Source organism: Fringilla coelebs, assembly GCF_963513975.1.
Source record: "Fringilla coelebs genome assembly, chromosome: 2".
NCBI classification, from domain to species: Eukaryota; Metazoa; Chordata; class Aves; order Passeriformes; family Fringillidae; genus Fringilla; species Fringilla coelebs.
In genome coordinates this window covers 40,639,850-40,776,347 of record NC_140029.1, presented here as the reverse complement: position 1 = coordinate 40,776,347, position 136,498 = coordinate 40,639,850, and the positions used below count along the sequence as shown (strand labels likewise).

General features: G+C 41.0%; 1 protein-coding gene across 7 annotated transcripts; it reads left to right on the top strand.

The window, feature by feature from the left end:
• The first annotated feature begins 24,021 nt into the window (after positions 1–24,021).
• On the top strand, positions 24,022–129,920 carry MBNL2 (muscleblind like splicing regulator 2). 7 transcript variants are annotated; one of them, XM_084226531.1, is made up of 9 exons: positions 40,411–40,620; positions 61,068–61,914; positions 96,002–96,166; positions 99,136–99,336; positions 100,499–100,762; positions 106,369–106,422; positions 107,110–107,263; positions 111,904–111,998; positions 126,955–129,920. In XM_084226531.1, exons 2-9 carry the CDS (start codon positions 61,741–61,743, stop codon positions 126,967–126,969), a joined length of 1,122 nt encoding a protein of 373 aa, XP_084082657.1. In that variant the 5' UTR covers positions 40,411–40,620; positions 61,068–61,740; the 3' UTR covers positions 126,970–129,920. The 7 variants fall into 7 exon arrangements, with proteins under 7 accessions (XP_084082654.1, XP_084082657.1, XP_084082659.1 ...); XM_084226528.1 differs by lacking the exons at positions 40,411–40,620; positions 111,904–111,998 and adding an exon at positions 24,022–24,151; XM_084226533.1 differs by lacking the exon at positions 106,369–106,422.
• Positions 129,921–136,498: the final 6,578 nt, after the last annotated feature.

Here is a 136,498-nt window from a genome sequence, read left to right as displayed (position 1 = left end):
AAAAATTTGACCATAACTAGACTGAGTAAACTCTATGCCTTCCTAAGCCAAATTATCAGAGAAATGCAACAGAACAAAACCCCAAACATTATTTAAGATGAAAAACTGGTCTAAAGAAGAGAGGAGATGCCGTGTATGAAAGGCAATGCTGTGTATAGAGACAGCAGCAGGTGATTCCAAAATGAAGCAATGGAGCTGCTGTCATAAGTCGGGTTGCACAAATCTTATGGGGAGTGGCTGGGGTTGTTTAGCCTGCAGAAGAGGAGGATCAAGGGTGATCTTATTGTTCCCTATTACTGTCTGAAAGGGAGGGTAGCCAGGTAGGGGTTGGTCTCTTGTCCCAGACAATTAGTGACAGGACAAGAGGAAATGTCCTCAAGCTGTGCCAGGCAAGGTTCCTGTTGGATGTTAAGAGGAATTTCTTCACAGAATGGGTGATTAGACATTGGAATGGGCTGCCTGTGGAGGTTGTAGGGTCATTGTCCCCAGAGGTATTTAAGGAAAGACTGGGCATGGCACTCAGTTCATGGTCTGGTTGGCAAGTTAGTTTGTTTTGGTTAGTGGGTTTGTGTTCTTACCCCCATTTGTAGCCATTTGATAAAACCACAGCACTATTTCCCTCCTCCTGTGTCCCTGACACACTACAAATAGAGAACTCAAGTCATAGGTTGGACTTGATGACATCTCAGAAACTTTTTCCAACCTAATTACTTCTGTGATCATTCATTTTTGTTTGAGGCAGGGGGAAGAATATCCTCTGTGGCTGCAGGACGTATGAGTGGAGGGGACTGAGGAGCAGAATGTCTGGCCTGCTAGAGCCAGCTCATCAAAGAGGAAAAGGGTTTAGAGAACAAGGGGGCCATGCTGATGGGACAAAACTTTAAAGTGGGAGAAACCAATATAGATTTACTGCTCCTTCTACTGCTTCTCTGTGTCTCACTTCCACCCCCCAGAACAGAGCAGTAAATTCATGACTAAAATTATAGAGATTGCTGTTTTCCTTTCCCTCAAAGAGGAAAGGTGCCACAGGGTGGACAGGTGCCAGCGGTGGACAAGCAGTGCACAAACCACCCTGTCCTGCCATCCCACTGACCATGCCCAGGGGAGTGTCCCCTGGGATCTGAAAAGCCCAGCTCATGGATGGACACACGGTGTGATGAGTCTGTGTGGTCTCTATCCCAAACTCATGGGTGAAGTGCAGCTGCATCCAGCATTGCTGTGTGTGGTGAGTCATTTGTCTACAGGATAATGTCACTTGTCAGCAGTCTGCTCTGAAATGTGTGTGTGTGTGTCCATGCCCCAAAGTGTTTTATGCACTGATTTTTCAAATTTAATTATGACAAATATAGACTTAGATCTTGTTTTCCAAGGTGATTTGTTTTGATGACTTCATGCATTGGTCTTCACTGCTTGCCCAACAGTGGGAAACCAGGAGCTGTCACTTCAGCTCCATAGCCAGAGCTGGGTACAATAACTTGGCCTAAATCTTTAGACATAACACTTTATCTGTCCTGAAGCAGAACAGACACATTCTGTGAGGATGCATCTCCTCTGTGGGTAGCAGAAGTCCCTTTGTAGACAACTCTTAGGAAATCCCCTTCTACGCTATTCCATGCCTGCATGTATTGAATCCCATAATGTGAATGCACTTGGCTGTGAGCAGACATCTCTCACAGAATTCAGAAGAGGCAAGCCTTGTTCTTGGTCAAAATGCAAGCCCCTCAAGCAGACAAGAGGTAGATGGTAACAAGTCGGGACAGACAGCAAGCTCCTGTCTGACAGCAGCTGGTGGCAGTCATCGCTCTGTAGTGACCGTGTAACTTCATGGCTTTTTACCTTACTCTGCACCCCAAGTAGGGTATTCTTTCACTGAAGGGTAAGAAACCTCCAATTACCTCATGAACCCCACAGCCTGCATCAGCACCACATCTTCTAATTACATATTGTGCTAAAAGATGTTAGTTTTTATCAGCTTTTAATTTGCTACCTCGCAATTTCACTGAACGTCTCTACAGACTCGTGTTGAGCCAGGGAAGAGAGCTGTCTCAACAAAGGTGTTTTATCTATCTATCTATCTATCTATCTATCTATCTATCTATCTATCAATCTATCTGTCTCTCTATCTATATCTATCTATCTATCTATCTATCTATCTATCTATCTATCCATCTATCTATCTCTGTCTGTCTATCTATCTATCTATCTATCTATCTATCTATCTATCTCTCTATCTATTTATCTATCTATCTATATCTATCTATCTATCTATCTATCTATCTATCTAGCTCTGTCTGTTTATCTATCTATCTATCTATCTATCTATCTATCTATCAATCTATCTGTCTCTCTATCTATATCTATCTATCTATCTATCTATCTATCTATCCATCTATCTATCTCTGTCTGTCTATCTATCTATCTATCTATCTATCTATCTATCTATCTATCTCTCTATCTATTTATCTATCTATCTATATCTATCTATCTATCTATCTATCTATCTATCTATCTAGCTCTGTCTGTTTATCTATCTATCTATCTATCTATCTATCTATCTATCTATCTATCTATCTATCTATCTATCTATCTTTGCCTGTACTGTTCCTTACTTTAACTACTATCATGTTCTCTTTTCAATGTCTGCCTTATGAAACCAACTCTCCCAATCATTTCAATCTATCCATACACAGGTTTTCTACACTCCTAATCAGCCTTCTGGCCTTCCTCTCACTGCCCACAACCTCTGTTTTGTACTGTGTTTTGTTGGCAGATGGTGAAAATACTGGTGCAACCTGTTTTCTTTTAATATAATGGGTACATATTAATTTTTTGTGTGTGTGTTTTTCTCAATGCACAGGCAATATCAGGATAGGTTTTGATTCTGAATATAGTTGCATACTGAAGAAAGGCTTTCACTTGAGCTGTCCCTAGTGGTAAACAGGTGTCATTCCTGAATAAGGATTCCAAATAACTCCAAGTTTCCCTTCACACGTGTGCTATCCAGCGGCATTGAGCTTAATCTGACATTATGCTATTTGTTTGCCTCACTAGGGTAAGTCCCTCTGATGTTCCAGGGGTCTTTTCAGGATTTGGCCAGCCTTTATAGCCATCACAGAGTGTGGCTCACAGCCAGGTCTGTAATTTGAGGAACTCTTTAAGCCCAAATAAGCTTTCACTGGCCCCCAGCTGCCCGCTCGCTGCTTTATGGAGCCGTGCATGTTTGCGCGGTTACGCCATGAGCCAGGCTGGGTAACAGGTCTGGCTGAAGGCTGACACGAGGCCAGAACCCTTGTCCTGTCTCCATGTCCTGTCCCCATGTCTCATCCTCATGTCCCATCCACCAAGCACGGAGCTGTGGGAGCAGCTGTGTCCACAGTGGGAATGAGCCTCGGAGAGTGCAGGAGATGGAGCACCCTTCTTTCAGCGGCAGTGCTTTCTTAAACTGCCAAGCAATCTGTGACTTACAGCCTTCTTCAAGAATGGCAAATTGTGTTAGAACAAGCTTTGTGCAGAAGTATCTGTAATCAACACACAGCCTGAGGTTACCCAGGCTGAACACCTCACCTGCCACAGGTGGCTTTGCTGTGTGTGTGCCTCCCTGTGCCGCAGAACTCTCCTTCCTGGAATCTCATCAGAAGGGAGATTTCAAGAGCTTCCATCCAATGTTTGGTATGAGACACTTTTGAAAAGCAGAGCTGAGATGCTTCATTAAAAATCGAATTGGATTGGTTGGGTATATATCAAACATCAGATACATAGCTGAGGCTATTAGGAACTTGCAACAAGAGGCAGATGAAGAGTCATCAGCCTTGAAAACCCAGAGGATGAGATTACAAACACACAAGCCGATAAATCACACAGGTCAGTTTTGCAGAGGCTGATGTGGTATAGCAGCAATGTGTTTACGCTGTGACAGGTCAGTTGGATCAGTGTCAAATCTTCTTTGGGATAAAAGATTTTGGTTTTAACGCATACTGTTTCCCAAATGGCTGCTATGCAGCCTTTACATCCAACACCTCTGGTCAATTTCAGGATTACAAATAGAAAATCTAAAATGAGATGAAACTGATGAAACAGAATTATTGCTGGATTACCTCAAGATGCAGATTTGGCACTGAAAGATCTCCAGAGTAAAGCAGCATTACATGATTGAAGTTCAATTATATCCCAACAATTTAAAAATGTTTCTAGTATATTCTTATAGCCTCAGCTTAAATCACATCTCCTTTTGAGACAAGATTCACTAAACTATGTCTTTCTAAGGGGGACTTCAGGGCTAACATGATCTTCTTATTACCTTTTCTAAAACCTTGACAAAAATTGTCTAAGAGTAATAAGGTTGGGAGGCACAACACAGATAGAGAACCTTATGCTTATGATGAATGTTACACTTCTTCAATTGCAATGAATTGATCTGATACCCCAAATTACTACACTTTTGAAAGTCTTCCCTGCAAAAATGCCCCAAATACTTGTAGCATAAAATACAGATTTATTAATGTAATAATGAAATTAAGAAACTGCAATTGAGGCAACAAAGAGTTTATATTAGTCTGCTGTCACACCAAGCAAAAGATAACGTGGCTACATCAAAAATTAGGTTTTGACACAGGTGTAAGAAGAATTTTAGGTTTTGTGACATCTGTCCTTTTGTCTTAGTTTACTCTGTCTTGTCACTTCCAACATAGAGGCAGACACTTCATCTAAGTCTCTTCCTTCTTCCTGTGCTTGCTTTCTACTGGCACATCTCAGACTCACACATCTCACATTCCTTTTGTTCTCCACATATAACAAATCACAATTTCAAATGTAATCTGCCAATTGGAGGATCAAAAAATATTTTTCCAGACTGCCTCTATACTGCACTAAAAATAAACCAAAAAAATCAAATTTGGCATAATCTCAAATTTATTTTTTTTTTCAAGTCCCCTCTTGATAGGAAAAGAAGCTTTGATAGTGAAGGGTTATGCTTTACTTGGGATTTTTTCTTTTAATGGTGGTCTCTGCTGCTGCAAACCAAAGAGGTGATAATTAGTGTCTCCTACTGTTTACGCCTGCTGCCATCCACAACGATGAGCTATTATTATTCTGTCTGCTAATACTTGGAAAGGATATCAGTTGGAGAACTAATCCAAAATACAGCAAGCAAAGATCATTGTCACAAATGCCAAATGGAGACATTGTTGCAGATGTTGGAAATGAAAGGATTTCATTATATTGAATCATTCAGTCCATCTGCCCAGACTGTGCTTGGCTGTGCAGTCTCTAAAGTCTCACATAAGTGCTGGAATACTGTAAGTATTAAATAGATCATACTCTTTGAAATACATAGTGTTCACCCAAAAAACCTTGCTAGGTAATTATGGTGCTAGGTAGACCTGATCTTGAACAGGGGTCCAGTTCAGTGGGGCTTTATGGCAGTGTGCTGGTCTTCCTGATAATTTTCAGTAACTGGCCTGGACTCACTGTGAGGAAATTGCTAGATTAGACAGGCTTTCTGTGGAGAACTGGACTGCAAACCAGCCTAGTGTTGGGGTCTTAATTTAAATTTATTTTCTTTACTTTTTTGGTTTGTTTTGTTTCGTTTTAAGGAGTTAGGCTTTTGTTGAAAAGAAGTCCCCATCTTTGTAAAAACTGTCAAACTGCAATTCTGCATCTCCATATGGTTTCTTCACAGGGACATGTTTTTCAGAGGATTGTGGTATGTTCACCATTATGCTTGTGTTCACTGGTAGAAATCCAGAAGACAAGGACCATAGAGAGTTCCAGCATCTGGCTTTCAGTTGGTTTGGCTTGCACTGCCTTTGGCAATAGGAAGGCAGAGAAGCTGCCATCCTCAGCAATTTGGAGGAAGGTGTCTCCGAGCCACCCGGAGCGCTGCCTACATCACCCTGCTGAGTGATGTGACTAAACAATCCTCCTTGTACTTGACCATCACTGACATGGGATCCCCTGCACTCTTTTTTTTTTTTTTTCCCAGTTCTCTGCTGTGTGTATATGTCTCAGAAGCTATGCTCCACGGAAATTATGTAGAAGCCACCTGGCAATCCTCCTCTTGCAGGTTGTACAGGACCCCCTCCACCTCTCACTAAGTCTTCTTTTACTATTTCTTATTGCCTTCATGCCCCTGAGAAAATCTTCCTGTATGATACAGACATCTGTTGCAATCGATACCTAGTGCTAAGTAAAAGTTAGCACCAATGCATCTTGCTGATTTAATATCCATAAGCACAACACAATAATGTTTCAGTATTTCAAATACATTTTAATTCTTGACTATAAGTCCTTCAAGTCTGGAACTCTAGAGAATGTTAAACTTTTTTCTTGCTTCCTGTAAATAAATATGACTACACAAATAGTTTAATTCCCTCATGATGTGTAAAGGAGAAAACCTCAACATTGTCTTATGTAAACTCATGAATGACAGCAGCTATTTAAATCTATTTGATCATTCAGCCTTTCAAGTCATCTCCTTAACTAGATATAAAAGTTTCAGTGGGATGTTAAAATGTTGAATGTATGTGGGAGGGATCTACACTTTACAGTGCTAGGGACCAGGATATTGTAAAATGTGTAAAAAATAAGGAAGTGCTTACTTTTACAGTTTCTTACTAAATGCTTTCTTACAGCTCATAAGGTATTGATTAAAAAAATAGTGGACTTGAGCAGATACTTCACTGTAAGTATCATGTTCAATTCATGTATCTTGGATAACTGACTTTTAGCTCAATTTTGGATGCTTGTTGAATAACCATTCCCAAAATAAGGTTCTTTAAGAAGTTAAGGGGTAGAGGTCTTCAGAGACACCCATCTCTTTTGCTTTTTAGGCACCTTGGTGAACAAGCCTTCATAAAATAAGTCTTTAAATGCTAAAATGTAGCATTATTATTGTAGGCAAACTATGTTGCAGATTCACTGACCACGCTGCTGATTTTTTCCAGCGGTGCAATTCCTTAAACTGTGATTGCTGTAATCTGAAATAATAATTCAGTATGCTGTTTATTGTATCTTTTATGTAGAGGTTCCTACTTGCAGTCTACATCTGTTTAATGGAGAAGCTCAAAAGGCAACACACTGCTCCTGCTGATCAAAGACATAAATGAGCTGTTTTCTCTCCTGGCTTATTCAATGTATGCAAATATCCCTTGTTTTCCCTCACCTTTCTGTCTCCCCATTGTTTCCTTGTTTTAGACATGTTTACTGTCACTATACATTTTTAATGAGGTGTCCAGAGCTGCTTTCCTAAGAAACTATTGATTCTGTCAGTGCCTGTCAGTCAGTCTGTTTCAGTCCTCTTTAAACTCAGTATCTTTTGAAGCCATGGCTCCAGTTCAGCTGAATTTGTCAAAGGGATTGAAAGGTGATGTTTTTGCGAGTTTTAAGGAACTAAAAGCTTTGCTAGGTAGGCGAGCACATCAGCAGGCCACTGTTGGAGACACTCCAACGTGACTTTGATCTGTTCAGCCTTCCCGTTAACCAAGGAGCACGTGTGTTCTGGCCTGCTGCTCAGAATCCACACAGCTTGGAACCAGTCCAAGCACATGATATGAATCACATTCCCCGACAGTCACCCTTTTGCTAGACTAAGCAATTCAAGGCCTTTTAGTTTACTCTTGTAAAACAAGCTCTCCTTTCCTTGGATTATCTGAATATCATTTGCAACTGCTGGAATTTCAGCCCTTCTCTCTAAAGCATGGATGGGCAGAGCTGCCCACTGGACTCCAGCTGAGGTCACATTAGGACTAGGTGGTGTTAATTTTTTCTTGACTTCAGCGGGACTGTTTTGGCTGATTTAAGGGATTTTGAAAACCAGCAAGACCTCTAGCACACTGAAGATTACTTGTCTTGAGCTGGGAAAGTCAGGAGTTACTAACTTAAGATTTTTTTCCTTTTATTTTCTTGAAGTTTTAAGCAGTTTAAGATCAATTTTATGAAAATGGAACTCTGTGAAATCCTAGGAAGTATTTCAAGGTTTTGTTCAGAATTTATCTTTTTAAAGAAGATTAACAATTTCTTCCCATCTCCCTCATTTAGTTTGTAGGAATAGATCTCACTGTAGCAAATTTTACTGCTTGGCCATCCAGTCCTCTGTACCCTGCAGGAAAAAAGCTATTTTTTGAACAAGCTGTTATAGATATTAGTCTTACAATGTCTCTATGTCTGATAAGAGAGGAAAAGATGAGTGGAGGCAAGCAGCTGGAGTTACTGCAAGACAGAAAAAGAGAAAGCAAAGCTCTTTTGCATTGTGGCTGTAGAGATGGCTGAGCATTTAATGTTGGGCATTAGTACTTAGCACTTCAATGTATGCTTGAACTGTAATTTCTAGTTACTAAAGATTTTCTGGCTGAGGAAGTGGGTGTGTAAGTGTCTGGCAAGTGTCCTTCAGACTTGTGTCACAAGTAAGAAACTATCTTCTGGCCTGTTTGAAGATTGATTTTTTTCAAATACACTTGTAGATTTTTAGCTGAAATACTGAACATATGCTTGAATTCTGTTCATCTTTTCTCTGGCTGATAAAGAGAAAAGAGCAAAATGAAAACAGTTTTTCTTTTTAATAAGAGAGGATTAATTTTTCTACCTAGCAGAAAAGTATTGAGTTATGCTCTTTCATATGAAAGTCAGTTCTCAGTAATGAAAGTGTTTTTCCTTTTATGTGATAAGATGGGCGGACTATAAAGTAGCTATAAAAAAAGAGGAATAGGAAATATACTGCTATAAAGAGCTACACCGCGTGCTTTTTGTTAGGATTGTTTCGTAAAACCGACTTGCTGGAAGTAATCCACAAATAGGCTTAAAAATAAGCCTCAGAATTTTATTCTGAATATCTCATCAACAACAATAAGGAGAACATTATGCATATTGACGGAGACAAATCTTTGTGTCAAGTGTTCACCGTGGTTTCAGAGCTGTTGCAGTTTTGAGTGTGTTCACAAAACATCTTCAGACCTCTATTTTGACCTCTTATGCGAAGGTTTCCCATGGTTTCTGTTCCTTAACATGAAAAAGCCAATCGACCACATACATTTAGATAACCAAAGCTACAAGGAGCATCTGTTTTCCAGACATCTCTGCGTTGTACGTGACCTATGGTCCGATTTGGCTGAAATCTGATAGCGTTGTATAATTTCACATGCCATCATTAGAACATTCCTCCGAGGGGAAAAGGAACAGGCCCCGAGCCTGGGAGCGGCATCCTTGGGTGATCTTCCTGCTCTTAAGGAAGCTCCGTGCAGAATCACATCCAGCACGTGTGGAGCAGTGCCCCGAGGATGGGCACGCAGGCTTTGCTGGGCAGGCAGGAGCTGGCCTGCACGCTGAGCGCACACAGCCCCGTAGCGGTGCTAGAGAAACGATCAGCACGTCCCAGGGCAAGGTGTAATAGCTGAGGTTCAGTCAAGCACAGCACAGTCCCAGCACAGGGCTTGCACAACGCTTTGCAGAGGCACGCAGAGACACCCCCTCCTCTGCTGCAGCAAGCCTGCACACGCAGGGAGAACAAGGACCATGCGCACGTCAGCCAGCAGCACGATGCATTAGGAGCAGGTCAAGGGACCTGCTGTCAGTGCTGAGCCTCCTGCATTCTCAATAACCCTGCTCTGAAGCTCTGACTCCGAGCAGGTCTAATGGGGTGCTCTGGGCCAGAAGTCTCTGGCACACATGTGGTTAGAAACTGTCTGATGTTAGGTTTGGGCACTGCGGTTTGGGCTTGGAGCACATTTGGGGAGCACCTGGTGTGGGGCTGGAGGTTTAGCTCCTCTGAAGGAAACACACTTTGTATATACAAGCCCCATTCCTTTTATGCAACAATGTGCAGCAAGTGTGACCAGCTAGGGAATTTGATTCAAAACTGCTTTAAGGGTTCAAGCCAAAATCTCAGCATAGACATAGCTTAATTAATTTTCTAATTGTATTTGCTCACTTGTTCAACATTTCCTTCAGATCAGCAAGATGTGTACAATTTATGTCCAACTCAAAATCCGGTGTCATTCCATATGCTTTCTCTTGAAAGAGCATGTTAGAGCAATTTGAAATTGAAGAATGGGCCATAATGAGGTGGAAAAATCCAAATTTTTATTTCAATGCCTTTCTCTGGGAAGTAACGTGAGTTGTGTCAATATGAATTTTACTTACATTGTGGTACTGCATACGTAATGGATTAAAATTCCAGGGAAGCAACTCAAGCTATCAGAAGTCCTGAAATTGTGGCTACCACTGCAACGTGATTGTTCATACAAACTTGAAAGTTATGTTATATTTCTGTGAATTTTTCCAAGTGATATATAGAGGAATTTGGACAAAGCAAGTGATTTGAATGCAAATCCTGCTCAAGCCTCTTGAATGCTTAGCAGCCTCTACCTTTACAAACTTGGGAAAAATGCAACAGCAGAAGATTTAAAAGTATATGTTTTAATTGAAACCAAAATTTCTAATCAACCCTGAGAGTCAATGCCTAGTATGAAAGGAATGCAAATTATATCCACTGACATTGAAACAAGAAAGAATAAACTAGAAAACAAGTTTCCAGGTAATCCTTTTATCTGTGATTAAAATCAAATCCAAATCAGTAAGTTCTGAAAGCTGCTCTCACTGGGATGACCATTCCCTGATACAGGTGATGTCAGCCTGATTTCCATGAAGACTGATATGTGTATCACAAAACTCCAACCCACTTTCCAACAAGGAACTCAGGTATCTGGACAGCAGGCAGGTAGAGGAGCATAGAGACAGGAAATGCCTTCTTGTCCTGCTGGCTCTTTCATTTGAGGTGTGGGCAGAATGGTGAGGACACACACAAACCTGCAGTACCCAAATACTCGGCATCTCACATTCTCTCTGAGTCAAGGTCTCACGGCTCTCCTAATCTCTCACCTTTCACAGCTATGCCATTCCTTTCTTAAAACAAATAGTTTATTTGCACATAGGTTGCATGAAAATTAAAAAAATAGAGTAATATTTTAAAGCAGTTTACCAATTTTTAGTACTCTCCAGTGAAGGTCAAGGGTAGTAGTTGTAAACATTTTTCATAAATTCCAACAGAGAAAGCATATCTGTAAGAGTAACTTAGATCTTATCTTCCATGCAAATCCTGCAATGAAGACTTAAAAAAACAGGAAAAGGGGGAGGAAAAAGTCTATGTAACATCACAGTAAAATAAATTCCAAATTTTTGCCTCATATTTTATAAATCAGGAGTACTTTTATGATCTCACATAAAGAAATTCTAGGTTTACATCCTAATACAAGAAGATAAAAGCCTTTAACCCGTGTTGTCTACAGGTCTGGTGGCAGAATTATTATGTTAAAGTCACCACTCCAGATGACAGAAATCTAATGTGTTACCAACCAAACAAATACAAAAGGGAAAGATTAAAAAAAAAAAAAGCACCATAAATAATCTTCTGTAGCAATATTGAAAGTGTTTTGAAGCAACAGTTCATTCCTTACTCAGAAAGCTGGAGGCTGCAAAGGTCTCCTAGATTACCATAGTAACTAAAAGAATAATTTAAATCTGCCTTTTAAAGAGTTGTAAATAATGCAAGTGTAATATCAGTCGCTGCTCATTGCCATGTCACATGCTTCAGAAGACAATTTGAAGAAGACCGTGGTATCACCATTCCTCTTGTCAGGAATTCCAGCATAATAAAATGGTGTGTCCAGATCTCTCCCTTTCTCTGTTGCTTTTTTTCTGGATCTATCTGATGAGAAATGAGAACTTGTACAGCAGGCTTCATTTACATGTCTCTTTGGGAGCCTGAAATGATTGTAAATATTCGCTTCTCTGCTTGTCCAAAAAACCATCATCCTAAAGGACTGAGAATATGAATCAGGCTCTTTCTCTGTGTGTGTATGTACTGAAGGTTGAAGGATCTTCTGGAAGCATTACAGTGCTAGTACACAGCTGCAAACTGTGTGTAAAGGTCTTCTGCATTATCTGCAAGAGTGGGAGTGCACAACTAAATGCCTTCTGCTTTCAATATTATTAAAAATATTGCCAGAATAAATATTTTAGGTGGGGATTTAAATACACAGATGAAATAGCGCTGATGATCTTGTATAGACTCCTATGGGAAAAAAGAGATATAAAATTCTGATCTTGAGTGCAGGAATGAAAATATAGCAGGCCAAGAAATTCCTGAAGAACCACAAAGATAACCTTTTTTTGTGATGCAGAAAGTAGATACTTTTGACTCCCTTTGACTGCAATCAGATGGTTCTATATCTCCTGGGTCAACTTCTCATTGTCATGGCAATCATGATAGGAATGAGAAAAATGCCTTCTGAAAGCAAACTGAAAATTATTAGCAAATTAAGTGAAATGATGCTTAGAAATTATTTTTTTTTAGCAAACAACCTATTCACATTTTTGTCTCATCTAACTACAGGGGTGGCCCTCATACAGGAAAGGGACAAAACCAGTATTTATCCTTAAGACAGCGCAGCATATATAAAGATCTGGACAAAACTGTTTTCTTTCCAGAGCCTCTGTCACTAACATTCATCTTTTCCCTGGAGAATACATGTTTTCTCAAATCCCTCATTGTATCTGTGCTTTCTGGCTCTGCCTTAGTATATTGCTTGTTAGCTTCTTTGCAGGCCTAGAAATAAAGTCTTCCTTTTGCTTAGACCTCTCTTGAGCCCAGGCAGCCTGATGCACCAAGAGAAAAAAAAAAAAAAAAAAAAAAAATAAAAAATATATATATATATATATATATATATATACCTGTGGTGTGTGTGCCAAGGCTGTTTGGACGGGATCCAGACAGCTTCTATGTCTTGTCCTCAGGGGAAATGTGCCATTGCTGCCTTTTCTTTCTGACATGTGAGGCACCATCTCAGGAAACCTATACCTAAGATAGAAAGCCAGTAATATTTACCACTAGTATTTGCTGTATTTATTGCAGGCTCAATGGGACCAAGTAGGAAAATCCTTTAGTACAGACATATGCATCCACATCAAAAGACAGGGAAGAAAAAGGATGGTGTGACAGACAATCTTTTCATATATATTCAATACAAAGAAGAAACTTATGTGCAGATTATTAAGGCACAAGTCTTGTTTGTATTGCTGGCAGGGAGAGTAGAAGAAATCAGATGGTATAGATTGGTGTTAGTCCCTATTAAACCAGACAAGACCCATGTAGGTGGGCATAGAAGCCTTAGAGGAGAACACATATAGTTCTAATCAATAACACAAACAAGAGGATTCACTTTAATTTCTGACTTGATAGCATTGTCTTAAATGAATATAATCCTTAGCCTACTAAACTTTACTCTAATATTATATTTAATTCATAGCACTTGCTTTGCACTTTGAGGAGGTAAAGTGCTGTGAAGTATTGATCATGCAGCAAAAAGATGGCATTGAGTATTTTTAAAGACAGTGATAGTTTTCCTTGGGAGTAAAAAAGTATCAGAATTGTTTTTGGTAATGAGAAAATGAAGCTCAAAACTCAGATTTCCCCCAAGTCAGTAATTCCATAAAATCCTCATTTTTCCAAATTTATTAGAAAGATCAGTAACAGAAATAGTTCTGTTACAACCCCCTCAATTTACACACAATGCTTTCTTTTATTATCCAGTGATTTTGTATCCATTTTGCCTGACTCATTTTTCCTGTGATGCCATTCTTACTTTGTATTATCATTCCAGTGGATTTAATTTGCTTTGCAGAGATTTCAAGTGCCACAGCAATGGGACATTTTCTAATGGAAGGTAAAACAACACAATAAGAATGGCTAAATTCTGATGACCTTCGTTTTTACCTAGGAATTCACATGGTTGCAATTTTTAGCTGCAACTGGATTTGCAATCCAGTTTTAAATCCAATGAAAACTTACAGAAATATTCTTATATAATTTCACCCCTACCTAGCTCCCTTAAGATAAGTTGCTCTACAAAATGAACATTTCTTTAAAGATGGGTGATTTATCCACAAGATTAAGTCAAATGAATTTATATTGTATGTTTTTATAGTATCTAAGATAATATAGCCTAGCATCACAAACCACAACTGAACTTGCCATGGTGAAGTACCATGTTTCCATAATGCTTCCAGGACAAACAAGCTTCACAGCTGGATTTTTTTGTTGGTTTGTTTGTTTGGGGGGGTTTGTTTTTTTCTTTTCTTTGTTATTTGGTTTTTTATTTTTTCCAATAAGACTATTTTTAATTTTTTAACATAAACAGGATTATAACATAGGTAAGTAGAGGACTTCCATTGCTAAGTTCCTGTGCATTATGTTGGTTAAAAAAAAAAGGACACTCAACAAAATGTATGAGAGAAGAGCCAAAGATTAAATGTTCTTCAGATTTGTAAAACAAAGTAGAGAAGGACAATTAAGTGTCAAGGCATACATTCTACATATTTACAGCACTGTTTGTACCCTACATGCTGTAAATTTGGTCCAGATTAGCCAGATCACAATAAGAAATAGGATGCTGCCAAATCAGATTTTTATTCCACATGTAGCATCTGTACAAGATGTGAAATCATGTACAAGATTTCCCTGTTTGCTGACAGATACTCTATAAGTTAACCCACGGTGTGCTGCTTCTTCACAGTGCAGCGCTGAATTCATCCACATGAAAGCATTTATATGAATTGTACTGCAGTGGTGAATTATGTAGATGCGAAAGCATGTATCACTTTCCCATCTGCTGCTTCACTTTGTATTGCTCTATTGATTTGGAAATAAAAACTCTTCTGGTGCTGCTCAAATAGTTGCTTAATTCCAGTTCCATGTTCTGCCAGGGTCACCCAATGTGGTTGTCTCATCTGCAGCTCCTAAGTGGTTGCCACAAGCCTTTTCTCTCTGATTGCAGATAGATTTTTAATACCCAATTCAGATGGTAATTGGAACTGGGGCACTCAGAATCACCTGGCTGTGAGTCTTCTTCATTGCAGTTGGGAAACTTTTGCTTTATTTTATTTTATTGTATTTTAATGGATTAAAACATTTAAATGGGTTTGCTGCCTCTTGTTTTCAACAGTCATTTTTCATGTCAGAATTTACATTACTTACTTCATTAAGTCAGGTCATGAGGTTATGCAGGGCAGAAAATTAGAAGACCTAGAGCCCAGCTAGAACTTAATCTGGTTACTTCCACAAAACATAATAAAAAATGTTTCTATAAATGCATTAGCAACAAAAAGAGGGCTAAGGAGAATCTCCATTCTTTATTGGATGTGAAGGGAAACATAGTGATGAGGAAAAGCCTGAGGTTTGTGATGCTTTTTTTGCCTCAGTCTTTAGCAGTAAGACCAGTTGTTCTCTGGGCACCCCCCAGCCCTCTGAGCTGGAAGATGACAAGCAGAATGAAGCCCCCATAAGCCAAGGGGAAATAGTCAGGGACATGCTGGTCCATAGAGACTCACAAGTCTATGGCCACAATGGCATGCATCCCAGGGCACTGAGGAATTGGCAGAAGTGTTCACTGAAGCCCTTCCCATCCTGTATCATCAGTCCTGGCTAGCTGGAGAGGTTCCAGTTGGCTGCAGGCTAAACAGTGTGACACCAGCTGTAAGAAAGGCTGGAAGGAGGAGCCAGGGAACCTGTCAGCATGACCTGGATATTTGGGAAGGTCATGGAGCAGACCATCCTGAGTACCATGGGCTGCATGCAGCACCTGTGGGGCAGCCAAGGGATGAGGCCCAGCCCGCTTTGGTTCATGAAGGGCTGGTCATCCTTGACCAGCCTGATCTCATGCTATGACAAGGTGATCAGTCTGGTGGATAAGAGAAAGGCTGTGGATGTTGTTTTCCTGTACTCTAGTAAAGCCTGTGACCACAGCATTCTCCTGGAAAAAAATTGCTTCTCATGGCTTAGGCAGGTGCAGTGATAATCTCTCTGTACTCAGCACTGGTGTGACCACACCTCCAATTCTGTGTCCCCTCACTACAAACAGACCCTGAGGAGCTGCAGTGTGTCCAGAGAAGGGCAATGAAGCTGGTGAAGGGTCTAGAGCCCAAGTCCTGTGAGAAGCATCTGGAAAAAAAGGAGGTTCAGGGGTGACCTTATCATTCTCTGCAGCCACCTGAAAGGAGGGAGTAGCCAGGTTGTGATCGCTCTCCCAGGGAATCAGCAACAGAACAAGATGAAATGTGTGGTCTCATACCAGGGGAGGTTTAGATTGGATATTAAAATCTCTTCATGGAAAGGGCTGTTAAGCACTGGGACAGGCTGCCCATGGGAATGGTTGAGTCACCATTCCTGCTGGTATTTAAAAGACTGTAGATATGACACTTAGGTACATGGTTTATTGGTGGACTTGGAAGTGCTGGGTTAACAGGTGGACTTAAGGATCTTAAAGGTCTCTTTGAAACCTAAATGATTCTATGATTATGTTGGTTTTGTACCATCTTGCTTCCAGAAACTCTCACCTGTTTTTTCATACCATAACTCAGGCTCAGGGAGATAGGGGGGCACCACACTTGTCAATGCATTGCATGTAGAAGGAAATTAATTATTTAAACTTCATTCATTTGCAGAAGTACTGTATAGGTAAAAAATTCTGACATAACTCCTGTGAAGTTGTGCCAGTAGCTCTAGGGATCTGTTACGTATTCATTGAGCATATCCCTATAAGGGTAATTTGCAAATTTAAAAAAATTGCTATAGTTTATAAGACACTGGATATCTGGAATCATTCTCTAGTTCAAATGATAAACTATAAAAATATTTGCCTATTTTTCCTGGATAATTTTAAAACCAAAGTTCTTAAACAGCTATCATTCTTAGACCTTTAATAGGAGAAGTGCTGAAAAATGCAAACTGAATTGAAGACTAAATCTCTATTCCAGAAAAAAACCTCCAAAACTACAAAAAAAAACCCCATAAAACAAATGTGTGTTCTTAAATTAATCTCTATTCAGCAACCCATTTAAACATACCAAGGCTCCACTGGAACTTCAAGACATACTTAAGTGGTCTGAGAAACAGTGATAAACTTAAACAAATCCTTAAGTTAAGTGCTTTGTTGAAACAGAATTCAGCGTTGCAATTCCCAGCCTGTAAATTATTAAATAGATGTAGGTGAAACTGTAAAGTATGAACTTCAGCAACCTTTCTAATGGGTCTAAGAAAACTTCTCTGGCAAGGACTAACAGTATTTAAAAATATGTGAGCTGTCATTTTTAAAGAGTTAAATGGTTTGGTTACATTTAGGTACAAAAATGGTATTTTAAAAAGGCATGTGGTGAAACAGATACACACTGAAATGTATAAAAATAAAATAATATTATTTTAAAAATACAACTTCTTCAGCAGAGAACTTGCAGCACTAACTTCTGCTGTTTTTATAGAATGTTGTGGCCATAGGACTATGTCTGATTTCTTGATGCCCTGAATTTAGGTGAATGTGGCCTGGGTGGAAGTCCTATTTTAATGCAGACCTGTTTGTATTATTGCTGTTTTCTCTACTGGCCTTAAAAAACCATAGGGTAAATGAGTTATCTATATATGAGTTGTCAAAATATTTGGACCTTAGCAAATGACAATATGTTTTATGCTAAAGCTTATGATCTACATATAAAGCATCTAGATGGAAAATAAATAAAATTGGTTAATTCTAACCAGGGAAAGTTTGCTGGATATTTTGCATGGGAAAAACAAACAAAAAAAAGCCAACCCAAAGCAAAACAAAACCAAAAGAAAAAAAACAAACCCAAAAACCCCAAAAGTGATGACATTCAGGGAGAAGGATTATTTTCTTTTTAAATCTTCTTAATGTAGTATCCTTACTCCCAAAGGGAATGAGTCATTATAAGACCTTCTCTTGACAAAGTATAGTTAATTGTCACTCTAAAAATTACCCTGTTGTTTATGTATTTCTCATTAGAATCTGATTACACTCCATTTGCCTAAACAGGCAATGGTAGCAACCAATATTCATCTGTGAAACTCTAAAAGAGCTAATTACCCAAAGCTTAGACTAATTGTCAGCATAAAGGACAGAGAGCAGGGCTTTGAAGTAGAAAGCTTTAAGAGAAACTGCCAGTCGTTCAAAGATAGCCACTTGGATATGTAGATCGACAAGATTTCATTAGCATGTAAAGCTTTAACTGGGCAGAAAGCCACCCTGGTTAAAAAATTAAATGAGGAAATGAGAAAATAGAAAATCAATTTGTAAAGACTCAGGTGGGGAAACAAAGTAATTAATGACAGGGATTAAAAGTAGCAAGAAAAGAGAAAGTTACTTGCTGGAGTAGTAGCAGGCAACCGGATTAGATGCAGTAAAAGAACACTTTACATCAATATTAGGAGGAAAACTAAGGAAGGATCTTACCTCAAGTACACATAAAATACGATAGGTAAACAGTACAACAGATTTCTGGCATTTGGAACAAAGGGATTATGTATCCATGTCAGTGAGAGGGAGAAAAAAATCACCTGCAAGAAAGCTAGCAGGCCAAGTTCTGCTGAAATCACACTTCAAGAACCTGTCTTCAGCTGCTAATAAAGCATTTTCCTAGGTCATGGGTGATTCCAGAAGAATATTGTCAAAGTTGCATCAGTTTTGAAAAGTTTGAAAGGGCTTGTTGAATAATTAACAGTGCAATTCTTAACCACAGCAAAGAGATTGCTAATATTGGATCTTATTAGCAAAAATTAGAGGTCAAAATACAATTTATATCTGTCAACACAGCACCCAAGAAAGTAGTTACTATAGTTCTTCTGCTGGGGATTTTTTGTCTGTGTTTCCTCCTTTGTTTTGAAAACTGTGTGATTCCAAGTGCTACAGACAACTGTGCTCACATGACAGCCATTGATCCCTTCAAAGCTTCCCAGTCAATACAGCAATAGCACTTTGATTTAAAAGAAGTTCCATTATACAAAATTAACATTACACAAATTAAAAACTGACTCGCTGTTTGATCTCCAGATGTTATTGGTAATGAAAAGACATAAACAAAAGAAGCTATTGTAATGACTTTTCCCCCAGAAACTTATTTTTGTGCTTAATACTTTTATCAATGATCTAGACAACATAAAATATTATGGCAAAGTTTGCAGATGGTAGTAAATACTGCAGAGCACGTACTGCTTTTGCCAGTGAGTCTGAATCATCTCATTGAGAGCCCCAATCCGACAAAAAAAGTCAAATTAAAAAGGCCAAATACAATGAGTTACACATGGGATCTGGCAACATGAGCTGAATGTATAGAGTAGAGAACTCAGGATCAGGAAACTCTGCGGTGTTATGTACAGAGAAGTGAACTGCACAGGGCAAGAGCACAGGCTCAGCACTGGCAGACTGCTCTGGTCTGCAGTGTTTAATGACTGCCCACCACACGGTATGGTTGTGTGACACACCTTCAGACAACACTGAGCATGCCAGCTCACACCACACTGTGCTCTAAGGCCAGGGAACTGGTGCACACTAGGCACAACAAACGTGGCCAGCTTTAAGGGGCGTGGAAGGAAGTTTAGCCACATGCATGCAACACAGAGTGTGACTTGATCCCAGGGTCAAGTTAGAAGAGTCAAGGTCAGAGAAGAGTCACGTGTAGGTATTATGGAGATGTCCCTCTGCAGTCCTGCTGGAGGTCATGAGCCCTGTACTGAGCATGTTCATTTCATTTACAGCTCTTCATTAAGACAGTGAATGCATTAAAATCTTTTGTGTCTGGGCTTCGGCTGGTTGGCTGTCACAGCATGGAAAGACTTCTTTCTGCTGCATAATAGCCCAATTGTACTTTGTGGGTAGAGGGTTACTCTAACACACGAGAAATGAGCTGGAATATTGGTGGGAAGCACTCATTTTCTGCAATTATATGGAGAATCTTTCTTCTCAGATACTTGTCTTCTACAGCTCTTTCACACAGTGAATAAAGTTGCAAAGAATTCAATGAATCTCTAAATGGGAAATAATTTGCTTCCAAGTCAGGGGCATTCTGTCTCCCTTTGAAGAACAGGGCACTGGTTTTCTCTTAGGATCATCTGGCAATATGGCACCACTACAGATTAAAGAAGAAGCCAGCCCCTACAGGGCCTTTGGTCAACTTCAGCTTCTCCATTTCTTTGAGCATAGCATGCAAAGCTCAGTCTGCTGGGGGGTAAGCCAGCTTCTGCTGTGATTGCTGAAGATGAGAACAATGTCACTGGGCTGGCTCTCTGTGGCTGTGCCTTGAGACAGTTTACCAGCACATGGCACATGGTATATCTGTAATCCACTGATTCAATATGGCCTTGAGTCCTGAAATAATGAAAGACTGCAAAACTTCCTAATAAATGTATCGTGAATGTATCTGAAGTGTTATTTCCCAAGAGCATCCTGAACAGATGGGGCAGATGCTGCAATTGTCGCAGGAACAAATTTAATGTTGCATACATGAAAAAAAGACATTGCAAAACTTGTGCAGAAGCAGCAGCTTGCAGACTTTGTTTCCTGGGATGATGGCATTGCACAAATTTTGGGTGAATTGTTTATGGTAATCTTCTGCTCTAGCATTTAATAATAAAATATTTGTACAATCAACTTGCATGAGTTCATGTTTTCTCCTTACTATTAAAGAAAAAAAATAGGGAAAAGAATGAGTTATGGCCCTAGCTATGAATTCTAATGGCCTCTGTATGTATATATATTGGTGCCCACACACAGGAAAACTTGATACTCAGCTGAATTTTTCTATACTTCAAAAAAATGACATAGGCTTGAACTGGCTTGATGGCCTTTGAAACAGCAAATTAATCTTAACTTGTGGAGACAGGCATAATGTCAGTGAAACCATGCCAACTTTCCCTTCCTGCAGTAGATGAATATATAGATTAAAAAAGAGGGTAATTTGTAAAGTTTCTTTTTACTGGTAGCCTTGAAAATAAAGGGGCAAGGAGAATTCATATCTGAATTTAGGAGTTTGTTATGGCCTGAAACTGGATTTTCTTGGTAGCCATTTTTATATAAAAGCAAATAAAACCCCAGATTATGCTGGTATGGACTCAAGTTATTTCACTGCATACATCCTTCCCTTGTAGGAAATTCCCAAACCGATTTTAGGCTAGAGAGAAAGGCGCTGCACGGCACAGAGAGTGCGTATGCCGGGTTTCTAGTGACACATAAATCGGACGAATTCCTGGAATCCCAGGGTTTGAAATTCACGTGTGGAGACACATGAGGGCACCACTGGGCGGGGGATGGCTGCTGGCGGAAAATGGACGTGTGCTGGCCCCTTCTGCGGGCTAGCTCGTGGGACTCGGCTGGGTTCCATGGCTGGTGGGCAGCCTCAGGGCAAGCCCCTGGTGCAGCAGGGAAGGCGAGAATGGAGCCTGGAAACACGGATCTTTCAAAGATTTGACAGATAAGCTGACAAGTTTCAGCAACATTCAGCATAATTTCTGATTATCATTTTATAATTTTAAAAAATAAGAATAGTTCTACTCAAACATCTTATTTAAACGGTAAAACCCCTTTAGTCTTTGTGGTACATTTGTAGTAAAAATTAATAATACAAATAAGACCAAAAAATCCCTGCAAATATTAAAGAGTTAATGGTATTTAACTTTGTCTTGTCTTCTCATCAGTTTCCTAGGCTGCACTTTTCCAAGTAGGATAATTTTGACTAAGCCTCATTAAGCTGATTGAGAAATAATCTTTTAAAGAAAAATGCAAAATTAATGATCCATACTGCAAGATCAATAAGCCACTTCAGAATGTACATTGATAAACTATTGCTACTAAAAAATACTCTCAATTTTGTATGCAAAATGAACTAGATGGGGGCAAATGCTGGCTAGGCACTTAGGAAGGCATGAAATTCATACAGGGAAGAGCTGGTGGAGAAAGGGTGCCCTTGGCAGTGATCCACTGTTCAATGAGTCAGCATGAAATTGCCATTGCAACAAAAACAAATCACACTGAGGGATTTATTGGCAAAAATTCTATATGTAAGTCACCATTAATTATTCTACTTTCTTCATTACTTCTGACGCTTGGCTGGTCTACAGTGTCCTATTGTGGATGTTTCATTCAAATGACTGGAGGAGAGCAACAAGAATGATACAAGTTTGAGAAAATGTGGCGATTTGAATCAAAAAGTAAAGTCTGAATGGAACACAGAACTCATTATAGCTTTAGATGTATATGTAAAAGATTGTCATAAATGGGATAACATCAGTCATTCTTCACAGCCAAGAGAGGAAGACAAAATTTAATCAGGTTAATTTGCAGAAAGAGGGACTTGCTTAAAGAGTCAATGGGCATATCAAGTTGCCTGAAGAGAATAGGCACCTCACAGGTGGTTTTTAAAAGCAGAGTAAAAACCTGTGTTGGATTTGGCCTGAAATATATTTAATTCTGCTTCTGGGCATAGATGCTTAATAGAAGGCCTCAGGAGATCCTGTGTTTTATGGTATCAGCTGTGCACTAAAGTCTCATTGATGGAACTTCCTGTTGAGGCTTTTTGCATATTTAACAATTTAGTTCTGCTTTCTCTCATTTAATGAAGATTAAAAACAATGTGCCAGGGGAAAAAAAAGTTACAATCTCATTTATTTTCTTTCACAAAATTGCCATTCACCAAGATCAAAATCATACAAAAGGAGGGAAGGAATAGAGGTGTTGCTGTTGCTGCTTCTGGTCACCTAGGGGCTACCATAATCAGCGCTGAGCCACACTGGAGCAGCAGCAGAGTTTTAAATTTTATTTTCCACCCATTTCAAAGCCATTGTCTCCACCTACAAACTGGGGGAGGGTGCTTACTGTACCTGGTGGCATCCTCAGTTAGGGTTTGGCTTGGCTTTTTGTTTACTCCATTTATTCTATTTCCCTTTCAAAGTAGAACAATATTACCATAATTTTTTTCATTGGGTACATTCAAACATATTTTACCATGGGGTCGCCTTGAACAGACTGGTTAGAACTGGTTTCCAATCAGCCTTAAAATAATAATTTGTCTCTCTGCTCATTACTTAAATTTTAAAAAATTTAAAACCCCAGGGTTTTTTGTGCCTCTTTTTTCAGCCTCCATAACACCAAAAGGATGTGGCTAAGTTGAAAGGGTCACTTTTCTTCTCAAAATGTAACACATTTTTCAGTAGCAGTTCAGTTACTGATCCTTGAGAAAGACCTCAGGGACAGTCTAAAGGAATTTAGTTGAAATTGAAGTGCAGCTGCTTTCTGATTTATTTCCTGCTCCACCACCCTTACATTGGGATGCTGCAGCGGGTAAGATCCAGCGAGGATGGGGCAGCTGTGGCCTCCCCCCTGGATGTTGCCTGGCTTTCTGGAGACCCAGTTCAGGGACCTGAGCTGCCTGGAAATGAATTGTAGGGTTTGCCAGACGAGGCTGGGCACGCAGAGCCGGGGTTCGCCAGCACCGTGGGGGCCCGGGGTCGCTGGGCACGCCCGGCCGGAGCGCGCAGCGCTCCGCTGAACCACCGCACCTTCAACTTCACCTGGCACACGAGCACAGGCACAGTTTGATGGGCTGGAGGCACACCGGGAATCACTGCAGCTGCCCCTCTTTCTGGATGGGGAATATTCCATGTTTTTTAGGGAAAGGTGCCAACCCTTGTTGCAGGGACAGAGGGGTACCGGGGGCCTGCGCTGGCTGCTGCGGGCGAGGGGAAGAGAGCCCATTTTGCCTGTGAACGACACTTCACAGGAACAGAAACTGCGCACGAATTCGGGTCAAAATGCGGGAAGAGTAAGCCCTGGGAGCCAAGCCACGCGTTTGTTTCCTCCAGAAAATCGTCCACGGTAACCGGTGACACGCCATAGCTCCAGCAGTCAAAAGGAAGCCGAACAACAAGACGCAAACCCAGGATTTCGGCCGCTCTGCAGCACCGCCCGCCCGCCGCTGCCCCCGTTGTTTTGCGGAGGAAACGCTCCGGCCCGTCCCGGAGGCGGGCCGGGCTTCAGGCAAAGCCCCGCGGGCCGGCCCGCACCCCCGCCGCAGCCCCGGCCCCCGAGCTGCCGCTGCCCCTTCCCCGGCCCCGGCGGCGGCCGGACGGCGCGGGCTGCGGCGGGCGGGCCCGGCCCCGGGGCGGTGCGAGCGGCGCTCGGCCCCGGCAGGGAGGGGCCGGACCGCCCCTACGCGAGGAGCCGCCGCCGTCGCGGTCGCGGCGGGAGAGGTGACAAGCCGCCGCTGCGCGGAGCCGCCTCCGCCCGGCTGGGAGAAGCGGCTGTACCCCCGCTCCGCGCTCCGCTCCGAGGTAAGGCAGCCGCCCGCGCCGCCGCCGGTCCTCCCCGCGCCGCCGCAGCCCACCCCCGCTCCGGGGCGGCTGCGGGGCCAGGGCTCGGGGACAGCCCGTGTCCTCTCGCCGCGGGGCCGGGCCGCGCGGGGACGCGGCGGGTGCGCGGCGGCGGCGGCGGCGGGACTTCGGCTTGCCCGCGCCCCGCGAAGGAGTCGTGGCAGCGGTGCCGCCGGCCCCGAGGGAGCCTGGCGGCCGCGGCGGCCCGTGGCGCTTCCCTGCGCGGGGAGCTGCCGCCGCTGCCCGTCCCGCCGCGCCTGGAGCCGCGGTCCCTCCCGCTGCCGCCGCCAAGGGCGCGGGAAGGCGGCCGGAGCCCCGCGCCCGTTCGGGTGCCCGCTGCCCCCGCCGCTCGCCTCCCCTTCGCTTCCCTGGGGAAGCCGCCGCGGCGTGGGACGGGGCGAGAGGCGGCGGGCGCTGCTGCCGGGCCGTCGCGTCTGGTTCAGCGGTGATTTATGGTTTTGTTAACTCAGCATTTGGCACGGCTTGCGAGCGGGGAGAGCGGCGAGCGGGAGTCATAACTTTGTGTTACTTCTGGAAGGGAAAGGGAAAGGGCCCCGTGGGGCCGTGGCCGCCCCAGCGGCTTCCTCCGAATCCTCCCTCCCCGCTCCGTGCCCGCCCGCTTCATCCCTGCGCCGGGGGCTCGCTGCAGGCAGCGGGGAATAGCGCTGGGCAGGTTCGTGGGGGGGACACGGGACTGCCTCCCGTGAAGGTGAGTGTGACAGGGGGACAAACTGTCAGAAATTAAATGTTTTTCTCACTCCTGGTTTTGTGTGGATACCCTATATATTTATTCCTTGTACGTGCATATGTATTTGCGTGCGTATGCACAGAATATGCACATGTATTTTTTGAACTGTGAGAACATTGCCTATAGGCTTCTGTTTCCAGATGTTTTGTTTTCTGTTTCTTTTGGGCATATTTACATTTCTGCCGGGAGGGAAACAGACAACAGTAATGTGGCTGAATATGTATTTGAGCAGTAGCAAGGAATAACTTGTGTGCCTTTAATTCAGCTGCAGAGGATATCCATGTGGGATTAATATACTTAAGTGATCGTGTCACACTGACGTATCTTGTTCAGACTTGTAGATTTTTAAAGCAGTGTGGACTTGTAGGTAGTAGCGGAAGCGTAATTAATTTTAAACATGTGACTTGGCCTAGTGCTTATGATTTTAACGTGGTATTCGTACCTTGGTAAATATGCATAGATTTAGCCATCTGTCCTCTATTTTCCCTTCGTGTGTGCACGTACCACACCGTGCAAATGAAAAAGGTACCTGCGGTAAGCTTTAGGGCCAAATGCATATTTCAACTCTTCTGGGAAATGCTCTAAAGTTACTCTCAAGGACTAGTGGAAAGCGTCTTTCATACAGTTTCTGAGTATATTTAAAGTTAAAAAAATAGTTGCTCCGGCATCAATTATGTCAATTTGTAGCTTGTATTTGGCACTGATACTGTTTGCATTCGTGGAGTACAGTTGATACTGCTGCTGGAAGGGATGTAGTTTTTCCCACTGTGGACAAGGCCCTTTTGTGCAGTGTAAACCTCATGCTTTTAGAGGATGCATGAACCTCTGGGTAGAGCCAACCCTGCAGTTTCTCTCTGCTGTGATAAGGTGGTGGTGGTGGATGCCAGCTCCAGTGTGGCTCGTTGGAGATCATAGCAGCAGAACTGCCACAGGCTGGAGCTCCCAGTTGGGGCACGCCAGTCTTCGGCACTTGCCATAGTTGCAGGCGTATGCTATGGCATGTCGGTGAAATTTGGAATAGCAGTGGGCCACCCTGGTGATTTGTACAGTGCGGGGGTCTGTCTGTCTGTCTGTCTGTGCAAGGTAACCTGTGGGAGGGTGCCTGTTGTCCTGCAGCTGAAGAGATGGGCTGTTCTGTTGTGGTATCTCTGCTGTCACCACAGGAGTGGTACCTACCTGCGTTGTGCACGTAGGTGGGTGGATGATATAGCATGGGTCACTTCAGCATACCTTCTCCTCTGAAGCTTATCTCCTCTATTATTTATGGCCCTCTCTCTGAAGAAATGGCCTGGGTTTAGTCAACAACAACTCTGCCAAGATCTTTGGAATTGGTATGTTTGGGATTGTGATGCTGAAATCTTCATCTGAGCATCATTTTCTTAAATTTGGCTTTTATAGAATAACAGTTGTCATAAGAAGATTAAAAATAAAGTCTACTTGCTGCTAACACTTGGTGGGTGAAATTTTCATCTCTTATACTCCAGATGCTCTGCAGTTTCTCTGCTGGTTGCAGTCTCTAGAACTGTACTGTGCAGTACTAAATGCTTTTTCTCCTAACCTAGGGATTCTTAAACCTACCATAGCAAAAGTAGTACATGAATGCTACCACCAATGGCATGTGACTGCCGTTTGGGGAACCTTCTTAGTCTTGCTTTTCCTTGGGTTAAAAGCTTGGTTACGAGGCACTGGAAAAAGTTCTGTTAACTTTTTGTCCTGTTTTATGGCAGGAAGAAAGAAAAAGTGTATTAAATTGGTATTCCCATTGCTGCCTAATGGTGTTAGATTTTTCACATCCTCTGGGTAGCTCTTGGAATCTCAGCAACACTACATGATTATTTTACTCCTTATGCTGCCAAGTAGAATTATATAGCCTAATTTATTTAGATTGGGCATGTTCTCACTGAAAGTCATTCCATGCTAGGTGAATGAACAGTTTTCTTGTTTATATTGCCTTCACTCCCCACTCCCCTTTTAATAGGCCCTCACAGGTCTTACTATAGCTCTACTTGAGCGTTTCTGAATTCTGTTGAATCTGGCAATAAAAATAGAAATAAAGAACTATGAATCACATTAAACTTGTTATCAAAGAAAGTATTTTCATGCTGTCAGTTACCAGGGTGGAAATCTCACTTCTCATGGCTCCAGCCAGTCCTACAATCACATTTACTGCTCTTCTATAAATTTTTTCCTGACAGTTTATTGTTAGCTCTCTGTGGCTGAAGTACTCAGGACAGATGTGAACACACTGCCTTCATCTTTGAAGAATTACAAAGTCACCTAATTGGCTTCCAGATCACACTGTATCTTTCTTCATAGCCCTCTATCATAATTCAGACTCTTCCATTCCTTTCCAGATGTCTTTTAACAGTCGAATCTTTGCTGGATCACTTTTCCCCTGATGAATTATTATTTATTTTCTCAGAGGCACCTAAGAAATAAAATGACTGATGGATTATTCTTTTCCCCTCCCATTACCTTTCTTCAATATTCTCCCACGTTCATTTGCAAGTAGAGCTACTTAGAAAGTGTTCATTAAAATGTCATTGAAATGAAAGTCAAGGCAGAGTGTTAATCAAAAATGCTTTTCAGTTTCAAGTCACTCATTTCTCGTGAATAAACCTTCAAAAACAAAAACAATCTCTTTCTTTTCTACTGGTGATACTTTCTTTCCCTGTGCATTTTGATGTCTTGATCATTGTGGTTGGATTTTTGCCACAATCAGTTGGTTTAGGGCTTTTGAGAAACACAGTATCAAAACCCTCAACCAGCTTTGGAATAAAAATACATACCTCAATCAACTACAGGTATGAAGAAAGAGTGGACCTCCTCAAAAATCTTGAAGTGCTGAAGAACTCAGCAGTTTATCTTGCCTTGCAGCTGCATGCCACCATGTTGAGCTCACTTTGGGTGACTGATGGCAGTGATGACTGTTCCTCTGCAGAGCCCAAGGGAGCCCTGCTGCTGCCCAGGGCTGGGGCCTCAGGGAGCTGGAAAATACTGGGTTGATGTTTGAGCTCTGTGAGGATGCAGCCAGGAACATGGGAGGATGGTGGTATCATGCTGTGTTCCTAGGGAAGGACACAACACATTCTGGAGTAATCAGATCTCCTAGATTGGAAGGCTTCACGGGCTGCCCGTGGGGACACAGATAACTCTTTGCCTGGATAGAGCTGAGACAGCAATGCTGTTATTGAGTAGTGTTTCAGTATGAAAGTATAATGTCAGTGTAAAGTCCAGAAATACTTCTGACCTATGACCAGCTGGGATCATGTATCTTAAAGCAACAAACCTAGGGTCTGTCTGTGGCTGCAAACTCTTGACAGGGCTTTCCTCTGTTCTCCACTGAATTCCAGGTTTAGGTTTAACTGCAGCTATTCCTCCTTGCTTGGATGGTGCTGCAGTTGTTTGTGCTGAATGTTAAATAGATCTGTTGTGTTTTCACATTGGCAGAATTTGAGACTGTTGCTGGTTAATTCACCTGGTGGTTTGACACTGATGTTAAAAACTAGTGTTTAGGGAATTGAGCTTTGTCGGTCTCTACAGGGGAAGGAGGAGGTCATGTGGAAGCACCTTTCTGCTGCTGCCTTTTCTCTATTGCCCCTAGTTTATCTAGGAAGGACCCAAACTATATTTTTGTGGGCCCTTTTGAGGTATCCCCCCCGTGAGAGACAAATATTTCACGCCTGATGGTATCAAAAAGGACATCTGTGAGGCTGAGTTTATATCGTCCCATACATCCTCTGGAAGGAGATAATTTGAAGTATGGAAAGATCCATGTCCTTTCTGTAGTTTGATATCCCTGGTCTGTACCATTGGGCTTACTGAAGTGAGCCAATAGTTGTCTTTGCTGCTTATCTTTTTCAGGAATGGGAGATTTGGCACTAACCAGTGGTTGCTCAGGACAGTATATCCACAATGAGTTTCCTCAGCAGTGGTAGGACTGTCACATTTTCAAGGAGGAAGAACACTTCCAAGTATTTTGTTAATGATTTCAGACTGGAAGGAGCATGGTTAAATTTGCAGGTCTCAGAGAAAAAAAGGCACCTTTTTTTAAGATTAGGTGATGTCTAAATGTGGTTGGCTTGAGCTGTGTAAGCAGCTGTTGGTGGATATAGGCAGGGCACAGGTTTGCTTCCTGAGAGGGCTTTCCAAGTGTGCACAAGGCTTTCACAAAGGGGACTATTTCCTTGCTGTGCAGTATGTCTGTATGGATGTCAAAGGCCTTGAGCATGGAAAGCCTTAGCATAGGCTTTGATTATTCAGCATTTATTGGCCATTTCTTCATTTGAGAGTTTCTGTCCTATGCCTGTGGTGAGATACTGATAGATAACATCAAGGTGATTGTTGGCTATGTTACTGGAGCAGTGTTTGTCAGGAGCTGACTGTGGTTTTGATCATTGCTGATGTGTGGGTCTCTGAGCCCTGAGGCCCTTGCCCTGCTGCTGCTGATGAGATCTGTAAGATTTTGGAGTTTCTCAGTCCTTACTCTGCTTAGGCTTTCTCTGGTTCCTGGGAAGCTGGCCATGCTTTCACTTCCCTGAATGAGGCAATGCTCTTTGCATTACTGCAATAGTGTTGTGATATCCATAATGTTCAACTTCTCTGTCAAGTGTCAACAATATGATCAGCTTTGCTGGTTGTTCCAGGTGTGATCTGTGAAGGTGCCAAGAGGACTATGAAGAATTGGCTTTTCTTAAAAAACACCAGGTGATAAGGTTTGGGGATTTTATCAAGTTCAGCCTTGTGTCAAAGTATCTGCTGAAATTCTCAAGCTTCATAATTCTGGGACATTCTGCTACCAATACCACTCTGCTATTGCAAGACATTAATGCTAGCCTTCCTAAAGCTGTTTCTTTATTGTAATCTTTGAGTGAATAAATTTTAGCTTTGGCTTTTCAGGTTAATGAAATCTAATAAAGATGCTTTAATATAAGTACCTTAGTCTTCACATTTGCAGAACAAGTGAACAAAGTGCTTCTTGGTGTCTGCTTGTCTTTGAATCTGTATTGTGAGGAGTGAGGAAAAAAGGCATGGGATTTATATCTCATCTAGAGAGAGCTTTGGGTGATGCAATGTATATCATGTATTTCACTCTCAGGATTGTGTGTTGCCTGTTGGCAGTTAAAGGTAGGTCTTACATTACTCAATTCATTCACTTAATTTCATAATGCTTTGTGCTCTTTGCTTCCTGTTCATAGTGGAGTATATTTCTTCTGCTACTTGCAGCTACCAGAAAGTATCAGATTTCTCTGGTTCTTTCCCTGTAATTCCTTGGAAAACCCAGTCCAGTTTATACCATGGCAGATGAAGTGTGCCATGTCATTTGGATTGCTGGGTCCTGCAATAGAGGCATGTGATTTGTCTTGGAGGCACAAGCTGTTGAATCCTGGGAATGGTTAGACCTGGATATGCCTCCTATGGGAGCAGTGGTGAGTGTGGACAGGAAGGATGAGGGCAGGGTAATGTTAAGATTAAGGCACATTCCATCAGAAGACGGTGTTAGTGGTTTCAGGCAGTCATTTTTTATTTTAAACTAACCTGTCCTTGCCGTTGTGAGTTAGAGGAAGGGAGAAGAAAAATCTGTCCACTTCCTGAGCTGTAAAAGGGGCACTTGACTAATGGTGTGGCAATAACTGGAGGCCAGAGCTGGGTGGATCTCAATACTCCTCCCTCACAAAGCAGCAGAAGAGTTTGGTCATCTGAATTGTGGTGATGGCCCTGGGGCTGACAGGAGGATTACTACAGCACTGTACTTGCTTTTTGAAAAGCTTACACCGTTCTTCTTTACAAATTTCAAAGATGACTGAAGTGTTTTTCCTTCTGTGGCACGAGCAGTTCCTAATCTGCTAGAGCTGGTCCCCACCGCTGCTGAGTCCCTGGTGGAGTCTGCTGCTGGAAACATACTGGGGTGTGGGAAAATGTCATTAGTGCAGAAATGTGCAGAAGGCTTTTAGAATTGAGATAATGAATTTTCTAAACAGGAAGAATAATTGAAACTGCTGTAGTTCCACTTTGCTTACTCCAGCAAGATTTTGTCAGCGGGTTCTTAGTTATTTGTTGATTTCTGCATAATAGACTGAAAAAGGAGCAAAATGAATGGATATCCATAAAGGTTAGATTTTTTGATTTGACTTCCCACCCCCCCCATTTTTTTTTTTTTAGCTGCCAGTACTCTTGAAGTTACATTGTATCAAAAAGAAATCTTTAGAGATGTCCATAAATGGAAACAGCTGGATAAAATAAAAATTTGGGGGTTTTTAAAGAACCCATAAAGAACTCCTATAGAAAATAAGCACTGGTAACTTCATTTTTTATTGTTAGGTGGCTTGATTTTAGATACCTTTGTAAAATAGAAGTGCATTCAATAAGCAAAATATCTGAGAGCACTGAAATGGACATTTCTGTACAGGATGCAAGGCTTTTAACATATCCCTTCTGTCAGCAGTACAAAGAGGAATCAAAAGAAGCAAATGCAAAACATCTGAGTAGTACTCCATTGTACATGCAGCCAGTAGTAAAAGGAAAAGCAGAAGTCTTTCTAGTTCATCCAGTGTTAATTGAGCACATGGTCACAGCTTTTGTCAAGGCAGTACTTCCAGCTCAGATGAAGTTCCACTGCCATGTCTAGCTCCAGTGAAAAGTCACTTTTATGAGAAGGGGTCTAGGTTGAGGGAGCCGGGCTTATTTGCTTGGATGAAAATAGACAGTCCAGTAGCTATTACAGCTATTGGAGGATGATTATAAAAATAGTAAGACCAAACTGTACTTAGTTGTGCCAGGTGACACCAAGGGAGAGTGACAGCCAATTATTTTTTTGGAGATTCAGGTTGGATGTTGGCAAAATCTTGTTAGGAGGAGAGTAATACAGCACACCAGCAGGGCGTCCAGAGGAACGTGTATCTGTCCTCTGAGCTTCTCAGGACTCATCAAGGCAAAGCCATGCTGACCCAGTCAGCTCTTGATGATAGTTTTCTTTTGAGGCAGAAGCTGGACTAGGTAAGAAAGCCCCTTAGGTTTCTTACAATCAAAGTTTCTGGGAGAATTCCCCCCACACCTTATTTCTCAAATGAAGACAACTTTTTTAGACAAGTTTGGACTGAGTTGACCAGCTACTGTGGGATGCTTGGTGGTAAACCTACTTTCATGTAGTTCATACAGTAATGTTTCAGTGTACTATACTTAGATTGGTATTGCTCATCTAAGTATTTATGACCTGAGGACCAGCAGAATATTTTTGTCAACAGGTTTCTTTTGTTCTTACCTGTCCCTGAAGGAAGGGACAGAACTCTTTGATGGTTAATACCGTCCTGCCCTAACAGGCAAACCTCTCCTTGTGGGTCTGCTGAAGATAGCTTTGGGGGATGAGGTGGCATTGCAGTTGCCAAAAGGGCAGGTGGTCTGCAGGGAAATTTGGTTTAAAATCTTAAGTTTATAAGACTATGCATCCCACAGCAAGAGACCTGTGCAATCTTCATCTGGTACTTTTTCTCTGCATTCCCCTTTCCTTAGTAGTACTACGTTTAAGTAAGCCAAAGGTGGTGGAGAGGATAAATTCTAATCTTATTGTGGCTCTACTAATATGTGTTAGTGGTTTTATTTTATCCTTATTAGAACTGATATGAGAGGGACCAGCCAAATGAATTTTGGCAATTTATAACACATTTTTTTTTGAGAGAGAGAGAGGAAGAGGAGAGTTGGAGAAAAATACAGAATGGGTGAAGTAGCTGTGTTAGAAAGCTGGATGCTATCCCTTTATAGACATTTCCCTACAAATAAACTCTCCGTTCCATCTTTGTGTCTCTGGTGAATGAAGTCCTGTGTGCATTTTGATTTTTGAGGCTTTTTTTTCTGTAATTTGCTTCATTTTTCTGGTGGTGGGATTAAATAGTGATGTGTGCTACTTGAAACATGCTGTTTTCAGAGGTCATGTTGTTGGATGCCATTTTATCCCACATAGTGCTTCTGCTAGAGGACCTTGTTTCTTGCCCTGCATTACTCATACTTGTTTGCTTATTTTTTTCTGTGTGAAAACAATTCTTGTTTCTCTTTGTGTTTACAGCTACTTATTTCTTGGTTTCTGTTACATGACATTTGGGAAAACTGAAGGTTCATGTTCATGTATATAGTATTTTGTGGCAGAGTAATTAGGCAAAGATCCACATGTAATGTTTAAAAGCATTATACAACAAAGTGCTCCTGACATTTCACAGTAATCAGAAAACAAGCTGAAACAAAGCAACCTCTTTTGAGGTGCAAATGGAAATTTGGTGCAAAACTCATGACTGAATGCATCTAAGTCTAATGTTTAAAGAAAAGCTTGCCTAAGTGAACACAAACTCATAGACTTCACAAAACAGAGCTGCCTGTTAACCAAAAGACTAGTTGCTTGCCAACAGTTCACTTGGCATAGCTTTCTCCTACCTGTCATCCATACTTCACAGAAAGAAATAAAACCCTGCACTTACATACTCCAGGCCCTCTCTTCTTGCCAAAGTAATGCTTTTTTAATTATATAGAGTCCTCTGCTCTTACATGTGTGGGTTATTAATTGTTGTAAAAGGGTGAGGGATTGAAAGCTGCTCTTACTGATTTTAAAAAACAAAAATTATCCAATTGGCTTTCATTTTCTGTGAAGTTTCCTGGAGCCTATTTTCTCTGCTTACAGTGGAGATTGCTTGCTGATTTTGCTGCATGCCCCTGAGCATCTACCCTACAGATTCAGGCTGTTAAGAGGCAGCTTGTAGGGAAATGGGAGGCAGCATCACCTCCTAAATTAGGTTGTTTTACACCTGTATTGCAGTAGTGTGCAAAAACAATAGCGTAATTTTAATGAATTAGAAAGAGCGAGTTGAATTATTTTTGTGCTAATTGAAGATGGGAGAATTCAAAATGTAGCTTAGTTTCAGTAGCATTTTTTCCCTTTGGGTTCATAATGGATTAATAAAATAGAGCTTTTGATTTAAAGGATAATTAGAGAGTTCTCATTGCATCACTCTTTTAAAGATGTATTGTTTGGAGCCATTGCTTGAATTATATGCATGATTTCAAATATATTTGAGGCTGATAACTGAATCTTCATAGATTTAAAAAAATACTGTGTTTGCATGTAGAAAACTTACTTGGAATACCTCTCTCATGTAGTCACATGAAGTACTAATTTTAGTCATTTACAAGCTTCTTGGAGGACAGATCTTGCTCCTTTGTCTTCCCAAGATGTTGGAAATCCCCAAGATAAGGGGCAGAAGTTTAGTATATGCATCCTCCACTACATTCCACAAGAGCGTTTTCCTATGCCCACATGACTTTGTGGCTGAGGTTAGTAGGTTTTATGAAAAGGTAATTTATCAAATGGTTTCCTCCTGTTGTGGGTTTGAATAGGAACTACTCCAAATCTGAGGCCAGAACAATGGGTATGGAGGAAATTAGTCATGGAGGGGTCTGAGGAGGAAGGAGTGTGTTTTTATCAGCAATGGAAGAACTTCCCAGTACATGGGGGTCTCACTAAAGATGATTTATGCATCAGTGGGTAGGGCTGGATTGCACCTTTGCATTGTTTCCAGCTGAGTATTAAAAACCTAAAGGTACAACACTCCCTTTCTTCTTAATTTGCCACACTTGGGAGGTATTCTTTCTAACCACGTGGATTTGCAATACATTTTTATGAAGGCTTAAGCATTTGGTGTTTATTTCAGCTGAAGTCAAAGACTCAGGAGGCTTCCATCAGGTAAGTCCCTGGCCGTGGCATGTATTGTACAAATTAGGGGGACATGAAGCCAGTTAGCAGAGAGAGATTTATTTTGAATTTATGATATATATTTCTGGTTTAAATAGTGCTTGTACTTTTACAGTGTGATTCCTTGTGATTCATAAAACATATTCTGGACAGGGTTCAGCAGCTGATGATAAAGGGTTTCTGTTTAGTATATAACCCTTTTACATTCTGCTGGAAGATTTGGGAAGATCTGTTCTGATAGGAATATTTCTGAGGAAACAGTTTTGGATGGGTACAGGTATCTAAATATATGGCATCTAAAATGGCACTAGACAATTTTATATCTGGGACATCTGTGTGGGGATGGCAAATATAAGACATACCAGTAACCCAGTCCTTCCATGGATGGCCACTGAAGGCCAACAGAGATTCCCTAGGCCATCTAGAAGAAACTAGATATCTGGGTTTGGACGATTAAAATTTCAGTTTTAATACTTCTATGATTTGGTGTTTCAGATGAGCAAACTGAAAACGGCTTTTTATTCAGCTGTCATGAAGAAAAACAGAATCACTTTCCTGAAAAAACTTTTGCATAAGTCAGTGTTCTAAGAGTAAGGCAGTGTAGGTGGTTTGCCAATTTATTTTTCTGAGCTTATTATTTTGCCGGTTTATAGTATCTGCCTTATAGAGTCAGCAAGAAAATGGTTATTTTACCAACCTTCCCTCTCCCCAGTAATGTCCCCCTCCAAAACGAAAAAGAAAATCAAGAGGAGAATCCCGGTTCAACTCTTCTTAGGTTAATTTGGTGTCCATCAGTTGTTCAGGGGAGGAAAGCGTGAGTGAGTGCAAAGATGGCTGTTCAGTCAGGGGAAAAAAAAACCTGGAACATGTTCAGCATAGCTTAGAGAACAAGCTTATGTAGCTTATATAGCAACATAGCTGGGACATGCTTATGGCAGGCTGAGGATTTACACCAAAGCTGTAACTGTACATTGTCAAAATACAGGTGTCCTTTAGCTCTATGCTAATGTCTTTAGTTATTTTAACTGATTTTGAAAATCTAAAGTGCTATCCAGTGTATGTAATATCTAAATATTTATGTTCCTGATAAGGCTTCTTCTGTAGTAAGATTTCATCTCCTACATGTTTCATGAAGGACATGTTAGAAGAAGCCTAAGAGTGACCATCTCAGGTAACCAATACAGTAACACAGATGCTTTTAGGATATGATGGAATCTCTTAGAATAGCTACTTTGGGATAGGATGAATCACAGCCCACAAATGCCTATTTCTCTTCAGTGACTATAAAGAGAGAGGGGGAGTAGGGTGACTCAGTGAAATGTGGTTGTTTATATTTGGTCAAATGTATTTCGAGCTAAGTGCACAAGGCTACAATCCTGAGGCAGCTCAGCTCTCCATGGCACCTGGTGTATGTGTCTCAAACATTCAGCTACAAAAGCCTGGTTGGAGTGAGCTGCAGTTCTTCTCTGGCTGATGCCTTCATCACCCTTCCCAACTGGAACCACCCTCTAAAGGAATTGTGCACATGTACTTAGTTTTCATCCCGATGGGGAATTGGTGTCATCCTAAAATAAAGTCAGGATGCAGACTGGATGTGTGCCTGAACCCATGTGTTTGGATCTCACAATTTAGACATGGCTTAAACTCCTTGTGCAAGCAGCGGAAGGAGAGAGAGCATTTGGAAAGCCTCCAGGAGCCACCTTAATTTTGGTAAGATTGATTCCTAACATGTAACTTGAATATGTGCTTGCTTCTGTGGAGTGTTTCCATTTTATATTTCTCTCAGCATATATATGATGAAAATAGAATAGTCTGTTTTCCTTTCTGTGCACAATCTCCAGTTTTCCTAAGTTAGGAAGATGTTGGGATATCTAGGAAGTAGGAAGTTAAAACAGTTGAAAAGCCAGACTTAAAGTTCTTATGATAAGCCTATTTTTAAAACAAAAATTAGACCCATCCTTTCAGAACCTGTTCCTAGTTAGTAACTTGGAATTTTGATATTACTCTCTAAATTTTTAACTTAATAATGATTTCCACCGTCCCTTCAGCCCCAATACAGAGATTGAGGTATTTTGCAAAAGCTGGCATCAATGGTATTATGCATGAGTGCCTAGTTTTAAAATCTTGGCAGCTGCCTTGACTTTTCTTTATGCTGTCATTCAGACCATAGCTACCAAAGCTGAATTTTGCTTGTAGTAACAGTTGTGGGAAGTTACTAAGGGAAGAGTCTATTACTGACACAGGAAATAGTTTTGCAGTTCTTTTTGTCATTGCCAAACTTACCAAAACGTCACTGTTGCCGTAGGTCATCTAGGCACGGCTCAAATTCATCAATCTGCTGCAACTGAATATCACATAAATTGCTTGGTGACTTCGGTGCTTGTGTTGCATATGTTCCACCCTCCTTGCAAAACTCCCTTTAAATTGGCAAGTTTTGTTGTTTCTGGAATTAGACCTAATTGCTGTGATTCAAGAGTAAGGAAGGAAAAATAACTGTGTGGGTTCTGCATTTTTCAGTTCTCCTCCTCTTTATTACTTCCAAAATAGTTCTCTTTTCTCCAAAAGTTGTATCAAGACCATTCAGAAAATTGTATGTAATAGTCACTGACTGAAGCATTTTTCCCTTGATTCATTAATTACAGGAGCATATCAGGCAGAGCAGATGGCATTTTTTGAGTTGGGAATTTACCTTTGTTATTCTTTGTTGGGTTTGACATGTGAATTTCTCAGCTTCTCTAAGGTGATATTGTTTTGCAATTAAATATATAATATGGTTGTATAAATCAGACTGAAAATTGAATTTCTGGCCTTTTTCTTTGTAACTGATGCGAAAAATAAATGGGCACATCTCGATTTGAGAACTACTCACTCCTCAACGTACAGAGCAATTATTTTTAATTTTTTTTTTTTTTTGCATGAATGAAATCATGCCTTACTATGGTACTACTCAGGTGCTGCCAGTTCTGAGAAAGAGCAGAAATTTTCTCTTGAGCTTTTTGATGGGTCTTAGCTAAAGGGTTCACAAATGGGATGAGGTGTATTTTCAGCATGCCCAGTTGAGTCGAGGGTCTTCTGATCCTTTGTCATGGGAGAATCTATAACATAATAACCTACATGAAGATCTGGGTGCGTCTGTGGCTGCTGGCTTTGTGTTTGTGGTTGTGTGTGCAGTGTGTGCAGTGACTGTGAAGCAGTGGCACTTGGAATTGGGTTGTGCAGGTGGTGCTGAGCCCGTGCCTTTTCAGGGCTTGTGTTAGTGACTTGCCTTGGGTTTGTGGTGGGGAAGGCTTGAGGGAACTTGCAAGTTGGAGCGAACTAATGGGCCACAGCAGCTCTGGGTGGGGGCTGTGGTACGGATGTGCCTGGGTCTGTGAAAGGGTGGCCAGCTCTTGCTGGCTGGTGCTGCCTGTGCTGCTTACTCTGCCTTGTCTGGCAGGGGCATCACATTCCTCTGTGCTGTAACCTGCTCGACTAGACCGGCCAGACTCTGGCTCTTGCATCTATTCCTCCCTTTTCCTCCCATCACTCTCTTCTTCTGCCCAGCCTCGTGGTGTGTTTTGCCCACCTGACCTTTCTGGCAGTCCCCTTTGCGGTGCGCTCCGAAGGGCTTGTCTCGCGCGCGTCCGTGGGGCACCAGCCGAAGGGTCAGAGAGCAACAGGCCAGGTTGTCTTCCTGCTGTCAGCTCCAATGTCTGGTCTCTGGCAGATGGGAGCAGCAGTTACAGGGGAAATCCTGCTAATCTCCTGTAACTTGAGCCCATTACATGCTCAGTCGCACTGTGGGGCTGGTGCCTTTCCAGCCACATATGGACGGATGGCTGAAGGAATCAGACGCTTACTGCGGAACACTTTCCGAGATTTGCACTGTAGGGATCAGAAACAAAAATTAAAAAGATGCTGTGAGTCAGCTGAATATTAGCAGGGTTTAAAGCTTTGTCAAATAGGAAAATATTTTCATATGCATAGCAAAACATATAAAAAACCCTCGATATATTAAAAAAACACCCTCAAAACAACGTCGAAAAAGCATGGGATCAGCACTTTGCCAAATTTCAAGACTACCCCAACATGGGCAGAGGAGCCAGAGTTCCCCAGTGAGTTACAAGGATGGCAGAGCAACATGTTTTTGTCTAGGTTATCTCAGAAATAGGCAAACTGTGTTTTGGCAGAAAAGTCAATAAATCCTGCAGCAGATGTCCAGCATGGAAAATTTTTAACAAGGGCAGCTCAAGTTTGGCAGAGTCAAAAGAATGTGGAAAATCCTGATGAGATGCACCAAGCCATCTTAATAATGGGTGGAGTTACCACCCTTGTCCCCAGGGTCTCTCGAACCCACCAAAATCAACTATTTGGTTTTTTTGAGGAGGATTGTGTTGGGTTTTTTTTTTTTAATTTAAAGCAGAATAGAGAGGAATGGAGGGGGTGATTGAACAGAAAGTAAGGGCTGGCTGGCAGGAGCCTTCTTGGCAGGAACACGTTTCAGCCATGCCTGGAAGGGGAGGGTTTTCACAAATTGTGTGGGAGATGGTGGAACCCAAAGGAGAGTTGCTGCTTGCTGGGTAAAGGAATAATGGATTTTTGGGAAGCTGTGTTTATAATATGCAAAATAGTCCACAGGAAACAATGGGGCCTTGGGACAGAGCTGCCAGTGAATGAGAGCTTTGTTTTCCTCTTGTCTATTCATATTTCCAAACTTTTAGTGGCATTTTAAACACATTTTACACATTTTTTGTGTAATGGCTTGAATTGCCTAAACTGCTGCCTAAAGTACTGTTGCCCTGCAATCTTTATCCCTTTTTGGATAAAGACTGACTTTCAGCTCAAGCTCCTTTTTGTATTTTTCTTAATTGCAACTCTTGTTTAATAATCCTTGGCTGCTTTGTTCTCATGTTATAAAACTTTAGAAAAATTTATAGGAAAACTGGTTGATAGCAGACCTTGTGTACCAAGCGTGTAGAACTGCCCATAGCTTGACTTGAAAATGGCAACTGGTATGGTAGTCCTTGTGCCAGAACCTTGACACAAATGAACATCAGTTGCAAGCTAATTGCATGGACTTTAGTTTAGATGCTGCTGATGGGATTTGTCTGCCATGGATATGAATTAAAAGACCATCATATAGATTGTGTTTTCATTGAGAAGCATCCCATACCTGCAGTCCCTAACAACCGGTCTGAAATAATTGAGAAGATGTTATGGTTGTATTACTGGTAAATGCAGACACTGCACATAAGATTATGCAGTATTGAAATGAGAATATTACTGCCTCAATCGGAGTGTGTTTTGGCTGCATGTTAAAATAAAAGACAGATGGTTTGATTTATATTGGTGCATGTCTCACCTTTACAAACAAAACAGCCCCACTGCAGTTTTGCAGTTTCAGAAATGTTGTTTGTGCATGCATTTACGATTAGGAACAGCTTTGAAAATCCTTGTGCAAGAAATGCTGAAGCTGCTGTTGCAGTGGAGGGAAAGGGAGTTGTTTGCTCTTGCTGTGTGTGTTATTTCATGGAGCTATCTCTTTGCCTCACCAGCAAAACTCCTTCCCTGTGCGAGGGAAATTCCTGGTTCATTGGTATGGATGCATTGTTTTTACACATTACAAGTGCTGTGTTGCTGTGTCAATCAACCCGTTGGGATCAGTTTAGGAGCAGTAGGGCTGACGAAGCCGGGTGTGATTGGCTGCCATATGCTGGGAGGGCTCTGTGAGAAGGAAGGGCTGCAGTCTTTCAGCAACAGAGTTTAGGCTGTGTCTGCTTCATCATCTGAGGAAAAATCCCCCGATAAGTCACAGGGCTTTCTGAGGAAAAAACCCAAAACATTGCAGGCTGCTCATCGCTTGGTGTGAGAATTAGTTACCATGACGCGATGGGGAAGATGTGGCTGTTTGTTTGTGTCAGATGCTGCTGTTCACGTTGGGAATGTGTCGAATAGACAGGGCTAAACAAGGTAGGAGGATCGTTGTCTTTTATCCAATGTTTCAAGAGTTTGCTGCAGTATACTGCATGCTGTATGTGTTGCTTGGGGGAGTGGGGGAAACACTGTTTCTCCCGTGAATGGATTCTGTTTGGGTGAAATAGGTGGATTTGATGGTAACTTGTTTTCAAAGGGTATTAATTTCCAGTGTAAATAGCTCTCTTCAGAAATAGAGCATGAGTATATGCATATTAAAACAAGTAAAAAAAGAAATAGGTCAGTGTGTTTCAGAAGTGCTGCTACCCTAATTGGATTTTTAGCTGGGTTGTTGTCTGGAAGTGCAGCCTAGCTTTAAGAAGGAGAAGGAATCAACCTGGAAATCTGTGGAGTTTATAGCAGCTATGTTTGAAGATTTAGGTGAATTAGACTGGCTGATCTAAATAATTCCCTATCGGAAGCTTTAACTGAAGCCAAGACTGCCTGGTTTAGATTTGTAGGAGTATACAACAAGATTACAGTATTTTACCCTGTTATGAAAGTCTGGGGGGTTTTTGACTGCACTGTGATTCCTTGTGCTCTTCAATGAAAGCCAGGGGAATTTTTCGTATCGTAGTTTAGCTTATTGTAGTTTATTGTAGAAAACTGCCCTTTCCTGGTCTTTGTCTAGGCACCTAAACAGAACCTGTACATGAAAACAAGGAAAACAAGGTTAATAATATGTGCTGCAATTATCTGATCTTTATACATTTTTAATGAGAGAACACACAGCGAGCAGAATAATTTAATGAGCAGGCTGGCTTTTAGAGCAATGATTTCACTGTGCTAAAGCACATCAACTTTCTTCCAGAGGAGGAGCCTCAGTAAGGAATGGAGAAGATTAATGTTAAATGCTCTAGAGAGAGCAGAGGTCTGTAAAATTCTGGAAGAATAGAGTAGTTTTCAGTTGTTACTATAATTTATTAGATAGAAAGCAAACTTTACCATCATTTTGCAGGAGGGCTCTGAGGACATTTCCTCATCCTGTTATATGTTTTCAACTTTCTCACACTGCCATATGCATTGATGGTGCTCAGTACCTCTTCAGGATGTCACCCAGTTAGTGACCCAAATTAACATGCTGACTTCAGTTGTGTTATAGCAGCATCATTTATATGTACAGTATATAATATAGTTGGGTTTTAATTTTTTTTTCCCCTAAGATTACCCGTTGGTGAGATAAGAAAATGTTGTACCCTTATTTATTTTGCAATAGTCGTGCACGTTGCATACTTGTATTCAGCTAGGATGTTGATAGAAAAAATAAGTGTATGTAGTGAGGAAGACTAAAGATCAATTTCTTAAATAGAAATCAGGTAGAAGAACCTTTTGCTGCCTAAAAAAAAACTTTCAGTGATGTAATTTTGGGGGGAAAGTTTCAAGATTTCCTTTATCCTAGGAATGAGTTAGAGGAGTTTTAACAGTATCGTGGCAAGTAGGCCCTTCTAGCCCTACTGTCCATAGACCAACTGCCCATTGCCCCTCCCATTGTTCAGGGAGGAGTGCAGGACATGTGCTCAGAACTCCTGATGTCACCTCCCAACTCCTCACAGCTGACTCTGCTCAGGAAAGGTTGATATGACTTCCCTGCTCCCTGGCCAAGTACGTGCTGGAGACCTGTGGCTGTGTTGTTGACACATACTCCGTTCATGAACCAGTTATTTCTGAAGGCTACAGTCTTCTAAGGCAAAATAACCTTGTGTCTTTTGAGAACTCCAGGATCTGGTAACAAATGAAACAAGTGTCAGGATGTAGAGCATTATTATTACAAATCCATAGGGTATGGATATATATGTTTAACTCTCTATCACTATTGATGCTTAAATGTGTTGTTTGTGTGCAGACTGTGTTAAGCATGCGAGGCAAAGACTGATGATTAGAAGCAAGTAAAATAATCTTTTTCAAGAGCTTTCTCTGTAAATGTGACACAAATATTTAATTTTTGCAAATAAAACTGTTTTCATGCACAACTCTCAGAGAAAACTTTTCAGTTTTGAGACAATTTCTTACTTTCAGAAAATGTCAGTGTCTGGTTTCTGTACCTTGTAGATCACAATATCTGGAGTAACCTTGTTATGGCTGACTACCAAAGTGAAAATTTGCATTCATCACTTAGTTAAGTAGTCTGTATCAAACTACTGACAGACAGTCAAATGACAAAAGGATTTAAAAAAATATTTCCTGGTGTATATATATACTACTACTTTATACCATTAGGTAAACGAACCTTCAGCATACAGAATAGAGGTGGTAGTAAATATTCTGTATTTACATTTCTTTGGTATTAAAAGTATTTCAGACCAGATTCTGGTGCCTATTTAATTTAGCAATATCTTTTCTGCTTAATTGCTCTGTGTATTTCATCAGAGCTATAAGTGTGGTAACCTTCCAATGTGCAGTCTGTCCGTTTTCAAGGAATAATTACCGCGTTTAGAATTACTCTATTTTCCTAAGATAGAATTTTCTAATGAGTTAGAGGTTCTGAAGTATAGTGCTTGACAATAGAGCGATTATAAAGGCAAATCAACTTCTTAATTTGTAAGTGTACATTTCACAGAAATGTGAGATAACTATGTGCTACCATTTTATTTTTTTTTTTTCTGAGCAAGAAAAATGGCTCTTAATGTTGTGTGGGATTTCCAGCACTCAGGTATCACCTCAGCTGTGAATGAGTTATCTTCCCTGTTGCTCAGAAGTATGTCAGAAATAATCTGTGCTGTGTTTATTTGTAAAAGCTCTGTAAAATGTTCCATTTTTATAATACTGAGAGATGAGAAATAGAATGTTCGATTGAAATAATTTATTAATTGTTTTCCATACGGTTTTAACACACTGCTAATATTTGAATTTCACATGATAGCTATTAGTGATACTGTGATTCCTAATGTTACTAGAAATTTCTGACTTTGAGGATTTTTTTTCTCTTCCAGGGAAGAAACACTTTTTTTAAAGTCAAATTATTTTTTCCCTTTTTTATGAATATGGCCGTTGCAAAATTGTAGCAAAAGATAACTAAATCACTCTTTAAAAAAATTGTTAGTACTATTTTCTTTTTAAAACCTGTGATTGTGAAGCTAATTTGATTTGTTTGATACAATGTATTATGGTTAACTAATGTGCACCAGTGCTATGTAACTCATCTGTAAACAGGCTGAAATTATAGCCTGAGGAAAATAAAACTCATTTCAAGAGAGTGTCAGTGCTGAAAACTAGTTCAAATAATAGCAGCATTAACTGTTTGACTAATTAAACTAATCTCCTTATACATTATTAGCAAATGCAGTGACAGTTGTTGGTTATTGATATATAGAGTCTTCTTTTTAAAAAATCTTCTTTTAAAACAAAACTTTTTGGCTCTATTTGGAGTAGAGAGTGCACGAGGAGAAAGAAGTTATGCATCCCCTTTCTGGATTCTGCCAACTTCTTAATCGCCAGAATTTTTTATTATTCCTTTGTAAGCGGGCCGTTAAAACACCGAGCTCTCTCCGATAACGCTGGCAACGCCAAGTTCTTCGTTCCCTATTTCAGGCGTGCTAAAAAAGGAAAAGTCTGGGGCTGTGAAGATTGAAGAGCATACCTAACAGGGGATTATATGCAAAATCCTTATAACTAAGACAAAGAAATACTAATTATGTAGGGGACTCTTTGTGCTACTGATGATTACTAAAGCTGTTGAGAGCTGCCAGTTTGCTGTTGCTGCAGAAGACTTGTAGGATTCCTGGAGTCGTAAGTCTGGCAAAAGACCTGGTGGGCTTGTGATGCCTGAAACTTTGCCAGCTAGAAGAGCTAGCTGTAAACAAATTGATAAACACAGAGGTTCACGCTCTTTTTATTATTTATTTTCTTTTTCTTCCTTTTGTTTTTCCTTTTCTTTTCTCCTTTCTTTTTCATACCTAGATAGATGTCCACGAATACTTACACACATGCGTAATATGCACAAACTCATAAAAAAAAAATTTCATCTTCATGATTTTTGTACTACAAAAGCAATAGCTAATAAAGACAGTGGGAGGGATTAAGTGATACAGTTATTGCATAAAGAAGTGAATCACGAAATAGGAACAGATGGTTCATATCAGAGTCCATTAATTTTTTCTATTTTAGATCAATGATTTTTTTCATCAGTTTCGGAGTGGATGATAAAAATTTTGGGAGGTGTTTTGGGAAGATCTGGGTATCATACATTGCTGAACTCATAAATAGAGACAAGGTCAGTCTGGAGGTTCATGAGCTGTAAAATCTTCTCTCCTGCAGGGAGTACAGCACCTCTGTCAGTAGGCAGAATTAGAGAGTACAAGTAAGGAAAAATGCAGGAAGGTTTACCTGTGGTAGTTTTACGGAAGGAGAAAGCTCAGATTTGGTTGGAAATGCCTTTTTCTTTCTTTTCGTGGGAGTTCTGAAGGCAGATTTCAGTATTTTTTTTTTTTGTGTATGAGCCTTTTTAAGAGGCCCAGCAAATATTTTTTTTTTGTTTTTTAACCCTTTAGTGTTCACTTCTATCCAGACTGAATACTTTTTAACTTGATGTTGTTGTTTCGGTTTTTTCCCCCTACTGCTCTGTTATATGTACTTCAGGTATGTTGAATGGCTCAGTCCCCCAGCCCCTAGTTTTCTGAATCTATCATGACTTATGTACTTTATATGTGTCATAGGCAGTGTTTTGAACTTAGTCTAAAGGTAACCTACAATTTCCAAGTGACAAGCTTTCAATTTTTTTCCATTGTTCAGAAGGATGATGTTCCAATGCTGAGTTCCAGCATGTCAGGTTTGTGCCTTCACAGTCTCCTCTGGCAGCTCTCTGTGGGACACTGCTGCTGATGTCAATGTGGGTAAAGTGACTGCCTTGTAGGACTGCCAAAGGTCTGTTTTAGTCCGCTTAAATCTTTCTCAGGCATTTCCTTCCACTTTTCAGACTATCTGCAGTGCTGTTAGCAGCAGCTGTATGCATTTTTCAAGCCTGGAGCTGCCTTGGTTTGTCAGCAGACCCCTCTGGCTGTGCCCCTGGCAGGACAGGCAGGCTCACTGCTGGCAGCAGCATACCTCTGCACCCAGTTAATGATTCAGGACTTCAGCACTGCCTCGCTCTTATTTACTTAAAAGGCTGTGATAACACGTGTGGGATTTCTGTGATGGCTGTGCTCACCTGTGGCACAGCCTCTGTCTGCCATGAGGAGACCAATGCCAGCTCTCTCACCTTCATCTCCTCACCCCGAGGACACAAAGTGGTGTGGCTCGGGGCACCTCCTGCAGCTGGCAGGAGGCTTTTGCAGAGGAGGACGCGGGTGCGTGGGCCGTGGTGCTGGGGATTGCAGTGCTGCAGTCCTTATTGGCATGCTGAACATGCTCCGGCAGCACGGCGCGCCGCTCTCCTGGAGTCTAGCGCTTGTCTTGAAAAACTTTTTCGCTTTGTGTGTGTTTTTTTTTTTTTTACAGTTCCCTTGTGTATTTTAGTTCCCCGCCGCTAATGCTGGGAAACACTTCGGGGTTGGATTACTTTATTGCCATAATGGTAAGGAAGTTGGGGTAGTGGCTAAAAACGCTAAGGTTTTCCCTGTCACATTGTAGATGGCATGAAAGGCTTTGAAAGTAGCCCCACTGATGTGTTTATAAAGCCAGTGCACTTTCCACTTTTCCCCCCCTCCTTTTTTTTAAAGACCTCATTTAATGCTCAGGACTGTGCAGTGAGGCCACTTTCAAAGGCTTTAGTATCCACAGTAGCAGCCCTTTGAAGTGGAAACGCCAGCGGGGAACAAGCCTTCCGCTTAATCCTTGGTGTAAAAGGTCCTAAGTGGTAAGAAGCCACAAGATCCCTCTCAGTGGGAGGAGCTGGACAGTGATACCTGCAACGGAGTCTGTATCCTGGACCTGGACCTCATCTGTGGAGCTAGAACTGGTTGGACACTGCTGGAAGGCAGGAGGGATGCAGTCCCTCTTATCTCTGGCTTTTCACTCTGGTTCTGTGCCGTCAGTTTCTTGAGGAGGAGGACACATCTGAAAGGTGGGAGAGTAAGGCCTGAGAGCAAACGTGTTTGTGCTTGGGTTTGTTTGCTCCTTCAGGTTGGTAAATCTTTCCTCTGGAGCGCAGAGCCAGTGGCACAATCCATCTGCTGGTCCTTGTGGGCGTCTGTCTGTCCAGTTAGGCTGGTGGCTTCATGGTGGCCCCAGGTGCTTTTCTCCCCTTTGGCACAAGGAGGGTGAAGGAGACAATGCTTTTTGGTCACCAATGACTCATTTAAGGGCTCAAAGCTAGGTGGGATGAGTCTGTCATCTCTGAAATACATTTGTTTGTTAGGGGATGAAGATGTTGAGTTTCTTGCAGTGGGGCTTGAGAATCAGTGTGTCCCTATGGATTTGTGGCCAGTCTTGGTTGCAGAGCTGGGCCGCTTGTAAGGAGCTGCCTTCCAAAAATGAGGAAGGCAGAAGATGGCAGTGCCTTGACTGGCACATGGCTTGAGCTACCAGGAGTGAGAAGCTTTTTGAGGAGGGCTTTCCTTCTCAAACATAGTAGCCATTGTTGATTCTGATGACTATTTAAATATCTGATTTTTAATTGAAAAGTCATATTTTACTTGTTGGTATTTTTGACTTTCAACACGTCATCTGCCATTTAACTTCACCCTTGTGCTGCTGGTGTGTTCAAAAACAGCTGTCTTTTCTGTAGCTTCCCCACTGGTAAATGACTGAACACTCTCTGCCTCCTAGTCAGAATCTGGTGATCCTCATCATCAGTCTGTATGAATTTCGTATTCTTTCTGTTGTCAAAAACCTCGCTGTTGCCTCTTTGTACATGTAAGCCTTTCCGCAGTGCTGATGGTGCTGTTACTGTTCTCTCACTCTTTTATCATTCCAGAGTTACATGCTCCATGTCTATACACACTAGTGTAACTCTTTTTTGCTTTCCTTTGATAGTGCCAAATGTTCTGCTTGTTTTATACTCTGAATGAATATTTTGCAGAAGTCTTCATTGAATTGCCTCTAATGTCCACATGATCTTTCCTCTTGTAGCAGTGTCTTGTTGGAACCTAGTGTTGTGTGTTTGCTATTCATTATTTGTCTGGTTTTTCCCTCATCTGCATTATTGTGCCTATCTTTATGTTAAAACTGGTGTCATTTTATCACCTAGTAAATTCATTATCATGAGATCCTTTTGTAACTCCTCACAGCAGGCTTTGGGTATGACTTCGCAAAAATTTCATGCTAACTGCAAACTGTCTTATTGGTTATGGCTGTTGTTGCAAAGCAGAGAAGGAAGCTCTCTTGGCAAACCTAATTATGAAAATTACAGTATATTATTATAAGTAAAACATGATATTTAATCTTGTGAGTTTGTTGTGAACTTCTGCACTGACTTTAGTCTTCCTACTGTCTGCAAACGCTTAGCACTTTTTGCTGCTCTTTTAAATTCAATTTCTTTAACACCCATAAGGCCTAAGTCATCACAATAACTGGGTTCCACAAAAATCATCATGTTACAAAGATGAGATTATTAATTTGCTTTCATTTTGAGCTTTTAGGATTTGTATTTCCTGGCTCTTCTCTACCATTGTCACAATTGTACTTCTTAATGAAAACTGGCAGTTGCTTGTAAACATACATGTAGGTGATAAGGTTGTATGAGATGCTGTTGATGTTTTCAGATTTCCAGTGAAATGGGCAAGAGATGGTTGTGCTGCAGTAGCTCCTCTTCTTAAACTTTAAGATTCTTGTAATAGGAATCAATATAAGGTGGTGATGGTTTGGGGTTTTTTTTTGATTGTTTTTATTCTTAAAGAGAAATGAAATTAAAACAGACTAAGTAGTAATATTCTGCTTTGGTGAAGATAACCACCTGTATCTCACCCATCTGGGTCTCCAATCACCAAAACATCAGCGTACTTTTCACTTAGGGGAAAGGTATATGTGATGATTATAATCTTTGAAGTGCTTCACTGCAAGGTAAAAATGATTTTCCTGAAAGAGGACATTAAAATTTGTGGACAGGTTTCTACTCTTCTGATTATTGTTTTTTAATTGTGTGACTATTTTGACTCCAGTTTTGCAGTTAGGAAATTTAGTGTTTATCATGCAGGATTATTCTTTAATTGTTTTCCTGATGGACTTTGTTCATGTGGTGAAAAAATATGGGACCTTAAATTGTGGATTTCCATTCAACTTTACAGAACCATAATAATTAAATTGACCACTCCTCCAATATGTAAAATGAGTGAACATTTGTTGTAAGAAGGCATAGAGCTAGAATACTACTGCATCATTGTTGTTCCTCTCTTTTCTGTCTTTTCAGAGTATAATTTTGGGGGGGGGTTGGGGTTTTTTTGGTGTTTTTTTAGTGGGATTGGGGAGATTTGGTTTGGTTTGTTGTTTTTTGGTCTTTGGTTTTTGATTTTTTTTGTGGGGGTTTTTTGTTTGTGGGTTTTTTTGCTTCTGGTTTTTTTTTGGGTTTCTGTTTGTTTGGTTGTTTTAGGGTTTTTTTGTTTGGATTTTTTTTTGTATTTTCAGGTTTGTTTTTTTTAATAGCAGGCAGTCCTATTCAGTTGCTATAAAGTGGTACCATAGTTTCTGTTCTTTCAGATGGTGGACAGAAGGATAAATGTGGAGAAGAGCCATTCAAGTAGGTTTTCAGGATTTCTAGAACCTATGCATTGTTATAAAGTGGTTATCTCTGTGAAAGCCAAATATTGGTAGTGCAAACTTTGCATCCCATAAAGATGTAGAGGATTACTAGAGGGCATAACTCTGACCGAGAGTGACGTTGTTCTTTTTTTTTTTTTTTGGTTTGGGTTTTATTTTCTGGTCTGGTTTGATTTTATGTCTGACCTGTTTTATCCTGGAAATGCTGAATGAAATGGAAGAAATTCTTACCAGGTGTCCGGGACCAGAGCGTGTACAGGCTGAAGGTTAGAAGTTATAAAATCTCTTATTTACAAGCTAAGCAAATATTGTGCTAAAATGAGGCACATTCAAAACACATTTAAGTAATTTTTGAAAATTTGTTTCTGGAATAGAAATGTGTGTAAACATAACAGAAACAGTCCACCTTTTGTTTATATAAGTTTTTTTTTAATCTTTGTGTGGTGTTGATGTTATTTATTTGACCAAATCAAATTTATTTTTTCATTTTTGCTATTTATTCACTTTGTAACAGAGAAATTTTGACACTGTCTTTCAAAATGCCAGGCTGTGCTTACCTGATCTGCCATTGCCAGGACAGAGAAATCTCTGCAGTTACTGGTAAGCAGAGATAGTAGAAAAAGGTCTGGAAGAGGGCTCTGTCAAACCATTTATAGGAAATGTGTTCAGTTTTCACTGCAAAACATTGCAATTCATTGTGTCAAAGCATGAAAGCACTTGATTTTTCAGTGTTTTTTTTCCTATTGCTCTCTTCACAATAAATAGCTGAGTTAAAATAGAAGCTGTAATTTGAATATTGAGAAAAGTTTTGATATACGGTGGGGACATGCCTGGCTCTGAGACATAGGCTAACACTGCCTAACCCATATGGCTGCCTAAATCCATTCCCTTTTCAACTTTTAAGCTAAGAGAAATTAAAACCAAGACTCTATATATTGAAGTTGCTTTTGAAAGATACTGGCTGGAGTTTTCTGTTATGGTTTGGGATTTTTTTTCCTACAGAAACCTGTATGTAGTTTATCTCCTCTTACTGTTACAGACAAATGAACTATACACATGGTAGAAAAGTGAGTATGAACTCATCCAGTGTAGGCCAGTAAACTTTCTGTGTTGATTTCTGTGCAGCCTTTCTGTGTTTAAGTACTTTATCTCCTGTTAGTTGTAAATTAAAAAAAAAAATTAAAAAAAAAAGAAAAGAAGTTACTTTCTAAAATGAAACTGAGATGAAAAGTAACTTTCTTCAAGTGGCAACGGGTGGTGAGCTTTTTGGACTGAGGGAGACATGTTACACAAATCAAAACAACAGATCGATATGACCCATTTTTATTGGGTCAGTGCTTCTTAATTGGTGCTCAAGCAAAAAGGAAGGTCAGGAGCAGTACTGCACACTAAACCCAAAATTCGTCATCCTGGAGCTCAGGGGAAAAAAAAAACAACTTTACTTGGTAGGCAATGTCTGTGGAGGTTTTTGTGCACTCCTTCCAGTTGTAACTCCATTATTTGCCTCAGGACTAAATAGAATTATTCAAGATTTCCAGGAAAACAGACATTTCACCAGAAGTTGCAAGTCGGATGAGAAAAGCTCATCTCCTCTTTTCTGCCACCGGTTCCAAAAACAGTTTTAGGGGAAAAGCATTCTCTTTCTGAAGTTGTGATAGCTATTTGACAACTAAATAGTGGTTCACTTAATGCAAATTTATTTTATTTCAGAAAGAAGGAGCTTGCATTGTGGATTGTCAAATACAACACAGGTAGCCTTTGAAGTTGCATGTGTTGGTTTTGTTTAGGGACTTTTGTTGTTTGTTTTTTCTTGTGGAAAAATGCATGAATTTTGAAAATGAAGTTTCTTACTGTCCATCTTCACATGGAACATGATTAAATATTTTCTTTATTCACCCTGGAGGACCGAAGATAATCAGGCAGGTAGCCATCTCTGTTTACAACACAAAAAGGCAACCTGTCTTCAGAAGAGACCAGTAGAGACCACCCTGTTAAGTACTACCTTTTTTTCTTCAAGGTTATGCTAAACCCCCCATTTCTGTTTTTTTCTTAACAGGGAAGGGTCTTTGAAAAAATAACTTTTAATAGGAGATTTCAGCTGCTGTTGGAATGTCAGTATCAAAACACTATTTAAAAATATCTTTTAAAAAATCGTCTTTGAAGATTGTTAATTTAACTATCTGCTATTCTATAGGTGACTTTGAAGTTAGGTTGCTGTTCCATCTAGCTGCTGGAAGATATTAAGTACTCTGGCACAGGCGCCTAATCAGGCTTTGCAGTATGTCCTGTGAGATATTTAAGCAGTAAAGCACTTGAATATGTTCTGCTTCATGAGGATTTCTTTAGTTTTGGAAGGAAATAAAACTGGTGTTGTGTATTATGTGCACGCTACTAATGGAGCAAAAGGGGAATTGAATCCTTGTGATGAAATGGACTCTGGTGAAGGCTTGCTTGGGCAACCCTCTGAGTACTAAAGACACTATTGAGGTTTTAGTTTTCCCTGCCAAAAGCACCTTGCCATTGTGATAAGTTGCTTCTTCCAAAATATGGTTGAGATGCTTGGGAAATGCTTTGGGTCTGCTGGAATGCAAGAGTGCCTTGCTTAGGCTCCTTGAGACAGGCTCTCAGGTTTTCTTCCCTCTTCATAGGGTTGCTGAGAAAGATCCCTGCTTCTGGGAGTGTTCCCAGGTGATGCAACTTGGGATGCAGAGGAAGGGATCTTGGTATTTCTTCCTCTTCTGGTTTTAAAAATCTTTTTCTCCAAGCCCCACTTTTCCTGGAGCTTTTAGTTTAACACATTCAGGAGTATGGGTGAAACAACACAGATTTTCTTGAAGTCTTTTGTAATCAGTCATTTTATTCTCCAGCTCCAAATGTGGTTTTCAAATTTTTGTGAATCTCCAAAGTCCTGAAGTGTTTTCTTTCATACTCATGCTCCTCTCCTGAGAGTCTGTGCTTTTGTCAACAATTGTGAGAGCAGTCAGGCTTCTTCTTGGTATCCTGCTTTTCATGCACATTATAAAGGACATTTCTGACAGAGCAGCATTTGAAAAAGGGATTGAGAAAATCCGTGGAAGTAAAATTCAGTGAGGCCTATTAAATACAAAGACATCACTTACAGGTTGTTGGGAGAAAATTCATGGAAATTGTCACACCCTGCCTGCCCTGGTTCTGCACTCTTCTGAAGACATCTAGTATAAGTCAGTCACAGGCTGCATTTTGGGCAAGATGGACTCTTTGGCTCATCTGCTAGGGCCATCCTTTTGTGTATAGTTATTCTGTACTCAGGTAAAAGGTGGGGGAAAAGGCACATGAATGCTGGTATTTTATCTCAGAACAGTGATGCTGCTTGAACACAGTGTAGGAAATCTGTTCAGCGGAATGGGTTAAGCACTTAAGAGGCAGTCAGAGTTAATAGCATTAGGTAGTGTTCTTGCTGCCCTCACCTTAGGGGCTTGGTTTGGATGTGCCATGCAACTCCCCAGAGCTGGGTAATTTGCTGGAGTGTATTATTAATAATGCTGTTGGCCATCTTAAAACATGTGCAGCTCTTGAATTCAGCATGTCATTAATTTACATACAGTCCTTGGTTTATTCAGACTTATCCTTGTCTTTCAATGCAAAGGGATGCTGTTTGTCACATAAACAAATACCTCAGCAAGAGTTCTGCCTTCTTGGCTTAGAGCAAAACTGGATTAGAGAAAACAGAAAATTTACAGCAGCCTGAGCTCTTTTAGATTGTGCTCCTGTGTAACAGCATGTTATCGGTACTTTGGCAGGTGAGAACAGTCATTTGATCACACGTTCCCTCCATGCCAGTCTGTAAAAATTTCACAGAACATAAGCACACTGTTCTATAAATATTTTACAGTCCTAAAAAACATAAATACAATGCATATCTGCAGCTGGGTGTGAGTGGAAGCTCCTAATGCACTGGGGTACCCTTTCCTGGGGAATTGGGTTTGATTAATAGCTATTACATGTTGCACTCTGCCAAAAGCAAAACATTTGTGTCCACAAGAGGCCAAGTGGTAACGTCATTGCTGCCGGGGATGATTAAGTCTGCTTGCCGAGGCACAGAAACAGAAATTGCTTTTGCCCTCTTGTCAAGGTGGGAACAGAGTTTTCTGTATGAAATTCATACACGTAGAGGATAAAATCAAGTTAATTTGGACTTGGAAAGTGTTTAGGTTAAAAACTGTGAGAAGGTACAAACCAAGAGAGGAGGAGTACAATAAAAACAAAAGTAGTTTGCTAGAAGAAGAAAACTCTTTTCTGCAATTGCATTTTAACTGAAGCATAATAAGCATTAGTTTTTCCAGCATGACTTTGAAGCACTTTGGTTTTTGAAAATACTCTTGTGGGCTGTAGTCATCCACTGACCTAAAGTTCAGCAGAAATATTTCACGGTCCATTAGCAAAGTAGTACAGTGGGTTGCTGAAAAGGTCCCAGGCTGTGTGGGTTGTTTCACAGTCAGTGGTACACCTTCCTCCTCACCTGCTTCCCCAGGGACAAAGGACATTAGTGTTATTATATTGTAAAGCCAGCTTCAAAGGGAAGCGGCAGGTTTTAACAAGAAGCTCATTGCCGTGCTGTAAATAGTGAGGGACATACTAAAAAGCCTGAACCTGGCACATTAGTGATCGTGACAAGGAAAATATGGCTCATTTAGCAAAACTGATTTGAAGGTCATGCTCAGTTTAAATAAAGCAGACTGGTGTTTTCTAGTCTGTCCCTGGCCTGGACTTTAGTCAGCTTAACTAAAATAGTTAGGATCGTCTCTACGCTGTGTAAAGTGTTCATCTGAATTACAGTACACGAGTGTTCATTGCTGGTTGTATAACAGGCAAAGAGATGTTGCAATAGTTGATCTCCAAGTCAAGCAAATAAAATAAATAATGTCTTTTTTGTAACTCCTGGCACTTCTGACTTGAGCTGCTTCATGTTGAATTAATACAAGACCCAGGATTAGAATTTTAGTATTTTTGGCTCCCAGCCACCTGATCAAATAAATGGGCTGCTTCCCTGATATGGCAGTTCTGGCTTCTTCCTCATTTGAGCAATACTGGTTTCCTCAGTGTCACATGGGAGCTGCTTAATATCCTAAAGTGGAAAAGAAGCCCTGAAAGTGATTAAAGAAATGTTTGTAAGTTTTGTTTGAAATTTATAGAAGATTTTATACATGCTCTACTGTTGAATGGCTCTTCTTAAAAATGTTATGGTGACAGAAAGATTTCCCATTCATATTTGCCATCAAAGAATGGATGATGTTTCATGGAAACCTGTCCTGTTTTCTCTTATTTCTTGAATTTAGGGATTATTATTTTTTGTGACTCCACAATAGTTCGGAGGAGAGCCAAAAGCTTGATTCTGGTTTTAGTGCTGTCTTTTTACATAACTATGCAGCACTACTAAACTCTACTGTGTATTGTCCAGTCTTAGTAGATATCTAGTATAAGTGTACATAATAAAAAATATTAATATTAGGAATTGGTTTAAAGAGAAGAACACAAAGCTGGCATAGTACTTGGTGATGAATGACACCTCTGTACTGATGCATCTCTTCTGGTCCTGTTTCCCTAGTTTGGAAAGCTGATGGGATGAGAAAAGCCTATCCACCACAAGAGAATCTCCTGCATGTTCTTTCTTTAAGGTGTAGTTTATTTAAATGTGATTAACAAGCATGCTGACTGTCACATTATGTGGCTGTAAAATTATTTTAAAATTAATTCACGTTGGCATCTTTTGATGTAGGATTCTGTTTGTATTGGCTAGTGGGGGGAATAGGCTTAAATTAGGGAGTGGTGCCTGAGAGCCAGCCTTGCTTTCCAGGGATGGGGAGCATGTCCTGTGGGATACAGCCCTGTAGCTAAAGGTGCTTGTGAAGAGGAGCCAGACCTGCTGCAGGTGGGGTGCCCTGTGCTGCCTGCTCTGCTCCCTGCTCCGTGGGAGTGGGACGTGAGCCGGTGGCCGTGTCTCTGTCGAGTTGGCACGTGCGAGGCAGGGGACATTGTGCTGCTGTGTCACTCTGCACCTGATGAGGCAGATCTGAATGGATCCAGCCTGGGATTCAGCTGCAGTCTTGCTTTCCTCAGCAGGGAGTTCGGGGGAGCTCAAGAGAGAGCTGCACAGGGAAGTCGAGGAAATGGCAAGTAGCTGGCATTTAAAGCGACAGGGGAGGGAGCTTGTGGAGTTTGGCTCTCCTTTAGTGGGCAGCTTATCTTCTGTTTGGAGGCTTTGAATGCTATTTAAAGCACAAACAACGGGGGGAAAAGGACATTTAAGAGTGTATATGAACTTTAGTTGAGAAATGGAAGCGAAGTTCCACCGTCTTTTGGACGAAAGCACCTGTGTCTTCTAAGCATACGTAGTCTGTGTCCTGAATGATTTGAAAGTGGAGTCCACTATGCAGCTGCAAGCAAGAAGCATGACTTGGTGGGATTTGAATGCCTTTTCCTGGAATAAGGGTGAGAGTTCAGTATCTGTCAGTCTTCGAATATCTGTATTTCCATTGTGAATGTTCAGGATATGTAACTTGATCTGGTTACAGAAGCGTTCCTATGTGTTAAACTTATGCAGGGAATCTTTCCACTGGTTTGGTCTGTAAACATAGTGAAATGCAGAGCTAGTTTCATGGCAAATAGGTCAACTGCTGAAGAAGCAGCAGCTTTTTGAAGGAACACAGTTTTTGTTAGTAGTGTGAAGATGCATCTGTGCAGTGGGGCACATTGGTTAATCTGTGTTTTCAGATGTCCTGAGGCATCTGGAGATGGTTGTGTTTTGTCCCACATCATGTGACCCAGGTAAAATCTCTGATTCAAAACTAGTAAATTCAGGCTGAAAAAGTGGCTAAACTGTTTTTTTCTTAGAGGTCAGTTTATTTCCTGAACAAAAAGGAACATCTTGAGAATCTGAGTTAAAGTAGTATGTGGTGAAGACACTGCTGGTTTGTGAACTTGTGCTGTGGGATGTGAAGTTAGGGATGCATATAGTTAACCCTGTCAAAGGGTAGAGACACCCTGTTTTCTGCTGCTTCCTGCTTCCAGCCAGACCTTAAAATTTTGGCGTGAAATTCTTTGGGTTTGGTGTCTCCTGCAGGGTCATTGTTATTGTTTCTTTGTTAGAAAGTTTCTGAAATTTGAGACTATGAACATGATTCTCTGGGAGAAAGCAACATGAGATTTTGTTTATGTGTAAATGGATAAGAGTTGTAGAAGCAACCTGCTTTGGGCCAAAGGCTTAAAATTGTACAGTATCATTTCACTGGGGTTAGAGAGTTCACCTTGGTCTTCCTGGAAAAGATCTCACATTTGGATGAGAAAACAGTTTGTCTCTGAAGACCAGCAGTGTATGTGTGCTGGGTTTGAAAACTAAGCTCTCAATACATTGTGTTAGCATTGGGAGCATCCAGCAGGTCAGTTGTGGTGGCTGTAGACAGGTCCTGAAGGTGAATTTTTTTCCCACCTGAGGTAATGTGTTTAACTGAATTTGGGCAGCAGTATGTGAATCAACATGTTTCTCCCTGCTAATGACCTTAGAGAAGGCTCACCTTGCTTTAACAGTATAGTGAGTTTTTGGGGTTTGGGGAGTGTTTTGGTTTTTTGTTTCCTTGTCTTTCAAACAGAGCATTGTTTACAAATTATCAAATTTATATAATAATACAAATTATCAAACTTGTACTTGGCTAAATATATTTAGTACATCTCTTCTGTCCGGGAAAGAAGAGCTTATATACTTCAAACTGCACAGTCCCCTTTGAGTACAACTGAGGGTTTTCTAACTTTTTAATGCTTGAGTTTCTGCTGTATTTATAGAAGAAATATATGGATCATGTTGATAAATTTTGACAGTAGGAGTGACAAATTGAGCCCCAGTGTTGACATCTCTTACTGAAGATTTTAATGTGATGAATAATAGAGAGTGTTTAAACCTCAAAAAGTGTAAAACTGTTTTATCACCTTCTGAGTGGACTTAGCGGTTCCTCTAGATATCAGGTGTGAGACCATGGAGAAGACTGCGCTCCTTTACTAGATGTCATCACCTGCAGAGGTGACTTTTGAAATGAGGTCCTTGCTCATTACTACATGTTACCTACTGAAGCATGAGTATATCATGTACAGGAAGTCTCAGCTTCACCATTAGACAGATACTGCATAATCCACTGCCACGTAGTCTGGCTGATAAGTAAAACTACTGTACCAAAGCACCTCATATTTTGTAGATAGCAAGAGCTCCTATTTTCCAGCTGAAAGATCCAGCTGGTTCGTTATAGGGCAGGACTTTGTATTCACTTGCAATTCCCAAAGATGAGCTGTCTGCCCCGTATTTCTCTAGAACTTTTTCTCTGGGCTCTAGTGTCTGTGTGCTTTGTCTTGTTTACTAATTAAAAGAATTTTTTTGGCTTTTTCTTAACCATGACAAAGGCCTTCTACTCCTATGCCTTGCTAGCTTTCTTTGAAAAGGAAGTGATGCTTATCCTAAAAGGGATCCAAAGCTAAATAACCTTTACAAAGACATGTCCATGAATTTCATTTCACTTAACCTACAAAAAACTGCATTTGTAAGTGTGCATTCTTGATCAATTCCATTGATTAACTGTGTGAGAGAGTGAAAATAAGCAATAATAGTTGTAAAAAGACAAAAAGAATTTGTTCTTATATTGAGTACTTCCTTTATCTTCAGTAAGAATATTTTGCAGCTCAGTTGTTTTTTTGATAGTTTGTTTAGCTATAGTGGGGAGTGTTATCTTGAACTGGGATCATTAATGATAATAACAAAACAACTAAACAAAACCATCAAGCAAACAAAATTTTCTGCCAGAATAAGGGAAACTTGGTGCTGCAGGCTTTATGCCAGTGAGGTACCATTGGTTTTGTCAGGACAGCTGCCTTTGGCTGATATGTTGGGACACAATTAGAAATGGTGGGAAGAGGAGCAGAGTTTGCATTTGCAAAACCCACTGGTTTTCTCCGGATGGATGGGTTTTTCTACACTCAAGGTCAGGGTTAAGCATGATGCTAATAACGGCGTGTGACCTGGCAGGCATTTTATTGAGGATTATTATTGTTATTGTTGCTATGTTTTCTTATATAAATTCCGTTCATTTCCCTTATTTACTTCCCTGTTTACTCACACTGCTGGAGTTTTTTCCCTGTAACCACAGTCTCTTCTTCTTTCCTTCTAAAATTTCCTCTTATGCCTCTCTCCTCCAGTGCTCACAACCTTTCTCCACCTTCTGCTTCCTACGAAGTTTCTCCTTTCCTTTCAGTTTCACAACCAGCCATTTCCTTTTCCTACCTTCCTCTCCCATTTTTTTCTTTCTCTTGAGCGCTTTCCTCTTGTGTTGAATTCTACTTTTCTTGACTTCTCCAAGAAGAAGAATTTTATTCTCTGCTTTGTCTTTTCTCTCCCTCCTCCTCGTTTTGTGTCCCTCATGTTCAGGTTTTCAAGGTGGCATCTCTTCCTTCATCCTCCTGGTGCAGGTGATGGGCAGAGGAGGCATTGACATCTGCCTAGCATGTGGTTGTGAACACGTAGGTCATGTAAGTCATGTAAGGGATGAAGCACTCCAAATTATTCTATCTTCACCATGTTTGAACTTGCTTCCTGCTGAAGGTGTGGCCTTCTTCAGAAAGGACTCAGTTCTGTCTCCTGAGTTTTTACCAGTAGAAACTACTGAGGCACTTAATGACTCTTGAGAAATCACGTGGTGTTGTTATGTTGGACAAGATGTGGATTTTTGAGACAAACTTTTCATGCTTCCCTTTCTTTAGAAAACCTTCATGCAGCATGAGGGTAAGAAATAGGATGATACTGTGTTTCACTCTTCTACCCTCCAACCCCAAATGCTTTTTGGTGTGAATTCTTGCTGTAGTCTCACAAATTGTATGTGATTCTGCTGTGCACTTCTTTTTTAAAAACCATGGTTACTGCCATTTCTATACTGTGTGCTGTTTGCTTTGCTGCCACGTGCTGTGTCTGGTTTTTTTCAGTGTTAACACCTACTACTTGAGAAACAACTTTGTCAATTTTATGGTGTGCAGCCCTGCAGAGTATTACTACTTGTGACTTTCAGCAGTGCGCAGTATAACATTTACCCTTTTCCCAAAATTTCCGTCTGTCTCCTACATCTATTACTGAAAACCGTTACTGACATTTCTGAATTGGAATGTGTGGCTCTAGGGAGAGTATTTCCTCTTTTACATTTAGCTAGCTAAATCATCAGCCCAACAAGCTATCAGCTCAACAAGCCCTTGTGGAGAGGCTCTTCTTGTATTTCCTCCTCTCTCTCCTTTTCATCAGTTATGAGTATTTTCTCACCTCTTTGTATGCTTTTAGCTTAATCTCATTCTTCATTGATGCTGTCAGACAACATTGATGGAATATTTAATTTGAGGAGTTTGTAATTTATGTGCTGTACTATAATTGCATAGAATTATTTCAAAATGTACTGATTCTCTTGCACGTTGTTGTTCTTCATGACCAAGTAAAGCTAAGTGTCATCCAGACCCATCTTATTGCACTTTGGACTTCATATACTGAATTTTTGAGCAATTAGCATTGCATTGCCTTTATTCATGCTAGCAGTAGGAACTTTTGGTGGAAGTATTGGTCACATAGTAGCATTGCTAAGTAGTGGAAAAGCCTTTTGATGTGAAGACCTAGAAGTCAGAACTGGGATCTGATCCTGAAACTGGGTGTGAGTAATTCTTCTTTAACTGACAATACTGACTTCAGTTAAGGCCAGTGAATGCAAGGACAGAATGGTAATTGTTCTGACATGGAAAAGCTGACAGTGTTTTTAGAACTATTTTTATTGACATATTTAAAAATCTCACTTATTCCAGTCTTTCTCCTTTTCTTTCTTCATGCACAAAAATAATCCATCAACTGTTTCTGGCTGGTATTTACAAAGTAAAAGTTGTGTTCCTTTGAAGCTAAATAGAAGGAACATCATATTCATGATTTCACTATCTGTGTATAAAATATAGTTAGTGGTTAAATATTTTTGTAATATCTCACCATTTGATTTTCAGATCTGTTTTTCTGTAAAATATCCTGGGTATTTTATGGTCTCCAAACAGTTTAAGTGCCATATTGGAATCCGATGTTTTGATGCTGAACAATGTATTTGCAGAGGTACACAAAGGCTAATTAAATCAAAAAAATATTTAGATAAAGACTGCTTCATATTAGAAAGGACTCATTGGAGCATGGTGACTTGGTGGTTAAGCCCTTTCATGGAGCCCTTATGGAACAGCATCTGGGTTAATGGGAAAACTAAGTATATTGTCTGCATTTGGAGAGGTTTTATTTCCTATAATTTTGGAATGATATTTTTTGGTTTCTTTTTTGTTGAGAAATAGAGGGGGGTGCAAAAAATCTGAGCAGAATACTACTATCCTGGTTGCTAAGGAAGAGCAAGTAATGAGTAACAATTTATAATGTAGTAACACAGTCTAAAGGGCCAAGTGATAAATTAATGAAAAAAAGGTTCTTGTATACAGTTTTGGAGACTAAGCACATTTGATTGAATTGTTTCGCAACTAGTGTGCCTAATTATTGTGTCTGCCACATTCATCTATTTAAATCATTCCCAACTTTTGGATTGCTGCCTGGAATATTACTGCAGTACGTGTTTCAACTGGTTATTCCCCTATCATCACGTGTAACTTCACAAAGGAGGACTTTTATTTTTTTTTAAAGAGTGAACTTTGGCTGTATGTTTATAATGTCTGATAAAAAGGGACTGTAGGTTTCATAATGTTGATGCGAATGAGTTGCACGTGAACTGATGCTGTATTTGTTTTGTCAGGTCAGTGACTTAAAAAGTGCCTTTGCCAAGTCACTTTTACGAGCGAGGACTGCTACGCCCGTGTTCTCAAAATCCCGTCTTTGCCAGCCAGACATTGCCTTCACCTTACACCTGGCAGAAGATACCTCAGCTGTCTCCATTTGCCAATTAGTTGATGGGAAACTGAAAGCAGAAAAAGGATTATTGTTATTATTATTCCTGGGACATGAACAAATGACTGCATCGCTTTTCTCGTGTAGTCAATACCGGCAAGCGACCATCAGAGGACTGCTGTTCTATCAAGGAGTGCCATTGCATTGATGGACCTTGGCTTGGAACCAGTGCATCCGTGATTACAATCAACAAACCCACGTGTTTTACAGACAGAAATGCGACTGAGCATGTGTTTTCCCAGCCAAAAGTCTACAAGCGGGACTTAATGATTGATGAGTGACTGCTTGCTGATAAACTTTCTCTGCTTTTTCTGCTTTGTGTGCGTTGGACGTCAGTAATCATCCCCCACCGTTTGGTTTTTTTTAACTTTATTTTCCATTAGAATTGAAGTTATTTTTTTCTGACTTCCTCCCGCGCCCCCCCTTCCCCCCCCCCCCCTTTCCTTTGTCATTAGTTTTGGAAATTTCTTCAGCATAATTCACCTGTCAGCAGCTTCCAAGTTCAAAATCAGCTTCTCATCATGGCTTTGAATGTTGCTCCCGTAAGAGACACGAAATGGCTGACATTAGAAGTGTGCAGGCAGTTTCAGAGGGGAACTTGTTCACGCTCTGATGAAGAATGCAAATTTGCACACCCCCCTAAAAGTTGCCAGGTTGAAAATGGAAGAGTTATTGCCTGCTTTGATTCCCTAAAGGTAAGAAAAAGAAACTGCATGTGTAGTGAAAATGCTACTACATCGTAGTGAAAGTAGAATAGGAAATGATGAGCGATTCGTTCCTGGTGAGATGCATATTGAAACAAATGTTGTTTTTCATAATGTTTGTTTACTGAAGCTTTTAAGATTTCTTTCTAAGGTTTTTGTTTTTTTCAAATGTCACTATGTTGTTTACAAAAATTGCATGTGACTGTGGGATACAGAATTGGTTGCAGCTGGTAGGACAATTGTATTCTCTCGAGTACATTTTATGAATTATAATTGTTTCCTGGTAAATGAAAATACACAGTGGCACAATACTATGCCATTCCTAGAGTCCTAAATAAACAAATCATATGGAAAGAGTGCAGATTTTTTTCATTTAGATCAACATAAGTGAGAAAAGTCTATGCATTAGTTCAGATTTTATGCAAGGGTTGTTTACTCTTGGTGTTGGGGGACGCAGGTAAATTAATAGCATTGGTAATTACATGTATGGATAGTGTAGATATGAGCATAAGTTTTGGAGGAGCAAAGGGATTTTCTTCTTTGGAGGATAGTTAGCAATTATATTGTTAGGGCATCAGCTTCTTCAGACTTCCTAATGACATCAGGCATGCTTTGGAAAACTATTTTAAAAAGTTCTGTGAAAACAGTTCATGTACTGCATAAAAGAAGATTAATGACCCCCTGGGATTTGAGGAGTACACAGTGTTTTCCATGATCATATATTTGTGTTCTCATGTCAACAGAAGGAGAAACGTATTTCATATAAATAATTAAAGGGTAGAATTGAGAATTTCAGATTTTATTTTGAAAGTTTTACTTATGGCTTTATCTCCTGGGCATGGGAGAATGTCTTGGCTTGCTCTTTTAGCTCTGAGGATCAAAGTTTCAGTTACCAACAACTCCTTTACTGTGAAAACATCAGTCTGAAAGATAAGAAAACTCAGGGTGGTTTATTTCAATTATAACTTCGTTGGTTTTTTTTGCAATGCAAGATATTGTGTTAGGCATCTGCCTTCCATTTTTTCCTAATTTCTTCTTTTCTTTGGAAGATTTAGAAGACAGTATGTCAGGGTAAATGTTTATGAGGGGGTTATTTTCTGTATATCTGTCCTGTAAGCCAGAAGAGCACCTTTGGAGTCATGGCAGTATGTCAGAGAGGGCTATTAATGACCTTAATCCATGGATTACTGCACGATAAACTGTAACAGCTTCTTTGTAGATGTTCTTGTATATTGGTTGTCTGCCAATGGGATTTTTTTTTAAACAAGCAGACTAGTGTCTGCAGCAAGCGGGCAATACTCTGATTTTACAAAAAATAAGCAGGTCAGTGGAAGAGGGTTTTTATGTACTATTTTTATGTGCTGTAAAGTCCCGGGTCTGTGGCTGGGAGGCTAGAGATAAGCAGCAGGACTCGGTCACCCCTGGGCTGGCAGGACAGTGGCTCTGCAGTGAAGGAGGGGCAGCTGCTGCATCATCCTGACCAAAGAAGGGATGCACCTGTCCTTGATGCCTGGGGACAGCATTGCTCTCCCTGATAGTACTGGGCACTCACAGTGGAGTTGCCAGCTACTCAAGCTGGAGACTTTTATTCAGGGATGGTTGTTGTCTGCAAATAAAAACTGGACTCACAGACTACGCTAATAATACCATGAAGAGAAATCCTGTGGGATCACAGTGGATAATTTACTGACAACCAGCATCATTGCTCAGTGGAGAGAAATCCAAAGCCCTATAAAAAAATGTAGTTAAAGCAAGTAGCTGTGTTTTCACCTAGTGTGGGAGGACATCTGTCCTGAAAGGCCAGCCCGCTCCAGCCCAGCTCCGGTGGCTGAAGTGCTGCTCTGTCCCACTGCCCATCATCACCCTCTCACATCCAGAAGAGAGCGTGCACCTGTGCCTTCCATCTTGCATCTTCTAGTTGAGTCTAATGGGTTAATTGCTAATGGGGAAAGATGGGGTTATTGCAAGAATTCAGATTGTGGCCTGAAGCAGCAGAGGTGGAGGAGGCTCAGGTTTCTTCCCACTAACTCCCTACAGGCTGAGGGAAATCCAGTAGTGGGATGACTGTGCCTTCAACTGCAGCTCCTTGGCTCTGAGCATGAGTTGGAGTTGTGCATTCCCATGTGTTACCTGATCCTGCTGTGCACAGGAAGCTCTTTGGGACCATTGTGGGTGCTGGGCTCTGGGCTGTGCAGTCTGGTGTCCTCACAGTCATTATCTCAGTTATTCAGAAGAGTGCTTGTAAATTGACATTTCCACAGCAAGAATGTGTGTGCCTGGTTAGGTCAGTTTGATTATATTGCTGGCTGAGGGACTTTAGGTTAGTCACATAAAACTATTTGGTATGTAGCTTTTGGAAGTACTGGTGTTAATCATACCGTTTCAGAATAATGCTTTGGCACTTAACAAATGGGATGACTTTTCATGTAAATGAACAAGCAGAATAGTCTAGAATTATAGATAAAATCAGAATTTAATTTAAGAAAAACAAGAGCTGTTTTCCTTGCTGAACATTGAACCACAGTTTAAATGCAGGCAATTATTTAGCATTTATTTACATAGCATCTAGAGCTCTGGAGACTTAGCCTTTTAACTGTCTTGGTTTGGTATACCTGCTGTAAAAATAAATTATGCTGAGTCTCTGGATAAACATCTTTCTACCCAGAAAAGACCTTTTTTTTTTTTTTTTTTTTTTTTTTAGTCTGTGCTGGAGTTATGTTATATTTAGGTGGTGCCTGGTAGTTACAGCTGCTCCCTTAGAAGTCAGTCAAACACAAGATACAGAACTCTGAGACAGACTTTCCTTTACACACTGCTTTATCAAAAGAGTCCCTGTTCTGGATAGGGACATATGCTCCCCTGCATGCCATCTTCTCTCCAGATTTCCAGGGCAGACAAGGGAGCATGCTATCAATATCTGCCAGCTGGATCAGACTACCAGAGCACCAGCAGGAAGCTGCAGGAGAGAGTCCAGTGGAAGGTCACAAAGATGATGAAGAGACTGAAGCATCCCTCTCATAAGGAAAGTCTCAGAGAACAGGCACTGTTCAGCCTGGAGAAGGCTCAGGGGATCCCATCAATCTGTATAAATACCTGCATACCTGCAAGGAGGTGTAGAGAGGACAGAGCCAGGCTCTGCTCAGTGCTGCCCAGTGACAGGGCTGGAGGCAACAGGCACAACCTGAAACACAGGAGCTGCCTCTCAGCGTCTGGGAGCACGTTTTCACTGTGAGGGTGACCAAGCTCTGGCACAGGTTGCCCAGAGGTTGTGGAGTCTCCATCCTTGCAGATACTCAAAAGCTGTCTAAGATGTAGTCCTTGGGCACTTGTCTCTAGGTGACCCTGGTTGAGCAGGGGGTTACACCAGTTGACATCCAGAGGACCTCTTCAACTTCAACTATCCTGTGACTGTGGGACAAGAAGCACCTTCACACAGACTTTCCTGCAGTTTTAGGATTTTTCTCAGCTAGCAAAAGCTGGCTTTGGGACCAAAGGATGTAGTCCCAGCCAGGGACACTTGCCTCTAAGTCATCCTCTGTGTTCCCACTGCTCTCCTTGTGATTGTGCCGTGTACCAGGTTGGAAACATAAGTTGTTGCTGTAGTTGCTGCAGAATTAAAAAGAGCTATGTGGCACCAGCAGAGCACTGGATCCTTTCTGCCAGCGACAGTGCTGTGGCCTTAGGCTGGCCTTCTGGAGTAACATAATTGCATCATAATCCAAATTTTCCCGTATTAAAGAAGTATATTTGTAGTTCCGGTGGTACCAAGTAAAAGGTCAACAAAACTTAATGGACCTTGTTTACTTTTAACTGAGAAGGCATTTTTGGCTCCTAATACCTATCCTTGCATTGACTTTAAACCCAGCAAAAGTTGCAACAGCAGCCCATTGGACTGATTACGGCTTTGAGGAGCCAAAATGCTCACTGTGGAAGACTGTCTGGGCTCTGAATATCCTTCATCTGTGAGATGCTCCAGGCTAGACAGAAATAGCTAAAGACTAATGAGCCTGGGTCAGACTCGGGCCAGAAACCTGCTGGTTTCAAGCCAGGTTCTGCTGTATGGGCTTCTGAGAGGCAGCTCAGCATTTGTTTCTCCCTCTTTGGTGAAGGACAGAGTCTGCTCTGTTCTGAACAGGGTATTTGTGGGTTTTTGGGAGAAAAAACCCAGCGGTGGGTCATCCCTGTGTGGTGGATGGTGGATGTAGCAGTTGGACAGATACGTGCCCATTAGGTGGCCACAACGTTGCTGTCAGCAATGAGGCTCCAGCCAGGAGAAGCCCCACATGACTGGGTCACCAGTGGGGCCACACAAACACACCCAAAACTGCACTGGGCAAGTGACCTTGGTGAGCTTAATGTGAGGATGGAAGTGTCTCTGGGCTAATCTGTGTCACTGTGCCTGAGGTGAATGAAGGGGACCTTTCCTGGCCCTGAGCCCTGATGGTGGGTGGGAAGTTGAAGGGGGCTGAGGAAGCACTGCCAGAGCCTTGTCTGCTGCCATAACCATCCTGAAACCTTTTTGGAGCCCTTAGAGGCTCCCCTTTGGATGCCCTTGGGAGGGTCTGTGAAGTGAGGTGACCTGTGTAACACAGAAGTTTGAATTTCAGAAACTGCTTCATTTATGATTTTATACTTCTCCCTGGGTTGGAGTAGCTTAATTTAAAATTGAATAACACGCATGTATAACATTTGATATATCACATTTAGATCCCTCCAAGTTGGACTCTACAAGCGAGTCTGTTTTGAAGGCTTTCTTGTCCTGGTAGTAGTAAAGAACAAAATCCTTTCAAAAGAATACTAATATATAATATAATGTGTAAGGACAAGAACATGTAACACTTTGCTATATTTGAATTGGAATAATTGAATTGAATGGAAATTGAAAAACCCCATTAAAACGAATGGCAATGTTTAGGAGGCGGAAAAGGGGAAAGTTTGGCAGATAAGAAGATACAATCGTGTGTTTTGCTTAGAGTTAACTCTTATGTTTTCAGACAAGTCTGAATTTTCACTCCTGGTGTCATTCCTTGACTCAGATTTATACCCTTTCTGCAGGTCAGCTATTAGAAGGGTATGTTGCCTAAGTTAATACAGGTAACAGAGAAGGTATCTTGTAGATACTGTTGTTGCAAGCTTTATGGTGGTAACAAGGAAGCAAAGCTTCTTAAGGGGCTCCTGGTAACTTTTTCGGGTGTTTCATTAGTGCCTAAGCCCTTCAAACTCTTCTGTTTATTGAGCCAGTGGACTGCTGTGAACTGGCCATCTGCATTGTCATGAAAGCCTTTTAAGAATAAGTCTATCTGGTCTGATTTGGCACTGCAGAATTAAAAATAACTGAAAGCTGTGCACAGACTTGCTTACCAAGTTAAAAGGTTGCTGGGAAAAAAAAAATTTAGGAACATCCACTATGTTGAAAGATCTGGAACTGAAAATAGTCTTCTTAAGATGGCCTCAGTTTTATTCAGAAAAAGGGGGGGAAAAGGCTTTGTAAAGGGAGCAGTGTGTTTGTACGAGAGTGAGCTCGGAGTTGGGAGGCAGTAGGTAGTCATTTGTCTTCCTCTAATTCTTTTGTGGGTCTCTGAATGTTTTACAAATGTCAGGGACTCAGGATCATTTCCCAATTTGAAATAAGTGATACCTGCTCACATTTGGCAGGTGAAGCATTCTGAACAGACTATAGATGAGCATGGAAAGGGGATTAGCTAGTTTTGTCTTTACTAGAAAGCATTTAAATGAGTGTTTATAGTGTCCTAGCTGGCTGAATTTTTGTCCATCACTTGGTTATGTGGTGTGACAGAGTTCAAAGACAAGGTGAGTTCAAGGACTGTGCCCACAGCTGGTGGGAAAAAATGACTGAAATGGGCAAAGTAATTTCTCTTGGGCGACAGAGTGGCTTATACCTCCTGGGCCCATGAATTTTTCCTGCTTTGCTTCACAGTGACCCAGTTTCAGCAGGGTGTTAGGGAATAGACTGCCCTTTTCAGTAGTTGTGGGCTCTGGGGATGTGGAACTTGCAGGGTGTAACTTTTCAGATGGAGGATACAGAATCCAGGTCTCATTCTTCCTGCAGAACAGCTTCCTTTTTCACCCACCTCTGTTTTTTCTTGTAAAATGTCCAATAATCTCTAGGTAGTCTGAGAACATTACCTGGCAGAAGCTTTCATTTGTCTGAGTTACTGCAAAGTGTGGGCTTGAAGAAAAAGTGCCAATCAAGGCCAGTTTTAGATATTAACTCTGTGGAATTAATTCTGACTGAATTAACTCTGTGGGCTCCCTCAGAGTATCAGAATATCAATGGCCACCCTGGGGCCCAGCAAAGCCCCATTTAGCCCAGTGACCCAGTATTGGCCAGTAGTGGGTGTCTTGGAGGTGGTGTGTGAATATGCAGTGGCTTCCTTGAGTGCTCTGCTGGCTCCTAGGGATGTGCTTCCCAGGGACACTGAGAGCCAGACATGGTCTGCTTGTATCTAATAGCTCTCAGTCACCATCTTTGCTCTGGATTTGTGCTGCTCTTTAACCATGCTCACATTCAGCATGCACAGCAACCTCCTCCACAACCTCATTACGTACAGCATGGAAACAACTTCTGTTGTTCATTTCAAACCTCCCCATGCCATGGATGCCCCCAGTTCTTGTACTGGAAAACAGAAGAGATTCTCCTCTGAATTGTCCTAAGGATGAAACTGGGTGGGTTATTTTCCACTGACTTCACTCTGGAAGGGGCATGTTTCTCCCTGGTGACTTCAAAGGAAGCCTTGTGAGAGAAGGTTTTAAATCTGCTTTGTGAAAATGCTGTTCTCAGGACAGGTATGATTCCCAAAGGCCCTGCTTTTTCAGGCTATGGCAATTTTTGCACTCAGAATAAAGTGCTGCATGGAATTATGCCATTCTATTTCCTGAGACTGTATTTTGTCTTACACCAAATCCATGCAACTGTGAGCAGCTGCTAAGAAGAGGTGGTTACATCCAGGCCTGTCACAGCTAGCTCCCCATTTTTATCTCTGTTCAGGTGGTCATGCAGCCATGCAACCTGACTGGATCCAAAGAAAAGGGAAGAACTGCATTAAATATAAGTTGAAACTACACATTTGGGCAGCACCATCTTGCAGAAATTGAGGTAAAAGGGATTTAAAAATGGATAAGCTTTTTTTGAAGACATCTCCTTTATCTCTGAGCTTAGGGACTCTTAGTATTCCTTGTTTGTTTAATCACCTGTTCTTGTTTGTTTTCTGATAAAAACTCTCTATGTTCCCCTGTAGTCCTCAGCAGGCACAAGTTCCTTTAAGACTTCCTTTTTCCTGTTTGTCTCCCTCATATCTATTCATGCAGCTGTTTCCATGCCAGCTCTTCTGGCTCCAAAGGGTTAAAAGGAAGGTAAAATTAAAAACCAAGTAGCTGAAAAACCAAGTGCTGGGCTGACACACTTAAAAATTCATGAGCTTGACTTAAATTGGTAAAGAGAGAAACTGCAATAAGCCTTTAGCTGTTGTATCACATGGTGTTTAGCTTTTTAATTTTTTCTTAATCTTATTTTTTTTTAAAGGCTGTTGGTTGCTGCAGAGGGCACCATGTTCTTTGCTAGGGTTTGTCTCTCTGCTGAGAGGAATATTTTTGATTTAGAGAGGAATATTTTTGATAGAAGAAAGTCTGGAGGCACAGTTCATCCCAGCCACCTGTGGTGCTTAACCTGCAGGAGCCCTGGTGAGCTGCTAGAGCCAAGCCAAGGGCTGCCCTCTGTGGTAGAGGGCCACCAGCCATCAAATCAGCTCGGAGGAGAAGTTTTAACCTGCTGCCCATGTCTCTGCCTCCAGACCGAGGCTGTGAAGAGCAGAGAAGTTGAAGCAGTTGAAGTTCATTACACAGCCTGCTACAAAAGCTGTGTGTCTCCTTCAAGGCCCTGTTTTGTTTGCTCGTTTGTCTTTCTCAGAGCAGCACCAAGAGCACGAAGCTGTGGAGCTGTCCTGGCCGTCACTGCCGTCACCTGTCGCCACCCGAGCTGCCGGATTTTAAAATTGCGCGCCTTGCTGTAACTTGAGTTCCATTTTCAAAGGAGAATGGGGCTGGGTGCTGAGTTACCCAGGCCTCCCTTCCCTCCCCTCTGGCGTCCCAGGCAGTCCCAGCGGGGCGGTTCAGCGGCAGAGCTCTCGGTGTCAGAGCAGGCGCTTGTCACCAGCAGATGTGTCCCTACAGCCTGTCATCCTCTGGCCTCTTAGCGCCACTGATGAGAGCAAGGGGTGTTACCAGGGCTGTTTGCACTGCTGGTTTCAGTGTGTTAGAGCTGCTGAGCGGGTCACCTGGCCTGGGGATGGGGATGGGGATGAGCACGAGAAGCAGACACGGTTGGAAGCAAAAGCAGTTAAAGAACAGTCACTGGGGGAGGTAGTACAAATCTGTCGTCTTGTCCACTGAAGTGTGTTATCCTGAAGGACCAAGGGAGTATGTAGTAGTTCCTGGGCAGTGGTCTTGCTGGGTTGAGCTAACTCTTGCAGCTTCCTGCTTCCAGAAGAGACTTGCAAAGAACATTTGCAGGTGCTGTGCCATACCCCTTCACATCAGATGCAGCTGCCACTCGGTTATCAGTCTAAATCTTATTAGGCGAAGAAGAGCAGCAAGGCAGATTAGTTATGGCCACAGGAAACCTCGTATGAAAGGGCATGGTGTTTGCCAGATGTTCTTCAGATTTTCAGGCACTCCAGGGTGTTTCATATAGCCATCAATTCACTGTGTAGATTTTGTTGCTGCACCGATCCATGCTCCCCTAAGCCTTATAATAACCAGTTTGTGGGTGTAGTGAAGGCAAAATTCAATCAGAGTCTCTGACTCATCCCATCACTAGGATTTTGAACACAAGAGCAATTGCTCACTGCCCACTCCTCCCCCACGCTCCCTATTAACTCAGGTCACTCACTGTTCCCACAGGCTTGCTCTCCCCAGGTCTCTCAACCTACTCCTTTATTTTTCTGGCAGGTGGTTCCTCTTTCATTCCAGGTGCTTTTTTTTTCCCCTTGGCCTTGTGTACGTGGCTTTCGCTCAGCTCGGGCGTCAGCTGTTCTTCCCAAGCTGTTATACTTCAACTGCATCATAAAATACAAAAGCCAAGGTTGTGCTTGTCTGATGGAAAAGCCTAGCAGAAACAGGACCTATATTCCTATTGGTCCAATTCATCCCCAGCATTGGAAAGATATTTAAAATCTAAAAAATCAATACAAGAAGAATTGGAAAGTTTATTTGCAAGTCTGTTTGACAGCTGTGCCCTCTCCCAACTTAACTCCTCATATGAGGACTGGCACCTTATTTTGAGGAGATGAACTTCATTGGAAACCTATTGCAATAAAAGGAAAACTGCTGTTGTTTTAGAGATTTTGGAACATCACTGAAAGCCTGCTGTGAGGTGTAAGTCCGACAACTGAAATGCAAAAGGCAGAAGTATCCCTTTTCTGTGACCTTGATGTTTGTCTTGTGGCTGTGGGCATGGTGTGCCACCCACTCTTAGATTCCTGCAAGGTCTTGACCACAATAAAGAAGAAATTATTAATGCTGAAAATAAACTGTCTTCTCCTCTGCTTTGTTAATGAGTTGTGTTACAAAGGGGATGTGAGCAGTGCCTCAAGAGTCAGAAGGCCCTAATGCTTGGAAAGATCAAATCATCGAGCAGCGAAGACAAAGAAGTAGAGAATCAGTGGAATAGTGCATATGAAGGTGTGGTGCACACCCTGGTGTGTCCATGGTGGCTCAGGGAGGTGTCCTGCTCCCTGTGTGCCGCTGTCATGTCACCCTGCAGGCTCACACTGCTCCATGGCGCTGCTGCCATGCTCCTGACTGACAGGTGACCTGGTGCAGTCACTGCACTGTAGCTCTTCCCTTTCTCTTGAGGTGTTACAAGTTCTCAGCCCTTGCTTCCTCACAGGCCTTCCTGGCTTGAGTGAGAGGGGATCTACATGTGCAGTGTCATGGCAGCTGCAGGGATGGCCTGGCATGGCGGCCCACCAGGTGTGCTGCTGCCACCTCACCTGCATGCCCAGTCGGCCAGGCAACTTTTAAACTTTGTGAAGACACAGTTTATTTACTCCAGTTTCAAATTCAGTTTGGGCCCTGACATTCCCCAGTGAAGCTGTGCCTCTGACTGAATGGGTGTTTGCCCATTCATAGATGTCTTTAGGAGAGGAGCTCACCCAGTGCAGGCTGTACAGGTACACAGGGGCCATAAGAACTGCCCAGCTGTGATTCACAGCCAGCTGAGCTGCTGGACCTTCTCTGTTGGCTCACAGCGAGCCAAAAAATAAAATCCAGCATGTCAGACATTGAACCAAGCCCCGCTAGCTGTTATCAAAAAGGTCCCTAGCCTTCAGCCCCAGCTGAGTAAAACACAACAAAAGCCAACTTTTTGAGTTAGATATAACGTGTGAATATCAGGAGATGTATCATGATTGTTTGGGGGTTATTTCAAGGATCATTTGCTAGATTAGGCCATCACTTTAATATATTTTTATTTGCTGGGGATATCATGTGAGTCTTTGGGCTTGATTGAGCTGCCCAATCAGGGGCATCTGATTCTATTTGAGATGCCCTGGATACTCTTGATGGCTTTCCAGTGGTTTGTCAGAGAAGTGTGTTGCCTTTGTTGGCACCATGCAACAGTCCAGGATATCCCAGGGTGCTCCAAGTGGTGCTGCTGACTTCTCTGTGGTACCAGAGTGAAGCCCTTCTTGAGAGGCAGTGTTAGCTATTTTACTCACTGGAAACTCTGCTGTGAACTGCTTTGGGTAAAAAGGTGGACAGTGCATTTGCCATAGTGATGACCTGGCTATGACAAAAGCTGGGCTGTAGGCCAGACTCAGAAAAACCAGTCTTCTGTAGCAGAAGAATGCCCTTGTGGAGACCAGGAAGGGGATGAAGAAATGAGTAATTTAGAATTCACCCTTAGTAACATGAACAGATAACGTAAATTCAGTGGTTTGAAATGGTTGTGACCCATGTAACTGGGCTCATTTTTTGCTACCTATGAGGAAGGTAAACCTATGAAAAATAAAACCTCTCTAGGAATGTTATGGCAGTGAACTCAGCCTGTCAAAAATTAAAAGATGGACAACCTTTTGCAAATTTAAATTAAACACTAACCATTACTACTGCTTTATGAAGATTTTAAATCTAGAAATTAACCAGAATATGCATTTTAAAAAACATGAAATTTACAACAAGGAAGTCTTGTTCCTCTGAAGTATAATTCTCCCTTACTTCATTTGCAGATGTGAGCATATGAACATCTGTCAAGTGCAATCAAATATGCATGTAGTTTGTTGATTTCAGGTACAAAAGAGAGAAGAATATTTCCTTTTCCAACAGTATCTTAATGGCAATTCTCCTAAACTAGTGGATAATAATGGATGTCATGAAAAGGCAGGCTATCCCCTGCATGCATTCGGCCTCGCATTTTGCTTCAAAGCACTGGTCATACCATATGTGTCAGCATCACTAAAAATGCAGGCATGGGATTTGCATGTGCAGAGTTGGAGGTGTGTGGATATTGCAGTGGAGATACTGTGAGCATCTTGTCATGTGAGTAAATTCGTGTTAGTATGAAGGAATAAGAACGTGATTGTGTGCTTCATGCTGAACATGTTGATGCTATTGAAATTCCAGCCTGCCACAGTTCTTGCTTTAAATCAATATAAATATTAATTTCCTGCAAAACTCTCATTCCTTCAGTGAGAGCTGTGTTAACTGATTAGTATGCATGAACCAGTTTGTGTTTGAAGTGCAGCAAATGTCTATGAGTCTCCTTCTTTAATTGAACCTTCTGGCTATAATTGTTTTTAGCCTGGATTCTTGAGGAAATGAGGCTTACACAGTCAGTCTGCTTCTCTTTCCCTCCTCCCCTGCTAACTTGTGAACCCACTGGCCAGTTTCAGTCAAATTTGACGGAGATCACAGTCTCAAGGATAATAAGGTTCCTACAAGTTTTTTAAAAACAGGTAGTCCAATACTAGAGCGGAGAGAGACCCGTAAGCCCTTCCACATGGAAGAGGTTCTTAGAGCATGCAGACAAGGGGAAATCCTTAAAACTCAGTTAACCACAAAGAAGCTGGGGTTTGGGATTGGCAATCAAACCTGTAAAGCCCTGCCTTCATTCAAGGTGATGTTTGCACTACCCATTTAATGATAATAATGGTGTTGGGCAGACATGTGGCAAAGGACTGCCTACAGCCATTCCCCCTTACCTTTAGCCTCTGCTTGCTTCTTGAGCCTAGTTTTCATGATATTTTCTATATTCAGTCTTTTAAAAGAGTAAATTTATTTTAGTCGTTGGTATTCTTACCATGACTTCTTTTCCTTCAGGGAGAAGGAAATTTCCACTAGGAATGCAGATTTAGGTCTTGTAGGTGTGCAAGGCAGTGAAAGGCTGCTGGATGATAGGTGGGGAGGGTGACACCCCTCACTGACACTGGCTGTTGTATTGACAGCACCACAGAAATTCTGCAGGCAGTAAGAGAGAGCAAGAGAAGATGTAACACTCTAGAGTCTGTGGGGAGTGCTCATCTGGAAGGAGGAGGTTTGCAGTTACCATCCCTGCTGCTAGGTTTCTGGAGGCATTTTTTCTTTAGAGAGCCACTTGAAGGAAAAAAAAGGAATGCTGTCCTGGAAATAAAGGTGACTGTGTTTTATGTAAGAACCATATGCTGTTTTGTCCTAAGCTCATAGCATCTCATTTTGGTTTTGGGGCAGCAGCCCTCTAGGGTTGTTCCTGTATCCTGCAGGAGTAAGCTGGTCTTCGACATCACTCAGAGCTGGTGTAAGAGATGGTTACTCTTGCTTTCTTCATCCAGCCTTGATATTGTTGCAGTATAGTTTAAGTCCTCTACTGTTGGACCTGTAGACCTTGTTTTAAATGAGTACTACTATTAAAAATCCCATTTATCCAGCTTTCCCTAAAGTACCAACAGTACTATAAGCAGGTTTTCCCTTATCAGATACTTCAGTATGCCAGCTGTTACAATATATGTAATGTGTTTAACGAGCAAGGGAGTTTATTATTAGGTAATTAAATAAGGCTGTTCTTTCTAATTAGTTATTTGCCTTTCAGTCCTGGATGTTGCAAAAAGATCCACTGTGATTTGTGTCAGCTGTATCTCGGTGTGCTTTGATTTGCTATAAAGCAGCTGTGCATCTCAGCAATGCGTGTGAGAATCAGGGGTGTGAAAGTAGCCAGCAAGTTTTTAATGTGAAATGAGAAATGTTATCACTGGCTAATTAAGTAGCAACTGAAGGTTAATTAATTCATAATATATCTGTATATGTGGCCAAATTCTATTTAGTGGATCAACTTATTAATACAGATGTGGAAATATCAAATGAAAAAGTAGTGCAATAAGTTAATAAATGCATAGCATCTTTAGATGCCATAATGAAATGGTAGCAAATTGATTTTTGGTTCAGTTCAACAGAAGTTAATTAACTGCTTATACCTAACAGGTTCTGTTGTTTCCAGCATCCTTGGGATCTCAAGCAGATTTATGGCTGGAAATGAGATGTGGTTGGAGCAGTCCAGAGGAAGAGAGGTTGACACTGGTGAGGTAGCAGTGGACTCTGGTGCTCTGGACCTCTGTGCATACCAGCAGAAGGCTGCAGACAGGACAGCACAGTTTGGAAAACTGTGTTGGTTTTTCAGTGAGATGCCACAGAATACAGCAGGCACAGAGAAAAGGGAAAGCTGCAGACAGATGTGCTGCTGTTGCATGTGACATGAGGCAACCTTCTCTCTAAACTCCTTGTTTCCTGGCATGATAAGAAACCCAGCAGGTACAGAGAGCATGGCAATACTGGGGTTGTTATGAGGACGTTTAGATGGTAGTGCATGTTCTCAGGTTTGGCTGTTTCATTCAGATGGGCTTGGAGAGCAGCATTAAAATATGGAAAAAAATTCCTGTGCAACTATAGACAAAGAAAATGAAAAGCCCTCGAGTGATCCAAATGGAAGGCTGAAACTTTCTGATATGGTATCTGCAGGATCATTATTAAAATTTAGTTTGATTTTTTTTTTTCAATTTTGCATTTCTTATGTGCACACTGTGTCTAATTAAAAACCTAGTTTAAATAGATAACCATAATTTATCAGTATAAATACAGCAACTTTAGCATGCTTCCCCTTCCCCAAAGAATGTGGAGAGGATGTGCTTTAATTTTATGTAATTACAATTTCCTAAAGGTGATACTTTTTTCTGTTCTCTGTTTAAGGCTCCATTTGTCTGATGATGCAGTGCAAACGTCTTGAAAATCTGTGTAACATTTGCAGTATTTGTAAATCTTAGTTATAATTGGCAATGACTGGCTTTCTCTCATATTAATCTTAAAATTTATGAGTAGTAAATGAGAAGATAGCCATCTTATACTTCAACACACCTCTCTTGCAAAACATCTGAATCTGCCTGTTTTGAGCTGAAATAGTCTTCAGTCTACAAGTCATAATAAGCACTTGCGTCATAGATAACCTTGGATATTGGAAGACTTTTTTTAAGTGATGGTGTTTGACATTATGTTCTCTGTATTTGAAGCAAATTGTTTAACCACTCTCTTTGTTTTCCCCTTTGTGAAAAGGATGCAACTGGGGGGTTTTGGGTTTTTTTTTTTGCTTACCCTCTCTTTTTCTTTCAGAAGTAGGAAAAATTACTAAGCTGTTCAAGGTTAGTAAGGAGAGTCAAACCTTTCTGTTAGCCATGCTAACATAGCTGGAGAAAAAAACAGACTAACTTTTGTATTTACATGTCTTTCTTTGGGTAATATTTATAGATCATCTTGGAAACACAGAGCATGCCTGTCAGTACTCACTTGTTAAAAAAATGAGAGTATTTTAAAATATCTGGAAAAAGCTGCATCTCTGACACAACTTATTATGCACCTAGGAGTCCATGGATGCATAGCTCACATACATACATATAGATATACAGATGAAATGTTTAGTACATGCCTCTCCTCAGCCTGTGTTTAACTCAGTCAAAAAAACCCCACCACACTCTCTTTCTCTGTTTGTAAGACAGGCTTTCCTTTCCCTGAGTCACCTTGGCAGCCCTTCCCCGTGCCTGCTTCAGGTCTAACCCAGCTGATTTGGGCACTGGTGACCAGAGGCATGCGTGGCACTGCAAGCAGAGTCACCACAGGAGAGGAAGAAGCCTTGCTGCCTTTCCCCAGCAGTCATTGTTTGATACATCCCTGGGGCTGTGATTGCTTTTCCCATGGTGTGTCACACCTGTGTCTCCACCATCAGGCAGCAGCTGATCAAAGTGTCCATGATGTTCTCTTCTGCCATGGCCAGCTCCCTCTCCAGGTTAAAGCTGCACACCTTCCAGTCTGTGTCTGCACTTATGGGTGGGGCTCATGTCACATCCCAGAAATGCTCTGTTCTTTCATGCTGATTCTTGCTCTCTGAATTTCATCATCTTCTGTCATACCCTGATGCTTCTGCCTTCCCATTCCCAAATAAGCAAGAGTCATCACCACATTTCATGAGCTTAGCTGGAGCCTCTGAAAAACACAGATCTAAAAACCATGGATCTGGTGTCCTGGAGATGTGAGGCTTGACAGTGTAATCAAAGTAGTTGGTTTCTGCATCTCTCATTTCATAGCCCCTCCAGCCTGTGTCCCCATGGATGGCTTCTGCTACTGATCCCATATTCCACTAAGCCAACTGTAAATCTCCAGTTGATTTCATGGAGCCCTTCACTGTCCCCACACTTTGTGTACTTTTTTAAGTGCAGCCTGGTTTGCCTATTTCTGGTTTAGTGCCTCAATGGTTCTTGTCTGACCCAGGGAATTAAGTGGAACAGGCTTTCCCTCTGAGTGAGGTATATACTTTTTGAAGCTGTATTTATAAATCTATTAATTTTAATTGTTTGGGAGCTCTCATCTGGGATTTCATGATGTGAATCCCTACCAGTAGGTTTCCATGAGGGCCCTTTCACAAGAGAAAAACCATTGACACTGATACTCAAGGGTTCTTCAAAATTAGCTGGCCAGTGATGTGCATCAGTATGTATTTACTTGCTATTCAAAAAACCAGGGTAAGTTGCTGGTTTTTTCTTGTTCCTGAGGGCTTCTTTAAGAAACAAAAAGAAAAAAGAAGGAGATCTGTAAGATTTATCTTCCTCTCAATTTTCTTTTTACTTTGAAAGGAATGTTTCATGCTTTTGCAAAGGGTGTGTTTGGACTCCTTGTTTTCTTTTGCTTTTTTCCCTTCTTCTGTCAAAATTCCATCTCTGTTTTCCATCAAGAATATGTGAAAAATATTTTCAATATATATCATGAAATAGTTTCCTTGTTCTTATACTACTCCCTAGGCATCTGCTGCTGACTGCTTTTGGAAACAGGATACTGGGCTTGATGGACCTTGGTCTAACACAGTACAGCTGTTTTATTTTCTTAAATGCTGAAGCATTTGTAAAAAAAAAAATAAATAAATTTCTATTTATTTACTTGTATGCAGCTGCAGTGGCTCTTGAGAAGCAGAGTCTGCGGTTTGCTCTCGAGAATATGAAGACAAATTCAGAGGTGTACAACAGCTCATCTAAGTAATTACAGAAGTGTTCCTAATTGTAACCTTCTGTCGAGTGCAGAGGCAACGAGCGTGTGTTGTAACAAAGTGAGTGACTCACAAGAAGTCTGGGTGTTTGAGAAGAGCTGGAGACCACAACAGCAGAGAAAGAGGGCAGCTACCCTGGTTTGCACTCCTGAGGGAAATACAGGGTGCCAGAGGGGAACAAAATCTGCCTCAGTCTTGGTAGCTGTTGTTGCCACTGCTCTGGAAAGGGAATAGGAGAAAACTGGGTGAGAGGAAGTGTCCAAATTCCCTAATACCATATCAAAACTGTCCATGGTAAATATTTAATTAAATAGTCAGCTTAGCAAAACTGTAAGGGCTCACAGCTAGAACCTTTCACACTTCTTTTTGAAACTTCTGTTTCAACGTTAATTTTGATACTTCAATGTAATAAGAATTTAGTGGTTAAGTTGTTGTTGTTTTTTGGTTAGGTTTTTTTAAGAAGCAGACAGAAATGTGAATTCAATTGCCTTATGATATTCATTTTTTTGCTATTCCAAATTTATGTACCACTGAACTCATCAAGGCATTTGTGGTATGATGCAGTGAACCCGAATGTGGCTGTTGTTAATGACACTTGACTAAGGAAAATGGTCGTACAATGGGAGCTTGAGAGGCAAATCTGAAAGGATTCCTGGGTATTAATTTGACCTGCTTATTTGGCCATATGTAAATATAAAAGTTTTATTAGGATTAGGATTTGTGTTCCTAGAATTTTCAACCAATTTCTACATTTAGACACCAAAGTATGACTTCTACTTTATTTTCACTGTACTTTTACCCATTTTATCATCATTAATGGAGTTTGTAATGGAGTACATCATCATCTGATTTAATTATTTTCAAGAAGATTAGTGTTTTTTACCTAACAGAAGTTTTATTGCATGATGCATTCACCTTCTACCTTTATGGTTTATATTTTTAAAAGGAGCTAGAAATTTTGCAAACCTTCACCCTTTCTTTATGTTTTGAATTGTCAGAGCATTGACAGATACTGGGCTTTGTTGACTTGTTGCTCAGGAGTTAGTTAAAGTTGGCTGAATAGCTGTCCTAAATACTTCCTGGCTGTAGTACTTGGAATAGCAATTTTCACTTCTCTGGTGATGGTGCAGTAGCCAACAGGCAATATATTTTTATCTGACTCCACTGTCCTTGAAGCACTTTCATTTTAAGGAACACCTACGTGTCTTTTTATTTTGGATTTAAACAAAGAAAAAAATTAAACTTCTGGATTGGGAAGTTATTTTTTTTTTTTCCTAATTATACAGCTGCTAAAGAGATGTAGGGATATCAGTGTTAGTCCCTGATCTGTTCATGAACATGATCAAAAGACAAGACTGGATGCAGTTTGTTTTGTATATAAATTACCTTTCCGAATGTAAGACGATGTTTATCTGAAGTCCATTAAATAGGCGCTTATGTAGCTAATTATTTGAACACACAAGTCCAGGCTGGCTCATCTCATGTTTTGTGGGAACTGCCAGCGCTCAGGTAAGGGAGGTTGGGTTGGGTTGGGTTGGGTTACTGCCTTTTCTGCTTGTTCCTCAGAGATGGGCATTGGTTTGTAGCCAGCACCAGCAATCCCACAGCTACTCAGGGCCATCCTGGATAATCCTGCTGTCTTGTGGGGAGAGGCAGGCAGTGGGAGCATTGAGTTTTTGTGTGCTGTCAAACAGCTGAGAGACTTCACCAGCTTGCTGCTTGGACCCATGAGCCACAGTGCCTGTTTGGGCCATGCTTTGGCGTGGAGAAACGATGCAAAGGGAGTCTCTCGCTTCCAGACTGGTAAATCTCAATTACCTGTACTCTTCTGCAGCCTTAGGGGGTTTGTGGGGGTTGTAAGGGTGTTGGAGAGCAGTGGCAAGCACCACGTTTCCATCGCAGCAGGGTTGTCATCATCCACTTAGCTGCAGTCAGAGATCTGAAAAATGCGTCATCGTACATCTAGTGTGTATGGGTGACTTTGTGTTTAACAGCACACATAAAAGGTAGATTGAAAGTGTTAGAATCATGGGTTTGATATCTTTACAGGTTATCATCTCTTGTGTCTGCAAGAAGTAGATGATAAATTGGCAGACAGCTGTTTGATGATATATAAATTGTTGTCTGGTATTCAAAATAGCTTAACATTTTCCAACTGTGATCAAATGTGTCTGAAATTGTTCAGCTTTACGCCAAGAGAGCTGCAGTTCCTCATTAACTCTAGTACTCCATGAGTAGCTAACCAAGTCTGTGTAAGGCTTTGCATTTCCAAAGAGCCATGTTTAATTGCCTAGCAATTGGCCTTTATGTTGGTGTTTTTTTATTAAATGCTGAGAAAAGTTCTTTGTATCAGACTTGCTGGAGTTTTTGCATTGTTTCCCTGCAGTCTCCTAACTGGTAATTCCACTTGTTAAACTGGGTTGGCTTTTGCAATCTCCTTTGTTGTGGGATTCTCCCTTGCTTCCCCTAGTACATTCCAGAAATTGTTTGCTGGCAGGCAACTCTATTTATAAGCTTGTTTCATTTCTGTTTGATGTTTGAAAAGGTTTTTCATAGCTCTTACCTTTTCTTTGGTTTCTATGATATGCTAATCGAATGTTCTTTAACTAGTTAAGACTGAACACTTCATTTGTTAAATATAGCCTGCCAAGGGAGTCCTTCAGCATCTCCATTCTTTACTGTCTCTCTTTCATTGTTCTCAGGATTATAGCATGGGAAAATGAATAAGGCATGGGCTGCAGTATGGTGGGTAGCTGTAGATATGATGAACCTTCTACTGAGACCTTCACACCTTTAAAATTCACTATGTTTCTTCTTCTTAAAGCACAGTTGTCTTTTAAAGCTGATTTGGTATTTTCTATTCAGTCAAACTTTAAGACTGAAAGTACCATTGGTGAGAAGAATTCAGATACATACTTGCTGATGAAACACTGGCTTTTCAGTGTGGGATGGTAAAGTAAAATAAATTAAAATCCTGTTGATAAGTACCGAAGGAGACAATTTCCTTAAAAAAATGTTAACAGCACTTCTGTAATCTTAGTGTTGATTTTAAGTTAATTAAAAGTTTTCACCCCATTGGCAATTTATTCCTTTGTTGTGAAGTTGTCAAGGAAGACTGAGATTATTTACTATATTCCACAATACGTTTTTTAGGAAGGTAAGATACTTGTAATCAGTCTGTTTTAAAGGTATCTGAAAATCTAAAACCAAAGGAAACTCTATAATTGTAAAGCTAACAATGACATGCTTGGGGTTCTTTCATGTTTAGCTCATTTCCAAAGCAATCTCTGTGTCAGAAGCCATATTTTTAGAGAAGCAGAGGTACTCTTATAAAGCTGTTTGTATGTGGTTGGTCAGCCTATATACATCACCCATGGATTCTGTAGCATTTGGCTTGCCTACCAGTGAAGGGAAAGGAGTGCAGTCCTCCCAGACTCCTCCACCTTTTGCCTGTATGCTCACAATTGATGCAGCAGTGCTTTGGGTCAGAGCTTTGCCCTCATAGGAAGATGCTCCATCTGTCTCACAGGTCATCTAGAGGATCCCTAATGAGTTCCCATACTGTGTTTTTTGGTGCCCTCTTACCCTGCAGAGCAGCCTGTGAGCCCCCAAGACTGGCCTGAAGATGTAAAAACACATTTGACGACTTCCTTTGGCTTTTATTGTTTTATTTATTTGCTAAGTAGTATAGTGTAAGGATTCAATAGCCTGAAGACTAAGATTTTCTAAGCTGCCCTGTGAATGAGTGGTGGGAGATAAACGATAGCTTGTATCAGGAACTGTATCTTTTGGGCGTGGTTTTAGATTGCACTTGACAAAGAAGACCTGACTCTAGTCTTTGTCTTGCTAGCATGCCAAAATAGCTTTAATTGCTACATATGCCAACTTTCATGCAGTCACTGTTGATTGAGGGAGTCCCTCTCTCTGCTCTGCTGGAAATAGGCTACTACAGCCTGGTTTAAATGGCTATAATGTTTTAAAATGTTTAATATGTTACTATTACATTGAAAAAGCCTCTAAACTCCCTCCCACCCTCCCTCCATCCAGACACTGAATCCCCAGTGATTAAACAAGGGAGTTGACTACACCCTGTCTAGTTGCTGGTTAGTGATCTCATATTTTGACTATTTCTCCTGATGAATGGTACCCATCCATCACAATTTTTCTTTGCTGACAAGCAGCAGGATGGGAAAAAACCCACTGAATTGGCCATTTAAGTACTTCTTTTCCAGACTGTCTGCAATTACAAAGGCTTTCTGAAAAATCTGAATCAAGATGGTTTCAATTATGAGTACCATTTCTACCCATACTACATTCTAACCTGTTTGTCCTTTAGGTTGAATCTGACATGCCACAATTATTGTAATCACTTTATGATGTGCACATCAGATGAATAGAATATAGAAACAAATACTGAAGGGTTTCTGTCTGTGAAAGAGCCACTCTTGTGGAAAGCATAAGATCATTATATTTTTTTTTCTTCCATAAAACTTTGTTTTGGTTTGTAGAGTTTTAGTTTAATGTATTCTTCAGCCTTGTGACATTAACAAAGAACATTTAACCCAAAGTCCTCTAAAGTATCTGTGATGAATGAGTCTCCTGGGAGCAGTGACAACGTGGTTCAGCCACACTACCAGGCCAGGTGATGAGCCGAGTACCTTCCCAAAGTCTGCGTGCAGATTTGAGGTCTTGGTGGTTGTGGTCTTTTCCTTCCTGCTCCAGAGAGGAAAGCTCTCAGCACTTCTGGTCTCTCAGTTCCTGCTTGGGAGCAGAGAGGGAGAGGCTGGTATAGTCTTCACTTCGAGCTTCTCACTTGGTTGTTGTTGTCACTTTGGCATAAAAAGCGGTGACAGAAGCCTTGGCTGTGCTGTTGGCTCCTGACCACATCCTGCCTCTTCCCTCCCAGCCCCAAAACAAAAGGAAACATTTGACAAAAAGAGGTTTGATGGGAATCTCTGTCTTGTGACTCCTGCTCAGATAAGATGCAGGCAGTGAAAACACTTTACCCACAAAGGAAAGTCATAAATTATGTTGTGCTTCGGTTCCTGTTTCTAGAACAGTATTTCAGGCCCTGAGTTTCTCCTGAGAAACAGAGGAGCATGGTGCCAAACCTGTGAAGGCTTCCAGGAGATAGAACACTGAAAGTGTTGGTCACTGTGGAGCCTGCTTGTCTCCCGTAGAAACTTTAGGGGAAAGGAAGAACAAGTAAACAAAAGTGGTTCCTTTTGCCAAGTGAGTTTGCACGTCACACTAGATGTTGTGATAGCCTCTTAATACTTGATGAACTTCTTTTCCCTGCTAAGAGTTAAAGGTGGGAAGGTATCATCTTCAAAATGCTGAAGAAAAAAAATTATAGTCCTTGTTCAAGTCAAATGGGTCAATTCAAGTCATGACTCTTTTTCTTACTGTATAAATCATTGGGACTTTGCTGCGACACTGGAAAGTCTTGGCACACTAGTACATGATTCCTTTCAGTGCAATTTGAAGTAGAACAAAGTGTTTGCCTTGAAATTATGTTCGTGTGCTTATAGCATTATATTCTCTAAAATGCTCTTTGGTAACTCTTTATTCTGTCAGTGGAGTGCATCGGCTTTGAACATATAACAACTGCTTGTATTAAAGTATTTCTGGATGAATGGTCCATCAGATTTCATTTTTAACATGAATATTTTGCTTGCTGCCATTGTGTTTAAATACTTTTATTGCCCCATAAATGCTTGATGTTGCTGTGATCATTAGCCTTTGGTCAGGCATGTTGATGAGGCACACATGAGTGTTTTATTACCAACAAGCAGTGCGCCATCATCATCACCTGGTTTTAATCTTCCCCACCACTTTCCAAATAATATCCTCCTTTTCTGTGGTTTCTAAGTCTCTCAAAATGCAATTATCTGGGCTGAAACATTTCAATTACTGACTCAGAGTGTTTATTTAAAGTTTTGGTGAAACACTTCAACCATCTTTGAAAAACAGTTGAGATGTAAACACATTGGTTTTCCTTCTACTTTTTTTAAACTGGCTCAATAATAAACTTGATTTCTCATTGTTTATAGCTGAACCTTGACATCCAGCACCACAACTGTTGCTCTGAAATCAGTAATTTGCCTTCTGCTATTTTTGTGAAATTTCACCCACATTTGGTCATTTTGCAGGTGTGAAACCTTACCGTCCATGCACACCTAGCAGAGGCTGTGTGCAGGCAGGCAGGTTCCACGTGCACTCAGCTGTTTTCAGACCAATGACACACCTCTGTGTGGTGTCAGGTGCTGTGCCAGGAGCAGGGAAGAGGCTGAAGGTGAGGAAATGAAAAGAGAGGGGCGCAAGGTGGGAATTTGGTCAGGTGAACTGGGTAGGAGCCAAGAGTTGAGGAAAACGTGTTGGAGGTGTGCTGTCCAGGCAACATTAGTGCATGCTCTTTTCCAGCCCTGTATTTCCCTGTGCCTCAGTGTGAGATGGCATATGGAGGGGTCAGGTCTCTGCCCAAAGGCGCTGCAGCAGCAAGAGAGGCAGGCAGTGGCAGAGTTGGCAGGAGATGGGCTCTTGGTCAGGTGTTTGCCTGTTCCTCTGGAAACCAGTGAGTGGGTCCCTGAAACTGGCATCATAGCTGCTAGCCGTGAGGTGGGTGGACTCCCAAATCCCAAGGGCAGTAGGTGTCTAGTGAGGCATTTGCATGTGCCACATGGATGCAACAGCAAAGTGAAAGGAGGACAGACATCTGCAGCCAAAAACTGCAGGCATTTTTCAACTCTTCAGCCATATTTGGTCTCAGTCTGAGAAATTCATTAATAATTTCAACGGAGCCATTTCTAATGTGATCCTATAGAGCCAGCCCTATGCATAGGCCCAAAGGGAGTGAGTAGCTTGCATTCAGGCCAGGAGGTAAGTGGACACGTGTTGGAGTATTGACCACTGACTGTCAGGGTCAAAAGAAATACCATTTGACTGCCTGTTTGCTGTGTGGAAAAGGCTGATAGTAGATGTAGTCATGTGATTGAGGTTGGTATCACTGCTTTTACTGATGAAGACAGGTACCATGGAGATTATCACGGTATTCCAATGTCACTGCTATATAAGGAATGCTAGAGAGTCTAGTGTGTGTGTTCCTCCCAAAGTCATGGATATATGCATTGGAAAACCTAGAGGCATTATTTTAATTTGAAATTAACCTAGAATTTTATTTAGTCACTGCTGAGTCTGTCTTAAGGAAGAGAATAATTATCTGCTCCTTCAACACAGTATTGAGAAGGTATAAGCACTCTCGAGACCACAATCCCATATTCTCGTACTGGAATGAATATAGTATTCAGGGAAAGTAATAAGACATTCTAATGTGTCTTATCTTTTCTCATAACCATGATTTAGCTGCCTAATTCCATAAGCTACCATTTCAGATATATGTAGCTGCATTATATTTCTTGCTATTTTTGCTAGATCTTCTGGAAGCTTCTAATACCTGGTGGAAGGGGTTAGATAGCCTTTCAGCAAAAAGAAAAGGGGTGGAGGGGAGGTTTAGCTTACTGGAGTGCCAGGGCTTCATTCTTTCCTCTTGCTTGAGTCTATGGACTTTTTACCATTGTTCTTCCTTCCCCTTTTTTTTTTAAGCTGATTTAGTTTGTTGATTTTCTGGGTATTTCTCACTGCTAACTCATATGCCCTGCTGCTTCAGAGCAGGGGTCTCACTGCCCCTCTTCCTAGTAGTGCTGTTTTCCCCATTCCCTGAGGAGGGAAATTCAAGGTGTGTCAGACTGCAAGAAAAGACAGAAACTAAAATGTTTCACTGATGTTAAGAAACCAATTCCCAGAAGAGGAGGAGCATGAACTGGGTGTAGAAAAGGTGAGGAAAGGTATTTCCCCTTGGCTTTTCAGGTCAGGTATACTTGATTCTCTCTGTAGGCAGCCCCACAGAGACATGGTGTCTTTTAATGTCGATAGTTTGTTTGCTGCTTCTCAACAGTTACAAAAGCTAAGGAGGATTTTCGGTGTGATTCTTCCTTGAAAAGGCATATATATTCATTTTTAGGTGTTTGTTTCTTTAATTTCTGTTTGTTCGCAGGAACTTTCCAATCAGTTGAGAGCTGGTGTCAGACTCCAGCCCTTGCTGGCTGGTCCTAGGAGCGAGGCCGATGATTTATTAATAACGCAGCTGCGGTGCCCGCGCTGCCACCGGGAGTGGGTAAACACTCCTCCTCTGCAGAGGGACAAGACTCTGTACTTTTCACCTCTGCAGTTATGTAAGGTGTCCTTGGCCATCTGTGTATTTAACTTGGCCCTTGCTTTTTCCATTTGTTTACAAAATGATTGGCTGGGAAACAGGGAAGAGTCCCAGGAAGCCGCAGCTGGACTGGGAGCCCCAGCAAATAGAAGGGTGAAGGGTGGCCTGGCTGGAGTGAAAAGGTGTTCCCAAGGAGCAGCACAGGGGCTCGCCAGTGGCATACCAAGTCACCTGGTAGCAGTTCAGGGCTGCTGGGCATCCTGCTTGAGAGCTGGGGGCGGTGGCATGCTGGTGTTCAAGGCAGTCACTTGCTTCTGGGGTACATTAAGTCTGCCCTTCTCTGTAGTACACCAGTGGATCCCTTAGCATGGGGGCTTGGCACATCATGCTGATGACCTTTTCCATATGGTGACACTATTCCAAATAACAGGCCTTTTCCAGGTCACATTTGATTCACTGCAACTCTCAAATGAAGCACCTTCTCAAGACTCCCTTGGCCAGGTGAATTGCTGTGGGAAGCCAGTGTAGTCACTTTTATAGCACTCTAATCCCATTTTCTTTCTGATCCAGTCAACCAGGCTCCTCAATGCCAAGTCATATCTTCTGCTCCTTTCCGATGCCACGTAACTGGTTTTATGGCTTCTCCCGAGGTGCCTTGAGGTTCCTGGGGTGTTGCTGAGGGAACCATTGCCAGCACACCAGCCCATTGCCTGCTCCTGGCTGGGCTGTTCATCCTATGGGCTTATGGGTATCCCATCAGCAAAGATCTCTTCCCATTACTCACTATTTCTTTTCTAACCTGGATATGGTGGAGGATATGTGCTATGGGCATTGGAGGGTGAAGTCTGTGTGCTGAGCCACAGTGCCTTTCCTTTACAGGCCACTGAGAGAGAAATAAGGTGTCTCAGGGCTTGACTGTCAGTTCTGCAGTTACCCGTGCCTACCATATCCCTGCAAAGTGGTGTTTCCAAAGCAAGGGAATTTAATCTCAGTCCTGTTCATATGAGCAGGCTTGCATTAAAGTCAGCACATGTCTGCTTGAAGGTTTTTATGGGAACTGGAAAGGAGGAGGGGAAAGGGGTATGTCAGGAAGTGGTGCTGTGCCATACTCATCTTCTTGTTTGGTGTTCTGCTCTGCGACACCAGGGATGTCTTTTCTTTTGCCACCTGCCCTGCAGCCAAACAACTTACCTCTCTTTGCTGTTATTAATTCTGAAATGGCTACTTTTTTCTGCTCTTGAGATATTGAGAAAATTTGAAGAAAAATTGCCTCTTATCAAGCTCTTATCTTCTTTTACTGTTCAGTCAAGTTAAATTTAATGGTGTAGTATGTTGTTTACCAGCAAAATTCTGTGTCACCTTGACTTACTGTGTGGTCCAGCCTGCAATTTACACATCTCTCCTCTGTCTTCCATAAAAACACTCAATCCTTGAGATGAGCAGATGTGTGAAAGCTGCCCAGCTATCAGTTAACTATGTGTAATGCTCTATTCTGAGACTCTCTAAAGGTTTTAGACATTTTTTTCTATAGTGCATTTTTTTCTATAAAGCAGGAATCAATGAATATGTTGACTTCTCTGGCTGGGCAGAGTTGGAAGGCTTAAATCACTGCTCTGCTTTTGAAGCCCATCTTGAGTCCCATGGCAGGCTGCATCCAGTCCTCCCTCAGGGGAGCTGGGTTGGAGACCTGCACAAGGCAGCTTTGTGCCATGTGAAGACTCTCACCACCCGTGTAGTAGAAATCAGACATCTGAGGAATTTTATCTAAATAAGGTTATGCTTCCCTCCACTTTCTTTATGTTCATTCTGTTGGGTTTTTCCCTTAAACTACCTGTTTGCTGGCTCTCATTCCCTGGAAGTTGTCTGTGTGAATTAGAGTGAAGATTTATTTCAAGGATTGTGCACAGTTGCTTGTGATGTACTGCTGATCAATGCTGGTAGCCGAACTTGATGCTAAGATAAAAATAACTGGTTGAGTTTTGAGTGCCAGTGAAGGGGGAGGAATGGGAAGAGAAAAACAAAAAGAGCTAGATAATTTGGAAAGAAATAATCTCTATTGCCCTATTATTCTCAAATTATTTTCAAGGCAGTAAACACAGAAATAAAATAAATTGATATTAAACTGTTGTCTCTTTGTCTGAGTGTTCTTGTTATTTCTTAGAATAATCTTGAGGATGTTTGTCAAACAACTTAGAATTTTGTAAGTGGGTTTTTTTTTTGAGTCTGCTATATCTGCCTGACTTCTTTGTCTTCTGAGCAATTTAATATTGAGTACACTTCCCTTGATATTGCAAGGCAAATTATTAAGCCATTCTCTATAGCTATGCTCAACATTTGTTCGAAAGAGCATCTTGAGAGACTCAGAGCTCTTTGTGCATTGCAAATGTGCTCTTCAGTAGAACATTTTGTCTCTTTCCATTTAAATAAATATCTCCTATTAAGTCTTTAGTGGTAAGACTCTTACATCATTTAGACATTCCATCTTTTTGTGAGGCTTCCATTTTTGTTCAATATTTTTCTATTTTTTCTGTCAGTTACAGGCAGTTCTTGTTCTCTACTTTTATGAATAAAATGATCATTTTTATTTTACCAGCTTACAAAAAATTGAAGTCATTAAAAGAGTAGCTAATGGATTTTCTTAGCATGTTGGAAACTGAATCAGACCGAAGTCACCTGAGAATTTTTTTTCCTTCTTTCTTTTCTACCTTAAAGTAGGAAAGTGAATTTGCCTTCTACTTTTTCTTGAAACGGAAGTGTGTAGGTGTGTATAAATATGTATGCACACTCACTAACTTTGGTGGGTGGACTTGCAAGGTGGCTTTATAAATACAGAACTAAGTTCTCAGCAGCGTTTTAAAGTTGGTTTTGTTGGTAGCTTTTGTCTAGTTTTTTTTTCTAGGAAAACAGATCCAAGAGCTGAACCATTTCAAGTGTAGTATAAGAGATGCTTGTGTTGTTTTGAAATACAAGTTTTCCTTTAGGTCTTTGAGTTTATAAGATGTATGGCAAATTGTAAAGTCTGAGGTATTTGAACTCACCATCAAAAGCTTAATATTTCTATTAGTAGTACAGTTTGGTCCGTTTGAATTATTTTTCAATTTCACAAATAGTTCAAGTGTGCCCCATTTTCAAGATATATTATTCTGATCTCCGTTTATTTCTATGAAATTATGTAAAATTCTGCTTAGGCTAAAAAAAAAAAGTGTTTTCATAAGCATACATGTTTGCAAGGCAATGTACTCTGGATGTGAAGTTATGCAAAATTAAAAAAAAATGTAATATTTTTTTGTATGCCTTAAGGAAGAAATAAAACGCTATATTACATTTTTTAAAATCTCTGACTAGTCATTCTTAAGGCTTAACTAAATCCCCTGAGTCCTTGGACATATGCATAACTCTATGAGCATGTGTAGTCCTACAGATTGTGCGAGGTGGTGCAAATTCACAGCCAGTGCAAAGGGAATACTTTAATGGAGCTGTGGTGTCTGGTTTTTTACTTCCCGAGTGAAGTTAGGAAGCAGGTTGGCCTGCATAGGAAAACTGAATTCATGGATTGTGATGTCAGATGGAAATGCTTTTTAGTTCAGTCCAAACTGGAGTCTCTGGGTTTTCAATGGCTCTTGAAAGTGCTGCTGGTGGTTGAACTCTCATGTACTAAAATATGTAGGGAAATGCATGCATTCAAATCCTGTAGAACAAGAGGAATCATCTCTCTCTGTGTATGAGTACACAGTGTTTTCTTTATTATTTTGGTGTGGTTTTTTTTCCTTTTTCATATTTCTGCATTTGAAAAAAAAAACTTCTGAACTGGAAGTTTTGGTCTGGTAGAGTTAGTGTGGCTGTCTGTGCATAGGAGCAGAAGCTTAAGTATCTCAAAATACCTGCCCTCCTATTGACTGGGTCTATTTATAGCCTCAGAGAGCACAGGATTATCACAATTGAAAAGTTCCTGGTTTATGTAATACTGAAATTTTTTAATTGATTGGGTGAGGCCACACGTGTTCCTGGACAGAATTTGCTGAGAGGCTGCTGAGGAGAAATCCCAAAGGAGAAAGAACAGTTTTTGCTGTTGACAGAAACTCTTCCAAAGAAGTGTTTATGCCTTAGGTACCACCCCAGCTGCTGACACTGCTGTCTTTGTGGCTATTCCTGCCATGTGCTGCCACCACCCTGGACAGTGGCCTCTGCTAGCTCCCACTCTGCTGGGGTTTTGACAGTGTGTCATAGTTTCAATAGGCAACATTTAGCTAAGCAGCATGCCCACAGCTGCAAAGGCATTGCTGTTTTAAAACGTGTTCTGATCTTTACAGGCATGTGCAAGGCATGCAGAAAATTGCAAAAGTTTTTTTCGAGTGGGAGGAATAGTTGTGGCATTAGGTGATTATTACTTTTTAAAAATTTGTGTGTGTCTTTTCTAACTCCAGCAAATGTTTAGATCTCATAGTGTCTATCTGGAAACCAGAAAATCCTCTTTTCCCTTGTAGAACGAGTTGCTCAGATGCCTTCTAAAACCATTTATGTCTCGTAGGTCATATACTTTTCTTCTTTTCTCATTAGACCGCAATTCAATCTTGAGAGTTCATACCATTTCATCTGCATTTTAGGTTTAGCTTGTTTTCTTAAGGAAACAGTTTTTGCATAAATGCACTGTCCACATTTTTGCCAGCGTCATCCTCTCACCCTAATAACCTCTGAACAACGTAGCCAATTTCAAGCAAAGCTGCCAGAAGCAGACATCTCAAAGACATATCTCAAAGTTCTTACTGGTTATGCAAAAATCAGTGTCTGGGTAGAAGGCAGACACAAAGTTTTCCCCAATTAAGGACAAGGCAGGAGCAGGCACTAAGCCTCTCCCGAGCGTGGTCTGCCAGCAGCGTGCGCGTCTTGGCCGGCTCTGGGGACACGCACGGCTCCAGCCTGTTATAATGATCCTGGGAGCTGTCTCCTGGGCTATAGTTAGGAGAGCTGGGAGGAGAAGGAAGGAGGGAGGTGGGGTGCAGTAGGAAGCTGGGAGTTTACAGAGTTGAGTAGGGGGAGCTGGAAGCACGCTGGGGAGCGAGGTTTGGAACAAGGCGCAGATGCCTGCAAAGCAGCAGGCCTCCTGCTTTCTGCTTCTCGTTGGGTAATCTGATTTTTAACGGTGTGCTGTGAGTAGGGGGAGCCATGCTCTGTATTTCGCACTTATAGCATCAATAAATTGCCTGAAATTCCGTACCTGAGAAAAATAATTCTGGAAGCTTTAGTTGATTCTTGCCTTAAGAGATAGAAGAGGCCTCTTTTTTTTTTGCCTTTTTTTTCTGTTCAAGCATCTTACTTTTATGAAAGATAATTTTAGTAAGTAAAAGCTAACTCATTATTATACATAAGTAATTTCCAAGCTTGAATTAATTATTGTTATTGTTACTAATAGAGCAAGAGCAAAATACAGAAAGAAGTTGTGAATTTATGAAATATTAAAAGACAGGAAATGGATCCTTATGTGGATCCTTTGCATGTGTTAACATGCAAAGTTATGGGGTGCTTCTTCTACCTTCACCTCATTTTGCTTATTTTAAATGTAAAATTCTAAGCACATATCTAGCTTTTTAATATACTCTAGTCTGTGGGCTGTCTTGTAGCATTGATCTTAGACAAACTACCTATTGTTCTTAATGGGAAAAAATCTATTGATTAAAAAAAAAAAAAAGCCAATGGTGTGACATGGCTTGTTAAGGGATGTGTTTTTGAAATTAAGCTGCTCAGGCAGCAGCTCCCCAGACCACTGCCCCTGCAGAAGTGGAGCCTCTCTTTACTGTGCCCTGGTGTTGGGCACTGAAGTCCTGCGAGTTCCCCGCTCCTCGATGCACCCTTTCCCTCTCTCACTGCTTTACTAGAATGAAACCTGTGGGACAGCCTGACACAAGCCGCAGCATGTTCTAGTCTGGATAATTAGCAGTACAAAAGTAGTTTTTCTGTTAAAACTTTCCATTACCTGCCTGAAATGGGGTGCTGGACAGCTGTAGAGGACAAAGACAAAGAAATAAAAGGTCAGAGTTAGGTACCATCCTTCCAGGATGAGGGGAGTAACAAACAGACTGCTGGGAATGTAATCTGATGTTTGTTCATTGTTCCTATCCATTGCAGATAAGGAGACAGCTCATTGAAAGTGATTTTTTTGCATGAACTCCCATGGGAAGTGCACAACCACCTATGATGGTTGTTGATAACCTTCACTTCATGTGTGACAGGAGTTTCTAGGGACTCAGGTCCAAACCAACCTGTCTGTGCCCTCGGTTTCTGACTCATATCTGGGAACAGGTTAAAAGCTGTAAGAAGCAATTATTTTCCCCTGCCGCCTGCCTTATCCTGCTGAGTTTGTGCTGTCCTGTGCCAGAGGGACTGAATGTCTGTGGAACGGCTCCTGAACTGCTGTGGTTTTAAGATGAAGCAAGCCTTGCTCCAGAAGCTTGATATTGATGCACCCAAAAGTTAAAGTACCTCTTTTTGTCTCTGCATTTGTGATGGTGTGGCCTTCTAGCATAGTAGTTTTTTACAAAGTGGACTCATTGATGATGGCCCAGCCAATACATTGAATACCCCTGCATGTTGTATACAGTTGCCTGTTCTGGTTTTTGGTTAACATGTGCTGTCATGTGAGCTGGACTTCGTATTTGACTTTTTAATAAACAAAAAATTTCAGGGTCAATATAATTTCATTTGACTGAAATGATATTACAGGTCTGAATTTTTGTTTGTGCAGTGATTAGTAGCTGGGAAATGGAGCATATGGGAAAAATGGAATGAAAAATTCCTCTAGATGTTTTCCTGCTACCATTGTAGGTTCAAAAAGTAAAAAAGCCGGTCTCAGAATTTATTTAATTTTGGTAGTGAGGGCGGATTAATTTACTCACTATTTTCAGTGCTCATTCCACTGCAGTTTATTTTGGGTCATTTAATTTCAACAAGGCTAGATCTGTTTAGAGGGCTTTCTGTGGCAGCATGGCGGGACCACACAGCTCTTTTATAGTACTTATGTTCATTGCTAACCAGGAGCTCAAAAAACTCTTAAACGATGCACAGACATGAATAACTTCAGAGAGGACAGTACTTTTCTGTATGGTTGGATTATTTGGAAAGTTTTCAGAAATAACCAATCTTTTGTGCGCTGTGGGTTGCTTTGCAGAGCTTGAAATGATGGTGTACAGTAGCTGTGTGCTTTCAGAGGTAAGACTGGAAGTCTGGCTGAAGGCACTCTTCAGGTTTAAGGTGCTTCAGAAGCCACTGGGCATGAGAATTGCTCTTAGTCCTTGTTTAAGGAATTTTTTTTATTCCATAGGTCAGTATTTCCATCAGGTTCAGTGGTTTGATTTGGTTTTGTTTTTTTAATTTTTAGATTTGCTCTAGGACTCATTGATATACAAAATAGGCTAAGGTTAAATAGATATCAGTTAAAAATGGCTAAATCAGTTGGCCTCATCAGCCAACAAAAAAGCATATGGGCATTGTCTGTGCTGAGTCTGCTCTAGTTTAGCATTATGATGGTAAAGGCCACATTCCCCCAAATGAAAGAGCCAGCTCTCTTTTGTGTCCATCAAATCACAGCTATCTCTGGTTCTGCTCATGCCAGCTGACAAAGTAATGTTCCTTTTGTGTAATTCATTAAATCAGGCAGCATTAGTGATTCTCTCAACAGAAGGAAGGCCTAATGTCCTGAAAATGGTTGCAACTGTACTAGGAGGTTAAAACAGCACTGAGACCTTTATTCCTGAGTGTTGAGACCATTGCTTGTTCTTAAATTTTTAGCTTTCTTGCATTTTCTGGCTTCTGCTGTTTAGCATACTCCCAGCAGCAGCCAGGGGCAGTTCAGGAAAGGGCTGTTCTCAATAGTTTAATAGTGTGGAAATAGCTGCTTGCATTCCCATCAGCCTTGACACAGGAGAAGCTTCCTGAACATGTTTAACTCACCCCTTAACAGTTAGTTATGACATCCTTGAAGAAAATTAGAGACAGAATCCACATTGTTTTGGTGTCTAAGTCAAAAGTATAACAGTAACACTAGTTTTGGGACATTTGAAGCTTGAAAGTTTTGTAGCAGCGTGTGTGTGTGTGCATACACAGAGTCAGTGTATGTCTGTACTGTGTAGTATTCTTGCATAGGGATCTGGGTGCTTTCTTGGCTATAGAAGGATATTCCTGCTTGAAGGATATTCCTGCTTGAAGGATATTCCTGCTTGTCTACAAATAGTAAAGCCCTAATACCAGTGAATGGGACGTTTAAAAAACATCTAAATTTGGAAACAACTTATACAAGTTGAGTGTTTTCAATGCAGTTTGACTAATGCTTTAGGCCCTCTAGTTACAGCTCTTAAAACTGTGATTGTTTGTGAGCCATGTCATCAAGGAGCCTCTGATCTCAGCAGCTCCTGCCCTGCAGCTGCACAACCTCCTGGTGCACCCTACAATTTCCCTTTCTGGGGGAGAATATATCAGAGCGTCCTATGCTGCTCTACCTGTGTTTGTGGTCAGCTTGTACGTCCATCTCCTCTAACCCAAGCCACCTCAAGATGACAGCCCACCTGTATTTTTAGTCTCTTATTGTCTTGTAACTGTCTAAAAACTCCTCCTTTCATGTTGATTGGAGCTGTCCTTTTGCTGTGTACCTTCAGATTTAGGACCATGCACTGCTTCTAAATTTAGGCTGCAAAAGTACCACCTTTACTTCTTTTATACTTGAATGGAAGTAGTTCAAAGTTGTGCTGATGTAATAAAAACAGGAGGCTGGAAGGCAGTGAACTGGAATAAGGGTGAATGTAAGAGGGAACACAAGCAGAGAGTGGCAACTTTAGGTCCTCCCTGCCATGATCACACAATTATTTTTAATATGATGTACTTAAAAGCTGCATTTCTCTTAAAGAAGGTTTCAATTTGTTATTCATTGTGTGATGTCATTTAATAAACGACTTTTATGTTTTGGTAACAGCAGGTTCTCTAGCCAGGATGTCATGAGAGGCAGTTCAGGCAGTCTGGACAGTTCTGAGATTAATAATTGTATGGCAGTGATCTGTACTTAACAATGAAAATGCTGATTCACAGTCTTTTTCCTTTATTTTTCATGGTTAGTAGCCTTAATGATCAATCAAAGGTAGTAGGCTGAGGTAGAGCTCAAGGCCATCAGCTCCTTTCAGCCCTCTGCATAGTTCCCAGGAAACACCCTGTGTTTTATTAGTTCTTTTTTAGTTTATGATGTCATATTTTGCCCAAAGGCTTTGAACTATCAACAAAAGCAGCTGACTGATTACTGTGACTTCTTTTTCCAGGGTCGTTGTACAAGGGAGAACTGCAAGTACCTTCATCCACCGACACATTTAAAAACTCAACTGGAAATCAATGGCAGGAACAACTTAATCCAGCAAAAAACTGCAGCAGCAATGCTCGCCCAGCAAATGCAGTTCATGTTTCCAGGGACACCACTACAGCCAGTGGTAAGTATATTTCTCTGGTGGTCTTAATGGTAAGTAAAGTTGAAGACTCTATTGACCTGCAAAAGTTTTCTAAATAGTATCAATAAAAATAGTCCCTGTCTGTTTACTTAAGGAATGGTCAGGAGGCTGGAGGTATGCTCATTTATATTTACATTTCAAGCTATAATGGAGTTGCTGCAGACTTGATTTATTTTTCTTTAATGCCATAATAATTTGGATTTTTTTTTCCTCTTTTTTTGCCCCCTTAATGCATTTCATGTCATGTCTGTGAGATTTTTACCTATAATCCTTCTGGAGGTGAAAATTTGTATAATAACAATAACTTGCGAGTAAGTTATTTGAGTAGGAACACAAAATTTCTCAGGAGTCTATGGGTCTGAATGGCTTTAAATATTATTTAATCCCAGTACCAGGAACAAAGGTTAATGATTAGCATTTTCTTACTCTGTTGAAGTCTGAAGTGTCTGAGGATTAGACAGAGAATTGGTGATGCATGCACTTCACAAACTCAGTGTTTTGTCTCAAGGTGATTCATATGGTGCCTGAGACACTTCATATCCAGGAGGCGATATAGCACTAGAGTCTGGCATGCATGAGCAGCATCTCTGGATATGCACTAAAGTGATCAGTTGCTCTGGGCAGTCCTTGCAATTGGGCTCCTCAGTGTAGCAGTCTTCCAAAGCATGGTTTGGCAACTAATCTGAATTACACTTTTCACACATGGATGCTAATGATGTTTTTTCAATCTAAATTCCTAGTGTAAGGCATCCCACTAGAGTGGGATTTTTTTCTCTAAGTTGAGGCATCTGGAATGTTGGCATCAACTTCTGCAGTGAGTTTCCAAGGTCCATTTATAATTTATCAAAAGACATAGGCACTCCTAATTGCTATTTGCTTGGCTCGTTCCAGACATGAGCATTTGGATTAGATGATTTAGTTTTCAAAGTGCCTTTGTTTTTCCATGGGCTACCACAGAAATCAAGTGTAGGTATCTCAGAAGAAGACATCAGCATTTGGTCACAGATACCTTTTTCACTGAAGTCTTTTTATACTCAAAACATCTGCTGTCAGGTGGGATTGGGCATTGGGCATCAGGACTCCCTGAATTTCTGGTACATGTTCATCAAATTGTATCTGGTCATGTTGGCCTCCTAATGTGTCTTGATACTTCCTGGGGATTTACTGCATGAGTTTTCACCAGAAAAAGTTTTGATGAAGTAATACATTCCACCACTTCATATTATGAGAAAAATTGAAGTGGCAAGATTATGCTTTTTTCTTCTCATCCATTTCATCATTTGAACTTTACAATTTCATTGACATAATGTCTTCTGTACTGATTGCTGGGATAAAAATGCCAGGTCTGTCTCACACAAATTGCCAGATTAAGATGACTCAGCCTTGACCAAATGGATAAAAAATGAAATAAAGTTTTATTGAAGTCATTTGACAAGTGGATTTATTCTTAAAATTATATCTGACACAAAGCTGTTATTTGTATTTCACATAACACATATTGTTTTCAACATAATCAAACCATTGTTTCATATAAATGTTCATTATTATGCTCTTCAGAATTTAGCTCATGTTTGACATATAAACTGGGTTGCTTGTTATCAAGCAGATTTGATCACTGATTAGAACACAGCATAATATATTTTTAACTCTTAAGGGCAGTTATATGCCATTTCTGTATAGTTGCTTATCCTGGTTAATCTGTATTCTCAAAGCATCTTATTGGTGCTAAGTCACATCCATTTGTAATTTAGTAATTATTTCCAAAGACAAAAAATCCCAAGAAAACTAAACACAAACGAAAAAGAAAAAAACTGCCTTCTAGCTGCTCTGTTTTCTCTTGCATATTTTCTACGTACTTTATGTCATGCAGGCCACTTTAACAAGAAAGACACTTCTCCTTTGTTAGTGTTTTGAAGTCTTCGTGTTGTGCCGTTGCGTTTCTCGCTGCTGGATTATTTGGGAACCTAATTTCTGACAACGCTGATCGGAGATGTGTCCTGTTTTTCCACATAGTTTTTCCTAATTTATAATTATAGCTTCACTCTCTGGGGTACTCAGCTCTGCAGACTAAAGCACTCTGCAGGTCTGAGCATGAGCTGACCATGGTGATGTTCTGCCTCCACCCGCTGGGGAGCTGGTGTTAACAAACCCACTATTCTGCCTCATCACGGCTGTTGTAGCATCACACAAATGCTCTTTCTTCTGGTCATGACTTCGCTGGCTCGCTGTTGGAAGAAACAAAACAAGATTTTTAGACCCATATCATTCCCTCCAATCAAAGTTTTTCATATGGTGAACTAATATAAGCTTGAATAATCCCTTTCTAAATATTGTGTCCAGCTGAGATTATAATATTTATTCTGCTTGCCACTGGTGACAGCTGAGCACACAAACGTTTGTGAAGTTGAGTTTTTTCAGTGTATGAGACACAGTAACATATAATTGCAGGAGGTGGCAAAATACAGTATGCAAACATACTGGAAGTTACATGCCAAAGAGCTCATTATATGTACTCTTATTAGAAATATGGCTTTAATAAAGTTAATAACGCTTCAGCTATGAAATCTGAATACTTTGAAAAACAGCCTGTTTTTCCAAGGAAAACAGGTATTGAGAAAAGGCAATAAAGTCTATGTTATTTCTACATTTAGGTGTGTAAATAAGCCTGCAGTGTAAGCTGGACCTCCACATAGATTCAGGTTCAAAGTAGGACTTCCTTTGCATCTGCAGACTCTTTTCCAATAATAGAGTTACAAAGGTGGTTCTTCATGTACTGCTGGAATGTGTTACGTGATTAAAAGAAGAGAGGATGCTGTGTGTTTAGCCAGCTGTTTAAAGTTTTTTCAGCAAGAAAATGAATCAGTGCCAGAAAAACAGCAAGCAAAGAACAACTAGTAAGCTATTGATTAAGGAGTTTTTATTTCATCTTGGTGTGTGTTTTCCTTTTTCAGCCCACATTTCCAGTGGGTCCCACAATAGGAACGAACACGGCTATTAGCTTTGCCCCTTACCTAACGCCAGTAACACCAGGAGTTGGCTTAGTCCCGACTGAGATCCTACCCACGCCGCCTGTCATTGTTCCTGGAAGTCCACCGGTTTCAGTCCCCAGTTCAACTGCTACCCAGAAACTCCTCAGGACTGATAAACTGGAGGTACTGTAGACACCATTGTGACTGGAAACACATTCTCTGTTAGGCTGTGTGAGAGGTCTTGGAGGGTATAACTGCTGTTTTAGAAGCGAAGCTTAAATTTAGTTGCTACAGATAAAAAAATTGTAACCAGGCAGGATTTCTGCACTTGCAGCCAGTGGTAATTAAACACTGTTATTTTTAAGGTAGTGTTTTTGCTTATATGTCATACACAGACTTCAACATGAGTTTTCATTTTTTGTAAAGTTCATCATCTCAAAAAACCTCAGGTATATGTGCCCGTAAAGGCATGCTTCGATGAAATATCTAACGAGCACATTTTTTATTTCAGTAATAATTTTCTTGGTTTTTCTGCACTGATAATAAGGGAGTTTTATAGCTTTACGGTTTGATATTAGGGGAATGGTGTAGCCCTTCAGCCCTGAGCTGCCAGTGGAGATGTGGAATATTACCAACCCTGCAGCAGTCTGAAGGGACAATCCCCCAGCCATGTGCAGAGCCTCCCAGCAGTTGCTGGATCACTGCGTGGCTGGACTCAGTGGAATCTGTGATCCGAGTGCAGAAGGAGGCCAAATGGCTCTTGCAGAAATGAATGTCCTTTCCCAAAGGCCTAAGCACCACTGTCTTGAGCACATTTCTCCTTAGGAAAATAAGTGTGTTTATTCTACCCATTTTTGAAAATTATTTTTAAGTAGGCTCTCAATTTTGTTTGTGGACTCCATAAAAAATATAGTGCATCTGATGTGTATTTTCCCTGGGTTTCAGCAAGAGGAACTCCTTCCCTACCAGCCCACCTGCAAGAATACAAAGTGTAGTCAGAAAGAGACAAAATATTTTGTGATTCCCAGCTAGTTTTGCAGGAGCAGTTACGTAAGTAAGTATCCTCCCCAGCTGCTTTTTAAACAGGAAAAAGGAAAGGCATTTGGGAATGCTTCTGTTATTTACCCACAATACCAGAGATCTACCTGAGGAGCCAAGAACATAAGGATAAAATAGGTGCACCCCCCTCACCCACCAAAAGATGGGTTTACTACATTGAAGTTGCTGTAAAACTTGAACTAACAGGGGAAGGGGGCAGGTCTGTCTTTTGGGGGTGTGGGATGCTCCCTGCCCTGTCACGCTGCAGCGAGCTGTGCCCCTGCAACGTGTGTTGTTTTGCGCGTAGGTGTGCAGGGAGTTCCAGCGGGGGAACTGTGCGCGTGGAGAGACTGATTGCCGCTTTGCGCATCCGGCAGACAGCACAATGATTGACACAAATGACAACACCGTAACCGTGTGTATGGATTACATAAAAGGGCGTTGCATGAGGGAGAAATGCAAGTATTTTCACCCTCCTGCACATTTGCAGGCCAAAATCAAAGCGGCGCAACACCAAGCCAACCAGGCTGCAGTGGCAGCCCAGGCAGCTGCGGCAGCTGCGACTGTGATGGTAAGTGCTGGCATGTATGGCTGCCTTTTTTTTGATGCCTATTTTGCTTCAATTTAATGCTGTTTGCTTATACTTTCTTTTCTCTTTTGCCTCTTTTTTTTTTTTTTTTAATTTTGGTGAAAGATAAGAATTTATAAAATTATTACTATTGCTTGATGGGAGGAAGCACTTTCTTTTCTTTATGCCCTTGTTTTAATGCTGTATTTCTATTCAAGACAGTGAAGCAAATGACACTCTATACCACTTCTGTTCTCTGCCTTAATTATATGTAAATTTGCCCCTCACATTTCCAAACAGAAACAAAACTGATAAGCCTCAGTGTTCCCAGGAAAACAGGGACACATATGCTGTTTTAGCTCTTTGATGGCAGATATACATGTGGAAATTTGGAAGAAAAGCAAAGAGAGAGTATTTGCCTCAGAGATCAGTTGTAGAACAGAAACCTGTATTGAGATCAGCACAGTCCGCCTTAGGAACGAGACAACCAGCCAGCCACCTTGGTCTCGCTGTACTGGCAGCGTAGAAAAACCAGGACACTCATCTGATTTACCATTAGTGCCTGCCTGAGGATGAGACAGAACTGCCCTCTGTAGATCTACAACTATCCCCAATGACTAAAAAGTGTTGCCTGTATATTTTTGAATTTTGGTTAGACACATTTCACGCCTAGAGACTTCTTGCCTCTCCTGGTATTATGGGCCAGTTGCTTGAATAATGAGGTTTTAAAGTAGTAAACTGTAATGGGAATCATTAGGAAAGAAATATTGTGGCTACAGTCAGAAGAAAAGAGAGTGATGGCTTTTATTTTCAGATATTTTAACCTCTTACTTAAAACTGTTCAGACAAGACAGCCCACCCCTTCACCAGGATTGGATTCCTCTTGCAGTTGCTACCAGGGAAGTTGATGAGTTTGCAGTGGTATTAATAAAGTTAAATAAATTGAACATCCAGGATCTGACTTGAGAGACAAAACTGCTGGCAGTAAATCAAAGAATCATTGTCCTCATTGCTGGCAGTGGACGAATAATTAAGCAGATGTGGTTTGTGGACTTGTGGGCAGTGCATACAATAGTTATAGACAATACAGTTATTCTCTGGTTTAAAGGCCTACAAAAAACACAATACAGTACAGTACATAACTACCCCAAGCTATTGCATTTAAGAAATTAGAAAAGACCAGACTTTTTTGAGGAACAAAGGGTAGGTTATGCAAGAAAGTAAACCATCATGCAGAATAATATTTCTTAAGTTTCAATATTCTTTCTCTAATAGCATCACAGCCTTTGTGTCAAATTGTGTGATTTTTAGTTAAAGTTTCCTGTGCTTGCAGAAATTGAATACCATCTGGAAATTAAAGCAGAGAAGATTGGATTTTTATTCTGATTAGCTTCTGTTGTGCAATATTTATTGTTCATTTAGAGAATGTAATATTTCTAGGCACTATACTAAATAAGAAAGGAGAGAGATGAGGGGATTAATTTTTTTTTTGCACTTCGGTAATGGTTGTAGATATATATCCTGGGGTTTTAAATAAGGCTTAATTAGAGTTGCATTAGCCTCAAAGCAAGATGAAGCATCTTTGGAAACAGAGAATTGAAATGTTATCAGTCTAATGTCACAGGAGAAGGCAACAGGGACTTGTAATTCAGGGTAACATTTTGCAGAGAAATATGTACAAAATATTCCAGCCTGTTTCCCCTGCTGAAGCAGGGGAACTAGAGGAGATTGCCCAGGATGTGCCTGTTTGGTTTACTAATGTCTCTAAGGATGGAAACTCCATAAGTTGAAAACCTGCTCAATACTACCAGTAAAAAGAAAGGGGTTTTTGTTTTGTTTGGGGTTTCTTTTTTTTTTTTTTTTTTGAATCCTACATTTTAATGGAATTTCTTTTATTTAAATTTGTTTCCATTGCATCTTCTCCTGTCCCTGGGCACCGCTGACTCCATCTTTACACTGAAATCAGGGTATTTGTATACACTGATGAGATTCCCCTGTATCTTCTCCAGGCTGAATCCAGTCCCTTGATCATCTTTCAGGTCCTTTGTGGGAGTGTTTTCTAGTACTCCTGTGTCTTTCTTGTACTGGGTGCCCAGACGTGGACAGAGGGTTCCATATGTGGCCTCACCAGGGCTGTGTAGAGGGGAAGAATCACCTCCCTCCCCTGTTGGTGATACTCTTCCCAATGTAGCCCAGCATTCCATTAGCTGCCTTTGCTTTTGAGAACACATTGCTGGCTTGGTGTCCTCCAGGATCTTGAGGGTCTTTTCTGCCAAGCCTTTGTGGCCCCCAGCACGTACTGGTGCCTCGTGATGTTCCTCCCTGGGTACAGGTCTTGATATTTGTCTTTGTTGGACTTTGTGAAGTTCCTCTGTGCCCATTTCTCCTAGGTCCTCTGAGCAGTAGCACATCTATGGTTGTGTATCAACCACTCCAAGTTTCACACCACTGGTGGCTGGCCTTCAGATGGGCTCTGGTCACATCCCTTTGAGCCTGGCATGTGAGACAATTGTCAGTCCACCTCCCTGCTTCCCATTTAGCCCATGATAAATAAATGTGTCTGTGAGGGTGAAATGGTGTTGAAATCCTTTCTGAAATCAAGAGAAACAACACCCCTTGCTCTCCCTTCACCACCCTGCCAGTCTCATCATAGAAGGATGTCAGGCTGGTTAAGCACAATTTCCCTGTCATAAATCTATGCTGATTATTTCCCATCATTGTCCTGGCTTCCATGTGTTTGCGGATGGTTTTCAGGAGGATTTGCTCAATTGCTTTCCCAGGGACTGAGGTGAGGCTGACCAACCTGCCAGTCCTCAGACCTCCCTTCCTGCCCTTCTTGAAGATAGGAGTGTTATTTACTTTCTTGCAGTCTTTGGGAATTTCCCTCAGTCACAGGGACCTTTCAAAGATAAGTAAGAGTAGCCTTGTGGTGACATTGGCCACCTCCCTCAGCGCCCAGGGTGCATTCTGTTAGTTCCTATGGGTTTGTGTACATACAGCTTGTTTAAATGTTCCCTAACTGATCATCCTCCCCCCAGGGGAAAATCTTTTTCGGTTCAGGCTTTCCCACTGGTCTCCCACTGGCCTGAAAGCCAGTGTTACCAGTAAAGACTGAGATGGAAAGGATTTTCCGAACCTCAGCCTTCTCCATGTCCTGTGTCACCAGGTGCCTGCCCAGCTGAGCAGTGGAAACACATTTTCTCTAGTCTTCCTTTTGCTGCTCAGAAGCCCTTCTGGCTGTCTTTCACATCCCTTGCCAGATTCAACTCCAGGTGATCTTTGACTCTCCTAACATATCTCTGCATGTTCAGGCTGTGTCCCTGTTCCTCCTGAGCCATCTGTCCCTGCTCCCACCTCTTGTGGCCTTTCCTTCTTTGATTTGAGTTTAGTCAGGAGCTCCTTACACATTCATGGAGGCCACTGCTGTGTGGGTCTTGTTTGTATTCCAGGAGACATTATAGCATACCAATGTGCTGTATGGCAGGCAAATACTATGCCTTGGATGTTTGATCATTTTTAATATTATCTTTATTTCCTTTTTGTATCCTCTTCCCCTCCATCCTGTAGCTATTGATTAGTTGGTTGTTAGTTATGTAGATCAAATGTTGAGAAGGAGATAATCTGATGGAACAGAAAGAGGCAAAGGAGGTTCTACTATCAGGATGAAATAAAAGAAAAGATTAATGTAGGAGAACAAAATGAGCAGTTTGAAAGCCTGAAAAGAATGGGAGACTACATGGAAGCAAGGTTGATAAGTATGTTTATAACAGATCACGCCTTCGGGTTGGGAAGACTAAGACTGAATTTGCTGGGGAATATGAGGGGAAAGCCAGAAGAAAGCTTCAAAGTAAGGAGGTGATGTTAAGAAGAGCGTGGAGAAAAACTGGAGAAAGGCAATAATAAACAAAGAGATAATAAGTTAACAAGTGAGATTAGGTAAGATCTGTATTTGGATAATAAAGGTACTTAACTGAAACACTTGACTCTTGGTGAAGTTGGTTTGAACTTGTGCACTTCATCATTGCATAGTGCTGGATTCAGTTGCACTGCACCACATCCGTGTGGAATTCCCTCTGTGGTGGAGGCAGAGTGGCTCTGAGGCTGTGCCCCAGACAGTGCAATGATGTCCTCTGCACTGGTACCTGCCCAGTGTCCTGCTTACACAGAAATCTGTCCAGATCCCCACCTCAGACTAGGTGTTTCTTGTGTCTGGGTCTTGGGCCAGAGAGATGAGCAGATCCTGTAGGTCAGGGTATGTAATCCAGAAAAGTGCTTAAGAGATGAGGGGGGTGTGGAGAAGACTCAGGCCACAGAGACAGGTACAAAGAATAAGTGAAATTTTGAGGACTGTCCTGCAGAATACCCTGTTGGCACGTGATAAACTTATGACCACAAAGTGTTTGCAGGCATTTTGTGCCTTGTCCTCTTCCTCCACCTCAGCTTTTATTCCCTATTTCCACATGCTGATTTGAAGGTAGACGTAATCTGCATATTCTAAAAAGAGCTAGATATCAGCCTGTGCTTAAGAAACAAAAGTAAAAATTTCAATTTCTAAGTAAATTTCTCTTTCCTTTCTAAAGGTTTTATTTACACTATAAAACTTGAAAGTAATATTTTATTTGAGGATTTTTTTTACAGAATGCTGTCATATCAGCCATAATTTTGAATTTACTATGAAAGAATACATAAATGTATATGCCTATGTACTATGCCTAAATACTTTCTTTTGAAACATTAATAATGCTGGACTAGTGTCATAACTCATATGTTAATGTTAGCTTATGAACTGGGAGCCCAATTTTACTCCCTGCTCCTGAAGCTAGTACTGAAAGTTGTAGCAAAATTTAGAAAGTATGTTTTCAATTCTAAAAGACCTTTTTCCCTCTCAATGTAATGTGGTAAGTTACAAGATTTAAAAAAAATCTACAAAAATGACCCAGCTGTAGGAGAAAAGAAAAGGAATTAATGATAAGTTAGTGTAACTGGACATCCTATGTACTGTGTTTTGTATTGGTGAATGAGAACCTCTCTCATTTTGACCATTGAATGATTCACTTCTCCAAATTAAAAGACAATCACCTTGTAAGCACTGATATTAATAGCATTTGTAATGCACTACAACTTTCGCTACTGTTTTGTATTTGAAAATGTAACCTCCAAAATCAAAATTTTCCCACTTCAAAATGTGACCAAACTGACTTATCAGGAATTCCAATAGGTGTATCCTTAAAACTTTCTGCATCTCTGTGAAGTGTTTATATGATGCTTAATAGTGTCTGCAAGCTGCTGTTTTACTCAACTTTCCTGAATTTCAAACATCTATATTTTACTCTCTTATATGCTTTTAACTAAGGTATAGTAGATGCATTTTTGCTTCGGTACTAATTCAAAATGTAATATTCATTTCTTTAGAAGACATTTTTGTTGTTGTGCATGCCTAGTGTTTTGTATGTTGTATATTGCATTCAGAATATTTTTTTCCTTCTCACCTATCCACAAATGCAATGCCGTTCCCATGACGCACCTCTGCTTGCTGTTTACCTGTATGTTAATTCGCTTGACTCCCATTGGCCCACTGCCATCATGTGCTCGCTGCCTGTTATTAAAAGACTCAGTCGACTGCCAAAGCAATGAAGCGACCTCTCGAAGCAACTGTAGACCTGGTACTTTGACCTTTCACCTTTTGCTTTGCATGTAGCTTTTTTTAATTTTATTTTGGTTTATTATAATTTTTTTTTTTTTTTCCTTCAGAGAAGCAACTAATGAAATTTGTATCGCTTTACTTTTCAAACATCAACCGGAAATGATTTCACATACTCATTAATTTACCAGAAGCTCTATTTATCCATCTCATTCTCATACGTAATAGACCGCAGACAATTTAGTTTGGTTCCTAACACAGTTTCATCTTTTTTAAATCTCTCATGAAAAGTCGAATTGAGATAAAACTGCTTTTGTAATTGAAAATGCATAACGCAATCCATTAATCTGTATAATAATAGGAAACTATATTTAAATTTAAAAATAAAAGAAAATACTTGGCAATGAAACACAAGTGGTTTTTTCTCCCTGTAATATTTGAAAACCTACTTAAAGGCAATGCCATTTTCGTTGCTTTAAAGCAAACGTTTCTTTTCAGTAGTTGTGCTGCTGCAGTTCTAGGTGAATAGTACCATGCTTTTGCTACCAATAACAAAATTTCACTCATTTTACATTGCTGTGCTTTGAGTTAATATGCATGGCGAGGCATCCTTAGCCGCTTTAAAAAATACTAAGTTTTTGTATTTATGTCTATGTTACGGACAAGGTCTTAAAAACGGAGCCATTTTAACTAACTTTCTTATTTACAGGCCTTTCCTCCTGGTGTTCTTCACCCTTTACCAAAGAGACAAGCACTTGAAAAAAGCAATGGTGCCAGTGCCGTTTTCAATCCCAGTGTCTTGCACTATCAACAGGCTCTTGCCAATGCTCAGTTGCAGCAACATGCAGCGTTTATCCCGACAGGTATGTTGTATCCACATTGAACCAGTTTAGTGTCCCTGAGGTAGCCTCTGTGTCAGGCAGTTGCACTTAACAGAAGGTTTTATTATGCTCCCTTCCCCACTCGAGGTGAAGCCTGCACAGATGATTGCACATTATTTTAATTCCTCTTGCAAAGGACAAGAATTCAAGCAGAAATTTCAACCTGCCGTTAAGCTGCTTTTTTACTCATTCATAGCCTTGCTCATCATTCTCCAGAGTTTGCCCCTTTTTGCCTACTGTAAATTGGCTGGATTTTGACTCGGATCTGTTTCCACTGAAAAAAATGCTGGGAAAAGCATCGTGCTTCAGAGATGCCGCAGCATACTCCTGCTTCCTCAGCTGCTGTCTTGCAGCTGTGGGGATTTCCCCAGCCCCACACGAGCACCCTGAGAAGGGGAGCACCAGCCATAAACTTCCAGTCAATACCTGCGTGGAAGCACTGGCAAAAAACATCACTCCCCACAGCTGCACTTAAGGGTTTTCAGGCATCAGATGCATTTTCGTGGTTTTGGAGCACCACCAGAACTTTTCCTAGCACTTGTGGCTCATAGCTGGGGTTATAATTCTTGATAGAGATGATCTGAAGATGAGTGAATGTAGCTTACATTTCAGTGCTCGGAGCTCTGTGAAAATCAGAGCGTTCAGAGATGGCTTGACCTGCACCCTGGCTGGTAGCGGGGCAAGAGAAGGGATGTGCTGGGTGCTCGTGTAAGCAGTAAAAACACAACCCTTCAAATTGTGTCAGTCACCCCCGCTCCAACTTCCCAAAGGAGAATTTCCCTCCTAAGGAATTCTGTGATTTCATTCGTAATTAACAAATTACGTATTTTAGTGTCAGGGTGTTCTCGAGTGTGAACTTCAGAATAGTTTAAAACTACGTGTTTGCAAATGTGCTTGACATTTCGGCAATGTTATTTGAGTTTATAGAAATAATGTCGGTTAAACAAGGAATGAAAGGCAACACATGATGATTTCCCAATCTATCAGCATTCCCATATGTTTTTAAAGATAAAAAACAAACACAGATGGCTTTGACTTCATGGAATTTTTCTATAAGGCCTCAGTAACAACCTTGGAGCCTGCCCCCGTATTTGTAATAGTAAGTAAAAGCATAGTCTTATTTTTAGCACATTGGTGCACCAGAATATGTGTGGCAGAAAACACACTGACATTTATGGGAGTGTTTGAAAATAAATAAATAAATGGTGAGGCTGCCTATTTGGACATGAATGGAAGACTGCCCTGTGCTTGAAGAACATACAGAAATTTCAACAAATTTATTTTACATTGAAACTATGAGAATTTGTAGGATGATAGGGTATTTTTCCTTCCTAAGCACTCCCCTTCGGGGCTTATTGCTCTTATTTGCAATTGACAAGGACTTCAAATTAACTATGGAAAATACAGTAGTTTAAACCTTTTTCAGTGAGAAAGCATTTGGATATTTGCCAGACTTTTGGAATGTTCATGCTTCCTTAAGTAGCTCACTTTTTGTACTTTTTATTGTCCATCCCTCTTGCCAGCTAATCATTGTAATTCTAGTTTTAGCTGACCAATTTCTGGTGACAGGAAGGGTAGATCTTGGAATCAAACCTTAAGGTCCAGGTTGTTGTCAAGTCCCAACACAAGTGTATGAAAAGAAAGAAGAAACAGAGGTATAAAATACCAGATGGAGCCCAAGCCCCAGAGTAGAAAACCTTTCTTAAAGTGATGACCCTCCTGCTCTTTTCCAACACCATCAGCCCCAAGGAAGGATTAAAGAGAGGAGTGGGATATGGGAGGAATTCAGGAAAGGGAACACCCTCTGTAAGAATGGGTGTCATGAGCTTTCCATTAAAGATGATACATCTGATATTCCCAATTTCCTGGGAAGGTTGGATTTGGTGGGTGTAAGCTGTCATGCAACCCATGTCTGTGGAGCAATGCATGACATTATCTGTTGGATTTTAAATGATGATGTGATATTTTCTAAACTGGTATAATTTTCAAATGTGTTCCTTGTGTGTGTGTGCGTGTGTGTTAAATTTTAAGACAAGTTTTGCTGCTGGAATATATATAAAACTTAATTGTTTTATATAACTTCTCTGCTTTATTAACCACTGGCTCCCCTAATAAAAAGTGTGGGGCTTGACTTAGCATGGCTTACCTCCGAAGTTCTGCACTTTGTTTGTTTTACATCAGTTTGATTGCTTTGTCACCTTCTCCTTATTGTTCGGTGAAAAATCTTAAAAACAGCAGATCTTTTCTCTCTCCCCATTGCTGTTTGTTAGTGTTTCTATAGCCTCTAGAGGAGGAACTTTTTGTATTCTCTGGGGACTGTTCTTGGGTAAGGTCATTCATAGTCACGCAGGTCCCGCACGGGGCTGCGGTAATTCAGCAGGAATACACGAAGCGTATTCGACCCTGTGTCAAATATGCACGTACCTTGCACTAGTCTCCTTACCTGCTTGCCTTCACCAGCTTGCTGTATGCGCTGCACTGGAAATAGACTGATCTCTTCCTTTCATTTGGCCTTTCCACAAAGGTTAAAGGTGGGCTAGGCACCAAAGGTAAACTGCATGGCAGGTGAGCAGTCGTCCCACAGCATCTCTGAGGTGCGCCGGGAGCCTTCTGCTGGAATGCTACATGCTTGAGGTGTTTAGCTTGGGACTTGTCAAAGTACTGTTTTCTTTGTGTTAAGAATGAGTAGGTTAACATAAAACACAAATGTGGCAAAGCCCCTGCAGCAGAATATTGTCTTAATTCCATTTTCTTTTCCTGCCACGTGTCAAAAATTTGGTGAATGTTGTTTGCGCAACATTGAGCTGTCTGAATTATGCAATGAGTTCTAAAAGTCCCAAATACTGTGGTCTCTAATCACAGATGTTTTTATAATCAAAAACCTGTTGCTGCAAAAGCACTAAGTGAAAGGATAACATTAATAAGTAAAAAAGTTTATGAAGTAGCTTGAATATGCACAGAAACATGCCAAAACCCACACAGTATATGCAGGAGTTTGGTAAGAGCACAATCACCTCTTTGTGTTTAAGCAAAACTGTGAATGACCTTACAGTTTCATTGAACTAACTTACTTCTCTGTGGTTATGCTTGAATCTCACTTTGAATGTTAACTCTAAACAGCTAACCTGTTTCTTCCCTTTATCCACTTTTTTCACCTATCATTGCATGACATGCAGGGTCAGTTTTGTGCATGACACCCGCTACCAGTATTGGTAGGTTCCAAATTTCTTTATTGATCTCTTTTTTTATACTGTATATGATGTATATTCACTTGTTTCAAAAATTCTAGGCGAGATTTAGCCACTGACTAGAATTAAAGGTTCGCTTGTCCTTCTGGTTGACTTTGCAGAGTGTTTAGATTTGTAGATGAAAGCTGCAATTTAGACATGATATCACCTGCTATAACAACTACACTGCAAAAGCATAATACCATGAATTCCAGTCTGCTTTTCAGTTTTCAAAGTTTTATTTCTCTTTATATTTTATATTGTCTAGTACTATAAAATCATAAAATACTGGAAAAAGCCAGCAAATTTCATCGGTGTTTTAAAGTTTCATAGTGGTGTGCCTATTTCTCCTTTGCTGTGTGTTAGAAAGTTTTATCAGCGTTTCCCAGAAATGCCTACTTTGATGCACAGAGGTTCTGTTGAAACTTGTGGTCTGAATCTCACTCCTTCTTTAAATATATTTGCAACCTGAAATTAAGATTTTGGGTGTGCAAAGTGGAAGTCCAATGCCACAGCCTCTAAGACAGAAAAGTAATCTTTCTTCTATTGCCCAATTCAGTGATTTTATTTCTGGGTTTTGGGCCTACTCACATAAACAGTTAAAATATCAAGTCTTTAAAGCATCAAATTAATAATTCCCCTGTGAAGATGCTGATTAAAATTCATTCTTAAAATGAGCAAAAGCACTGTCTTTCACAAAATCAATCTTGCTATTTTAGATCAAACAAAGTAGTATATATATATCAGGATAATTGTTATCATCCCTCTCCTGATTTTTGCCTCAAGCAGATGGTAATTTAACCCTGATAAAGTCGAACAGTTATGCAGTGCTAGTAGGGAAAAACGCATAAATTGGATTATAAAGACAGCGAGTATCTAGCTTACTTCAAAATGAAGATACATGCAAATAATTCACTTTTAATTGTGTTTAAAAATTAAGATGAACATTTAACAGCTTTTTCCCCAGTATAAACCACTGGGGTTTTTTAATAGGATTTTATTTTGATGTGCATTATAGCCATACTGGGAGAAAACAAATTACACATGTAACAATCCGCAGGTAATGGGCTATTTTGGTAAAGGCCTCATTTGCACAAGTAATCTTCTTCTTAGAGACAGCACTTGCATTTTCAGTGGTCCTTACTCTTTTTTTTCTGGGAATCGCCGATTGTGTTGACAACCTTCCTTTAATTGTACTTGTAATAAGCTATTTTCCCTTTTTTTTTATTTCTCCGCCACGCTTTCTCGCTTTGCACTGTGATTGCATGCCATCTGCCGGTTTAACCCATGACGATGGCTTGCCGCTCTTGATATTCACCATGCCAAAAATACCACTTCTCTTACCATAATGCTGCACCCTCCTGTTCATTGCTTCCATGGTTCCCCTCCTGAAAGTACCCATGATGCACAACGCTACGGCCGCCACTGTCTCTGCAGCAACAACTCCTGCAACAAGTGTTCCCTTCGCCGCAACAGCCACAGCAAATCAGGTTTGCTCCTTTTAAAGCTTTCTTTCACAAGATCCTGAACTCTAAATGAGTGCTGAGATTTTTATTTTATTTTTTTTTTAACAAAAAAAATTCTCACAGAGAATTTTTTTTTTTTATTTCTGTGTTTACCCCATCAAATTTTACTTTTATTTTTAAGTCGTTTATAGCAAGTGTTTGTGGGACAGGTTGCACTTATTTAGAGTTAACATTTGTTGCAAATAATGATGTAGCTGTGTTTTGTGTTGCGATGTTTGTACCTAATTATTGTGTAATTAACCCAGCTGGAGTTAGAATCACCGTAGCACTGGACTACTTACAAAAGTCTATTATTAACTCCTAAGTTCAAAAGGAAGATCATCGCAGGTTTCAAACATTCAGGTGTGTTAATCTAGCCTTCTCCATGAGGTGTGGAAGTGACTAATTTGTAAGCATGGAAGCCGTCAAAAAATCACAAGCAGGACAAGGCAGCTGGAAAAAAAATTTGAATGTATTGTGTAAATACTAGTGATCAAAACAGCAATGAAGATATTTATGACTATGCCTGCTTTATATTTGAAAGTGTATCTTTGACCTGGGGGTTATATTTCCCTATGGAAGAGCGCTGATAAAAAGAACCTCAAGGATTATTGTCTGAGGTAGGCTAGGAAAGATGATACTTTCTCCTCTTCTGCAGTTTACGTTAATGGCAGTTTTCCTTTTGGCTGGGTTTCCCCTCCTCCTGTAGGACTAACTCCCAGGGAAGACATAACTATTGCAGCCCAGGGTGTGTAGCTTTGACTACACTTCTGTTGGGGTGGTTCCCACCCCGATGTGCCGAGAGAGGAGTTTGCACAGCAGTTGGGTCACTCTGGATTTTCTCTCGCTCTGGGACCATGCTCAGGCACTTCCACCTGAGATGTATTCCCCTCAGGTTCTGAGAGGTCAGATGGAAAAGCAAACAAGCAGACTTGCTCAGAAGAAACCAAAGGGCTATGTCCCCAGTATCTTTCCTTGTGTTGCTCCTGGACAGACTGACAAGCTGTTGCAGACCCAGCAGAAATGCTGTCCTGTTGGTTCCTTCCCCTCCCCTTGCCAAGGACTTAGAAAGAAATATGTGAAAATGTTTTGCTTAATAATTATATACTAACAGGTTTATTTTTTTTACTGGCATTCCCAAAACTATTGAGGTATCCCATGGAAAAATATAGGTTGCTACAAGAGTTTATTTTTAATAATTTCGGAAAAATATACTACCTCTGAAATACATCCTACTTTCTTAAAGAAATACAAACCAGTCCATTTTCTTTGGGGTTTTTAAGGTTTGTTTGCCAACATTGTGATGTTTTTCCTTCTAGAATTTTCATCAAAAGAGGATTGTTGTTTTGTGCTTACTTTTCTGAGATCTAGCTTGTGAAAAATGCTGGGGTTAAGGATGAAGGTGCAGCAGGCAAATGGTGCATTACACAGTCCTTCCCAGACAGTGTCTACAGCAGAAAATTGTTTGGTGGTATCAGTGTAGTTCTGTGATCTCAAAGTGGTGACAGAGGGACTTGAAGACACTAAGGAGCTAAGAGAAGATGGGATGGTTTGGGGAGAGGTTGAGCCAGGGACTCTGTCCAGCTCAGGAATGCAGCTGGGCAGCTCCACCACCTGCACTCCTGAGTGCCAGAGAGGCTGACTGGGACTGAAGGTAGAATAAATACATGGACGCCTGCAAAGGGACCAGTAAGCAGTTGGGTTTTTTTTAAGTTAATGGGAACACTTTTGTGCAAGTAATGAGCGCCACTGAGAAGACAAAGGTGTGCCTTAATGCTTTTCCTGATCCATCAGGATGGCAGGCAGAGCCCCTTCTTTCCCAGTGCAGATTTTGTTTGCATTGAAGGATTATAGCATTTTAAATTTAACAGGAATTGTAGAAAGTGTCTGTATTTATCTAGTTGCATATATATGTGTGTGTGTGTATACACACAATTCCATGCTGAAATTAATGGATGGTTTAACAGGAGGGTGTGTTTCCACTTGTTTTACTTCAGCCATTTTTAAGTTTGGCATCTAGATCATCTGCTTTTTTGGAAGTCTGTGTTAGGACAGGGAAAATTGCCCTGGAGGGTCTTGCCTCTTTCCCTTGCCTGTAGAATGAATGTAGGTGTGCTACCAAAGCTCTGCACCGCTGCACGTGGAGGAGATGACTCCCACCTCGGGAGCTTATTGACTTCTGCAGCATGGGCCATCACAGTCTTCTTTTTTCTCTCTCCTGTCTTTGTTTTAGTAATTTAAAGTCTCTAAGAGTTACTGTTAAGAAGCCATGTATTTCAAAGGAGGGAATGTAGTAGTATTTCATTCTTCTTTATAAGAGACAAAACTCCAAGTTTTCTGTTTATTTACAACATCCTAAGATTGGAGACAAAGCTACAAATTCAGGAAAGCCCCGCAGTAACTCTGTGGCTCAAATTCTCAGTATTTCTTTAGCCCAAGAAACATAGCAGGAACAGGTTATTAACTTGGTAATTAGCATGACTTTGTTCATGGTCATAGCATTCTTTGTGTCCCCTTGTATGGGTTTAAACTCTCCTGAGTATTTCAGAAAAGGGCTTTTTTTATTCCCAACCAGATAAAATTTCCTTTTCTAGTCGGTGCCTCACTGCTTTACATATCTGCAAGGTACAGTTTCCTCTTTCCAGTGTCTCTACCATAGTTTTTTTACAACCTGCAGCTTTCAGCTTGTCCCATTTCAGGTCCCACAGCTTCTCCTCTCTATTCCAGGCATCAAAAGAAAGTTTCAGCAGGGCTTAATAATTTATCTTAATATCATTTGGTTTAGTATTCTGACCTGGGGAAAGATTGCAGGTCTTCCTGGGACTGAGTGTGATGATCCCAGTGTCTTTGAAGCACAAGTGGAAGGGAAAAGTCAACATCCCAAAAGTTATGGAGTCTCAGCTGATAGCTAATAAAACATAATAACTCCGTTGGGTCCAGTAAATTATTTAGTATGTGCTGTCAGTGTCTATTTTGAAAAAAAAAGTCACTCTGTCTCGTGTCTTCTGTACATCCTTTCTTTTAGAAAATAACAAGAGTAAGAGCTCAAAATACACCTGCATTGGCACACACTGTCAGTCATGCTTGGCATTGTGTGTTCCATGTATGGCACGAGGCACGTGAGAAGACTGTGTAGACTTAAAGGCTTGAATGTACTGTGTACATCTGTGCAGGGTGACACCAGTCAAGAACATATGGAAAAATTGGCATCCCTTGCTTTTTCTGACTTACAAAGGTTAGGTTTTAAAAATAATTTTCTTGCAGTGTAGTTATGAGGGGAAGAGAATTGCTTTGGTGTAGTGATGCAAACAGGATGTTTAGCTGCCAGGCTGTGGTGAGAGGGAGTGCAGGGGAGGGGGACTTAAGGTTTCCAGTGAAAGGTAGCTGGAAAGGTACATGTCCAGGAGCATGACTGCTCAGAGGTAAAAGGTCCTTCCCCTTTTCCTTCTTCTGCTCTTCACAATTGCTCCAGCCATTCCTGCCAGGATGGGGCTTGAAGCCTCAGCTGCTTAACCCCACTTTCAGTTCAGTTGTTTGGGAATGCTGACAGCATTTTCTTGGAGCAAAGTTTGAAACCGTGTGAAATGATGGTGAGAAGCAGCGTTAGGATGTGAATACAGAGGGTTTGGTCCTAGCTCCCTCTAGTGCTTGCCTGTGGATGGTGGTATGGAGGATGTGCTGCTTAAAATATTAATTCATTTTTAAGTCATAATTAAGTCATTGTGTGTGATTATGTACTTCAGAGATCTTTAACAAAGCTTTTGTTACTCCTTCAGCTAGTGGACTAGCAATACTCAAGCAAGCCAGGAAACTGTTGCCTGCTGAGCTTCACTCACAGGTAGAATCATAGAATCATTTAGGTTGGAAAAAAACCCTAAGATCTTAACCCAGGACTGCCAGGTTCACCACTAAACCATGCCCCTAAATGCAGCAGTCTTTTACAAACCTCCAGGGATGGTGACTGCTTTGGGCATGGTTTCAGTGCTTGACAACCCTTTCCATGAAGAAATGTTGCCTAATATCCAATCTAAACCTCCCCTGGTGCAGCTTGAGGTGATTTTCTCTCATCCTATCACTTGTTACTTGGGAGAAGAGACCAATCCCCACCTTGGTGCCACCTCCTTTCAGGGGATTGTAGAGGCAAAGAGCAATATTTACTGACTGTGTTTAGGCTTAGAATGTACAGTGCTGCAATTTCAGGATGATATAAAAGTCATAGATCTTAAGGAAAATTATTTTGGAAGTTTTTTTCTCTTCTTGTTTTGCTGTTTGCTTTATGTGAAAATAGAGGATTAGAAACTTGGGAAAAGATTAGATAGAGCCTATTTGGAGATAAGGATGTTTCTATTAATGGAAATGCAGACAAATGTGACTTCCTCCACCCTACACACCAAAGGTAATTTAACAGAGGATGGTTTATCCTGACATTATTTGAGAGAGATGTTATTCTGGCTTTTGGGGCTGAAGTTCAGTTTTAAATAATGGCAAGCACCTCCTTGTGGGGGCTTTAAATTTCTAAATTAGAAAACCTCACTACTGTTCCCTTTGTATATATTTGTCTTGGTGAGTCCTACAAGGATTAGAAGAGTAGAACTGGGCCCAAAATTAGGACACTTAAGTGTTGGTGTCTAAGTATGGGTGTCTACATGCAAGATACAAGTTTAAGTACCCGTTGTAGTCTGTGAAGTTTGTCAGCCCAGTCAGATGAAATCTGGAGAGTAGCCTGGCTTGTCCTTCAGAAGTCTCACAGGGCTTGGTTCTGTTGCCTAAACATGTGTCTGGTGACATTTGAGATTGTCCTAAGATAACCTTGGAAGTCTGCATTACCCAAGATATTTTCACAAGCTTGGCAGATGTAATACAGGACCTACAGACAAATTTGCACACCTACTTCTGAGCTGGCAGTGGGATGACAGGCAGGAGACATGAGCCCTTAGCCCAAGTGGCACTAAACCCTTGCTGAGAACATGACCCAAGCCTGCAGCTGGTGACCACATGAAGGGATCTCCAGGCTTTGCTGGCTTACTGACTGGGTTGTGTCACCTCAGTGAGTGTGGCAGGGGGCTGAGACACCAGCATTTCTGTGTCCTAATCTGTGTCCTCAGGTTCAGTGAGTGTTTCCATAGTTCATGGTTATTAGAGGACATATACCAAATTCCAAGCAATGTGAGTCTTGCTCACATCGCATCAGTTCAGAACAGTTCATGGCTTTATTTTTTGTACCAATGAAAATGGGCAGAGACTGATAGTATAAAAATAGCATAATAGAGAATGCTGCTCAAAGATGTTATTTTGTGACATTATTCTACTGGCTATATGACCTTTTATCAAGAAGGAAATAGTAAAGAACATATCCAAAAGAAAAATACTTGGAGAGCCTGTGTCTAAAAAGAAATAAAAGATCAACAGGCTGTCTCATGCTAAGGCTTGTGATTATCTGGCACAGCTGCTTTAAATTATGCATCAGCATTTGCACTGAATTAGGTGGCAATTATGCAGATATTAATTATGAAATCATTCAGTAGCCTTCAGTTCTGTCAAAATCTGTTAGAATACAATGAAGCAAAAATAAAAATAGTTATGTTTTGAGTGTCACAAACAAAAGGACAATTAAAATATTTGCCCCAGAATTCAAAAACTAGTTAACATAGTGTAAAATACAAACATGCCAAGCTTTTGGGATTTTGGACACCATGTGTGATGGCTTTGTCAGGACGGAGCAGAGCCAGGACATGCAGCAACAGAGCCCCTCTCCTTGCCAAGGTGCCTGCAAAGGCAGCAGCACTCCCAAGGGAGGCAGATTCTTCTCAGACCAGAACATCTCAGGGGGCACTGACTCGAGGTGATCTCCCCTTCTGCACAAAGCAGACGTGCCAGTTGCTCCCCTGTGCAAATACTCCTTGGTGTCCCCCAGCAGGGCTCCCTCTCCATTCCTCTGGAACCCCAGCAGGCTTCTGGCAGGGCAGAGAGCTGCCCACAGCACTGCTGACAAGGCTTTCACTGTCTCACCTTCCCTTCCTTCCTCATGGAAACCTGAAAAGCAGCAATATGTCGGGGAAATTAATTGAAAAATCTGGTAAATAGTAGGAAATGGACTATTTTTGTTGTTATTTAAAAGCAAGCTTTTGAGAAAGAAGGTGGGAAGTGGAAACAAATGTTATTCACATCCTTAGTGCCAGCATACAAGAACATTACAAATAAGAGCCTATGCAAAATTCATAGAAAATCTTTAATTGCAGTTTCTGAGGGAAGGAGGGAACAGATAGGAAAGCACTTCTGGGAATAATGAGTATCTAAATAGTTTTCATTTTGTTTTAGTTTTTTTTCTGACTGAAAGTTTTGGTCTAAAAATTCCATAAAGTTCCAAGTTAAATGCTCCTATAGAAAATTCCATTCCAAGAACAGAATGAGTGATTTGACTCTGGCTTGGAAAAGTCCAGAAAAGGAGACAGAGGAACAGCTTCCATCCTCAGACACATTATCAGAGGGAATACTTTCAGGGAGCCAGCTCAGAGGAGAACAGTGTTGGGCATCTAGTGAGCCCACCTAAGGACTGACCATCTTGCTTTATACCTGCACCAGGCTGGAGCAACAAACCTAAGTGACCCTTGATCATGAAGAATCATTTCTCTAGAGAAGGTATTTAAATAGCCATAGCTTGTCACAGTAGGAAGGACAAACTTAAACTGCTTGCTGCTTCTTTCATGCTAGACACGCAAGAATCACAAGCCTCGTCTCACTCAAGGTATTTCCTCTGACACAGGTAAGTAGCTGGGACTGACAGACTCAAGAAGTGAGAGTTTCCAATGTTAAAGCCCACAACAAATCTTGAACAGTGTCATGAAAACATTCTTTGAACTGCTTTGAAACAACTGATGGTACAAAACAAGTGGCAAAACTATTTTCTAAGGCACCAGGGAAGCAGAACAGAAAGATTACCCTGGAAAATATAATGAAACTCTATTTTAGTTTCATGCAAACTTTACTGAGTCTTTGTTTTCATAATTTTTTGGCCTCTTAACATAGTATGTTTTTTCTTTGTAGATGATAAAAAGCTCCAGCAGGCTTGTGTATGGAACTTTAGATTGCATGTTCATATACAAGAAACCAGGGGGGAAGAAATAGAAAAATCTCTGCTCTGTTTTGGGGTTTTTTTAGAAATTCTCCCATCATATCCCTCTCCCCTGTATAAGACTAAAACCTGACTTCCTCTGGTATCCTGCTAGATGGCAGTGTCACACAACATCAGCAGTAAGCAAAGGCTTCATTCTTTTATGTAACAAAAATCCAAACAGATTTCCCTTCCCTGTTATAGAAATTTAAAGAAAAAGTGTTGGTGTTTGATATGATAATTTCTTTTTATGTTCTTGCATTCAATTATTCAACACTTTGACAAGTGGAGTAGAAGTCTTTTGAGGCATATATTTGTTAATTTAACATAGGAAATTATTTCTGAGGTCCACTAATTTTGTAGAATTTGGAGGAAAATGAGTTTGTTCCATGCTTTATACACACAGCTCCGTGTGAGTCCAGGTTTTTCCATCATAAAATTTTAACAACACAGAGCAGTGTGGAGCTCCAGATGTGCTTGTCTGGGATCCTGTCCTTTAAAATAATTGCATCTGGACATCTCTGGGTGCTCTAAGTACTTTCCCTTGAATTAAACAAAGATCATATTTTTATCTTGGTGTATGATTTATTGCCTACTAGAAATGCCAGTCTTTGGCTTTGAGTGTGCAGGAGGCTGCACTGGAAACATCTATATATTTAGTTTTGTTGATTGTATATGTTGTGACTTTCAGCTGGACACAAAAATTTGCTAACTTGCCTGATTTCATTTTTGGTGCAATATTGCCTGCCATGGCACACACTGGTATGCATGTCTGTTTATGTGAGAACAATCAGATAAGAAGAAAATTGAGGGAGTGGTAAGTAGTCAAAAGTCAAGAAGGTTAAGGTATCCTCAGAGAAGTTATCAGTATAGTGAGTTTTCTAAAACTGACTCAAGGTCTTACAAGTAACCTTGATGTACATGAATTTGGTCCTTTTCTGTGTTTGAGTTTCGTTCTGGGTGTTGTCTCTTGCTTTGAAGGCAGTCTGAACTGGAGTGCTGGGTTTTGGAGAGGAGGGGTGTCAGAGTGGTGATAACTGCTGAGGAGTCTGCAGACTGCCAGCTGTGCTCTGTTTGCAGTGGTGCCTTGGCCTAAAAAGGATGCTGTATGTGTACTGGCAGCCTCACGCTGCATGATGTGGGCATGCTTGGTGTCTAAAATGAACATGCAAAGCAGGTTTTGTTAAAAAAAAAGGCTGAGTGAGGATGTCAGGGTGGAGAAGTAACACCCCTGCAAGAGAAATATGGGCACTTCCATGGATAATGCACAACTTGTGCTTGGCTTTCACTCATTTGTGCTCTGTGCAAGCCTATTCTGGTAGTTTCTAAAATTCAAGAAGAAGAGGAAAATTACCTATAAGTAGGAAGTAGAAAATACAGATTATTGCAGTAGCTCAGTCCTGCTGGGAGGTAAAATTGAGTGGCTATCCAAATCAGTCACTGTATGGGTGCTCCTAAAATACTACAGCAGTGGTTTTCTCACTTCTATATAGTCTGTCTGCTGCCTCTGCAATGAGTTAAAAATAGATTTTGGTAGAATATATTAGCGTATGTTATGATCAATTTTTAGCACTGCATTATTTATTACTTTAAAGAAGAATAAATAAAGCCAGACTGCTTTCATTTCTAAACCAAGTAATCCTCTGTTTCTCCAGAGCAAGTAATACTTATTAAATCGAACTTAAATATTGTACATTATTACTTGAGTAAATACCTATTGAAGCTCATAAGCAAGCTAAGGAGTTGGCAGCACAAGTGGCTTTGGTCTCTTCTCTCAGGACCTTGTGGCAACTAAATGAGAAAAATGGTGCTGCTGAACCCTTGAACCCTTTGGGGTCCCATAATTGCCTTGAACTTTTTTAGCTCAACATGAAGAGCAGGATTCAGACAAGGTCTTTGTCAGCTTTATGACACTCTGATGGCCAACAGCTTGTGTCTGACGGAATGAAAATGTGCAAGCAGATGTGTCCACTTCAGCATGGACATCTGACCCTCAGCCATTTCCAGAGGCTTATCATCAACATATGGGACAGGCAAAACTGGCACTCAGATTTAGGGAAGAAAAGAGAGGATGGCACAGGGCACCAGAATTAGCATGTGAGGGACTGGGCTATGAGAAAGTCAAGGAAATAGGACCTCCATCCCTCAGGAAACACCTGATGCCCCCATATTAGACCCTGTATGGGCAGGCAGCCATCTGTGGCCCAGACATCTCACTGGCTGTGTTCAAATCAGAGGTCATCTTATTGATGAGAGTAAAGTAGACAAATATATTGGGCCTGAAGTGGATTAATGGAAAAGCAATAAGAGAAAATCCTCCTTCAGCCCTGGATTGAAGAGAGGACCATGGTTAGTGAATAAAACAAAGCACATATCCATTAAATGACAATATGCTGGAAATGAGAACGAGGTTTCAGGGGAGAAGGAGTAGCAAAGGAAAAAGTCCAGGCTGCATTTAATGCAAGCACGAGTTGGAGCTGGCTCAGCTGTCAGTGGTTGAGACAGGGTCAAAACCTGTCCCATGGGACAGTGTTGGTGGGAGTCCTGGTGTGGGCAAATAGAATGTCTGGGATGGTCTCCATGGAGGTGCTGCTGCAGAATTTGTGGGGAAAAGGAGGTGAAAAAGTCCATCTGTAAGGCTAGGTAAAAATTAAATAAGACCAGCCATAACTGATACAATAGGGATTACTTTCAGTAAGTGTCTGAACATTTACTCATCTTTCTCCATGACTAATTAAAAAAAAAAAAAGAAAAGAAAAGAAAAGTTGTTTATTTTGAAGAAAAGGACCAAGGCACACAGTACCACAAGAGAACATTCTAAGAGAAAATGAAAAATAAAGACATGAAGGCATTTCCCAAAGGCATGGGGAAATATAAATAGTCTTGGGTTCCTTGTCATAAGGAAGAAATACTTGGTGTTACTTTTATTTTTAGAAAGAGGGAGAAGTTATGAGACAGCCTGATATGAGCCGGCTGTCTGAAAATATCTGTCATTTTTAATGTATACCCTAGATATATCTGAGCACTCTGCTACTCATGTGAAAAACATGCAAACAGAAAATGTCACTGTGGAAGGGTTCATCTATCCTGACCCAGGTGTTCAAAAGTTAAATACCTTGGTGCAAACTGTTCACCACAGACTCTTTCATTTGGTGGAGGGCAAAAAAGCATCATGAGTTGATAATCTGCCTCATGCTAAAATAAGTTGCCTGAGGTAGCCTAGGAAGATGTAAAATGGGTGACTGGCTGAGGCATTTGTGTCTGAAATGCTCTGAGATAAATCCTGTTTACGAGAAACTCCTGTTCCTACACTGCTTTCCAAATGGAAGGCTGGGCAGACCAGAATGTTTGCTATGTCTGAGTTAATTTTTGGAAGGGTAAGTACTTTGTAATGTAGAGATCAAATACAGTCTTAATGTCTTCTTCAAATAAATTAGGGTTTTTAAAGCACACTGTGTTTTGGAGTAATAATTTCAAAACTTCTGAAAAAGAAACATGTCAGTGGTAGACGCAAAGTCATGTTTTCCACTGATCAACTGTGACAGGTCTTTAGTTGAACAAGAGTTCATGTACACTGAATTCATGCAGAATGGTAAATTTTCTGTATTCATCATTGTATAACAAATCTGGAACTGGAAAATGAATTTAAGTCAGAGACTATAAAGAAGCTTTGTGAATTGTAGTTCAAAACAGAAAATCCCAAGCCAAATACTGTTCTTGTAATTCCTAGAACCTAGTCACGATTCTCTGTAATTTGGTCAATTCCATGAACTGTATCAAGGAAAGCAGTAACCTGGGTGTCAGAAAAGAGTTCACAAAAATGGAATTTCTACTTTAATTTAAAAAGACTTTCAATTTTACTTTGAGGCAGTGACTGATCACAGCCACCTTTGCCAGGTCTGAGGAACTCCCAGATAGATTTATCTGCACTGGTAGTTGGTGAGGAGCTGAAGCCATTGGCAGTAATATCTCTCTTGGTTGTCATTCCCCTGGATGACACTGCAGATCTGTATCACCCTCATGAGCAACCCTGAATTTCGGGATGTTCTGTGTTGCACAAGGGGCTTAATGACCACTATGATCACTCAGAAGTCCTGAAGGTAAAGGTCTAAAAGATGCCATGCTCTGGTAGGAAAGAATATCTTGACATTTAGGAGCTGAAAATGTCACCTCTAAAGAGCTGGAAAAATTTGAGTAGCGAATTTAGAAAGTAGTTTGCAGAAATTTAGGTTCACTCCTTGTGTTACTAGTTTCAGTGAGGGCTGTTAACTGTCATTGGCACAGTGTGAATGATTTTAATCTAAAGGGTAGACAGCTTTCTGACACTTCAAACATGTACCAAGAAAGAAGATGATGGAGAGTACCTTTGTCTGTGATTACCTCAAAAAAATTCCCTTTTCTGTCATTAAATCTTCTGTACTACTCAAGACTCCAAGCACTTATGCTGGAATTAGTCTTCTTATTAGATCTTTTACTGCAGCAGCAGAAGGTGTGTTTTCTGGCATGTCTGTATCCACACCTGTGGTTCTTAACCATTCACAGCAGGAGCAAATGCATTCCCATGCTTGACCTGTCTTTGTATAATCTTGTTTTTTAGGGTTTTTTCTTATACATGCTATGGTAAAAGTGTCATGACATTGCATCCTATTGCTGTGAAGTATAATGTTATAATAGTACCAGAGCAAATATGACAAGTCATATATATATGCATTTGAGATGTAATTCTTCAAAGAGTAGTGAACATGAACGTGGCTGGACCTATTTACAAGTAACAAGGGGAGTGCAGACTCTGTAGACAGTGCTTGCAGGGATGTCCCCTCTCCAGTACAGCTTCTCCTTTTTCAGCATGCAAGTGATGGAGCAATTAGCAGCGATGCAGACTTAGATAACCTCTGCCTTCCATCACAGTTTATTACTTCATTTGTAGATTAAACAGGAGAGGTTCACAGTGTGTTTTCCATGTAAAGTAGTTTAGCATTTTTTGTTTCTCTGTCAGACACAGTGAAAAAAAAACAGTGGCAAAAAACCCAGTGATGCCTGTGTATGTAGCTGTGGCAGAGTTGTGATATCTTTTGAGAAATAGGGTGTGAGCATGTAATTAAAGACTACAGGAGACGTTTTACACTTTGTGGCTAAGGTTAAAAAAGAAATGTAGCTCCTGAGTTCTGTGATGCTGCACTGGAGAAGCTTGTTCTGAAGGAGAGACTTGAGGGTTTTTTCCTGGGAGGACTCCTACGTGTACTCGAAATAGCTGGGTGCAGCATGCCCTAGTTAGGGCCCTTGTACCAGGGGCGGCACGTCGAGGATGATGTGGTGGGAGCAAGCCAGCTCCACAGCCACTGGCAGCAGGGCAGGCATGCCAGCGAGAGCTCCACCTGCTCCTCTGGCACCTGCAGCCCATAAACAGGACGTGCTTGCACAGAAAAGAAAGTGTTCACATTGTCTTCGCTGTTTTCCTGAGTTTTGACAGGAGGAGAGAAAAGGCAGGAATGGGGACACAGCAGTGAAGTCCTTACCTTGGGCTTTGCCACTCAGCAGGGCTGGGAAGAGAAGGGGTCTGCTCTTTCACATTGCCCAGGACCCCTCTGTCCTGCCTGGCACGCAGCAGGATGAGTGGCACTTGGGTTAATCACAGTGCCAGGAATAGTTCTACCATTTTCCTGAGAAACAGCCTGAGATTAGGCCACCTGCTTTCTCTGTCACACATTTTGGGGGAACTATGAACACTGGTCTTGTGGGGCTGTTTGACCAAAGTAATCTTGGCACAAGGAGCAGTTAACTGTCTCCCTGTACTTGAGGAATAAAAGCTATAGGAAATGCAAGTTTATCCCCTCAGAAGTTGGCAGATGATGTAGTCAGCTGCAGTGTCTGAAATTCTGGGATTTTACTGAGTAAAAAACTTACTAAGTTTCAGGTTATGTCCCATTAAGTGAGACCTTAGGATCCTTTAAATGCACTTGTGTGATTATGGCTAACCCAATGTAGCTAAAGCTGCTTTAATAATTACATTAATGTTGGGTTGTAACATGCTAAAAATACCAGTGCTGAAAATATTGGTCATTTCTTATTTTCAGCATGGCTGCGTTCTTTATACATATTGTCAAATCACCGTGCTGGAGCTGGACCAGGGTTATCACAGACAGGGCTTTATGATTTGAGCAAAGGTATTTCTTTGTTATTTCAAAAGGAAACAGAAGATAGGCGATAAGCTAACAAACTCACAATGGGTGGAAGTTCATTAAAAATATATGTCCTTGTTGTGTGCATGATGTATTTAGATGTTAAGTCCTTTGGAGCAGCAGGTGTTTGTACAGTGTCATTACAACAGGGCCTCACGTGTCACCAGATTTCCAGAGCTGATGGCAATCAAAGGTGGCTTTTTGGCTTGCTGGCAAGGTTGTTGGGGTCAGGGAGATGGTGCCTGTGTACAGAGAGCGAGGCAGTGCAGCTGTGAGGAGCAGTGGGATGATGGGCAGGGGACTGGGACCAGCGCCGGCCACGCAGAGCCGAGTGTGTTTCTTTTCGGTGGTGTGTATGTCAGAGGTAGTATGTTGCTTAAGTTACTTTCCAAACACCTTTTTTTCCCCCCCTTTGAATATAAATATTGCATTAAGCGGTGATCTAGCTTCATAATACACAAGCAGGTCCAAGTGCTGTCATGACTGCCTTGCATACCACCTGCAGATACAGTTAAAAAATATGCCAAGTGCCAAATGAAACGGGAAGAGCAGGCAATACACTCTTAATTCCCTGACTTATGCTTAAGTCTGGAGCACAGGATAGCAATGGTGTGATAAAATATCACACCTCTGCCTTTTGATATCACTTTCACTGAGCCATTTCAGGCAGGTGATGGAAATCTGAACCATTTTCCAATGCTGTGAGCAGGTGGAGTTGGTTGCTGAGCGCACTGTGCATTTAACCTTTGCAATATTGGAAGCACAAGTAAAATACACCTGTAAAATGATTTTTTCACCCTCCATTTGAGACACCATGAAGGCAAAGCAGCAAGGTTAGTGACTAGTTAGGTGCACAGAGGTACCACTATGGTAATCCCCCTGGAATCCTTGCCATAAGGAAGCGTGAGAAAACCTCTCAAGTTCACTGATCTGCAGTTAATTTTTTTAGGGAATAAGCAGCTGCTAGAAGCGCATTGAAAAGATGCTTTATTGCTTTGTGAAAACACCCAGCCCAGTACATCTTTTTGCTTGTTAGTGGCAAGGAGCCCTGCCTCCACCGTTTCCCCTGGTCATTCCTGACTTTCTGGGAGCACAGTGGGAGCTGAGAATCACCCCAGGCACAGATGCTCTTTGAGCTCCTCCAGGACTTGCAGGGCTTCCACCTCCACTGATAGGCAGGGCACTGAGGGTGCACACCCACCTACAGCCAGGCCCTGGATTCAGCACTGCCTTCCAGTGTTTTGACACATAAAGTGCCCCCTCTGTGTGTTCTCATGCACATGTGTGCAGGGGATGACAACCAGGTGTGTGAGACACAAACGCCTCCCAGGCAGCCTGAGGACATGGGATGCTGTCCCACGCGGGATGCTGTCCCACGCGGGATGCTGTCCCACACGGGATGCTGTCCCATTTGGGATGCTGTCCCAGCTGCGATGCTGTCCCAGCTGCGATGCTATCCCACCCAGGACACTGTCCCACACGGGACGCTGTCCCACAAGGGGCGTTATCCCACATGGGGCACTGTCCCACACGGGACCCTGTCCTGTGTGAGCCGTGCCTGAGCCCAGTTATGCCAGCGGGGGCCAGCTGGGCGCGCTGCTGTCCCCGCGTCACCTAAAGGCGCGATCACGCTCTCCCTTTCTCTCCACAGATAATCCTGAAATAGCCGGCAGGAGCGGGACGGAGTGTCACGAAGCCTCCCTGCGGACGGCCAAGCACGGCTACTGTACATACTACCCCGTCTCCTCCTCTCTAGAGTTGCCACAAACTGCATGCTAAGTCAAGAATTTGTTCTTATGGACAAATCAAAAACTCAAAAAAGCTAGTGCTGCTATGTCATATATGAATATTAAATATGGTATGCTTACTATACTCCAACCTAAAATAGTTAACTACCTGATACCAGCTGTGATGTTTCAAGACATAAAGGATAACATTTAGTTTTAAAGATTTTCTAAGCATAGTTTAATTATTGCAATTATTGTCGTTTCTCCATAACTACACCTAACGAAAATGGTCCAGATCAGTTAGTCTCGTGAGATTCCGTGTTTATGAATCTTTCGAGCTCAGCAATAATTAAATTGCATTGACTAAAATCTTTCCCCAGTTGCAGGTTTAATTTTCACCCAAACTATGATTCGGGGTTTTCTTCTCAGTTAAAAAAAAAAAAAAATCTTGGTTTTGCTCCCTTGGTGAGTTGATTCCAAGACAGAGGAGGTGAAACGCAGCCCGGTGTCCTGCACATCATCCTGCCAATCTGATCTTTTTAGCCAGAAGTCCAAAGTAAAGCACAAAGTCTTTAGATGCACATGGTTGGTGTTTGACTTGTATGGAGAAGTTGCATTTGAATCATAGCAGAATAGCAGAAGAAAATTTTAAAAATTTTGCACAGTATGAACTTCATACCCCTTTCAATCCCCAAAAGAACAAAGTCTTGAGAATATTATTTTACGAGTATATTTATAATGTTTTTAAAATAGACTTTGCAGAAGTGCCTAAATTTTGTCACATCAGACTTGATGAAAGCGAGCCTGATGCCAACAGTCAAATCTCATCGGACGTGAATAATCTTTGAAACTCATAGTCAGGTTACCAAAAAGGTCCAAGCTGTTAAGAAGTAATTTCTAGAAGTGTAAAATCAAACAAAACAAACAAAAAAAAAAAAAACCAACAAGACCAAACTAACAAAAGAAAAGGCAAAAAAAAGGCTGTAGATGAAGAGATTGTATGATACTCTAATTTAATTAAAATTCAGTTGAGTCACTGAGACTTCATAGGTGACTTTAATCTAGGCTATTAACTGAACACTAAGAATGTAGAATGAGATTCAGTTTAATAAATCATTACTGTATTTGCATTTTTTTAATTGGATTATAAGATTGTAACCAGATTAGAGTGGAGAAAAATAGTTCTTTTAATTGTTTTCCTTTAAAAACATATTTTATGTCACAAAAGTATGAAGATATCTTTAATACAATTATATACATGTTATATATACATACATACATATATATGGATGAAGCAGATTTTAATGTTGTTTACTTTTTTAAATACTTTGTTGATTTACAAGGTAATTATATATGTATAATTAAAATTTCATTTGTTTGATTTGAAATTTGTTTCAAGCACTATTGTACCAAATATTTCATATTTCACATTTTATATGTTGCACATGTATCACATAAATGACATAGTTTTTAAATTATTGTTTAAAAAAACAAGACAGCTGTTATAAGTGGATATTATGTATAATTGTTTGCAGCATAAGTTTTCTATGTGGACATTACTAGTGATTGCAGTATTTTAACTTAACCTCTTCAGATTGATTGTAAACTATTTTAAACTTTGGCAGCACTGCCTGTTCTGAACGACTGAAGGCACTAACCATATTATTATTTGTCTAGGAAATTATTTTCCAGGCTAAATCTTGTTTGTCCGATGTCTAATTACTATCTATTTATATATAAAGCTGGAGATTTGATCATCCGAAAGAAAAAAAATAATCACAATTTGGTTGTAAAATTAACATAGTGCTTGTAACGTTGCGTTAGTTTAATTTGTGGAAAAATAACGTATCTTAACTTGTTATTTAGCAGTTAAGGTATCACCATTATATACTATTAAAACACTAATATTTGTAGACTTTCTCAGTCATTATAACTAGGTAGTTGACACTGCAACTTGCCTATATCTGTCAAAGTTGTTTTTATTTTTTTATAATAGTTAATTTAGGCATTTGGGTAGCTTATTGTATAATACTAAATGGTAAATTATCCATGTTTAAATATTTTATGTAGATAACTCTTCAAGACATCATTTTGTGTGAACTTTTTATGTTTCAAAATTACTGTTATTCTATGTTTTTTACAATTAATCCAATATTACTATTTTTTGCCCATGGATGACGAAGCTTCAGATACATCAGGTCTTTCATCCAGATAAACTGACAGACAAAAAGAGAAAATGTATTTTTAATAAGAGATCCACTTTCCGACTTTATGACTTTGTAATATTCCTGAAAACTGTACAAGTACAAACCTATGCTAACAGTAAGGAGGCAATTACAGAGATGTGCAAATACGTGTACAACAGATTCTGCATTTTATTTATTTATAAAGTAATTTTATAGACTATTTCAAAATTTGGGAAGATCTAAAACTATTTTTCTGTATAAATATTATTTGCCAAAACTTTGTTTATATTTAAAAAAAAAGTCTAATGAAAATGATTAAATTTTAAATGCTTTGTTTAATTAAAAAAAAATACAACAAGAAATAGAACCCCCCTAAAAGAACCATGAGATGGGCCAACACGGAGACAGTAAATACTGTAGCTGGGACATGGTTTCAAGTGACTTGAGATGTCTCAGTGCTTATTTTCTTCAAAGGATTCAGCACCTCACCAAAATACCTTTTTGTTTGCCTCTCTCATCCAGCATAATTGACGACACCTACAATGAATATTTCAGTAACAGTTAAAAGAAACCCCTCCATTCACTCTTTTCCGGCATATATAATTACTAGTGGTCTGTTAAATAGCCATTCTATTTCTGTTGTGACGTTAAATTCATTCACCCAATGTACAACCACTGAAATAAAAAGAAGCATTTTAAAATGAGAGCGGAGTCAGGGCGATCCTTTCTTGTGGCGGGCTCTGGGAAGAAGGGCCTGGGGTAACAAAAGTTAGGAATCTTTAAAAGGTATTTTTTAAATTTTATTTTTCCCTTGATTGCTTGTTCAGGTAACAAATCCTTAAGTGCAGTCCCCAGGTGCAGGACATGCAGATGCCGGGGTGCAGGCAGGCACTGGTTATCCCAGGGGTTGGCTCACAATTGCCTGACCATTGTGCTGAATTTTTGGTGGGACATCCTCCGCATCTTCTTTTCTTTCCTACATCTTGAAGAGCATTACACCAACAGATAATCCCTGTTATCTGCTAGTTCCTCTGGAGAGAGCAGCATCACAGAGGAGTTGTGTGCCCACGGGCAGGGATTGCATAGCAAACTAGTGACAGAGGAGGGATTAAATTAAACACTCTGGCTGGCAGTTCCATGGTTACTTCACACGGCCTTCTCTGATTTATTTTTTTAAATGCTTTTAAAGAAAAGAAATACAATTCCTGCAGAATCACAAAGAGACTGTGTCGTAAAGTTGTCTACGCTTCATCAGCACAGGGCTGATTTGAAAGGAGCCCAAAGTCAGAAGTGATGAGGAAAACCACCAGGTCAACCAATCTATTTGGATGTATCACAGACATACTGAGCCAGAAGCCTGCTGAGAATGAGTATGTGGGATGGAGAGGAGAAATGGGATGACTTGGAGGGATAGGGAAGGACTGCAGCATTAGAGAGCTCCAAGGACATTGTAGAGCAGAAGCAGCAAATGATTTAAGTTCAACTCCTAATGACTCAGGGTTAGGAAGCCTGTCTTTTGACACTTTCTTATGTTAAACCCCACCCTGGACAGTTGTCAGCTGCCAAGAAGGGTCACTTTTCTTGTCTAAAAGCTGCTTTGTTTCTTGTCAACTTTGACACTTTCTTGGCATTGGAGAAGTGCTCAGGGATGCTGTGAGCCCTCAGGGGCCACAGGAAGCCCCCAGTGTCTGTACGTGTCCACGTGCAGAGCGACCCCCCTTCAGATAACATCAGAGCTTCAAAATGGAGCAAGTTACTTCAGAGAAGAGCCTTTAGAAACCTTTGGTTTTCCCCCCTGCACCTGGCCATGCACCTCCCCTGGCCCCACATGGGGTAGCCATGGCCATAAGATTTATTCTCTACGTTTTGCTTGGTTGTGAGTTCAAAAATCTGAAGTAATCTGAGCCCTGGGGTGTTCTCACAATCCACTGGAATTAAAAGCATGAAACAAAAGGGGATGTGACATTTGAGGGATCAGAGACTGCTGGGATAGTTTTGCATGTTTGTATCCAGCAAAGGAAGCCAAGACTGGTTAAACCTTGTTCATGCTGCTCTTTGGGAGTCACTCTTGAGCAAGTTACTAAAACAGCAAGTGGGTTTTCTTTCCAAAAGAGTTGTTTCACTCCAGAAGAGAGCTCAGGAGCAACCCAACATTTCTGTACTCTAGGTGACAATAGATAAAAGGACTGGTGAGCAAGGCTGCTCAACAGTGAAGGCATTGCATCTCCTGCTACTGACATTTATTGCATGAATTCATGGGACCAAAAAAAAATAGCTTGCCTGGAATTGCTGAACACCTTCCTTGGCATCTGATTGTACAGTCATCTGAGCATACCATGCTCTTTGTGCCTGCAGTCAGTTCTCTAGCCAAGCCTTTTGTCTTGTAGCCTGCCTTTTTAATGTCATATAATTGACAGCTCTGGAGGCTTTTTTACATGGGTCAAGATGATGTTTATTGCTGGAGTGGGTGTGTGTGTGAGCAAAATCACCTCAGCTGTTGCATTATTGCTGGTATGCAATATATTCGAGCATAAATGTATGCAATAGATAGTTTGATTATCTGTGAATGGATAAATTATGGAAATGCATTCTAGAGTGTTAGTCTTCTAATTCTGTAATTTTAAAAAACATAGAAATTGTAGAAAATAAATTACATGTTAAATTACATGAAAATACCTTTTGCTGTAACAGAGGAAAAAAATGCAGTACTAAGAAATGTGAAAGGAAGGTATTGGTGTGAGCTGCTTACTCAGTGCTGGGTTGCAGTTGCATTATTTCCATCAAGGCTTCTTGCAATGTGAGGAAGACACTTGGCTTTATGATTTAGGAAAATCACTACAGGAAAGACACCCTGCTCTTCTCATCTTCAAAGGGCTGGATTTGGATACTACTTATAAGGAAAACAAATTCCGGTGACTGTCTTCCTTAGCCTTAATTTTCACAAAAGAGTCAAGGTGTGGCCTGTGTGGTTCCTCCGAGGGCCACCAGACCAAAGAGATGCCAGGATGTGGAGGTGGAGAGGGTGACCACAGTGGTGTGAGGTTCACCTGGTAGGAACAGCCCCCAGGGATGCTGCCTGTGCTAAACCTGAGCTGTGTTTGCATTTGCCACGGCTGCCTCTCCTTTTCAGGCAGGGCTAGAAGGAGGAAGTGCTTTTACTTCCTTGGGTCATGGTTGTAGCCACTGCACTGAGTGCCAGTGGAGCACATCCAGAGATGCTACCTTACAGCACAGCTCAGGACTGCAAGTGGGCAAGTTTTTCACACTTGGAAAACTGCTAGAGTGGGATCCAGCTTTCTGGCTGTATCTGTGGAGTCTCAAATGGAACACTGCAGAGTACCCACTTGGCCTAAAGCTGCTGCTGTGGAGCAGCACAGGTCTGGGTGAGTGTGCTAAGTCTGCCAGCCCCATGCAGATGTCTCAGATAATCTACAACACCTTCGATGAGTTTAGTCAATGAATCCCACCTGTTTTCACAAAGGACAATGGTTTTGATGGCTTTTAAAACATCCATCACGCACAAGAAATCACAAAATCATGAGACTGCCTGAAACTGTGTGATAGTTAAAAATCCTCATCTTCTCTGTAGGTATTTGGAGGATGTTCAGCTTGCATATTTAAGCTTTTTATCTCCTACTATGGTACCTAGAAATTTTTTTCATGTCATCTAACGTGTTCCTGTACTCACAGATGTAAAGCTACAGCAGTTCACAAAATTCTTGAGAAACTCATGAAAATTTACAACAGGAATTCAAGCAGTTCTTAAGTCTTACCATGTTGTAGGGAGGTGTGACAAAATACGGTAACCCTTGAGGATGTGATGATTTCCTCAGGCTTAAGTTCCACATGGACTTTATTCAGGTATTATGCCAATGAAGGTGTGATGTTATCAGTACAACATAGGCTGAGTGCAGTTGCAATGGGATGGACTGTCCCTGTATGCAAATAAATTGCTCTGTTTAACATGTGAAATGACTGTACCCTACTCCAACCAAATTAGTTATGTTGCTTTAATTTCTCCTTGGACAGGCATTGGTAAAGCCTACATGTTAATTTCTAGGTTTAAGATAAATGATTATAAAAGACAAGAGTCCTGTTTTCTGTCCTTCCTCAAGCCAGATGGACTCAAAAGAAAAGCTACATAAGCAACTACAAGTGAAAGAGAACTCACATGAAAAAAGTGATCAGCCTTAAGCAGGTTTCAGTGGACTTTCTAACTACAGAATGAGATAAAAGTGGTTTCCTTTTCTATTGACCTTAAAAGTGGCTACTTTATACCCATTCCAGAGGAAATACATGAGGTTGAACTCTTCTAATAGAAAAATCAATGCATTCCTCCACAAGTGTGAACTTTGCAGAAGCAATCACTGGAGGAAGTCCCTGGGCTGATGGTACTGCCCATTCTTCTGCTGTTATCTCAGAATTCATGGTAAGTGCTTCTGGGCAGCAGTGGAAGCATGCTGGCAACTCCTCCTGTGGCAAGGGACTTCTCATTTTATTTCCTTTTAATTAGATCATGGGAGAGGCTGGAATTCTTCAAGTCCAGTTTTGTCTGGAGTTGCAGGTATGCATGGGAACTTTCTTTTGATGTTTTTCTCACCAACGTGTTAGACTGATTGCTCTGGGGTCCCCAGCATGAGGATGATGTGGACCTGTTGGAGTCAGTCCAGGGGAGGGCCACGAAGATGGTCAGAGGGCTGGGGCACCTCTCCTGTGAAGGCAGGCTGAAAGAGTTGGGGTGATTAATTGGAGAAGAGAAAGCTCCAGGGAGACCTTAGAGCACCTTCCAGTACCTAAGGGAGGCCCATAAGAAAGATGGGGACAGACTTTTAGTAGGGCCTGTTGTGATAGAACAAGGGATAATGGTTTTAAACTAAAAGAGGGTAGATTTAGATTAGATATAAGACAGAATTCTGGTTTTTACAATGAGGGTGACAAAAAACTCAAACAGGTTGTCCAGAGAAGTTGTGGATGGATGCCCTATCCCTGGAAACATTCAAGGCCAGGTTGGATGACACTCTGAGCAACTTGGCTGAGTTGATAATAAGCTGCCCATGGTAAGATGACATTGAAAGGTCCCTCCCAGCCCAAACCATTCTATGACTCTGTACAGAGAGCCTATAAAGCAAATGAAACCAAATTAAATCCAGTTGTCAGCCAGCTCGACACTTTCTTACTTGCAGCCACTTTATTTGCCAGATGTAGCACAGTATGGATTGCCTGAACAGTGGCAATAGTTTCTTCCTGAGCATCCTTTTCTGTGTGCAGGTAGAACAGAAACATGCTTTTACCACACTAAATTCAAGCCTTTTGCATTCAGCCCCAGGGTTCTTGTACAAGCCAAAGGAGACTGGCTGAGGCTTTCACAGAGGGTAACAACACTGAATTTCTAGGCAGAACTGCTTCTTCTGAAGTCTACCCAGCTCTGCTGCCTACAGAGGTGCCTAGTGTGACCCCTCCTCCATCAAGCTGGGGCACACAGCAGGGTGCTGTGCATTCCCAATCCTGCCTCCAGCTCCTTCTTGCTCTGGCTTTCACCCGAGCAGTCTAAGCATACATGCACCATGGGAACCCCATGCCACCTGCTGGCTCCCGTGCCTTTATTTTTGTCTGAGGGTGGTTGTTTTTTCAAACCATCTTGTTCCCCTTCTCTTCCTTTGGCTCTAGAGATGATGTAGGCTTTTACAGCACCATGTGGCTGGGGAGCACACTGTGGCCCTTGCACCACTGCAGGGCTGCAATGCGTGCAAGGAGCTGATTCACCTTGCCCCCACAGATTGAGCACGCTGCCTGAAAGATGAGGAGATGATTTAAGTGATCTGTTCTACAAACCCCTTTTCCCACCACTACACATGCACATTAATGTGAATCCTAAAGTGAATCCTTTTCTGTTTAGAGAAACTTCAGGGGGGAAATGTCCATTTACTACTTAAGAGGGAGCATTAGCCAATCCTGTCTTAATTCATGCACAGAGGCTTTTATCTTCGCTCACCTGGTTCTGCTGGCCTTCCCTAGGCGATTCATGGATCCAAATTAAGGGCCATGCTGTTCTTGACCATACAGAGAAGTTCCTTGCAAGGTTATGGAAGCCTTTGTGAGTCAGTTCCTGTGGAATCGACCAAATGAATTTCTTTTTCGTAACTAAAGAAGGAAACCACAACAGTCTGAGCATTTAAAACATCATTTAATTACGGATTTGTTTTGCAAGGAAGGTGAAGTGGTGTAAGCCTTCCTAGAGAGGATCTGAGTTCCATGAAGGCAATCTCTCTTCTGCTCTGTCTGACATTTTATGGTCAGGAAGAAGACAAATGAAGCAGGCTGACTGCAAACGAGTCTCCACCTCAGCAGCAGAGGCAACTCTCTGCTTTGGCCAGAGAAGGCTTCCAGTCTTTTCCAGTGAACGATGTCCACAGGAAAGGTTTTGATGAGAGCTCCTTGGGTATGATGGAAATCCCATGAAAAGCAGAAGGTGCAAAGCAGTGAGGGGACATCACATAGTGAGAAGCCAGTTGATGGAGGCCAAGTGCAGCATAATTATTCTCTTATTTGCTTTTTACCTCCATCTACATCAGATGTTCACTCTAAAAGGTATTCCACCTTCCATCTTGATGGAAAAGGACTTCCTTTTAGACCTGGCATCTGGGAGTTTTACATCCTTCCTTATTTGTTTCCTCTCCCTTTGTTTTAATTTTAGCCATAATGCAGATGATCCAATATGATATGAAATCAGCCTTAGAGCTTTGGTGAATGTAGCAGATAATTACTCCTGAAGAAGAAGGTATCAGAGGAACTGCTTTCAAATCCAAGTTTCATGTCCAATATAATTATTCCTGTTTAAATAAAGGACTTCAGCACTTCTACTCAGCAGCACCTCTCTATACAAAGTGAGGGTTGTTCCCTCTTGACACAGCTTTTTCTGCACTTCTCAGAAAATGACTCTATTAAAACCAAACATTAGTCCATCAAAGTGCCTAAAATCAATTACCATTTTATATTCAACGGAATCCTTACTTTCTAAAAAATATCACAATGAAACTGCTCTATTTTCCTTCCCCTTATTGTTACTATTATTACCTCATGAATGCTCCAGAGAGAAACAGCTGCATCTCCTTTAGTTTTCAGCTTCTAAGACAGCTGGATGTGGCTTCATGCTCTAGGAGTCAATAAACTCAAGCCAATCTTCAATAAAACTAATAAAGAAAATTGCCCTGATAAGATGTGGCATTTGTAGAACTTGGATTTAATTTGCTCAGCAATGTAAACATTCCCCAAGGTGAGTTTT

What these genes read in the sequence shown, in the direction of transcription:
- MBNL2 (XM_084226528.1), top strand. Translation starts at nt 61,741, where the DNA reads ATGGCTTTGAATGTTGCTCCCGTAAGAGACACGAAATGGCTGACATTA. An exon ending in GGACACCACTACAGCCAGTG is followed by an intron (nt 96,167 to 99,135) that starts GTAAGTATATTT and finishes TTCCTTTTTCAG; the next exon opens with CCCACATTTCCAGTGGGTCC. An exon ending in CGGCAGCTGCGACTGTGATG is followed by an intron (nt 100,763 to 106,368) that starts GTAAGTGCTGGC and finishes TGTTATTAAAAG; the next exon opens with ACTCAGTCGACTGCCAAAGC.